Here is a 119,308-nt window from a genome sequence, read left to right as displayed (position 1 = left end):
CTTGTTTCTATAAATTCAATAATAAATGGGAGGTGTGTGTCAATGTTTTCAATTGAAGTGCTGTTCCTGTCAGTCCTGCCACCTTTAGAATGAGCTCATATAATCACTCAGGTGGCAAATCATCTGTGGAAAAAAGACACTTTAGTGTGGTAGTGTGTCTTGTTGAAGTGGGAAAACTACTAAGAATAGGTGCCTCGTTTCACAGGTTTCATCGCCTCTCAACTCCTCTGCACTGCTGCCTCTCTGTCGCATCACCCACTATAAGTTGGTCCTTTTCTGCCCCCTGCTGTTTTGTACGCCACTCTTCCTCAGACAGATTCAGGAATATTGCATTGCTCTATTCACTTGTAAAGATCAATCACTGTTTTATATGCATTCATCCACTATTTGATTTTCTTGTGGTTGGCTACATAATAGAACAACCTATCACTTTGTATTGTGTTCTAAAGACTCTATTCTATGCATTTTTAAAACTCATACAATACTGTACAGTTTTTGCATTTGAGCAGCTCACACTGCCACGAACGTGTGACATCGATAAGATGGTGATGCGCATGTCTGTCATGGGTACACAGGACCAGTTTCCGGGACAGTTAGGCCTGGATGATCAGTAGATATCTTCAGTTTCATTTTATTTTAGTTTACCCTTCATCATACAGATCTAAAGTTAGACCAGCACGCCCTTTTGTCACTGGCTTGGTTTTTATGACATTCTGCACACCAACTAACTCATGTTAATTGAGTCGTCTTGCTCCACAGAATAGTCGGCCGATGAGTCAAATGTGGAGATATGTGGAGATAACACCCTACCAATGATACTAAACATTCACTGCACTTTGTCCAGGCGCGTCGCATATTCACCAAAACACGCGGGACGGCGCTCGCGGACAAGTGCTGGTTCTCTCGGTGCCTTCATAACCATCTGCGACTTCCCTGATTTTGTCAAATGAAGTTCTAAACGTCCCTCGTTGCGCTTTCCAACGTCTTTCATAACTGCTGCCAAAACCAGAATAACAGAATAGTAATATTTTCTTTACAATTTTACCGGATTCACCTGTAGAAGGGAGTATTTCGACACTACGTGAAGGCAGCAGCTGAGCTCATCTGTTCAGTGAAGATAAAGCTGAGAGGTGTGTAAACAAAAACACGCCCTCGTTGAAGGAAACCGAGACACACGCTCTAGGTCTTAACTTCAAAATATCCACTATTAAACCTGGTCTTAGATTAACATTTTAGTTTTGGAAATGATATATGGACCTGTCGTCAGATTTCTCTTACTGGTTCATTAGTCAAGTGTTGAGAAACAGTTTCACGCCAAGTGCTACGAGCTAGATGTATGTGCCTTTCATTTTAGACACTGAACGCCTCAGAGCTGCCTTTGCGCACAGACCTCATCTTACCCATCAGGAAGTGATGGAAGGCTGTGACAGACTGTTATATCACTCTCTAATTAACGTCCATAATTAAAATTAACTTGAATAATATGCGTTGAGGGATGTTAAATTGTGTATAGGTTGTATTAAAATTAGTCTATAATTGTCAGTTGTCACACAGCGGGCTGGATGCGTTATTTTACTTCCCAACTCGCAAGTTTTTTCAGAGCAACAGGTGCATCTCGACGTGATGCTGCATTCAGGGAACATGTTGCAATCAAGTAACCAAGATAGTGCTACATAAAAAAGGTTTGTGTCAGTTTTAAAGTGGATAATTGTGCCTAAATGTAGCAAAGCACTGTTCATAAAACAATGACAATCCTATAGGGAAGAACAATATTTAGAATTTTCGTGTTGCGAAAGAGCTGCAGACTGCTGTGACTGTCAATCACTCATATCTACGATTTTTCCGAGCGTTTGAACTTCTCACAGACCCCGCCTCTGCCGCTGTCGTCGTCTGGATACTTAAGAGTTTGAGAGCCTCGGGGTGTTAACGGTGAAGTTTAACTTTTAGCGCAGTAATCAGGTTGACCGTCCTGTGGAGAGGTCTTTCTGCTTTCCTCTCAGTTTCTGGTTCAGGTGGACGCTTTACATCTCCTCTGTTAGGATGTCTCCGTCCACGTCCCCCCGGTTCTTTACGGAGAGGGAGGTGGCCTGCCACTGCACCAAGGACTCCTGCTGGGTGCTGCTGGGGACCAGGGTGTACGATGTGACCGCTTTCTTGCGGATGCACCCGGGAGGGGAAGCTCTCATTCTTCGCCGGTCGGGCAAGGATGTGAGCGCAGAGATGGAAGGACCCCCACACCGGCACTCCCAGAACGCCCGGCGGTGGATGGAGCAGTACTACATCGGAGAGCTGAAAAGAGACTGCGCCGACGAGGCACAGGTAGGGCCGGTTGTAACTTAACTACACATGGTTAGCTAGGCTGACATTACTTACCTCAGAGCATACTAACAAGGAAGATAAGAAGAACAACCTCTTGCTAGGTCTGCTTTGGGGGGCTGTGAAGGACATTGTCAGGTGTCTTAATATTTAAACTGAATTATAAATATAATTTTTTTGGTATCTTATCTCAAACAGTTTGCATTCGGGCTACAGAGGTGTAAACACGATGGTCTACAGTCAAAAGGCTGTGGACCTCTAGGTACAACAGTCAAATGAACTAAACCATTTTCCGGCCTAGAGTTATTTGCCATAAATATTCCGCTTTGGCGTTTCTGACATGTTCAACATAGACCTTACAAGTAGCCAACTCTTCCCTTAGCTGTGCCTGAGGAGTGAAATATCCCTCACACTGAGCCAATATTGTGTCACTCAAGATTTTTTCTTAGCGTGTTTCGAAGCGTTCACTGTCTGCATGTGATACCAGACGCAGTGACTTTGCCAAACGCTTAGTGGCCCATAGGGGCTTGTCAGCTCTGTGAGTAACAGGTGTATAATTGTCTCTGACTTGACTTTACTGGGCGTATCTTTGAGCAGTCAGAGAGAGAAGGAACTCCCTCCTCTCCTGTTCCTCCTGGACAGTATTGATTATAGGGGAGAGGATGAGGAGCTAATGGAAAATAACACACAGGGAGGGATGTGGCTCAGTGTTTGTGTAATTCCTGTGAGGAGGAGGAAAGGAGCAGAGCAGGGAGGGGTGTACAGGTGATATGCTAAACCTGTGGCAGTTGGGTGGAGGTAAGGGTGGGGGGTTGTAGTGTTAATGAATGATTCAAGAAGCCTGTGTGTGTGTGTGTGTGTGTGTGTGTGTGAGAGAGAGAGAGAGAGTTAGAGAAGGAAACTGGTTTGTCTTGTCCAAGTAGCAATAGAGAGAACTACTAACAGGGCAAATTTTAGGAAAACTGGGATCTTTCCATCCCTTGTTGCTGGATGAATCCACACCCAATATAGCATTCTTGGTCCCTGTGTGTTTTTCTGTGTGGAGGGAGAAACACATTGAGTTTGCATAAATCTCTTACCAGCAGAGTTCACATTTACATGGCTTGCCCACTCCCATGTGTGTCTGCGTGTGTGTTTCTGCCTGTTGGATAATCACAGCTTACGCAGTTGCAGTCATTAAGGCCTTTTTATTCTCTTCTTTAATCCTCTCCGTAGCTGTATGCTTCAGCCACTCATAAGTCATAACCATAAAACAGTGGACTGTTGGACTCTCAAAGATAGTTTGCAATACTCATTGGATGGGGAAGGTATGTGAGAGTCATGCTGTAAATGTAGTTTAGTATGTGTTCACACATTCAGTTTGAGATGTTTGTGGTTTTTCTTTCTCAGCAGCTGCGGTCACACCATCCACTGTTAAAAGGAAGAGGTGTTGATCACACATGTCCATCTCTTATTAGTCTCCTTGAAATCAATGAGACAGATAACCCATACAAATTTGCAGTGAAAATGAAAATCTAGAGTAACCGGAAAAGGAAACAAAACTCAAGCTCTGTGTTGAGCACAGTTTTGAGGTACTTGTACTTTACTTGAACATTTCCATTTGATGCTACATTATACTTCCACTGAACATCATTTTGGATGCAAATATTTTACGTTTTACTCCCATTTCATTTGTCTGATAATTTTGATTTCTTGTTTATTTGCAGTTGCAGATTATTTAGTGCTGATAAGCTATTACTCGTGACATGTATCCACTCAGGATATTGATTGAGACTTCGGATTTAGCAATGAGAAAAAAAAAAAATTAGTTTATTTAATTAGCTATCAACCCCCCCAAACATTCTGATGAATGAATATCAGATGTGATAATCGGCCAGGGCGACAGTCAACCTATTCCTACTCGGCAGTACTGAGGTCAGTGTTTTGCAGGTTAAACCCAGGGTGTGTGTGTGGTGTCAGTGTGTTGTAGTAAAACTTTGTTGAACTATTTCAGTTCTGCTGAAAGGCGATGAATGATACTCTTACATTCTTACTCAGTCCTTGCGAGGAACTTCCACATCCAGCTGCTAGGTCTGAAACTCTTGGTCAAATGTGACAGTGGAGATCATGAGACAGATTTCAGCCCAGTGACATTCCAGTTGGTAATGAAATATCGCCCCTTCACAATTTGTCCTCCAGGTATGACTGGAGAACAAATAAAACTCACTTTCCCTTCCCTTTCTCGAGGCACTTGGCGCCTCTGTCTAACTGCAAATGTTAAACCTACCCCACATTCTGTTCTTTAATGATTGTCCTCTAAATGGTCTTTTCACCACACAGCCAAATACCAGTGCCGAAATGGGATGGATTAACTTTCGGGTCACACAGGGTGACTTTAAAGAGGTGTTAATTGTGCTGGGATTGCTTCCAACAGGAAGGTCACAGAGGTAATATCAGCGTTAAATGTTGTGGAGTGCAATAGTGCAGCTTTACTTTTTGCTGTTTGGTTTCAGAAAGAAATATATAGAATCATTTAATCATGCTGTTGTTTCCTCATGACATCAGCCTCCTTTATTGAGCATCTGAAAACAGAATTGAGGAAATGACATGACATGACATGACATGATTTGAGCGTGTGAGACATAAATCTCATAAATCTCATAAAACCCACTGAGTCCTACCTGGGAGATGGAAAAGTCAGCCTGTGACATTATTGATCCATTGGCGTCAGCATTATTAAGGTGTTTTCCTCTTTTACTGTGCACAGTTTCTCTGGACTGTTCTGCTTTTTGCTAGTCTATGGCTTTTTGACCTTTTTATGTTGTCATGTGCACATGGTGCTACCAAGAAAATCAGCAGATCTTGTCATTCGAGTAGGTGGGTCTGGGGAAACATTTAGTAATTTTGTTTGAAAATAATTGCCAATCAGTTTTCTTTTGTTAGATAAATGAATTGATCAACATATTGTTTCAACTTTAGTGTCTTTAAAAAAAATCTATGTCTAAGAGAAGTATTTGTTATAGATGAAGCAGAATCACCTGTATGGTGATATCCAAGCTGACATTTGAACAGGAAATTTCAACTTTAACTGGACGACTAGTCTAAAAGTAAGAAGGCACTCAGAAAATAGTAGTTGAAGTTGAGCACAATTCAGTCATCTGTAAGATTAAACATTGTCAGCATAATATAGCAAATACAAGTCATTTGATACTGTTGAGCACATTCTTCAAAACTTTTTTGCATTTTAAATGCCACTACATTGTGTGGTGCTTTGCGCAGTGTATTGTGAACGTTGTACATAATCCTACAAAAATTGATTGAAGACTCACAAAGTAAAATTTAACAAATAGAGTTTATTTAGAACAATATTCAACATAACTAATAATCTCCAGGAGAGGTGCGAAGGTAGCACCGTTTCATGGACGAGTCAACTAATCACGTACATCCCAAGAGATTTTATTGCTTTAATTAGGTTAATAATAATAATAAGGTTTGAGTTGTGTGTTACCTTGAGATTCTCAGCCTTAGAAATTTGCACCATAACAGATCATTTATAAATGGACAACAGACTTCAAATCCTTCTTTTTGCTGCTTCAAGATGTGACTTTTTTTTTTTTTTTTTTAAATCAGTCTATGTTTTGTCTTAATCAAGTTAAGTCTGAGTTTTCACTAGTGCTTTCACGCCCTACTCTACCAGTCTGCAGTGTTCTCGGTCTCAGGGGAGACTGCTGTGCCTGCACTCTGCCACACAGGACATAAGTGTTTGAACCGACTATAGGCAAATGAAAGCTTGGCATACATTACAAGACTTGTATAACATACTGTTTGAGGTTGCTCACAGAACAAACAGGAGGAGATTAAATGGGAGATTAGAAGAGATGATAACCCTCTTGTTTGCAGATGTAGTCAGCATACACATTTTCTTCAGACGAAAAGCGGAATGTGTCATCTTCATGTCCGTCTTTGTTAATGACGTCTTTGTTATGTCTTTTTGGACGATCCTTGTTTTGAGTGTGTCTGTGCCTCAGATTTTTGGCTCCCATTTTCATCCTTTTCTGCCATGTACTGCATTATATACAGCCACAGGAGCCCTTAACGTAAGGTTGTGGTTTCATAGTGATTATTCATTTTCATTTGGAGACGGCAGTAATAATCTGAGGTGTGTTTGCACATACATGTACGTGCTTTTGGAAGCAGGTTTACATTCAAACAGAGGTGCTGTTTACACCATCAACAAATTGACCTGCTTTGTAATAGATTCTGATAGCCTCCATTCAGAACCAGTGTTTGTGCCTTTTCACATTGAAAATGAAGCCAGGAACTGGCACAGTTTGTCCTTTAAATAAACACCTCAGTGTTTTAATATGAACCATTAGGGATGTGCTAATTAAGGTGTTTTTTTGGCCCCAATCCTGATCTGAGTTCTTTAATATTGGGTATCTGTAGATACTGAACCCAATCTAGTACTTAAATTGAGTCTATCTAAATACTGATTACATTATGTATTGGACACACTGAAATATCACACACAGTCTTCTGAATTTGGCACACTTTTTTTCTGAGCTACTTGATCCAAAAACTGAAGGTCCTGATTCAAAACTGGGAAGTTAATTGACATCTTAATGATAAACGTTTAGCTGACAATGTGAAGTGATTAGCTAGAGAGAAGATGTATCACTCTGTTGGATTTGTTGCCGCTTAGTCCAGAGGTGTAAGAAAATGTTGATACATTTTCACTTGAATATCACAATATTATGACTTGAGATACTCTTTCAATACCACTATTTTGATATTAATTAATTAATAGTTTGTATGTAAAAATTTGTGACAGTTACTGCTGATGTGCCCTTGAGCAAGGCTCTCAACCCCCCAAATGCTCCCTGGGCGCTTGATGCTGCCCACTGCTCCTGTGTTTGTTTCACTGCATGTAATTGGCCGGGTGTTGCATGTGTGTGTTCAACAAAGGATGGGTCAAATGCAGAAGACGAATTCAGTGTGTGTATGTAAAAATATATATACTGTCAATAAAGCTGATTCTTCTTCTTCTTGTTGATTACTTCGCTCAGATTTTTTACAAGATGTAGTGAGTGCTATGTTGTTGGATGTTCCAGGGACTGTAAGAAATACAAATTCAGACCTCGATGTTCTAAATTTTACTGAGATTTTATGCATGTTGTGTTGCATTTTTTAATTTGTGACAGTTTTCCTAAAATTAGATTAGACAAATCATAACATATCGCGGTATACTGTGTCAGACCCTCTGTTTTGTGATACGTGTCGTTTGTATGGTATCACCAGACAGTCAGCACAGCTAAAAAGAGTAGCAACTGAACATTTTGTATGCTGATAATCTTAATTAATCTTAAATAAGAGACAGATAGTCCAGAACTCAAAGACTCTTCATTTACCATCGTCAGTGACAAAGAAGAGCAGCAAATCCTTACTTAAAAGAAAAAAAAAGAAAATATTTGACATTTTTTATGCTTAACAAGACACTGAAACAATTAATTAGATCAAAATAGTTCGCAACAAAGTTCCTTTCAGTCAGCTACTCTGCTAATCATTGCAGAGCCAAAGAGAGCCAATCAATCTGAGGTAAGAAAATGAGTCACTTTGTATCTGCACAACAATATTTCTAAGGTAAACCCACACGTGCTGCTGTCAGCTCAAACCTGCATTCCACTTGTAGTAATCTGTTCAGACTGGGGATGAAGAGGGGATTTCCCATTCATATCCCAACCCTCCTGCCAAAACAAATTAATACTAGCTCACTCCACAGGTATTATTCACAGCGCTATGGGACACCATACAAATACAAAGCGAGTACATTGCACCATGGAGATGGACTTTAGCAGTTTATTATGCTCAAGAGACAAGGCGATATATTCAGGCTTTTTGTCCCTAGTATGAATCAAAAATCCTGGATCCCACATTTCCCATATGGTAACTGGACAGCATTTTTCTATTTGATTTTCTCCATCTCTTCACTCCACTTTTTTCAGACTCCACACTCCCATTTGTTCCACTGACGCTCTCTTGTTTTTTCTGACATGACAAAGCCCTTCCAAAGCAAAAGGAAGACATAACGTAACTTTACGTGTGGCAATTAATACTTGTTATTAATGTCCCACACACTCAGAAGAGTATGTGAGCTGTTTGAGTTGTTTGGTAAGATAAACCACAAAGTAGAACTTAGTGTGGAGTCTCAGAGGAAATCTTTTCACAGCCATTAAGTCCAAGCACCATGAATGCATGCATGTTTCATTGCAGGTTGAGTAAAAACAAAAACTTATTGCTTTAACCAGCCTGCCAATCATGGGCGCACCTTTGTTTGCTCTGCTCCTGTTGCTTTGACTTTAAGAAACTGAGCCAGCACAGCCGATCTACCTGTGGACAGGATGTGGAAATTCACCCCTCAACAGTCCTTGATACCCCCCCCCCCCCCCTTTTTCCACTTGGTCATTTGGTGTTACTGTCTCTTTCCATACATGGACATGAAGTGTAAATGGCATAAGCTGAAGATGTACTTATACATAATGTGAAGAAGAATGTAGCACTAGTCGTGAACTTGGGAGGATAGTACACACATTGTTTAACGAACGCAATCACAAATGAGCGAGTGTGCGGGTGAATGAATGAATGAATGAACAACAGGGATAGTATGGACGAGCTCAGCAGAATGAGAACATATGCAGAGGCTGGAAGTGACTGGAAGTCCAAAACTTGTAAGGTGTTGAATCGAGTAGCAGTGAATCCTGTAGAGGAAAAGGCCGGGCAGAAGATCAAAATAAATCCTGTCACAGAAAAATGGAGAATCACAGAAAGTATTAAGGTAGAAACTAGTAGATTATAGCTCAGAGTCTAACATTAAGATCGTGATGGTGGTTGTTGATAAGTGTTGTGGATGGAATGCGGGAGGGCATCGGGTCAGGCTGGTGAAGCGCTGGAATGAAGACTTTCATCTGCATGGATGTTTTTCTGCTCAATGATACGATTGTCTTTCACCAGAGAGCAGGCAGGGGAAGAGGAGTACAAGATAAAGTGAGGGTGGGGGAATGGTTAGTACAATGGTCACATTAAGTTCAATATTAACACTTGCTAATCTAAGAGCCAACTGCTGCTACAATTTATGGTAGCACACAAGAGTAATATGTTGTGGTTATTTATGAAAGGTTTTTCCTGCCCCTCACTAAATATGAGCCAATCACAGCAAAGCAAATTAATAGCACAGTATTCACCATGTTGCTGGTGTTCACCAGTTCAAGCCATTCAGATAAACTGCCTCTGAAGAGCTGCTCTGAGTTTATCACCGTGGTGATACATTACCCGGCACATCGTTTACCTTTGCTGCCATAGAGACTGCCGACACGGCAATTAGCGCTCAGGTGCAGGCCTCAGGTGGCGCCCCTCATCGCCACGGTAACACCTGGGAAAGAGAGAGGCCAAGGTGGAGGGAGGCTGGGTGGATTGCCAGAGGAGATGGAGATGAACATATGCTTGAAAGGTGCAATTGATTTGGGCAAAGGTCTCTGAGGAGCTGTACTAAAGCCCGTCGTTACCCTTTTCTCTCATTGTTTGTATGGGGCGGAGTCCTGAGGTTCTAACCATACGTCATTTCAGTTGCTTTGTTCGTTCTCATTGGTCTGTTGTAAACCTGACTGACTGCTAATTTTTTGTCAGGGGTAATAAAGAAAAAGACAGTGGAGAATATGTAATGCTGGGGTTGAATTTCTGCTCAGCTGTCCTAAAATATTACACTCTTTTACACTCTTTGTCATTCTACTAAAAACTAGATGGAAAAGAGCAAAAGAAATAGTGTGGTGTTTAGTTAGGGCTGGGCAATTAATCCGATTTAATTTTCAATTCTGCCTTAGCCTGGATTCACACATTTGAATCTGCCCATCTTACCAAAATGACAAAAGTTGGCAGTCCTGTCTGACATAAGGGGCATTTTGCTTTCCAGTGATTATGAAAACAAGACATCATGAATGAAATTGATTACTTTACTTTACACTGATGAATTTTTAAAAATCCACCCTTTAGAGCCGTCGGTTTCGCCAATCCTCTCTCATATACACATATTCGTATAATACACATCATACATTAACCTTTCTACTTACATTTGCATGTTATTTTATATTGTTATGATCAAACATTTCTTTTTTTAATCGGTAATTCAATTGAATTTTATTTAAAGTTCATAGGTGTTTTTCTTTTAAAGTTCATGCTTAATGTTACCAAAATCACCAAGTGTTTAATAATAGTGATCTCAGCATCGACCAATAATTGTGTATTATGATTTTTGCTGTAATTAAGTAGCCCTAGTTTAGTTTAAAATGATATGGTAAAGATAGGTTGCATTTTTTTGAATGAAGCCTTGTAGTGGAGAGAGCTGACTGTAGTGGGATAGGGTCCCCTAATTGGTCCCCTTCTTTTTCTTTATTTCATTATGCATCATGCCAGCTTTACATACGAATAGAAAAGTGCTCTTTGTAGCACGCAGGCCTTGTTTGGGCCGTCCGTATACAGTATTTGTGGGACCTGTTGACTCATAGCTCAGGGGGGAACAAACACACAAACGCACTCATGAGGTGTGTTGTCGAAAAACAAACAGTGGGAAGATCTGGGAGAATTTCCCAGACACACCCAGAGAAGGGAGGAGGAGATGGAGAAAAGCAGGTGTGAAGGAGTTGGCATGTGTTGGTATGTACAGGTAGAGAGGGCAGGGCCAGTGTTTCAGCCATGGATATTATGCATAGAGCCCAGCTGGCTGCTCGGAGTGTGCATAAAGGGAACAGCAACGACAAAGCATGAACCTCTGCTAATCTGCTCTTGTGGTGAAACACCTCAGTGTCTGTTGACAGTGGCACACCGTGGTGATTAGGAGCGAGAAGTGTGTGTGTGTGTGTGTGTGTGTGTGTGTGTGTGTGCCCGCACTCCCTTTCCTATTACCACTCAGTCAGTTTCACTTTATATTATTCTCCAATTTGGTGGATTTTACATGTCACCATAACTGTAGACTGATTTTTTTTTTTTTTTTATTAAAAAAGAAAGCTGTGACTGTTGTTGCTAACTGCTCTGTTGTCTTGGGGGAAGCTTAGACTCTAATACACATAAGACTGCTTCAGTACCCCAATGCAATGTGTACATTGAACCAACAGTACTGCAGGTTCATTTTGTGTCACACTGTGAGAAAAGAATCTAAGAAATTTTGACCTTGCAGTCTGTATTAAATTGTATATCAATTTTGACATATGTAAATGTTATATCAAGATGTCAATATTTAAATGCTGTGTGACAAATACCTAGAGGATTTTAGCATTAAGACTTAAGCAGAGAAAAAAGTATTAATGAAAGTATGGATATCCTGTCATGTTTTAGAAATGCAGCAGTGGGAGGGAGAGCTCAAAATGTCACCCAGTGAAATAGAAGACCTTTAAATGGGAGTTTTTAGGTGTGATCCAGTGTGTCTTTTTTATTATCTTTTGTATGTATTTGGGTGTGTCACTCACAGGGGAAGCAGTTTTTCAGACCTGAGTAGAAGAAACAGTTTTGCCGGTGTTGAATTCCTGAGGGTGTGCAAAGACTTCAATAGGATTAATTAATTATTAATGTACCCATTTACATTGAGACTTGATTGATATCTTAAACTTTTTTTTCAAATCAGCAATCTGTTTTACTGCATATCTTGCTTTTATTAATGAGAACAACTTTTAAAAATGCAAAACATAGCAGCGCGTTGAGGCTGGCTGCCGTGTTTGTATGGCACTTAGCACAGTCGTTACTGTGTACGGTAACACGACGCCGTCTACACAAACTGGCTAGCTACACAGAGCCTCTGATTCTTGGACACACACACACACACACACACACACACACACACACACAGGTCCATGCAGAGAGAGAGAGAGAAAGAGCAAGGGTGGAATCTTGAACCCTGGTCATTCAGGTTTGACTGGTTCATTTAGTTAGAGGGAGAAGAGTGATCTTGTTATCTCCACACACACACAGACACACACACACACACACACACACACACACGCTCATTCACACACACACGCTTCTCCGTGTGTGTTTCTCTGTGGAGAAGCTAAGGCTGTGTGGATTCTTTGCATGTCCGCATAGGATTTAAAGCATTAACTGTCTAACCGCAGCACCACCATAACAACAGACTTGCTCTGTGAATGTGTTGCACAGCATTAGACTGTCATGCATTCATTACAACCCTGATGTATTGTTTACATTCTGTCATTCTCTCTTGTGAAAGAGAATGATGACAGAATGGTTTGACCTGGGAGTTACGCAAGATCATCTCTTCTAAATTCGTCCAGAGCAGATGATCAGCGAGCTGTGTCGTTATTATGCAGCTGACAGGATTTGGCCGTGCTTATCCAAATCCAGCCAGGCTGGAGCGGTGAATTGTTTCAGCATTGTCTGATTGCTGTTGTATGTTGGTAAAGTGTGTGTGTTGCTATCTGTCCTTCATCTAGTGTGAACCTTCATACACAATCATATAATATTCCTGCTGACATTGACGTCATCAGCATTATAACTCTGAATAGCAGAACAAAGCCCTATCTTATGATTGAGTCATATTTTAACAAACATCATCGCATTTTTGGCTGCACTTGATTTAAATGTTCTTTTTTTTTAATGCACACATCGTCATTGTTGGATGATTTAATGTGTGTCACCAGTGTATTTTACTATCAGCTTTGCCATCAGTGTTTTACCAAGAGTTGATAAGAGTGAACAGAAACAGGTGCCGAGACTGGTTACAAGTCTTAGTCCTGTTCCCTGATCATGTATATGGCCTAGATGAGATAATAAAGCCCTCTTGCCTGTGTGTATTGAATTCTGGTTTTAAGGATGTGATAATGTGTGAAATAAATCTATAAAGGTCAACAGACTTTTGTTAGTCGCTGCTGCTGGATTTGTAAATAAACCATTTACTCCTACATTTGCTCTCGTCTGTGCGACCGATCGATGTGTCACACAAGTATTCAGAGCTCATGGCCTTTTCGGTGTTACTGAACTTTCCACGGTGTTACTGAACTTTGACCTTGCTCTCTCCACATGCATCCTACCAGGGGACTGCTGTTGACACACCCTGAGAAACACACACACAGACAGGTGTCACAACAGCCAGCTAACGTTCAGCTCAGCTTGTTTCTCTGTTAACTTACAGTAAGATCCAAATGTCCAGCATACAGTGAATACTAAAACCCTTCATGAGTAAATTCTGATTATACAAAGAGACAACTGCTGTAGTTTTCAGCATGACTATCTGAGCATCATCTTTTATTTCAAGGTTCAACAGTCAAAGTTCCTTTATACCACTCAGAAAATGGATGAATAGAATAGCTCTTTCCTGAGGAAACCAGCTGTTGTCTTTTGATATCCTTTGGGATGTGTGCAGGCGCCTCACCTCACTTCACTGACTGATGCTCGGTAGATGGATATCAGTGATGTTCTGGGTGGTTTTAATTAACTCCTGCAGAGCTTTCCTGTCCTGACCAGTACACGGACCCTCCCTGTTTATGGTGTTTGCAGTCAGCATGCTTTTTGTTACTGCTCTTCTACCAAAGTTAACAAGAAAATGGAAAATTAGGCTTCTTATGCTTCCTTAAGAAGTACAGTTGTTCCTGAGCTTTTGTTACCAAGTTGGACATGCGTTATGTCCATGATAGGTTCTCTGACTCCCAGGAACTTAAACCTGGTTGCTCTCTATGCACCAGTGTGCAAGACAGCTGATTTCCTGTTCCAGTATAAACTTTCATCGCTGTTGTTGTAATGCATGGGTTCTTTGTTGTATTGAACACAAGGGGGTTTGACTCCCATTCTGAAAACTCTGAGGTCTGTTTGTGAGAAAGACTGTGAAGTTTTCCTGGTTGTGTTGAATGCTGAGCTGAAATCAAAGAACCTCATTCTGATCTGCATGTTGTTGTTTTTTTTTGAGGTGTGTGATTGGAGGGTGTGCATATGGCATCCTCTGTGGATCTGTTGATTCTGTATGCTAACTGGTGAGGGTCCAGACTGACTGGAATGTTATTTTTGATGTGCTGGAGAACCAGTTTCTCAAAATATTTGAATGTGGGGTGAATGCCACATGGTGGTAGTTGTTGTAGAGTTACTTCAGTTTCATCCAGGTTGCACACCCATGTCCTCTCTCAACATATTTCATCCCATGTTTAGCCCATGTTTATTCTGTCACCCATCCACCAATTACACAGAAAAACTAATTGTTCTCTGTCAGTGGATTTTATTGTACATACATGAATATTTGTGGCATGCTGTACTTAGACCTGGCTAAGTAGAAACATGAAACAAGTTCCCTTCCTGATTGCACAAGTTTGGAGTATCTGACCCTAAATTATGAAAGTGAACATTGTGACGTAACATTTGGTGCATGAGACCAAAGGTCTGGTGGTGAGCTCTGCGAATTGCCAGAATTGTTATTACAAAAGCATTATATCAGTGCAGGAGTGACACCTCAGCCTTCATGAGCTAAACGAATGACCCTTCTCATGTGCTGTGTAACCTGACACCAGAGGGGTTAATAAAGCTGTTTCTAGCGCGAAGGCCATATGTAGACTTGCTACTTTTGATGCTGTCATGTATATTTGCTTTTATTTATTAATCTATATGCATGATCACGCCACTCCTGTCGGGTCATCTACAATATATAATATGTGCAATACATTACTCAGAGTAATTATTATTTTTATGTGTCAGCATCTTTACTACTCTTAATAGTGTTGATCTATTTTATTTAGGAAGTCTGTTTGTAAAAAGTGTCTCTTTTTTGCACTCTTTGAACTTGTTTGCTGTTCTCACTTTTATCTCTTACTTTTTCCCTCTTTACAAAGCTGAGAAATGCACAAAGAATTCCAATTTACCATAAAGTAGCTGTGCAAATAAACTCTGCTCTATCCTATTCTGTCTACTAAAATCCAAGAGGGATCCTCTGGGATGGTATGGATTATTATACAAAAGGTTGCAAGGAGTCAAGTTATTTAGTAGTAGCTGTTAACCAGCAGCGTTGTGTTTGAAGGAAGGAACAGAATTGTTAAGGGAAGAAAATCAGCTGCGTATCAAGGCCCAGCGTTACAGATTGGCTGCTCGCCCAGGGAAACTGAACTGTCACCTCAGGCTACTAAATCAGGCAACTCTCTTACCTGATAGAGCAAATGGTAAAAAAGAATTAAACACTTTGTTTTTTTTCTGTAGCTGATGATAAAAGGATCTAAGGAGTGAGCCTTTATTCTCATCTGTGTTGAGATCTGCACAGTACTGCTCCGGACCTTAAACGGTGGTGGGTGAAGACGTTCATGAGGTGAAGCGGATGTGAACATTTCAGATCTCCTCAAGTTTAGTTGAGTGGTGTTAGCGCTTGTGGGTGGAGCTCCGACTGTTTATTGCTCAGTTTACCGCAAGTTTGACAGCAAGGCGGATAAGATTAAACTATTAATAGATAAATGCAATTGTAGAGGGTCATGTAAAATTGACTTTAGACATGTAGAGTTCTGACCCACTTGCCCAATCAGCAACAGTTTATTTCTTAAGGGAAAAAACTGGGCAAGTGGAAAACACATAAATACTGAACCATGTATGAGAGATGTATTTTGTGGTTACATGTATTGTTTGACTTTCGGGAAACAAAGCAAGTTTAGCAACTGCCTGGCTTCAGAGAGCTGCCACTGCTGTCATGCTTTGATCACAAAATCTCGACCGCACAAACCAACCATGACCAAGTACACTTACATAGTGACTGCTGCGAGAGGTTACAATTGCTCAACTTTTGACCCCCTTCACATTTACACACAGTACTCTTCCTGTCATCAGCCATTAATGGTACAGTAATAAAATGAAATTACAGAAAACAGCACACACACACACCCTGAAGAGAAGGGCATCACAATTTTGCTGGTGACATGAAGCAATCTTTAAATAATTGTTTATATTTCAGCCCCAAATCCATAAAATCCTTTTCAGTTAAAGACAAGAAAAGTTTAATAAATTCCAGCAGGCCTCAGGTGCAACATTTTTTTTTTTTTTGGAAAGTTTTACAGCACGGAGGACAGAAGAGGTGAGAGAGAAGCTGCTGAGAGTAATTTTGAAGTTGGGAATCATCAGTGTGTGTCGTGTTCTAAGTAAGTTAAATGAGTCTTTGCTGGAATCTAAAGGCTGTCGTAGAGGCTCTTCAGTCAGTATAAAGTCGTGTTCCGAATAATAAAAAAATGGTGTAATCTTCACCCTGGAGAAATTTATTGCTGTTTTTATTTGGCCCACTGGTTTAATCTTCAAGCCTTGGTGGCCTTGAAGGAAAAGATCCTGGATAATATACATGCTTAGCAATAAAACACAGGTTCCCGAAGACAGAATGCCCAGTTGTTCGTGTTGTCTTTGCTGACAGAGAGAGATCAGAGTGAATTCACATTATATCACAAAATCAAGTGTTTCCCTTATCAGTTATATTTATTCACTCATAATGCACCGTCAAGTTTCGAAGTGCCTCACGTTACCTTACATACAGATTATATCATGCTGGGAGGTATAAAGATGTTAAATCAAGGGAAGAAGAACAATGGTGTTGGACTGGCAGATACCCCTGAGTTACTGGAACAGTGTTTCCCTACTGAAGACAAACATGTTATTAAATTGACAAAGGGTACTAGAAGGGTTCCTGTTAGATAAAATAAATAACTGGACACATTTCTTCTAAACAGTATTGATTTTACTGTCTGCCCTGTACAGGTCTTCACCCTCTGCATCAGTTCGACCCAAAACTCCATACTGCCATATGCCATATGCCAGCACTTCTCAGACTTTTAGGGATCCCCAGCAAAAAAGGAAATAATTTGTTCTGATAATAGTTCCATTCAACACACTGACAGTATGATCTGTGGTGTCAGTTTAGTGTTTGATAACATGAAATAGTTTGAGCACCTCTGTCCCAGTGCACTAAATTGATTTTATTCCTGTTTAAAACATTCATGTAATTTATCTACACATTTTGCACCCTCATCCCCCTCCACTGCCAGCAGAAGCTGACTATACTTTTTGTGTTCTGATGGTACCAGTCCACGTCGCCACCCCTCTCTATTCATCTCCTTTGTTTTTTGTCTCTCATTCTGTTATATTGCTCCTCCTACTGGGACAGAGCTCTCTGATCTCCTCACTAAGATGAGACTATGGAGCCACACTGCCCTCTTCTCTCTAGGCGTCTCTGAATTGTTGGATACAGAAACACGGCAGCCTGTCATAATTTTAAAGAAGTATTTCACAGTTGGAGAGATGATCTTTTCATGAAACTGTGCTCTCTGTGCAGTGAAAATCTTTTCACTGCACAGAGAGCACATCTTTTCTTTGAGCACTTGAACATTTCTTTGAAATTAGTGCTACATGACCAGGGAGAATAAAGAAAAAAGAGCTCAGTGGAAATGTCACCTCAGTGGAAATGTTATGTCACCGTATTTAACTACACGTCTTTAAACGATACATTTACGGCTGAAAATGACAACAGAAATAAACAAGTTTGTTGATTTCACATATCTCCACAATGCTGGTCGGTGCCACTTGACTCCATGTGGAAGTGAAGTTGTTGTTGGTGCAACGCCACAGTGATTGTGTCTATGCTCTGTGACTGTAGAGGTGAACATACAGGAAATGCAGAATTTGAACAACCACCCACACTGTACTACAAAGCTGGTTGAAAACCCTATATACAGTCAGCTTTAGAATCAGCTTCTATATGTCCATCAATGGGATAATAGTGACTAATTTAATAACTGAGCAGTATTCCTGATTCAGAGTGGTGAGGGTAGCAATGTCTAATTTTCTAGTCAACTATTCATGCACAACTCTAACCTAAATAGCAAATGTCATGTACAAAGGATGGAAAATGTCATTTACGCTCATCAGGTTTGATATATATTATGTGTGTAAGTTCATTGAATGGTTTTAATCACATAATATCAGCTAGGACAGTATAATGAAAGGTCTTAGAAGTATATCTCTTCAGTCCAACGTAGTCAATAGGTGACATTCTCGACATGACAATGGCCTGACATGGGGTGAGATTTAATGTCCACAGGACAGGCATGCCACCCATTGTGTTACCTCAGACCTGAAGAGCGTACACAGGCACTTCTGGTTCGACAGACGAAGGCCGACAATTAGTTACAGAACTGCTTTTACTGTTTACTTAAACTCACCTAGCAAATAACCTGCTATTTCTTCTTTAGCTTTATGTTCGGGCAGTAAGGTAAAATATGTACCAGAAACTGAACTCACAGCAGTATGAGAGGTGGACTGAAAGGGAAAGTGTGAGAAAGATGGAAAGAGATGTGAGTCAGAGAGGAAAGGTGTGCAGAGGGGTTGATTCCTCACCTGCCATTGGACTCTGTTGATATGTTGCCATGGTAGCTTTCACCTGAGGTAACAACAGTGTTTCCTTAAGTGCAATTTGTAGAGGCCTGCATCAGTAAAAAGGAAATCCTATTTGTGACTGCTGTTCCTCTTTGGTTATACAGTTAGCATATGTCAACAAGATTTTTTTTTTCTGTGATGGGTCAGAGTAGCTGCTTGACTCAAAGTTGAAAATTAGGTAAAAGATCTCAAACGTTCTGATTTCCTGCACCCCCACTGTTTGCTGCTGTTGTTCTCTTAACTTTTTGCGAAGTCTGTCTGTCTTTGTCTAGTGAAGTCTTTCTACTCTTTCTAAAATTGCACGGCACATTTTGTGGATTCAGTCTTCTTCATCAGTCTTCATCAGGAAACTATTTGTCTGAACGTGCTCGGCAGATGGAATGTTGTTGGTATAGATATACTGACATTTTTAGTCAACCACAGGTAGCCTTACTTATCATGGTGTTAGAATGAAACAACTGAAACTCAAGGAAAACAAATGAAGTTTAGGTTTGTGAGTACACTTCCTCTGATTCAAATTAATGGCTAAATGTCCAACTAAATTTAAAGGAAAACTAAAAGAAAGTCACATGTCACAGTCGCATGGATTTACCTGGGTTAATTTAAATTGTATTCTACATTTGTGCAACCTTTTTTTTAGTTAGTTAGTTAGTGACCAAAATGAAATCACAAATTTTTTTTATGGTTTGAATATCACTTCCCTGATATTTCACCCCTGAGATTATATGTGGTTTGGTTTGGTGGTTACTGCTATATGGTTCCAAGAAAAGCCAATGAAAAAAATCCATTAGCCGTTGAGAGATTTTTTTGGCAGGTCATTAATCTCTAGAGCTGGCAGCATGACGTGTTTTTTATTACCTACTTCAGATGTAGAAGTCAATTAATAGGTTGAAATTACATGTTAAACTAGTGATAAATCTTGAGGTTGCCTCTAGTGTATGTGTGAAAGAATAGGTTTCTCTTTGTCATGTAAATTTGAAATATTAATCATTAATCCACTGATCTCCTCCTCAGACACTACAGAAACTGTGCTTTTTCCTGTCAAAAGATGACACTTTGGCTGAGGTTGTGTAACTATAAAATGAAAACTTTAATTAAGACTGTTTCGCAATGTCTTATTTATTCACAGAATCTACCACAAAACTTTTATGTCCTAGTGGGTGAATGGGCTAAGGAACACTGTGTACTGTGTACTGAACTGAATTTTCCTAATGAGCGAGCTTATCACTTTTCCATGCTGTACTACAAACTGGAAATAAAAAAAATAAACTGTGTATAGAATATGTAAACCCTAATAAAGGTTATGCAGACCTTCCTATTTTGTGAGGAGGATTTTTTTTTTATGCTTTAGGGGTTGACATATTTCTAATGCCAGTGTTATCTTAATATGTGAATATGACAGCCAGTTTAGTTAATATTTAGCCCCATTTCATCTTTCAGTAGTTAAACTTTTACAGAGCTTAAAACTCATAATGCTTTTAATAGTGAGAAGTTGTTCCAAGCAAGTTATCTGCAGATTCCTGAAGCAACATTTTCCTCCAGCTTCAAAGAGCAGAACCACCTTGTCTGAATGTCATACGTACACAAAAGAACAAACATTAGTGTTGTTCTTTTAGTGAGTGAACAATAAATGGCCCTATTGTTGTAGGTGGGAGCTGCCCTGACAAGTGTAAATAACACTGTGCAGTACCTTTTACAGTTGCAAGAGCTGGTTATTTTCAAAACCGATCCATCCATCATTATGTTCCCATTTGTCTTTTTTCCTCTTCACAGAACCTGCTGTCACTCCACTGGCTTTAGCTAATTCATGCAACACTCGCTCACACACACTCACTCACTACTAGATAAATTCATTCATCCGTCATTTCACAACACAGGATTGCAATGCAAGAAATGTAACTTAAAATCCCTTTGTGCTACACAAGAAAAACTATTTTGTGGAGGATGAGTTGAGAAGTCTCAGCCTGTGGAAAGAAGCTGGCAAAACTGGTTACAAATGATTGGTTGACTTGATTGGTGGATTGCTAAATTTCAGAGGAACCGACAGTGAAAAGGGTGCAAATCAATGAACATCACTATGTGCTCTCGCCGCTTTCTGTTCCTGTCACAAATGGACTAATGTCAGGGCTGTGGTGGCGTTATATCAGCGTTTTGGAGGAAAAACTGTTGAAAATATGAAAGGATTGTGTGGTCAGCTTGAGCCAATAGAATGGTAAATGACAACTGTGATGACTGTGGGTTGACGGGTTTTGTTTGAGGAACATTTAAAAATAGCAACTCTGAGTGGTTTAACTAGAGCAGCATGTCATAGATAGCTTCTGCTTGTACTCCATGTTTTCTTTCAGCTATCTGTGAAAAGGACAGGAATCATCAGTGATCAGAACGGTTGCTAAAAAGCCTGACTGGAGCTTCCCTATTATTATACCACTACGACTAACCTACAACCGCTATGACCGTTATTCATGCTGGTGCTTCGCTAAAACGAAAGCAAAAAATCATTTAAAGGACTGGGCAAATTAAACTGTGTGTACCAATCCCATACTGTTCTGATGGTTTGATTTGAACCACATGATTGCATTTGCTGTTTACTTGTTTGTTTCCATTGTTGACTCTTTGGAGAGTAAGCTTGTGGGTTGCACTGTAGGAATGATTTGCACTGTCACAGTATTATGCAGTAAAAGGTGCTTATGTGAGGTGTCTGTACTCACTTAAAAAAGATACTTGTTCTTTTCAAGTTTCATGTGGAGGTTTGCAAATTGTTCATATTTGTTGAGACAGAATCGTTAGGTGTGTGTTTGCATTGCGTGTTTGGCAAGCAGGCTGACCGTGACTTGAACATACATGAAGTAAATATATTTCGAGTCTTTGCACATAGTGTCACATTTATAGCGAGGATTTGCTGTGCAAGAGCACCACCACACATTAATGAATGACTGTCATCTGCAGGTGCTGAATGTGGACAGTGTAGGGTGTGACACACATGGAAATAAGTTTGCTGGTTTTTGTCCATTTGAGAGGTCAACCACACACACGTTTGCTATTGATGGAGGCTTCGCCAGTCAGAGTTGGAAGTCAAAATGCGAATTTGCTTTGCCACCACAAGTGAATGTTTTATCCAGCCCTTCATTCACATAGAAAGGAAGTGAAGTGAATATTCACCCTCGTTTTTGCGTACATGTGCTGTGCCCCAATCACGGCAGTATTGTTATTTTGACAGAGGCGGTGTGGAGAAAGTGTCAGGTTTTGTCATTACTATTTTGAATTCTGCCGTATTCAGTCTCATACTTTTCTGTTTCATTAAGTAAAACTGTATCCTGGTGGGATATTCACTTTCCCAATACTGGCCACACCACTCAAATATACCACACCTGCAGAATTCATTGATGACACAGAGCTATAGTGACCTTTGTTAATTCAGTAATGTTTGTATAAAGAGGGATGAGGTAGAGAATCACACATTACTCATACCCATGCACGTAGGCTATGGATACTGCTGCTGCTGATAGAAAGGGCGTGTCTGCTTTTTAACCTTTACCAATATAAAGCTATAATACTTCCTGTTTGTGTGTGTGTTGGTAGCTTTCAGCGACTATAACAAAAAGGGGAAATTTGACAAGGACTGAACATGTCATATCTGAAAGGAGAAATCCAAGATAAGATTAAAGAGCATGAAAGAACTACAGAACGGGGCATCACTAGTTTGTGATAATATTAATACTAATACCGCACAGATATGATCAAGTACTTTTTTTGTGTTCATTTAGTTTTTGTGTGTAAATTGCTGCAGTGAACACTACCGTGCTGTGAGGAGACTCCACACACACACCCACACACACACACACACACACACACTCTGCTTTCTAATGTCAACTTACCCAGACCATCTTCAACACTTGTACATATGGATTATGTAAATTCTGAAATTAAAGCTAAGGACAGCTCAGTCATTACGCTCCATATCCTCGTTTGGAGCCCTAATCATACTAAGATCACCAACTAAACTTTAATAAATAAATAATTAATATTCATCACACTTCGCCATGTGATCGGTTTGGTGTGAAGCAACCCAAACTCACTCTCAGCTGGGCTGTGGCAGGTTGACTGCAATCAAGTGAGCCACAGTGAGTTGAATTTTATTTTATATTCAAAAAGGTCGTTCAATATCAATGTGTCCACAGTGAATTAGTAATCATATTAACCCCACAATCTCACTAGTGACCAAAATAGTGGTGACTATGATTTTTTTTTTTCTCTATATTGAGAAACCCTATAATGCAAGTTCGCTGCATTACTGGATTAAAGAAGTTGATCTCATATGTCAGAGCAAGTTACAACATGAATCTTATTCCTCTGAGAAGGGACACGACAGGTTTATGGTCCCTTTTTTTTGTTTTAGCACAGTGTGACAATGTGGGGGGCCTCTGCAGGTGTTGAATTGCCATGTGTGCTTGTGCACGTGTCTGAAACCAACCAGTTGATAAATATTTCACTTGACTGACGGGAACTTGACAGCCATTGGTAAACTTGGAGGATGAGCAGAGACGGTCAGTTGACAGTCAGAGAAGAGATATAGTAGTGAACTTTGTAACACTGAAGTTGTATGTAGATGTTTAGTCACAGACAAAAAGGAAGCGATGTGCTGCAGGGTGATGGCAGCCAATACAAACAAGGGTCTAGTTTCTCTGTGCCACTCAGCTTGGGGCAGATATCAGTGATGGCTGGAACATTATTGGGACCACCACAGCTGACAGGAAGAGTCGTACTTGTATTTGGTCTGCAATGTTCATGTGGTTGGTGCGTGTCAAACATCCATGTGATTGCTAACCCAAGGTTTCTAAACAGAACATTGCATTGCAAGCATATGTTATTCACTTGACCTGTCAGTGGTGTTAATGTTGTGGCTGATTGGTTGCACACTAGTCTTCTTTACAGTGAAATAGTCCACTAAACACCTACTGTTTGTAGGCTTAAAAAGATGACTTTAAGTGGCTCCTTCAGTGGACAGCAGCTGTACTTGGGTTCTTGTCACTTACCAGGCAGTAAGTGACCACCATCAGCTCAGTTTCATGTTTCAAGTATATGACTGTCCACTTTTACAAACTGTGCAGCGTAATCCACTTGTCTGCCTACCCGCTGCTTCTTATAACCTCTAACATAAAGGTTAAATCCACTGCTTTCTTTTGGAACTCCTTTGGAACTAGCTACAAAAGCCTCTGTGTATTTCTATCTTATTGTTTATGTTTTGCATAAAATCTATTTTGAAATCTCGAACGCTGTAGTAGTGGTCACTTCCTTTAGTCATCAGGGTAAATGACTGTATTATTTTCATTCAAATAAGTAATTTCACTGAGACTGGATTTGGAACTCAATCAGTAAATATTTTACATTTGCATTGTGTAGGTCTGGTTTACAGCCCACAGTTGGAGAGTGGAAGCTGTGGATGCAGTCATTGCTGGTGTAATCACGGATTGTGTTATTAGATGCTTTTTGTGTAAGCCATTCTTAGCAAGAAAGACAGTATTACAGAACCACTGGCTGTTGATTATCAGTGACAGAAATGTTCAAAGGTTGAAGGTAGTAAATAAGGTCAGTTGCTGCCATAACCATGAAATATATGACAGGGTGATGAGGCTGTTACACTCAATAGAGAGGAGCAAAGGGCAGCCAATATGGAAATAATGGACTGTGTGACTCACCAGGCACACACAATGTCAGCTCTTTTGAAAGGGGTTTTATAACTGTATAAACAGGCCGTCTATGACTTTTTTTTTTAACATGATGTGAAGTTGGAAAAGATGGCTAAATGACCACCGCTTTGAACACAGTGAGTGTGAGAGAAACAAACGAGGCATCCACTTGTCCCTTCTGTCACAGCTCTGATCGCCAGTCTGACTGTGTTGTTAACTGTTTTTCTCTTGTTTTTCTTCAGACTCTGAGAGAGAGGAGGAAGGCCAGTGAACAGACAGAAGGAAAGACAGAAGAAAAGACGACAGACAAGAACGTGAAAGAGGAAGACGAGAACTCCCCGTTCAACCGCTGCAGCTCTGTGGACCTGGACAAGGTGTGTGTGTGTGTGTGTGTGTGTGTGTGATGGAGATGGGCGAGAGAAGAGGGGTTAACAGTCATCAGGTTATTCACCCTGTCTCATTCCAAAGCTGTCCCTGTTTGTTAGTATACTCTGAAGTCGTCACACAGCTGGACAAGAGCACAGTACACAAACACACACAGGTGTATTAATGGTAGTAACACTGACATGAAAAACTTTGATACCATACAACGATAAACAAAAAAGATACTCTGAACATCTTTTGATTCCATGGGCGAAAAAAAGAAATCACCTATGTGTAAAATAGTGTTTTCATTTTTATTTTCTTAACACAGCACACAGTGGTACAGAAAAGCCACTGAATGCACAACAACACATTTGTGATAATATTATCTGAGCAGTCCAACAACTGTTTTTTTATACCCTTTCTACTGTTTTAAAAATGTGCCACTGAAAATGTATTTGACTGCCTTAAATGGCAATTGATGCCTAATCTTAACCCAAATACTAAAACATTTCCCATGTTTGTCCTTATAGGTAGGCACACATCAATGCATTGATGCGTTGATTGATTCTGACTCATCCCTTCACACTCGTGAGCTATCTGACATGAGTTTTGTACCAGGTCCACGCGCAGCACAGTGTGATAACAGATTCAACCAGTCTGTCTTGTTCCCTGTTGCCAGGTGTCAGTGTGCTGAGTGAGATGCATCACTCTTAACTGTTCACAGTGAAAACTCAACCCAACCCGGACTGGGGCTCATAAGCCATGACACCTCACTGTGGTTTTATCTCCACAGCTCTTTTTATCTTATTTCAGTCTCACTGTAAAAAAAAAAAAAAATAAATAATAAAAATAAAAAATTCCTTCTCAGCTCAGAGTTTCAGTGTAGTTTGATTCAACCAAATCCATGTGCCGAACGGATGAAGCAATCCTTTTTGGCTGCAGTGTTATCATGTGCTGTCTTCTTTGGTAATTATAAAGACGGACATGACCTACAAAGCATCATAAAAATGTTTCTCAGAAACTTTTATCATGCGATTAATATCACAGGACAACTGTTCAAACTGTGGGGACTGTTGATCCCGTCTGGCTCTTAGTGAACTACTGCTGTAGGTTCAGCTTAAAGTAAAAGTGCCTGCCTGTTCAACCTTATTTCATGACCTTGTATTGTTGTCGTAGTTGTCCTGCTGCGCACACATTGTGTATTGGCAAACTGGTAGAGCAGGAATGGCGTTACAGTCAGTCTCACATTATTTAGAGCCTGTTCAGAGCAGCCACTGACATTTGACTTGGGCACTTTAATCCTGAAAATTCACACTCGGCATTAGAATGCACCTCCACATGTGTCTTGAGTGACACTCACGATTCTCCCTTCCTTGCATGGTATGCAAAAGAACACACACATCACTGGGATAACACATCACTGTGTAAAACAAAAAATTCTGGAATGTTTTTTAGACAAAGCAAGAAAGAACGAAATTCACGCATAACATTTGCTATATTTACATTAAGGCACAAATAATAGACAAATAAATGAGTCTGGGGACTTTTTCCACATGTGTCAGTAGCAGCCCATATTATTTACTATTTATTATATTTGTAAATGAACTTGTCATTTACAAATATACTTACCATCAGTAAAATGTTGCCTTCTTTCATAATTTTGGAGTAAATGCTGAAATAAATTGAGACAATGTATTCAAACGGCTGCTTGATGCTGGCGGGTAAGATACACTGTAGACACAGAGCAGACAGGCTGCTACAGCGATGCTGCGACAAACTGACACTTTATACAAGGAAAGAAACAACGCAAAGTATTGCATTTAATGCCCAATTCACAAGAAGGCACAGATGATTTAGAATTTGCTATAGCCATTTCTTCAAGTTTATTGAGTTTCTAACAGCTCTGAAGAATGCGTGATTTTTAAAGGAGTCTGGAGACATTAGTAGTTCAGCAGTGAAATCAGTTGAAACAGACAGTGTGTTCCCAAACACCTGCCTTGGGAGGTAAGACAGCAGGGTGACAGCCCAAACACGTCATTTGCATTTCAGTAAACCAAATGTTAACCAAATCAGACAGTGTTTCATCCATTATGCCTGTTTCGTGACCTCTTTCACAGACAGTGTCAGTTCAGTAGGTGGACCTTCAGTGTGGCCCAGGACATATTTGCGCACACACTGCTAAAAGGATGTGGACGTATGTGGGTCAGACCTCTGTGTGTGGGTGTGACCGTGTGTTTGTGTCTCATGCTCAGGAATGAGAGATATGGTTTCACAAACGGACATGGTCTGGTTTCATTGTTCATTCGTTCATCTTAGATACAGAAACCAGCGTCCTTATCTTTTGTTCTTACGAGCCAACGTTTCCTGTCAATTTGTAGAATACCACCGCAACGACTGGCATTTGCTGATAATAAAAATGCATATTAAATTGTTCATGTTTAGCAGGAATGTCAGCAAATGTCTTGGTTTATGTAGCAGCATGATTCATCGTGCTTTTGTGATTTTTGCAGCTACAGTATAAACAGCATCATGTCCATGTTGTCATAGGAGGTGACAGTGTAAGTTAAGTCTCATTTTCTTGGTGATAGTGGAATTAAATGCGTTCTTCCACCTCGTTTCAAGTGATCATCACTTTTTTGTGGGAAGTTCCTGCCCTTGTCACGAGTGTGCTTATACTCCCCATGTGACAGGCGATTTCACTTCTTTTTTTGAATGCATGAGTCTTGCTGTCTTATAAACATATGAAGTTTTCCCTCTGTCTAATAAACAAGAGGAATACTGACTTTCGGGAAAGCAGCTGAAACGCTTCTGCTTGACAAATGTGAACATGAGTACCAGAGTGTGACATTTGTCAGCAGGCCCAGCAGAGCTTCCTCAACATGAATATCTGGCAGCTCCTAGCATGTGAATTACCAGATGACTTGAGTGCAGCTATTGTAGTTGATTGTTTTTTTTTTTTTTACTTTCTACTGTGCCTCCAAAGGCCTTTCACTGTACAGACTACATATCTTTAGGGAGTGGCAGCAGACTACAGTACCACACCACACCTGTGAGTATTGAAGTCTCCAATTGAAGCTGACATTCAGAGAGTTATGTAAAAACTGAAAATACATTGTTTTTTAGATTAATTCTCTGGATTAATTGTTAAAGTATTTGTTACTCAGTTTTTACACGCAGCTGCCGTTTGTTTCATTTTAACATTAAACATATACTGTACAGTATTACCTCCATCACTACAAAAATAGAATAAGCTGCATTTATTGCTTTGTCCTGACTGAACCGAGGTAATAAAGACCAGAGATGGGTGTTAAGAAGCAACACTTTGAGGGTGATAACTTGTAAGGCCTATAGTGATTTGACAGGAAGCCGACATGCCATTGCTCACTAAAGTGCCCGCAGAAGCTAAACTGTCAGTGTGAGTGAATGCCATTTTTGGATTGTATGTGATAAACACGTTATCGTTCAGGCAGTAAGCTGTAGTTACTTATAATCAGCCGGATACTCAGTAGTTAACCTCACACTTGGTGTGCCTGATGTGAATGTCCTCAGATGGGTGTCGTAAGCAAGACACTGTCACCTGGGCAACAATCAGCTTTTACCAAATGATCCACACCCTTTGTACGCCCCATTTCAAGAAAGTTGATATGCTGCGTAAGACATAAAACAAACAAAAAAAAACAAAAAACAAAATAATTTGCAAACCAACTGAGTTTAGTAACAAAGTGTTCCTGAGCTCATGTAGGGATATCCTTTACACAGTCAGGTATTTGACTAAATGCCTGTGAACACCTGAGCCTTTCGAGGATGCTCCTTTCATATCCAGTCATGATCCTATCAACTGTTACCAATGAACCTGTTTACCTGTGGAAAGTTCCAAACAGGCGTTTAAGAGCAGCATACAACTTACACACTGTTTTGTTGCTCCTGTTCCAAATTGTTTCATATGTGTTGCTGGCATAAAATTCAGAATAAGCATATATTTACAAAAATCAATTGAGTTGATGGGGTAAAACATTAAATGTTGGCCTTATACTGTTTTCTTCTGAGTGTATGTCAAAAACGATGAGCAGATGATCACATTGTGATGTTTTACACAGCATCATTCATTTTTTTGGGTTGGGACATGTGAGTGGACTGCCTGTTTTGATGTGATATATTTAATGTAGTGTCTTCTGCTGCAGTCATGGTTTTACTGCGATCATCCTCCTTAATAAGTTTTGTTGCAGGTTCTGACTTGAGATAAACTTTTCCACCCAGTTTCCTAACCTCAGGCAACTTCAGGTCAGCGTGAAAGTTCACTATCGTCATTGTTGGCCTCGCCACAGGGACGTGTCTCATGTGAGGAGCATGAGGAGGTTGTAAAGAGCTTGTAAATGTAGATCAGTGTGTGGTCTTTGAACTTATGAGGAAAGTCTTCACTTAGTACAGACAACAATTCAGTTAAAGTGAAGTAAACCTGCGAAGGCACATGCAGGCACAAATCAACAGACGAGCAGACACTTCCTGGTTGGAACAATAGCACTACAGGTCATCCTTTGCTCTCTGCTGCCACCTGTTGGAGACAAAACAGTAACTCTGCCTTGCTGTTGCAGTGGGTTCTGTGCTTTGTGAAACACAATCACACTGACTCGCTCACATTCGCTAATTTGTTATTGGTTGTACCCCCACAGGATTTGGTGGACTGGCGGAAGCCCCTGGCTTGGCAGGTAGGCCACCTCGGAGAGAAATATGATGCATGGGTTCACGAGCCAGTTGATAGACCTATCAGACTGTTTGGAAACCCCTTCATGGAGGCCATCACCAAGACTTCTTGGTAAGACTGGAGACTCTGTAACTCTAGCTAGCAACCCTAGAGAGGTAAATCTAGCAGCTCACAAAAAAATTAAAGACATGATGATGGATGTAGCTTATTAGTGAGCTTATCTCGATTCCTTTTCCTCTGTTGAGGCTCAGTACTGATTAGGCACTTGTATGGAAATGGCAGTGAAGCACAAGCCAGCATTTCAGTTATCTTGAAAACAGGAGATTAGTTAAGAGAAACCCAACTATGTATTATTGGGTTAAATAAATACTGACATCAGATTAGTGGGTAAAACAAAACCGTTAAACTCTTCTGTGTGAGTTATAACACCTAAGCATCATATGCTGTGATTGACCTCCTGAAAACAATAAACCAAACCTCTGGGATCACTATGTCCTGTAAGAATCTATTGTAATGACATTCTCTGTGTAGGCATACTTGAGCTCACTGGGCTGTGGGTTAGCTGCACTAACACCAAGTGATTTAGAAGTGATTTGTGAGTCTGCTTTAACACTGAAAGCTGCTGTTCCACCCTAATTCACCCAGTCATACGCACGTCGTCAAGTTCAACAAGCAGCTACACTGGGGAAGCTGGTAGCTTCAGTGCTTTGCTTGAGAGCAACTTCAGAGTAGTTAATGATGTATTATATAGACAAAAGCATTGGGAAACCTAAACATTACACCAGCAAGGACTTTAATAACATTGCATTCTTTAATACATAGAAAACTTTGCAGCTGTAGCAGCTTCCACTCTTCCTCTGTCAAGGCTTTCAATTCAGTAGAGCATTTGTGAGGTCAGACTCTGATGTTTGACCAAAAGGCCTGAATCACAATCTCTGGTCCAGTTCATCCCAAATGTGTTGGATGGGGTTGAGGTCAGGACTCTGTGTGGACCAGTCAAGTTCTTCCACACCAAACTCATCCAGTCATGTCTTTACAGACTTTGCTTTGTGCACTGGGGCACAGTCATGCTGGAATAGCAAAGTGCCTTCAACAAACTGCCACAAAGTTGGAAGCATAGCATTGTCCAACATGTCTTGGTGTGCTGAAGCATTAAGATTCCCCTTCTCTGGAAATTAAGGGTCCCAGCCCAACCCCTGAATTCAATAATAAAGAGGTGTGTTTCCCAATACTTTTGTCCTTATAATGTAGATAATGATAGAGACTATAAAACAGACAGCGTATAATGCTCTCTGTTTTCTTTCTACAGGTACTGGGTACCAGTGGTTTGGCTTCCTATTGTGTTTTATTTAAGTTGGCTCTGCTACACCACGCTGGCAGAGGGCACCACCAGGATAGTCCTCACCTCAGGTAACACACACACATCAGCATCAGGAAAATATAAGCGCTCGTGCATGCTTTCATTTTCATTTCCACATTCACATTCTCATTTAAAACCACACAATACAAGTTGTTTTCATCATTTTCATGTCCAGTTTGTGTGTTTATGTCATTATCTGTGTGTGTATGTCTGCGTGTTCCCAGACTTCTCAATTCCGATTCATAAGTACGTCTTCGTGCCACTCTTTTTGGTGGGCTGGTTCTTGTGGTCGTTCATCGAGTACTGCATCCATCGCTTTGTCTTTCACATGAAACCACCAGCCCATAACTACTACCTCATCACGCTTCACTTCCTCCTGCATGGACAACACCACAAGGTACAAACACACAGACGCTGAGGAACAGGCAGCACTCATGATCATAAAACTTTTATTATGTTGTCCGTTATGACACAAAACTGAAGTAATCATTAATGAAGGATTTTGTATTGCTGGTATTGGTGGTTATTTGGTCTGACTGCACTTCACATTTTGATAATTTGAATGAATTTAAGCTTTATAACCTCTCGCCCACATTGGCTCCAGAGCATGACACCAACTTGTTTCTCCACAGTCTCCGTTTGACGGCTCTCGGCTGGTGTTCCCACCCGGCTTGGCCTCTTTAGTGGTGGGAAGTTTCTATATAATCCTCCGCAACATGCTGCCAGATATCCTCGGGATATGCATTTTTGTCGGGGGACTGTGTGGCTACGTCGTGTACGATATGATCCACTACTACCTTCACTACGGTTCGCCAAAGAGAGGCTCGTATATGTACAGCCTGAAGGCCTACCACGTCAAACACCACTTTGAGCACCAGAGAGCAGGTGTGCACCCGAAATCTGACATTTGACAAAGGGAGGAAGATGTGTTAAATTTCAGTTTCAGTGCTCCATGTTCTTCTTTTGATCTGTAATCTTCATGTCTCTCTCCAGGTTTCGGCATCACGACCACATTTTGGGACTACCCTTTCAACACAGTCATCCCTAATGAGGAATTCTAACAGAAAAAATGGGCTGAAGGGCCACAGGACTTATCACCCACCCTCTTAGTAAGCAGCCCTTATGCTATATTCACACCTTTAGTTCAGTCTCAGCAGCCATATCTTTCACAACCTTTCGCAACTCCACTTCTGAAGACTCCTGGGCCACTGCAGCTAGTCCACTCATACATACCTTAGCACATTATCAACCTGCTTTTTGATTACAGCCAGCAATCTTTGCCAGAGCTCGCTCATCTTGGTGTGTATGTGTTTCCCCACTGTGATCATTTCTGCACAGTTGCAAGGCCTTTCTGTGCCATTTTTATAACCAAATCAACATCTGTTGCTGCCGTGTTCTTCACTGCACTGACCTCGCCAGCCAAATCATCACCCGAAAGCCATCCACAACATCCTAATGTACAGCCAGGAGGTGGGCCATGGAGAGAAAGAAAAGGACACACACACACAAACATACACACGTAGAAGCATGTGCACATTTTTTGGAGGAATTCTATGTTTGCTGTATAGATGTATAATACTGTCAAGTATATTCAAAAGAAACATTACATTACGTGAAAAAAACACTAAACATTTATCATCACCATAAGACAAAGGAATGTCTGCACGCACACGCACGCACACACACACACACACACACACACACACACACACACTCAGACTGTGTGGTTTCATCAGAGGGGAACAGGAAGTGATGGATGGTAGGTGAATGTGAAAGATGGAGAAGGAAGGGCACTGACGGTGTGACAGAAAGTGTGTGAGAGTGTGTGTGTAGAGAATGTCAGTGACAAAGGATCCTACAACCTAATGAACCAACTCAGGAAAAAAAAAATATACATATATAAAATTTCTCCACTTCATCTGCAGCTTCCTTGTCACTCTCACAGCTCTTTTTGCTGTTGGCTGCTCAGCTTTGCTGCTTCACACTGCAGGGTTGTAACAACACACAGAAATTCCCTCCACCATATTTGTTCTCACTGTAGTTTTCAGAAGCAGCTGTGAACAGAAAATGTTTGTTTTCAGATATTAGAACATGCAGAAATGCATTTGACAGTTTAGATTTAACTTATTAATTACCAGCAAAGCTGCAGAATACGCTAGTGCAATGTACTGTTAATGTCATGTAAAGCAGCGTTCTTAATGTCTGACACCACTGTGGAGGTTTTGCAGGTCTGTTGTGATAATTCCTCAGTTTTCTTCTTTTTGTTCTACGAAAAAAGACGTAGAAAAAAATATTTTGTTTGATGCTTTGTACAGAAGAGGAAATTGTTTAATTGCATCAGCTTTACATTGTCAGAGGGAGCAGATATTTTTTACGGGTTTGACAATAAGAAAACATATGCATTTAGTTGTGAGATGGATGAATGATAATGTTGTCATGGTGTCAGAGGGACGGACCTGAGGCATGAGGCCGGTCTATCCAGACTTCCTGCTGTGGGGATCTCAAGGTCACAGAGTAATTCATTCATTAATTAATTCCAATTAAAAATCTTTTTGGAAGGTGAATGTGAAAAATGTTTTAGGGTGATTTTTAGGCTCTTTAGAATCCACCTTCAGGTCTCCCTCCACCCTTCTATAGCCAGTGGTTTATGGAGCCATGCAGATCCCTGCAGGATGACGAAGGACGAATCCTCTGACTGGACAGCAGGAGGTCTTGTTAGTGACTGGCAGATCCTCAAAATGCCTCCTCCAAACACTCTACAACAACACAGATAACTAAAGCAGAACAAACAGAACATGATTTTTTTATATAAACTTTTCTAGTTTGAGAAAATACTCCCACACAAGAGTAAAATAATAATATATTGAAATGATTCCATTCGCATAGCTTTTTCTTGCTATTCAGAACAGCAATAATAATTAAATCTTTAGGTAAACCTTAAAAGGGCTGCGTCAGTAAAGTTTCACCACGACTTGCAGGGTCGGGCATGAACTTCTCCAAAATGTTTCTTGTTGTCCACAACAAACATATCAAAACCATAACAAAGTTTGTCTTATGTGCAGTTAATACAAATGTTCAAGGCTTCATAAAGAATTCTGACTAATCACTGTGTACCACACTTCTTCAGAGACAACCAAAAATTATTTTTAATGATGGTGGACATATCGATGACTGTGATAATAATGATTATTATGATTATGATGATAAGTGATAATGTATACTGATTGTGACGACTGCATGACAAAGTGAAAGGATTATGCCTGTTGGAATAAAGTACATACAGATCTTATTTATGTATATTTATATGATAAGGATGAAACAACAGCTTGTAAGCTTTGATTCTGACAAGTGAACTTTTCTTTGTGCTAAATTATGCAGCGTAAAATAATATTTCTTAAATCTGTTTACTATAATATCTTTAAACTTTTATTTTGGAATTTTAAATGTCTATGCAAATGCAAATGTATTTGTAAATAAATGTCTGTATATTTCTGATGTCAGTCTTGTACTTTGTGTTCAGTCACTGTTATTTATATATCTGTTAAGTTTATTGTGAGTACTGCTCAGCCCCTGAAACCAGTTATATAAAGTGCTGTGTGTCATTGAGGACCTTGGTCAAGAGAAAATAGCATAGTTGCATTTAATGGAAGACTACTGCAGTATATTATTGTGTAATAAAGTGTTCTGTTTCTACTTTATGGTCGCCCTTTAAGTACGTAAGGGGAAATGAGGACGACTTTACATGCAGGGTTGTAGTTTGTATTTTACATATACCAATCATTGGCTGATATCATTGGTGATACTGCAAATAACATGCATAGCATTTGTGAAATTCAGCCTTTGGCGACACCTAGTGGTAAAATAAAAGAAGATACTCAAATTAATAGTACTAATTTATCCCTCCACTTCCACCCTCAGATCTGACTCCTTGGCATAAAGCAAACAAGATGCAACATGTCACTGCTAGCAAGGCTAACAGCTCACAGAACGTGTAGTGAGGCACAGTGATACTTTGGCCTACAGCAAATCTCAACATGCTAACAACCTGATATGAAGTAGGTAGAATGCTTACTATGGTCACCATGTTAGTTTTGCATTTTAGCATATGAACAAATTTGCTGATGATCGTTAGTTTTGCGAGTACTTTATCATAAACCAAAGTATATCCAAGTTTGTAACTGACGAATGTGCTATGTAGAATGTGATGGAATTGCCAATGTTATTAGTGCTCTTCTTGAGAAGGCCATGAATGTAAATCCATCCAATCCATCTCAACAAGTATTGGATGAGTCTGTTTTTTTTTTTTTTTAATGTGTCACCATCTTCACGGTTTGTCATTAAATGTGGTAAGCCTGTAGATATGATGTAGATCTATGGTGATCAGAGAATGAATCCCAATCCTTGGTTGTCATTTGTTGACTTCCAAAATTCTAGTTCAAGATTTCATTTTTGCAAAACTCTTGACATTTCCACCAGTCTCAGTTGTACTTTTTAGTGTAGTCAATCCTGGCATGCTAGCCTAAGATTGTGGCCCTGCAGAATTGTTTAAAATACACCGTATGTTAGCAATTTGCTCTAAGCACTGCTGTTCCTGAGTACCGTTTCACTAAACTGCTAGCATACTGTAGACTCATGTTCGCTTGTAGTCTCTTAATACAAAGGCTTTTCTGCAAACCTCTCATGACTCAGTGCATGTCTGCATTGTGAGCAAGCCATTTAGAGTGATTTCCCTTCTCACACTTTAACAAGGATATCTGAAGAATGTATGATATTTAAAAATATATATATAAATCCAAATTAAAGTGTGTGTGTTTTTAACACAGTTAACGTACATTAACATGGTAGCAGAGACAGATAGAGCAGCAGGACCCTGAGCTGCAGCAGCAATAGAATACTGAGCAGGCAGGAGGGAGGAGCTTCAGTATAAACCAAACAACCGTCCACACCCTGCAGTCTCGGGAAGTTCCTCCGCATTCCTGCCATACACACACACAAAGACAGATAGCTGGGAGGAACCACACACTCTGAGGCTGGGTAAGTGTGTTGTTCCTGGTTTCTTTTCAGGAAAACTGTTGTCTTCATGTTTATCTGTGTGTTTGTGTGTGTGTGTGTGTGTGTATGTGTTCAAACAGGAGTTTGGAGGGGGTGTGGGCCTGCTGCTGTGAGACTGCAGACTGGAAGCTCATCATCAACATTCTGACAGGTACTGAATTTCCTGACTCATCCTCTTTCACTGTAAATGTCTCTTGGTCATTGTCTAAACAACGTCTCTCTGTGTATCCCTCAGTCTTCCCCTGACTTCCCTGAGTTTGTCTGCATGTCACTGTAGCTTCAGACTCAGCTGTGATGCAGGCAAACAGAGGAAGCTCTTCTGTACGCTGTTAGTGCCGAAATAACCGCTGTTTCCTCTAGTGAAACTGAAACATGCAGTGTGGGTTCACAGCTGCATGGTGCAGCAAGTAACTCAAATTACAGCCAGAGGGTGAACGATGAAGTACAGTATGTAGAGCCCTGGAAAATTATGCCAGAAAAACTGCCTGTTCAGTTTTGCATGCACACCTTAGAGCTGAGTCTAATGTTGCTTAATGTAATACCTGGTAATGCAAATGCAGTAATGAAAATTCAAATCACAACTGTTAACATAGGATTGCAATCAAATACTTATGTAAATGACTGATTATTAAAAGTCATGTGCAACACATCAGCAAGGACATTACAGGTTGGCTGGTGGAGTCTTCTTTGTAACAGAACTGGTTCATAACTTTTAATCTGATCAATCTGCTGACAGTGAACTACATTCTAGGTTGAACATGTCTCAAATCTTCAACATTAAAATGTTATTCTTTTACAATAATTTTGTCCTATTGAGCTAAATACTAACACTGTGACGAAAATATAATGTTGAATATGTTAATTTAGCATGTTAGTGTGCTAAATAGTTTTTCACATATTGTGAAAACTTTGTAAAGTCTGATCAACAAAGTGATGAGATTCATCCTCCAGGTAGTGTATCGATTTTTTAACTAATATTTTGCTTGAAAAGATTTGTGGAATAGTTTATTTTGTGCTGTGTTTAATAGCTAGATGACACTGTTGTAATCTGTCTTCAGCCTTCCAACTCTCCCAAGAAGAACTTAGTAAGAACATATCGCTAGCATAAACACATTCATCCTCGGGGGACCATGAATGTGTGTACAAAATAGTTGATGAGATATTTAAATATGGATCAAAGTGGTGTAGGAACAGACTGACATTGCCATCTCACTTTCTTATCTTTCTTTTTTTTTTTTTTATTACAGTTTCACCAAACTATGAGTAGTTCTTCAAAGATGAGCTGACTTGCTCTCCTGTTGGGACTTTCCTTTTCAGTCTCACCATGATTAAAGCAGGAGACGATGAAGGTGATGGTGGCAGCAGTACTGAAACATCCCAGCAGTCAGAGGATAAGAATCCAGCAGAGAAGGCCCTGACCAAACTGAGCGCTACCACTATTGGACCAGGTTGGACTAAAGTTAGTTGCCCCTGCTGTGTTTCGAAGCAGGTCGAACCGCTGGTTCTGGTGAAGCTTGGAGAGAAAGTTCGCCCTGAGACAAAAAGGTGGCTCATCAGACTAATTGGAGCTCCTCAGAAAGATGGAGGTGAGGTCTTGAATAACAGATTGAAAAGTCCTGAACGCTGATTGCAACCTTGCAAAGAAAAACATACGCTTCAAACATTTCAGAGCCTCTCTCTGTTTCATTATGGAAGTCTGTTTGACTGGACAGTCATTGCCTGGAAGGCCTCTAGAATTTAGACATTTAATTGCTTTTACATTTACATGCTCGTTGATAATGTAGATAATCGTAGTTTAACGATTCCTATGTAAATGTAGGCCAAGTTCAATATTCAAACCACTTTGTTCGGGTGTGAATGCGTCGTTTATTTTTAGACTAACAACAGTAAAAAGCTAATAGCCATTTGATTATATTTCTTGTGGTTTCTGAGGCACCAGAAGTAGATCCGTTCATCTCTCCTTGGTGGAATTTATTAAGAAGAAGAATCAATTGACAGTATATATATTTTTACATACACACACTGAATTTGTCTTCTGCATTTGACCCATCCTTAGTTGAACACACACATGCAACACCCGGCAAATTACATGCAGTGAAACACACACAGGAGCAGTGGGCAGCATCAAGCGCCCGGGGAGCATATTGGGGGGGGGGTTAAGTGCCTTGCTCAAGGGCACATCAGCCAGCTAATGGAGGGAGGGGGGGGCATTTTTTCGCATTAATCACTCCACCACACCCAAATTTTTCCTGCCCGTCCGGTGGGGGAATCGAACCGGTGACCCTCCGATCACAACCTCTAGGCCACGGCTACGTTTTTCTTAGATCGCATGTTATTAGCTCTGTTTAAAACAATAGTGTAGATTCTGAAGTCTCCAAAGACACCAGATATATCAGGATCAATTCAATTAAAATCATCCAGTGAATGTTTTACTTAACATAACCTTTAAGGAAAATGTCTTCTATTTTTCAGTCTGGGTTTTTCTCATGATTGTGTCTTTTCTCACTGTGGGACATGCTACCTCTGCACTCACCACATCTGTTGTTTAGACATTTCAGAAACTTCACTTTAGAAAAACCATATAGGGAATCCTCAGGCGAAGCTTTGCAAGCCTCCGAAAGCAAAGAATGTTAGCGTTTAAGAAATTGTTTCAGTTGCTTGTCTGAGAGATGACAAATAAAAGTAAACTCCGAAATTAGCCCTCTGGTTTAGCTTCTTTAGCCGTCTATGTCCGTTACAGATGGCTAACAAAGCTAGCTGAGTGCAAGTGGGCATGATAGAAAAGAAACATAAGGGAAAATAAAACGAGGTAATGCTGATGATGGGGGGTTAAATCCTGTTCACTCATCTGCATTTCAAATCACTGTCTATTTTCACCTTTATTTGATTCCTCTTCTTAAAGTGACACACCACTGATTCTTTTCCTTCTTTCCTTCTTCAAATACTCTGACAACAGACAATGATTAGTCTCTCATTATATTTCTCTGAATGAATTTCTCAGCAAACCCTGATCAAATCTTTACTGTCTATATGTTTGAATAATAAATCAACAGCTCAGTACTTGTCACTGCTCCACTGTCTCACTGCAGGTGCTGCATTACTGGCCCACCCGGGGGAGGATGCCAGTGGTGACATCATTGTGGTCTCTGCCCCACGTTGTACGTTACTTAGAGCCACTGAAGAGCTGGGGTTATGTAAGACTTACTTCAACGGGGACATGGAAGCCTTCTCCTACGATGACAGAGACAACTTTAAAGATTCAGGTACAGCAGTGGAGCTTTGAGTGTAACATGCTTTACACAATGAAACTGTCGTCTATCGATAACGATGGATGTAGAAGGGACATGGACCAAATTTAATTTGATACTGTAAAAATGGGGAGAAGCCTCATGACTGACAGTTGAACGCTGCTTGCAAATGGCTCAGAGAGGTGTATGGCAGGAACTCGATACTGCGAGTTCACCACCTGATCACTGCTACACAGACTCTGGCTCCAAATGACGTCAGCAGTGCAAGGTAGCTGCACTTGCACCAGGGATATTTCGGCTTCATTTTTGTACAGTAGGAAGAAGTGGAGACATGTTGTCCATCTTTGTAGATGTTAATGGTTGAAACCATAGCATGAGAGAGGGAGTGTATGTTAGTTCTCTAATACAACATTTATAACACCAAGAGAATCAAAAATGTATGATCATATGGATGTCAACTTAAAAAGGCAATAGGTAAAGTTGTCAGTAATTCTACTGTCTCAGTGTATTATTTGCTCAGATTCTGTTAAATGGCTTGTTTGTGCAATCAGTCAGTGTATAAAGGTTTATCATTTTATTTGGTTCCCCTTATCTAACAGCAGCATCCTGTTGCAAAGCCATAAAACAAAAGCTTTCGTCATAGACAAAAAGTCTGGCAGGCGCACACAATACGAAGTTCAGTTGCATTTTTCCCTTGCTTTATTTTAAAACTGTTAATTTATAAACTCTTTATATTTTTTAAACTGTTTTGCACACTTTTTGCTTTTTGCACTCTATTCTGTTCTTGTGTGACAAGTGAATTTCCCTGCTGTGGGATCAATAAAGTTCATGTTATCTTGTCTTATATTCAAATTTGGTGGAGCTGTTTTTCAGGCGTTGGGCTGGGGAAGGCCCTTTTCTATTCCAGCATGACTGTGTCCCAGTGCACAAAGTGATTCAGGCCTTTTGGTCCAACATCAGTGTCTGACCTCACAAATGCTCTGCTGCATGAATGGGCAAAAATTCCCACAGAAACACTCCAACATCTTGTGGAAAGTCTTCCCATAAGAGTGGAAGCTGTAATAGCTGCAAAGCTGTCTGTGTGTTTAGAATGCAATGTTATTAAAGTCCCTGGTGGTGTAATGGTCAGGTGTTCCAATATTTTTGTCTATATGAGGTATATGGAATAACTCTGTAGCATATTCACAGAGCTGCTAGCATAGCTGTCAGCTCCTCTTTTCAGAAGTGTAGTTGTCATTCCTTGTTTCTTTGTCTATTCATGTGTGAGACAGACAACATGGAGTCGTTCCTGACCCTGGCTGAGCGGCAGTACATAGTCAAGTATGAACTGGATGGTCTGCGGGCTCAGAGAGACCTGAGAATACCCGGCCTGTCTGACAGCTCCACACTACAGCACCGAGACAACATCTGTGAGTGTTGCCATCGTGTGTTCATGTCAGTATGGGGAGACAGGATGCACACACAGGAAAAATATGCACTGAGATAAATGCTAAATTACTGGAGCAATGTGAGGAGAATGAGTGAGTAGGAGGATTTCTCCTTTTTCAATTTGTTACTTAATTTAGTAATTTTAATAAATACATCTGAAGATCACTATTTGTTAAGACATTTTGAAGTGCACTTATGTCAGCACATTGGAGACTCCCATCCGGTCCATATACAGCATTTACAGTATTCTAATCACCAATCAGCCAGTGCTGTAAATATCAGTTGTTGACTGCTGTCCCCACATTCAGCCTGTAACCACAATGTCTCGCTGACATCAGCTGTTCTTCTCTCCCCACATTCAATCAAGAAACTGCTTCCATCAGCGTGTGCAGTGTGTGTATGCATATGTTTGTATGGAACTATAAGTGTGGATTAGCTATTGCTTGCTTGGAAGAATGTCCCTCTTTGAGCCATGTTTCAAAGTCACTGTTGGATGCTGCTTTGATGTCATGTATGTAAAAGTGAATGTTGTTGCAGGGCAGAAGCTCGGGTCAGCTGGTGTCGTTGTGGACTCGTTTCCACTCCACAAACGGGACAAACTGAAGGATCTCAGTGAAGCCTGGTACTCTGGGAATCAGCTGGCTCAGCCACTGGGTGGGTGGAAGTTCAACACACGCACACACAAACACAGACACACAGAAACTGAAACAAATATGGTCAAATATGTAGAGCCATTAGAATTCACAGTAGATGACTTTGTGGGTGACAGTTTTTATTTTCTGCTTGTAAAACGGTTGAACTGTGTGTGCACTTACACCAGATACTTCTGTCTGCTGCTTTCTACAGATTCAGTCAATGGGTATTTTGGAAGCTCTGTGGCTTTCTACTTCAGCTTCCTTGATTTCTACACCTGGTCTCTACTCCCACCAGCCATGCTGGGCCTGTCCATCACATACTTCTCAGGTAGGTGTGAGGGTGTGGCATTTATTTTTGTTTATATTTGCTGTGGGTGTCATTTATGACGCATTTAGCACTTAATCATACCTTGATGAATATATTTTTAATGCTGAAATCATATGTGATAAATAACGATACTGCATGAAATGGAGTGCTTTGCATTTTATAAACTTTGTATTTGCCATTTTCATTGGCTGGTGTCTGATGCTTTGTACCAAAAGATAGCAAAGGGACAAGAGAAGACTGCAACAATATCAGCCTGCAAGGCCAAAGCAAAGAGAAATCCTTTTTTATCTATGAAAACTGAGAGTGGTTTATGTGATACAACCCTGATTACATGACATTATCCTTCAGTAAGTGTGTTATTAGTATTTACTTTATGTTTCTGTGCTAACTGTAGAATGGCGCCAAGCTAACAAGCAATTTAGGCTGGTTGATCTTTGTCCACTGCGCTAAGAGCAGCTGTAAATTGAAAAACAAACTAACTGCTAACTGCTCTTTTTGTCCATCACAGGCGATGTTCAGAAGGAGATAGGGGAGTCATTCTCAGGCTCACGGGGCACAAGTGATGAAGATGACTCAGGATCAGCTGTCAGTGGTCACATGATCCAGGCGGTGTTCAGCATGCTCTGGTCCACTGTGGTTATGGAGCTGTGGAAGCGTCGCAGCGCCTCCCTGTCCTACCGCTGGGGGACTCTGCACATTGCGGAACGCTTTGCAGAGCCCCGACCTGGTTTCTATGGCAACATCGGAGTCAATCCAGTGACTGGTCGTGTGGAGCCACTCTTTCCTGAATGGCAGAGGGACCTGCGTATGGCACTGGTGTCAGTCCCAGTGGTGGGACTATTTCTAGGTACAACTTAAGTTTTAAAATTGAGTTGAATGAATTCTTTAGTAATGTTATTGAGGTGAAAGGTGCCATGATATTCATTAGTAGCTTAATTTGATAACCAAGTAAAGGTGCAAAACCTCTGCTTTCATCCTCATGTGTTATTGTCCTCACCCTGTCACATCTTGTCCTGCAGGGTTGGTGGTTGTGGGTATGGTTTGTTTCTACTGGGGCGAGGCCCAGGTGCAAGAGCTACACAAAGACTGGGGCTCTCTGCTGTCTCAGACTTTGCTCTACATGCCCTCAGTGCTTCACATCGTCTATACAAACGTGCTGGCGACGGTTTACAAGACGGTGGCACAGTCTTTGACTGAGTATGGTGAGTGAGATGGTGGACATGCCGTAATACTTCACAGTAATATTTGTCCGATGACAGTAAGCATAAGGCAAAGATGCAGTCAGGTTAGGAAAATGGTTATGGGAGTGAAACAGAGACACAAGGAGCAAATGAAAAACAGTCATTCAGCTGATCAGGTTATATCTTACCAACAAGACTGTTCATAAATCTTGATGATTAACTATTAATTAACTTTATGTTTCCCTTTAGAGAACCACAGAGAGCAGTCTGCCTTTGAGAACCACCTGACAGGCAAAGTCTTGGTGGTTAGTTCCTTCACCGCTCTCCAACCATTAGCTCTTTCATCCTCTGTACCCAATACGCTCTTTTACTAGGCTGTTTTCTTTCTTCCTCCAGTTCACCTTCTTCAACTACTTTGCAGTCCTCTTCCACATTGCCTTCTTCAAGCAGGATGTGCCTTTGCTTCGTAAGGTAACAGCTGAGCTCTACACATCTTGGTCTCAATAAACTCCCGTTTTTCTGGCACAAAAGCGTTGACAAAGCACTGCGGTGCCTTGGAATGAAGTGCTTCTATGCTGAAAGAAAGAACAAACTTTAATTTAATTCAGCGGGGTAGCTAACTTAATGCCATGTTAACAAAGGGTCAACCACATAGAAGAACAATCTTACAACTCGTAGGGTGCAGCAACTCTCAGCATCTGGCCAATTCCACAAATGTGCTCTTCTGTCTGTGTTTTGAATAACATTTTCTTCTGATCCTCATATATTTAATATGATTGGCTCTCTGGAAAAGAACAACAGTGACGACCCATGAGCCTTTGTGAAAAGTTCAGAGGCAGCTGGCCGCCCACCTAGAGCCAGGGTCTGCTCCAGGGTTTCCGCACTGTTGCCAACTGCTTGCTCATGGGGGTTTTGTTAGGGCTCTTTGTACCAAACATTAAATTAAACAGTTTGGTCCAGGCCTGCTCTATTTGGAAAATGTTATGGGATTACTTTTGTTGTGATTTGGCACTCTACTGTGTAGATAAATTGAACTGAACTGAATTCAGATATTTTCAACTTGAAACGCTTGGAGCAGCTGCACAAAAATTAATAAGTTAATAAAAAGAGTGCTCTGAATAACAGTGACCGCATGCTGCTGCATACACTCTCTTCGCATGAGGAACAATTGAAAAATGACACCAGTGCTCAGAAAAAAAACATGGACAACATGGCTCAAAAGCCGGTAACCTACACCAATGAAATCAGAGGCCATCAGGGTTGCTTTCTCATATTTGACAAAATACCTCCACTGATTGAGCAGCCTGACATTGTGTTCGTGTTAGCTACATGTCTGTTGGAATGGGAGTTATTTGTTTTCTTCAGAAACCTATGGTTGACATCGTGGAGACTATGTCATGTTTATATTGTCTGTGGTGGCAACTTAGCCGTCTGGAAACAGAATAGAGCAGTAAACTGGGCTTGGGGTGTAAAAGCAGTAGAGAACCCCTCTCACAGTGACTCAGTGGAAAACAAAGCCTTTCTGAGTGACAAAAAATTCACATACCGTTATTGTCTTTGTCTGTCTAAAGCGTCTAGCATCTTTGCTGATAATAACCCAGCTGATAAACCAGGTGACAGAGGTGGTCATACCTTTCCTGGTGGACCGGTTCATCAGTGCCCCCCATAGGACAGAGAGTGAAGACGACCCACAGGAGGACAAATTTAGGAACCAAAGCACCCTGCCTGCTTTCCCTGTCAGTGTACAATATTCAGATTAAGAGCATATCAAAACAGGAATTCAAATACACTGGCAGTGTGTGATACAGCTTCTTGTTTTGTCACAGGGCTTGTTTGCTGAATACATCGAACTTCTGGTGCAGTTTGGGTATTTGAGTCTTTTCTCCTGCGTCTACCCTCTGACGGCCGTACTGCTGCTCATCAATAACCTGACGGAGATCCGATCAGACGCTTACAAGATCTGCAAACTCTTCCGCAAACCTTGCTTCCCCCCTGTGGCTAACATGGGCGTGTGGCAGGTCAGCAGAAAACACAGTGCACAATAGCCAGTGTGTCACACTCTGCCAGTTATGAGTGAACAGCTCATGTCCATGTCATGTGTTTCAGATTGCTTTCGAGGCCTTGAGTTTTGTCTCCGTTGTGTCCAACTGCTGGCTACTGCTGCTGTCACCACGGTTACATAAGTTGTTTCAGGAGGGTGGGATGAGCAGCACAAACATTCTGCTGTTGGCTGTTTTTGTGGAGGTAAAGGGGAGGATGGAGAGTCACATTAAAAAAAGATCACATCTGTGTTGGTTCCCCTGACATTTAACCTCTGTGTGTATTTGCAGCATGTGCTGATCTTGGTTAAGGTAATTTTGGCGGTACTGATCCCTGATGAACCGGACTGGCTCCGCAAAAAAAGACAACATATTGAGTACAAATCCATGCAGGCTTTGAGAGAGCAGGTAAACACCCATACATTTAATTATTGTTACATTATGTTTTGGTTCTCCTTAAACTTTTCTCTTTTTTTTTCTTCCAGAAGCTGCAGGTTGAAGAGTCCTGATTGTGTTTCAAAGTGTTGGGGTGATGCTTTATGCTTTCCTGTGCTGAGCTGCTAAAACAGGAAGAGTACCGGTACCAGCCTGAGTGTTATGGAGGCCCAGACAGGACACAAGTCTGGGATCTCCAGCAGGGCCCACAATACATACCGATGTGCCCCTAATGCTCCCCTGTATACTCGTCCAGTGTTTTTGCTGCTCTCACTAATTAACATGGTGCTTCTGCAATGTACACCTTTTGAAATGCACACTCATGTTACGTGTACACTGCAAGTGCAATTGGAACAGCAGCTAAATTTTTTTTTTTCAAATATTAGACAGCAAATGGAATGTGTTGGTTGTGTGTGTCCTTTAAAAAGACTCTTATAAAAGAGGTCTTCAAAAGGTTTAATCAGATTTAATGAGCTGAAGAGCTCTTGTAAAATCACTGTGGCTACAGTAAGTACAGAAGATATTTGCAGTTGTGAGGGACAGACAGAACACAGTATTTGAAGTCACTGGGAGGGTTTGAAAAGTGAAAAAAAAGGTAGAATACTTGACAAAATGTTCCCTGTTTCTCTTCTGGAGAACTCTTTCAGGAGTGTTTTTGCTCAGTGCTATAACCTAGTGATAAGCTACAGTTTGTGTTCAGGAGGACAGTATCATCACTGGAGTGATTATCATAAGACACAAAGCTAGAAATATAATTGGCAGTCTGTGTTTAAAGCTGATCTAATCAATATTTTAAAGAAAGGGTTGGCTCACAACAGCATCATCATCACCAGTGCAGATCTGCTCAATCCAGCACAGCATTTAAGCATCTTTTAGCTCTTTTCTGGCCTGCAACTTTAACAATTTGATCAACTCTCTCAACCTGTTTTCAGTAAAAATGAAACCCACCTTACACGTTACACAGCATCAGGCAGCAGACAAAGTATGTGTTGAGCAGGTGAGCACAGGTAAACAGCTTAGCAGCTAAAGAGTGAGATATCTCTGTAGGACATGGTAGAGACAGACAAACTAAAGGAGAGTAAATATTTATTTTTGTCAGGTGGATAGAAACCAGAGGTGGAAGAAGTACTCATGTTTTGCACTTAAGTAAAAGTTCAATACCACAGTGTAGAAATACTCTGTTACTTTAAGTAAAAAAGTCATACATTTAAATTTTTACTATAGTAAAAGTCCAAAAGTATTAGCACCAAAAAAATACTTAATATACCAAAAGTAAAAGTACTTATTGTACAAAATGTCATATTTCAGATTGATGTATATCACTGGATTACTCAAATGAATGCTAATGTTGAACTGTCTCTGTTGGATGTGTAAGCTATAATTAGCTATGCCCACTTTGGAAAGAGATAATATGCTAATTGAAATTACAGGTCGATGTAGTGCCTCCAAGCCACCAAAAATATCTTGGATCATAATCCTTCAACTAAACTTTCAGTCTTTATTTTGGATAGAAGTATTGTGTCAGGTGACTTTAGCTTTCAGTCAGTACTGACAGCGAAAAAAGTGAAATGCTGAGAGGGAATTTAGTACCACAGTTAAGAATTTTGCACATTGGTCTATAACTGTTCTGCAGTAATAGGTATATTATCTGTTGTTGTACCAAATTAACTTGTTGTCTGAATTGACAGGTGCTTCTGGTTGAGCAGTTGCACTTGCACACTCTCTTGATGATGCTGTCCATTTCTCATGGCTAGAGGACTATGTGACATGTGCAACAATAAACTACATGCCATGATTTGACTTGCAGTGAAAGTGATGAGGGGCTACCAAAGAACCATTATGTGCTTTGCTTTTAGAAATGTATTATATTTTTATGGTTGGATTTCACTCTTCACTCAATTATTCATCTGCTCTGTGCCTTTAGGAATGATTGCTTGAGTTTACTGCTGCAGCAACTAATTCACCTTATAGTCTAATACTTTAAATTCATACTACGACGTTACTCTTCACTGATGGCATATTTGATTTAATATAATAAGTGTGCAGATTAATCCAGTGAGATGGTTCACTTACTGTTTATTCTGCTTCACAGAAGTGTGTTGTTCACTTTGAAAGTTAATGCTTTTAGGCATTAGTACTCTTTCCAGCCACCAGGAGGCACTATAGACCGAACATTTTACCCAGCGTGTTCTTTTCACAAGCTGTGTTGGATGACTGGATATGTGTGTGTGTGTGTGTGTGTGTGTGTGTATACGTGTATTCCTGTAGTTGTAGGGACAAAACTCTGTTTCCACAGTCACGTTGTAAGGACTCACCTTATCCCCTTCTGGGGACAAAATGCAAGTCCCACAACATAAATCATTAAATATTAGGGTGAAGGCTATAAGGTCAGGTTGAGGTTAGGGTTTGGTTAAGGTCAGGGTTAGGATTAGGCAGGTAATGTTTATTGTTATGGTTAGGAGGTGGTAGGGTTAGGGTTAGGAAATGAATGTATGTCTGTGTGATGTCCCCAGAAGTGATGGAAACACGACTTTGTGTGAGTGTGTGTGTGTGTGTGTGTGTGTGTTGAAGTTAGACAATCTGGTCCCAGGATCAGGATTTCAGTTTGAAAACAGAGATGATGATGTTTGCTGGTTGTCCTACAATAAACTCACAGAAAGAAAATGGTTGGTTGTTGTGTTTCTGAGCAAAGAACTTCTGCATTTTATTCCACTACATTTGACTGCTTTAGTTTACTTGAGCTGAGATGATTGGTTGTTTAATTGTCAATTTGCAATTTGATAATTGATTAAGTAAGTCATTTTTTGACCAAAAATACCAAACGTTCCTTGTGTCAAGCCTGTCAGTAGAAAAAATATTGTGCTTTTCTTTGTCTTTTTTTTTATAGTAAATTGAATCTCTTTTGAATTTGAACTCTTGGTTGAACGAACAAAACAGCTGAAGACGTCACTTCAGGCTATAGGAAATATTAAACAGTAGATTAATTGATGACAAAAATACCGCAGTATAAGATTTTACATGTAAATGCAGTACAGTGAACTTAAAATGTTTTAGTATCTAATTAATATTGATGAAGTATATTTTGTTGATAACCTCTGTACTTTTAATTTAAGGTCAGTGTGTAGGATTTAGTGGCCTCTAGTGGTGAGATTGTAGATTACAACCAAGTAAACACCCCTTTTCTCACCCTTCCTTACAGTGATCATGAAATTGTGAAAGTCCCTCACTAGAGGCAGTGGTTGTTTTGTTCATTCTGGGTTACTGTAGAAACATTGCATTTTTTCCTGCCAGTCTGGGGGAATCAAACTGGCTTCTCCAACCTCTTGGCCACGGCTGCCAAAACTTTATGCCTCCCCGTCGGGGAATCGAACCCCGGTCTTCCGCGTGACAGGCGGAGATACTGTCCACTATACTAACGAGGATTAGCATACTGAGGAATCAGTATAACGTCCCTACATCTCTTTCCTGTATTAAACAGAAAAATAGGAACATACGACTTCTGCCTTGTTGAGAAGAAGGTGTCTATCTTCTGGTGTGTCGAACTTCACTGTACCATATGCTTGTCCACATTCTCTTTGAAATACGCACACTACACACATTCATCCTGTTGATTGAATCCACTTTAATAAATACAGAAAAATAAGTTCATGGCTCCATAGAGACGTGGTCCTAGTTACAATGCAGGTCAGTAGACACAGACACACCAAAGAGAGACAGCCTACAGTCACACAGGAACAAATAATGGGATTTTATCCCTCATCCGATTTTATGCTTCCATGGCTGCTGAAATATGAGTGATAATCAGATTTTTCACGTGACATCCGCTCCTTATATAGGCAGGGACCGTCTGATCCCAGGTCGCATGTTAAAAACCCAGTTTGTTGTACCCATGCAGCTGCAGACACTGATAGGAATAAGCTGTGTTTACTCAACTACAGGAGGAAGATGTAGCTTATTGTACAGCTTTGGCCTTCTTTAACTTTACAGAATTTTACACTTCTTGTTCCTCCTTTAAAAAGAATGAAAATACAGTGTGTGTGAGAGAAAGAAATATAGAAACACACATCGGCATTATATGGTAAGATAATACCATAGAGAGGGACCCATTTACACAATAACATATCTCACGAGGGTCATCTGGTCTAAACGACCAACAAATCTATCCATCAGTTCCAGTATGCTACTTGTACAAAGCTACCAGTAGTCGTCCTGTGTGCAATTCAACATTCAGAGGGTTACGTCAAGGTACTTACAGTTACGCAAGAACAATGTCCTGTCAGATCCAAGACACATGGAGGTATATTACAATAATATAACAGAAATAACATGCACAAAGTCACATATCTCTTCATTAATATCTTTGTTATTTTATAAAAAAAAAAAAAAGATCAAGGAACTTCATATATGCACATCCAAAATAAAATGTTAATGTTATGTTCAAATATTATCAACTGTTCCATATGGCTAAAAAGAGTAAATTCAAAATACAATGGAAGACCTGCATCCCAATCAATAATCCTGTCAACAGTATTGTAAGACATGTTAGGACAAGTTATCATAAAATAAGACTTTAGGATTAAGAGAATCATATCATATCATATCATATCATATCATATCATATCATATCATATCATGTAACAGTCTCAGTCTTTCTTTAAAGAGCTTATATCAAGAGCTTTTAAACCAATGAGAAAAACAGGTTGTGCAAAGGGAACTGGAAATGAGTGCTACTCTGTAGCAGAAGCTGGTTCAAGGTTTATTCTTATTCATATATTATAAAATATGAACTCATAGATTCACTGAGAGCTGACTCTGACTTTTACAGCCTTTTACAGTCGGGACCCAAATGACACAGTGGCCATGTACAATATGAAACCCATTTTAACGATGTAGGCACCTTTTAAACAAATAAAACAGACTATAGCTTATTCAATAAAAACCGTTGCAGTCTTATTTCTTCAGTCTCCTTCCTTCCTGTAGGTCCAGTATTGTTTATAAGCTACAGATTGAACACAGTCTAGTAACTGCAATTCTATGGTGGCTCCTGTACACAGCAGCAAATGCATGAGGTTCTACTACGTCTGACTACTGTGCTGTACACCATGTCTAGCTTAACACAATGTTTATTACATGAGCACGATGCTAGAACTGAGTGTTTGTAGGTTTGAAGCTTAACACGTCTCATCCTGTACACTCGGTGTTGACATGATGAGGACCTTTGCTCTTGTGCCTTGAAGTCTCTGCAGCAGAAAGGCTCAGCAGGGAGCTCGGCGGTTTTCCACTTCACAAGGTTTGTGCTCTGTAGCCAGCCGCCTGCTCATTGCTAAACAGCCCTGCATGTCCCAGGTGAGTAGCACATCACAGGAAACAGTACCCAGACTTGTTTCACTTACAGCACATGGCAGCAGTTGTACTGAGCCAGCGGCAGGATCTTGGGCTTGTTGTGTGTCGGTATGTTGAAGGCCAGAGCTTTCTCACACAGAGGGAACTGAAAAAGTCTCTCACGCAGCTTTATGCTATGCCGTTTCCCCTGCTCCGCCTTGGGGGTTGCTTCATCCCGGGTCCCCAATGCATTGTGGGGATGAGATCTGTCTGTTGGGAGGTCATCTCTTCCTCCATCCTCTGTTTTCTCATCTTGTTCTCCTTCTCTCCTTTGAGTCTCCTTCTCATTCAGGATGAGCCTGGCTGAGGATGCAGGAATGGAAGGAACAGAGGACTCGGGGAGCAGAAGAGGAGGTTTGTTGGTATTGTTGTTGGGTTCTGTCTCTTCGTCCTTTCCTTCCTCTGTACTTACAGTGTCAGCCTGCCCCTGACAGCACGGTACCCCCAAACCAGGCAGAGACGATGGTGGGACTTCAGGTGTCTGACTGACCGGCTTGTTTCCATGACTGACTGGCTGGTCTGAAATCACACACTCACTGTCTTCTATGTTCATCTCTGCCATCTCTTCCTGCTCCTCTTCTTCCTCCTCCATCATCTCCACCGAGCTTCCTAATTCTTCTTTCTGTTTCTCGTCCTTGAGCTCTGGATGATCTGCTCCATCGAGCATCTCCTCAGCTTCTCTCTCTGGATCCTCTAATAACACGGATGCCAAACCATCCTCTTTCGCCAACCTCTCCTCTTCCTCATCGTCTTCCTCCTCTTCTTCTTCTTCCTCACAGATCTGCTGTAGTGCAGGAAGGTTCTTGGGGACCGGAGGCTCTTCAGCTGGAGGTGGACGGAGTGTGAAGCTGAGGCTGGGCTGCAAAGGTCCAGGGAAAGCCTGCTGAGCAGTGGGCCTTGCGGCGAGCAAGTCCCCACACTCAGGCACCCCTGAGCGAGGAGAGCTGGGAGAGAGGGCCCCTGAGAGCCAGTGTGGTGGGGCCTCTGGGCTGAGCAGGGCACTGTCCAGGCCCTGTAACCAGTGATGAGCCTCGATCTCCTCCAATGAGGCACGGCGAGACGGATCCTTCTGAAGCATCCTGGAGATGAGACTGACATGGAAAAGACAGACAGGTATTTAGTATTATTTCATGGAAAAGGCATAAGCTGAGTTTGCTTTATTTTTGCATCACCTTATTGTGATCGGTCACTACAGCAACTAAGCTGACACAGAGATTGACCTGATTTAGATCTGATATCCACACATCTTGCCAGCATGTGATCGAGAAACTAACTCATATGACAAGTGCTTGGTCAGATGTTCCAGGACATGTTTGTAGCCACAGAGTTTATAAAGGCGTTCATTCAAGGAGTTTCAGAGCAGACAAAGCTGGTGTTTCACAGCTAACCTGTTCTGCTCTTGGTCTTTATGTTGGCATCTGAACCACACTAGCCCTGACATGTACCTTTTAAACTGCCAATTTCACCATCCTGGGTGTACAACCTACATAAGTTGTGATGCTGTGTAAAGCATGAATGGGACAGTATGTGATCATTTGCTAATCCTTTTTGATATATACTCAATTGGAAACAATGCAACATATTTTTACCTCATTGACTTCAGTGATGAAGTAAAAATATGATAAATATATGCTTGAATTTGATGCCAGCCATACAAATTTCTGCACTTAAACAGATTTTTTTTTATGGATTACACGGCGTCCTAACTTGTGTGTAATCGAGCGCAACAGCGCGGCTCATTGGTATACCAGATTCTCAGACCTTCTTAAACATTAAATTCAGGGACTTTCCAGGCCCAAGTCCCTCAAACTCAAGGACCAAAAGAGACACTGTTTGGCACAGAGCCAAAGGTTAGTTACAACACTGAGAATTTTTAGCATGAGACATAAATTATAAATTCAAGCACTTTGAATAACTCATGTGTGTTTAAATTCAAGGCCTTGATTTTCTTCTATCAAATTCACAAACTTTCACAGATTTCAAGAACCAATGGGACCCCTGATCATGAATACTGGACAACAATGGAGCTCTAATGCACAGGGAATGAGATTAATCACACTTTGAATACACAGTCAGTACCTGTGCGAAGGTTTTGGTCTGTTCTAAACCTTTAGATTTCTTATTTTACCTCCAGTGTATCTGCAGGGTTCAACGAGGGAAATGTAAGATTTTTTAAATACTACACAGAATGTGGTTCAATAGCTGCTTCACTGTCACAGTTGTCAAATACGTTTGAAAACTAATAAAAGACAATGTGACCTAGAATTATCAAGATTTTTTTCCCAGTATTATATAAGAATAATTCCTGCTGATTAATTAATTCATTAAATGAACGTGACCTGAATAAGCAGTAGTAAATGGATGGATTAACCAATTAAACATGATTAATTCATTTAAGTGCATATAAATTTGACTAAAATCAACACAAGTCTTTGAAGTGTGTCTTTTTCATATGGTCGAATACCTTCTGAAGAGAATTTCCAAAACCTACAGCTACCATGTAATAAATGTGAATGGTTTCAGTGTTTTTTTGAGCGTAGATTTCATTTGGATTTGCCAACCACCGACCTCCTCGATTGATTTTTCCTCTGTTACATCAATACTGAGTTATGAAATTATCTGGAATACTGTGTTTTGAGGTTTTTATCGCATTCGGTCTATTGATATTTACCCTCTAGACTGAGGACATTATGTGTGTTTTGGCTGGTGGAGTGAGGAGTGAAACTGAAGTGAGAAGGCACATGAGTGCATGAGGGTATTTTGTTCCTGGGGGGTTTGTGTGCCACTGACAAGACTGAAACATGGTTTATGTTTGAAAGATCCAAATGTTTGTTTTTAATGAAGTGTTTGATATATGATGCTCACTCACCATGTAAAGCCAAGACAATATTAACTGTTTTACAAAGAACTGTACTTGCAGCAGGGTGGAGAAGCTTTTGAAACAACTAGGACACAAAAATTATCCAGTGAAACGATCGCTAATGAGTTGAGTTTACGGTCAGCAGCTTCTTAAGTCAGGGTGACCAACTACATCTATTTAACAGGAGAAAATCTCTGTGAGAGAATAAGCTTTTAAATCCATTTACAATCAAGAAATAAAACCTGCAAAGACAATTAAATCTTTGTATCTTGCAGATGTGGCGAGAGAGGAAACATTGCTGTGTTCTAACCCGAGTGTCATTCATCATTACTCACTCTCTGCAGTCGTCTGAGACATGTTCAGGGACACAGTAGCGACAGTCCAGAATCATGACCAGAGTTTCACTGTCGTTGGTTTCCTGGAAGGGAGGGACTCCACACACCAACATGTACAGGATCACCCCGAGAGACCAGATATCTGGAACACACACACACACACACAAGAAAGCACAAAAATTTGCCTTGAATAGCAGATCATGTCAGGGCTAAAAATAGCTTATAATCTCTCTGCTTTCAGATCACATTTAAAATTCTGAGCCTCATAACGGATATTTAAAAATATTTGTCCTTTCCGAATTTGACATCGCTTTGTCAAAGTTATTTTCTTCAGATTGTATGCAAAAAGGACCAACTATGGATCAAGTCAAATATAACCAGCATTATTTAGGTTACATGTTTTCACGCCTGGATTGTCCACATTTTCCCTTTCACACATGTAGCACACAGCAGGAGACTGTCTGTGTCGGATGTGTTTTTTTTCACCTACTAGAAATACTCTGGTTTAATACTTTGGTTTAGTGAGAGGTGGCGCCTGGGCCCAGTGTGCAGGAGGAAGAGGACTCATCTATAATGATGACTGGTTTTGCACTGATATCAATGCTAGATGAGATTACAGCAATATACAGACATGTCTATATGCTATCATTGAGGGCAAGGTGTTTATGACCTGTACTGGAGCCAGCCAGCAGGGGGCGATCAAGACGTTTTGGGGTTTTTTTTCTTCCCTTTAGGGGAGTTTATCTGTTGTTCCTTTTGAAATATGGTAATTTGTCAATAGAGTGAAAAAATATAAGAGGAAAGTGGATGACAGCTGGATGTCCGGTTTTATGTGTCTAAAATGTGAGGCCTAAGCTGCAGACGGCTGGGCTTGGTGCTCTTGACCCCTCACAGTCTTGCTCTCTTACACACACACACACAGACTTCCTGGTGCAATAGTGCTGACAGTGTGTTCTTTTCCCTTCTCCTCCCTTTCCTTCCTCTCCTCCCCTGTCCTCCCCCTCTCTCGTCCTCATGCAGACATGGTGAGAGGAGATTCATTCAAACTCAGAACAGCCTGACCCAGGCAAACACTGGCCAGTTCAGGGAAGCACACACACACACACACACACACACACACATGCAGAGGAGAGGGAGCTGGGGGCTGAAGGCCACAACAAACAGAGGACTTGTTATGGTGTTGTGCTATTCTGAGAATGATCTTTTTCTTCTTCCTTTTTTTCTGTTTTTCCCAAACACTGGAACAGGAACACCGCACATTCTGTTCACATTGTGTGTTAACCCTGACGTAACACTAGAATTAAAGCCAGGTCATGTATCTCATAAATGCTGCCTCTGCTAATATCAACATCTGTTTTATGTGTCAGTTAAAGGACAATTCCAGTTAGTTTTGAAGTTTTTTGAAACTGCACTCCATTTATAAAAAGTGGTTAAAACAGAGTTACACATAAATCTTAGCAGTCAGTGTGTTCATTTTTAAAAGGGTTCCTTGTATTTTCTGCACACTGTTGACACGTGCATATTTAATATATATTCACCATGTTTAACTATAATGAACAACAGCACAGTTTGTCTTTTTATTTTTAAATTAACCTCACTTTTGCTGTAGCTCGATGTCAGTCAGTCAGTCCACTGCTGTGGCCCACACTGAAGTATCTCAATTCCACAAATATGAATACAATGACAGGTTTGATAAATAAACATCAGTAATGTGGATATAATGACTAAGTGGGTAAAGACAAATATCAGAACAGCCATACAGACAGTTCAGTTCACACTTATGACATAGCTAAATATAACAATGTTCATCTAGTCTCATATCACACTGTCAATATAATGCCTAGTCTCAGCTGTACTATGTTTGGAGCTCATTGCAAATGTTTGTATGCTAACACACTAACCCGAGATGGTAATTTATCAGAACAGTGTGAGAATGACTTTTTTTTGTTTGTTTGTTTATGGGATTGTGGGAGAAAGCCAGAGTACCAGCAAACTTGCAAACTCCACACAGAAGGGCCCAGACTGGGATTCGGGATTGAAACCTGGAACCCTCTTGCTGTGAAGCGACAGTGCTAACCACTACACCCAACCATAAGTTCATACTCTTCAAAATAACACATGTATGTGCAAGATGTTTTAGGATCCAGTTAGTCATTGTATGGCAGAAATCTGGACTGTCTGCAACTTTATGGTACAGGGACATTAAACAGTCTTATCAGCAAATACCTTTTCAAACAGAAACTTTTCAACATCCACTCTATTTCAGAATTTAATTAAAATCCACTGCAGTTCATTCAGATCCACATCTATCCATAGATTCTCACACATAGCAGTCCCATGTGTGAAAAACAGTCAGCTGTTGTCCCACATTATGCTCATGATGGTCCAAACAAAAGCCCTCAGTCCTCATCATACAACGTACACTCACGTGCACGCTCACAGGCACACTCTTTCCAGTCTGGGCAAGTGTTATGCAACAGGGAGGAGAAGTCACTGAGTGCTGGGAGTGTACTTTTCTCTGCTCACTGGGGAATATCGCACATTCGCACCATGCATTAGTGGCCTGCTGACAGCAAAGACATGAACTTTGCACACACACAAACACACACACACACACACACAAGTTTATATACACGAGATGCAGATAGGCTGAATCTTTTTAAGCATTAAAGTGTTGAGATACAAAAGCTTACTTCAGCAGTGCTACAAAGAGGAGAGGAGTGAATGATCATGGATCTACGCTCGACTCGGCTCTTTTTAGGGGCTGAAGTGCGCATTTTCCAAACCAAATGCGTCATAAAGGGTCAACAAAGCTGATCCTGTTCCAAAGGGTCCTCCAAGTTCAGACCAAAAAATGCAACCTTTTTTGCCCATGTCTGAAGGACAAAGAAGGAGTACTCCAACATCCGCTGCACGGCGCTTATTAAATGGTGCATTCAGGTCATCAGTCACTCATAGAAATTACAATAACTGGACTGAATTATAAATATATTTTATCATGATCTTGACAAATCTAATTCTGATTTGATTATCTTGTAACTCGGCTGAAATGACCCCATAAAGCTCGGAAGCAGATTGTTTGAACATTTATTGTGCATGGAGAGGTCAGATTGTTATAACTTTGTGTAGTCACCTTTTAGTAACTTTGGAATAGCTGACATGGAAATCCCACTCAATCTATCTAAAACTGCATCAGTTATTCAGCTGAGATGCTTGAATAATGTCGGGCATGTTGCACATTCTTAAAACACTGGTATACTTTCTTCAAACAGCTATTATAATCTTCTAAGGAGATTGCTTTGTTCAGGTTTAAGTGGTAAAGTGCTCCTGCACATACATGAAGTTGTGTTATATATACTGTAATACTGTACATATATATGTACACACACACACAGAGTAAGTAATTTATCTTTAAGTTTATCATTTAGTGAAATTAAAAGTACCTCTACATTCACATGCTTCGCTCAAAGGACTCATTTTTGCAATTTCCCAAAAAAAGATGTGACTCTTTTTAGATTTTGGTGCCCGGAGGGATAACTTGTTCTCTGCACTGTTTTTATTCATTCCCACACATCTTGTGGTGGTGTGCTGCTGCTGCTGGGCTCTGCAAGCTTTGGAAAAGTCTGTGTTGATATAAACAGACCAGGGGCCCTCAGGTTTATATGAAAACACCGACAAAGCTTTTTTGTCTGCATAACGTCTCCAGTTATCAAACTGTCGCTTCATTTAAAACGGGATGTTTGGGGTGTGGAGCTCTCCATGTTCCAGCTGGCCAACAAGCAACCATCACCCTCCACTGTGGAGAAGTGAGTGGTGTATATGATGTAACTAAGTACATTTACGCAGTCACCTTACTTAAATACAAATTTCTGGTATGATTTGAATATTTTCTTTTCATGCCAGTGTCTACTTCAAAATTAATTTGCAATTATTTCAATAACTTTTTCATATTTTTCATATAAAAACATTTCGTGGTTCAAGCTATTTTTGCTTTTAATTATTTTAATAATCTTAATTTTTTTTTGATGATTCTGAGGTTTGAACTGTTGGTTCGACAAAATGAACAATGTGAAGGTGTCACTTTGGGCTCTGCGTAACTGTGACAGCATTTCTCAGTATTTCCAGAATTTTAACAAACCATCTGTCCATCAATGGAGAAAATAATCCATCCATCCATTTTCTATACGGTTTATACGGAGGGGGCTGGAGCCTATCCCAGCTGACTACGGGTGAGAGGCAAGGTTCACCCTGGACTGGTCACCAGTCAATCACAGGGCTGACACACAAAGACAGACACACACACACACACACACACACACACACACACACACACACACACACACACACACACACACACCTAGGGGCAATGTAGAGTAGCCAATTAACCTGATGTGCATGTTTTGGGGATTGTTTCTGCTGTGCTTCAATGCATTACGCTTTGTGGACACTGAACAACACATCAGAGAGCTCTAACCCAACTTGACCTTAAACGTCACTATTACAGACTTATTTTGGATCATCTTCTTCATTTAATAAAAGCTCTTTAAAGGATGTGACTGACACCATAACTTGCCATTTACTATTTCAGAGGTTTAGTAGGCAGCTTTTCTCCCATTGCTGCACTGAAAAAGTACAGAAGTGATATTACATTGTCTATTAGGTTCAAATGACCAAGTAAAACAAAACAGGCCAACATATGCAAAGTACATCACCATCAGCTGCCATTCTTCAATTAAGGAACTATACTGTAGGACAAATCCTTCTATTGCAACCACATTCAACCCAGCCACATTCAAGGCTATTTACAGCCCAGAGTGTAAATAACTGTGTGTAGCTGACGGTCATAAAGGCTCACAATATCTGCAAAATGCAGAAGTTCCTCTAACACACAGAACAAACATGCTCCACCAATTTAGGTCTTCCTCTCTTCTTGGCATTTCTGCTTTTTTTTTTCTTTCAGATAATGACGGCTGCAGAGAGAGACAGGATGCAGCAAAGGGCCTTGAGCTGGAATCAAACCCTGGCTGCTTTGGTAAGGACTCAGTCTTAACACATGGTGCATACTCTGATCTCCGGGAACCTTGTCTTCCTCTTTCTTATCTAACATTTATTTTATTGCCAAGCCCAACATTTCTCTCATAACCTTTTGCAGGCAGAGCACATTCACATACATAGAAAACATCATTTGTAGAGCTGGGTATCGGTACTTGTGACTAAAACAACACAGTTCTAAGCAATTTGAAACTTGATGAGTAGAAAAGAATGAGGTAGAAAAAAGGGTATCAGATAAAGCGCTCTATTGCTATTGGAAACACTTTAAGGATATTGGTATTGTAGTTTTTATCTACAATATCCAGCCCTAATAATTGGTGGCCTTCTCAGCATATGACAAGCCAGGTTGACAAATGTCGTACATGTAGTACGTCAGAAGTGGCAACCTTCTGCTGCCTTTAAGTCAGTAAGCCTTTTCTCATCTATGAACCTAATGTGGAGCCTAAAACTGTACACAAATGCATAGATATCATGCGACTGTGGTCAGGGTTGTAGATCAGGCAAGAGGTCCCGAGGACCTTCCAGTCTCTCCTCCATGTCATATGACTATCATCAAACACACGCACACACTCTGTCTTCAGAGAGAGCACACACATACTGTAAAGTCTCGCAGCAGTGAAGGATCCACGGTGAGTTAGGCAGGATTCTGTTTATAGACACAAAACTCAAAGAGACACAGAGAGCACTCCATGTGTGTGTGCGTGTGTGTCTGTGTGCATGTGTGTGTGCAGAGATGGGTTTATGAGTCACCTTCCTAAGCTGAGATCACTAAGGGACATCTCTTTCTTTGTGCAGCGCAGGATTATCACACACACACACACACACATATGTATTTACGTGTGTGTGTATGTGGGTGTGGGTGTGGGTGGTCGAAATGTACATTTATATCAAAGCGATGATATAATCGTGATCTCTTAAAACAGAACAGAAAAGTTCACTTGTGTCGAAGTGAAGCAGAAAACGGTGTCGAAGGATCTAATAATAACAAATACGAAAGCCCTTCGTGTGAGCACTGTTAGAAACAGGAACATGAAAGAGAGGAACTAACGTAATGCATGTGAGTAATGTTGAATGTATGGATTCATGTGAGCAGTGTTTCTTCATCGCCACTCCTTTTTATACCAGTGTCATGCCCTAGGTTAAAGGGACAGTTCATTCCAAAATCAAAAATGTAAAAAGGGTAACATGTATTGTACTTTTTACATTTTTGTCCTTTGAGCACCGCAAGTGAAGTACCATCTAGCAACATAATTATTCTAGGGGAGGCAGACAGCAGCTTCCTTCAGCTCATATCTCCAAAACTCTGCAATATACAGCAAAACAATGTAGATGGATAAATAACACTAAAGGTAAGAGGAAAAATATGTATGTTTGATTTTGAGGTGAACTGGCTCCTTAACCAAGGGCACAACACCCATCCCATGGTATTACTAGCAGACAACATCACAATGTAATATGAGAAACATATAACTGAAGACTTTTAGTTGCTTAACTTTGTTGTAACTTTCACTCGTTCTGACCCATCTGTAACTCATCCTTCTTATGGTCAATCCAATGGTAAATCGAAACAAAAACAAATCCCTTTCAACAAGAACAGCTCCTAAATGCAGCTGGGATACATGTTAATACAGTGCAGATGCATTTAGAATCATTAGAATAAATAATGCCAAGATCCTGCCAAAATCCCGCCTAGTCCAGCTTAGCAGATAAGACCACCAATCTCCCTGAAGCAGCCAGGAGATGTGGGACCAAATCCCTCAGTTTTTCTTCTGTTTCTATAATGTCAAATCCCACCGTCTATCAGCCGGCCTCACCTCCAACATCACACAGACCCCAGCGCTACAGAACAACCTTTCCGCTATGGACCCTTGCTGCTATCTGTCTCTGTCTTTCTCACGCACATGTGCATGATGCTTGCTATGCAGTGAGAGAGTCCGGTGGTGAGCTGCAGTGTTTCGTTCTACTGCAAAACGTGCCCAGTTGGCTCATGACTGGCTGGCTTGCTTAGACTGACCCAGATACACACACTAATCCTGGACATACACACACATACAAACACACACACAGGGACAAATGAGTACATAGACATAAATATGGATGGGTATACAGAGCAGGAACACACACACAGAAAATACACCTCTGTGTACCCTCATATATACAGAGAGATGATGAATGTACACACACACACACACACATAAACATACACAGGGACTCTTGCAAACAAGCACAATTACAAACAACAAAGCCCTGCTGCTGAATTTTGTACATGGGCTATTCGTCATGCACGTCATGTTCTGCTGATAGTGTATTTGTGGTGCAGTGGTTAGCACTGTCACCTCACAGCCAGAGGGTTTGCACATCAGGTTAACTGGCTACTCTACATTGTGTGTGTGTGTGGTTGTCTGTCTTTGTGTGTCAGCCCTGAGATTGACTGGCGACCAGTCCAGGGTGGACCCTGCCTCTCGGCCATAGTCAGCTGGGATAGGCTCCAGCCCACTGTGACCCTGACGGATAAGCAGTATAGAAAATGGATGGATGGATGAATAGTGTATTTGATGAAGACTGAAAGCTCCAAAAGTGCTGATAAATTGACCTCGAGGTAAGGCTGCTCTGTTCATGAAAATATATATATGGATTACATCAGTTACACAGTTACACTTCTGTTAAGGTTGTATATTTAGACAGCACACTGTTAACAGCTGCAAAAAATATATATTCAAATGTTTTATAAATATTAAAATTTTAATAATAATATTAAATTAAAATCATAAACGCCCAATGCCTAGCCGATTAATGGATTGAACTAAAGACTACTTGTTGACTGAAAATCTTTGGTCAGGGTCTGCATCTACTTGTTTATCCTGGCCAGCGGTTCACAACCTTGTTAGTTAACCTCTAAAACAAACAAAAACCATAACATTGTTTGTTGTTCTGTTTCTCACCAACAGCTGGAGCATCATACTCGTCTCCCAACAGTATCTCTGGAGCAGAGTAGGCCAGCGATCCACAGCTGGTGGCCAACATTGTCCCGGGTTGGAATAAGTTGCTGAACCCAAAGTCTGTCAGCTTCACTGCCCCCTGCTGGGGAAAGAACACCACATTCTCTGGTTTCAGGTCCCGGTGCACCACATGGAGCTGGTGGCAGTACGCCACAGCACGTACAATCTGGGCAAAATGACGTTTGGCAGTGCTCTCAGCCACGCCTCCCTCGTGCCGGAGAATGTAGTCATAGAGGTCACCTCCCTCGGCCAGCTCCATGACCAGGTAGAGGGTGGTGGGTGTGTCGATGACCTCGTAGAGGCAAACCACATTGGGATGCTGCACCAGCCTCATACACCTGGAAATAATTATCAATTATTTTTTGTTTTGCAAAATTTCTTTTCTTCTCAACTTCTGTCTCTCAGAATCTTCCTCCCACTGTACAAAAGTGAAGCCAAAATATCCCAAATACGAGTACTGGCATTGTGTGCTGATGTCGTCATTCGAGCATAAAGCAACTAATTAAAACCAAATTTATCAGAGAAATGAATTCTTGAACAGGACGACATGATAAGAACTAACTAACATGACAGAAACCATCTCTGAAAAAAAAATTATTTGGTGTGTACTTAGAATTTTTAGTTTTCATATCCTGTCTGCAAACATAGAGGGGGAGGGGTTTATGATCTGTACTGCAGCCAGCCACCAGGGGGCAATCGAGATGCTTTGGCTTCAATTTTGGGGAGCTCTCATATCATCCAACTTTATATGCAGTCAGTGTTCAAACAAATGTATTGTACTTTACCTCACTTCCTGTAAGAGGTGACTAGTTGCCATAACATCAAGTTTTGTCTTGTCAATCATCTTGATGGCAACCAGTTGCCCAGTGTTGACATGACGAGCCAGTTTGACCACAGCAAAGTGCCCCCTGCCCAATGTCCGACCCAGATGGTACAGTCCGCTGAGATCCGAGCGACTGGGACTGCTCCTGAGGTCAGGATGTCCATCCTGGGCGCAGGTGATTTCTTCTCCAGATGAGTCCATGTTTGAAACAAAGAGGGGATTTGGAAGAGAGGAGGCTGGGAGGAGGGCTTCGGGAAGATGGAGCGATAACAGAATAAAAGGGGAAAAGAAATGGAAAATAGTTGTGTCAAGGTGTCAGGGACAGAGATGGGGGGTGGGTATAGAGTTCCTCACTGGTCCAGAGCTGCCTGGCAGGACAAAGAAAAGACGACACAATGAGGCAAAATGATAGCGCTGATGATTTTGGCCTTTGGCCCAAAGGGAAAAGGGCTTAGATGAGGTCAGCTGCTGCTAATGCCTCATCCCTTCAAGCACTGGGCCAGAAATAGACTGATATTTCCCATCTTTTAACAAAGACGGAGAGGACAGAACAAGTTTTAAATTAAGTAGTGACGACTCGATTACAATGTATAAGATTATATTACAATGACAGCAGTAGAGGGTAAACTATTGTTTTATTGTCTGTGATGGGGAAGGGTTGTCTCTGGCTCTATCTCAAATAACACCCATCAGGCACAAATGGCACGCCAAATCAATACTGTAACAGGAAACCATAATGTATGTGTGTGCGCGCGTGTGTGTGTTCGTGAATGTGTGTTTGTGTGCCATTAGTTTGGCTAAGAGGGTCAGAAGATGGCATGAGACCTGATGATGTCATCATCAGATCTTCCCCAGGGTAACAAGTTCAACAGCCATCATCATCTTCATTACCATCGCCTTTATCAATGCAATTATCACCGTTAACTTATCCTATTCACCCTTATCACTATCAACACCTTATCATCATCACTTATTTATCACTACGTAAGAGCAAGAGCGTCATGACTACCATTAAAAACAACCTTTTCCAACATGTTTAAAGCCCCTCTCACAGCTTCACTCGGCCAAGTGCACAGAGGCAGGCCTAACCGTGTTAATACACGCTGATATCCTTGGCTGAACACTTCTGTCCGATCCTATACACTGCGTAATCTTGCCTACATGCTGCTACACTTGCATTAAGGCCAGCTGTTTTCTACTTGGCCTCAACTGCAGTCCCGAGTTGGCACATACGCATGTAGTCACCCTCTTGGCTGCTGCTCAACACCTCCAAACAAACGCTCCCAACAACCTCACTGACACTGACAGCGCCACAGGAATATAATGCCGCTACTCAGCCAGAGGCAGCAATGAAAACACTGTAAGCCCGGTGCCAACTTACCATTGCTGTGCAAATATCCCGTAGCTGCGAGCTGTTCAGCTAACGGTCCTCTCTGTCACTCCACAGACTCACACTTGGTGTCATCGCTGAATTCAGACGGATAAAATGACAGCGCCGCCTTCGCGTTTTCTTTCATAACGCTCCATGTTCGCGGTCCATGCGTACACATACTTTTCTCATACTGCCTGCCTCAGTTCATCCTCGAGTCTCGAGCTGTGTGACCGCGCGCCCGCTCCGCAGAGAGAGAGAGAGAGAGAGGCAAGACAGAGTAGGACGGAACATCTCGTGCGATGGCGTGCACGTTCGTACGCGCGTGTGTCCAGCTTCCTTCTGACGTCAGTACATTCCAACTCGCTCCCGCGGCGCAGCAGCAGCCAGCGGCCGCGAGCCTCTGGTACGCAGTGGAGAGAGAGGAAAACCACTGAATGAATTCTTCAAGTTCAAGGAGTTATGTAACTGTCTTGTGTGCTTTTTCCTTTAAATAACAGGCAGGCACAGTAACCTACACCATAACATACATAATTGTGTGCATTCCTCAGATGCTTCACTTCTATTGTAATGACTTTGGCCGGAATTCACACAGGAGATGAGAAGAAGGCCACAAAGGAAACGAGGGCCTCAACAACAACGCTGATTATATTTCCTGTTTGCTTTTAGAAATGAGAATATCCTGAATAAACTTCACACAACATTCCTGTACAATCTCTGTAGGGAATTAATCGTGTGTCAGGAATTATTTAACGATCACATCATGTAAATGTAAGTTTTGTTTTTCAGTGTGTGCGTTTATTAGTTTTCATGTCGATTTATTTTATCTGATGCCACATGTCACATTCAGATCTCATATTGACAGTCACATTATTGAAATGACTGCATTTAATGTCTCTTTGTTATCTGTAGGTTTTAGATTTCAAGCATTATGTTGAAAAGTGTGCACTGGTCAATTTGATGATCTCATCCCAGCCGCTCTTTGTTTCATCTAACCAGCAAACCTGCATGACAATGGCGCCGTCTAGTGGTCAAACTTTTTGTCTCTCTTTCAGCACTTCCACATTACATTTCCCTGCACTTCACACGCTTTCATTATACATACTGTAGAGTTTAGGCGTACAATCTCTACATCTTTCTCTCTAACACACACACACACACACACACGCGTTTCAGACATACTAAAGAAAGCAGTTCATCAGTAAAATGCAATTACAGTTTAATAGTTGATTTAGATTTATGAAGCCCCTTCCAACTGTCCTTTAAACTGGACTGGCATATTATAGACATCTGACAGTATATCTGCTCCATTCAAGTTCACATATTCTCTTTCAGCGTAAAGTACTTGCAATATTTCGATTCAAGCCGCAGAGAAGTATTCGAAATTTGATTTTGTTGCCACCTGGTGGTAATACTGAGAACAACAACACTGCAGTACATCATACAGTGGTCAATCCCTTGTCTACCATATACGTAAAGTAGTATACACTCACAGTATTGTATGGAGTAAACCTGTCTACATTCATTCTTTACCAAAAAGACATACAGTACTTACACATAACCTACATACTGCTTTGATGTTATGTAACTAGTATGAAGCATCATTAGCCCATCATATTCACCTCAGATGTAAAACAGCTGCATATAAAGTAAGCTCAGTGCACCTCAGCGAAAAGACAACTTTGCAGCTTTTCTGCAAATAAAAAATAGAATAAATTGTTTTTGTTTAATTTCAGCAAATTAATACAGTACAGTGATGACTAAACAACACCCCCCAAAAGGATGAAGTGAAACATAAATAATTTAAAAAAATGGTTGAATACTCTCTAACAACAAACCTAATTTACATATTGGCTTATCCATTTGTAATAATAACATTAGTGCAACCCCTTTACTTTCAGTTTATACTATAACTCAAAAGAATGACAAACTGCAAACTCAAATTACCACGTAGTCTAGCTGACACCTGACAAAATTAGCCAGACCATTAGAATCTTCATAATCACTTAATATAGAAGTGTTCTATTGGCTTGCTTTAGATTTAGTAAAGTGCACCTACCAACCTACCTAACTGGCAAACATTACTTATGTTTTAACATAAAAATATATATATAGATATATATTATACTTGCTAAGAAAACGTAATGAATCAATGTAATAAATTATAGCATAATCATCTTTATAATGTAAACTCTTAAGTCAGTGATTTGAGTTTTTTATCTTGATGTAACCCAGAATAATAATAATCAGGCCCACCCATTCCGTGCACAGATCCACTACATGTTCTTGTCCACCATCAAAGCGAGAATCTTGTCTCTGGTATCAGGGCCTCTGTCAGCCTGTCTCGCATGATCTCCTTAGTCGAGTATAAGGGCAGCTCCAGAATAGAGTGACATGTCAGAGACTCAGGGAAGTGCTGATCGTAAGAACCGCTCTGGACAAGCTTAAGTCGAATGTACATCCTGATCTGATCCATGCCAAGAACAGGAACCTTCCTAAAACCAGTCAGGAACCCTGAGGAACACCAGCGGAAGAGAAAACTTTGCATTAGCATCTGCGTAGCCAGACCAGCTACCATATTGCTTTGTTTATTTATTTGTATGGGTGAATGATAAGCACAGAAAACTTTTGTTAATAATGGCAGACGTATGGCAATGTTATCTGCTCTCTTTAAGCTGTGTTAGGCTAAAAAAACATGCAGACAGGCTGAAATTTAACTGTGTTGTTCTGTCAGGAGATGCAATGACTTAAAGCAACGGTGAGTTAGAAAAAGAATAAATAATGACAAATAATGTATTTTGTTCATTGTTAAGCTCTGAGTTCAGGAAAAGTCTAGGAATTAAACACATCATTATAACAAAATATTTTTAAAGACATATTGAAAAATATTACACATTTGGTTCAATGCCTGTACAGCACAATCAACATCTGTTAACAACAGGTACAATACTTACAAATGAAATCTTTCCGCTGGTCTTCAGTCAGTTCATCAAAAACCTCCCAAAACATCTGTATGGTGGGGTGGTCAACATGGTAGAACCACTCATAAACTGTGTTCTAATTATGGTAAAAAAGAAAAAGAAAAAAAAGACATGTTCAAGAAATGTAAAATCAAGCAGGTGAAGATGTGGTGAGTCATTTGTAGAGAGAAAAAGAGGGGCACTTGTTTCACACTGTACCTGTTTCAGCTTTGTCCAATCATAGACGACTTTACCCACCAACACCCCCTGCAGCTCCTCTGGCCGAAACAACTTCACCAGATCTCGGTCACACACCAGGAAGAAGCCTCGCTTGAACTCCCGAAAGACACCCTCCACGGACGTGTTGAACACATGATTCACGTAGGCATCCACAAACTCCTTCCTGTTCAATAGATTAAACTTTCATTTCAGCAAATACTTTGCAAAGAGAGCGTTAGTCTGGGTGTAGGCTGATTTAAATATTTTTCACGGTCTCACCTATTCTCACTTGTCACTGGTTTTCCGGGATTTTGGGGATCGAGTTCAACTTCTGTCCCGTCCCAGGTTATCTGTTATGAAAGAGAAGAGGTTAGTGATATCACTGCAACACCTTCGGAATACCGTAACAACGATCAACGAGACAGATTACACTGAGTGAAACACTAACCGAAAACCACATGTACATGTCTTCTAGGACCTCATCTTCATAGTCCAAGACATCCTGTAGAGTCCTTAAAAATGAAAGATTTAAGATTAATATTAAGTTTCCTTGGTTACTGTACAGTTTTTACAATCTTTTGTGACCTTTCAGGCATCACCTGAAAATCCACAAATTTATATTGCCAAATTTAGATGAATACTGACTTTCCAACACTGCTGAATTCCTTCATATCCTCCAGAGTCGGCTCTACATCGAGTAGCTTCTTGAACAGAGCGAGTGGGAAGGGTAAGTGTATGATACTCTGATTGTACAAGGCCAACCCACACAGAATCCCAAACAGGAAGAAGTTTGTCATCTCCTCCTCTGTTGCCTGAATTGATAAAAGTAGAAACAAAGAAACCCCCTGCAAATCTTTTAAATGCATGTTGAAGATTTTTCATTGTGTAACTGCATAACTAAAACAGCATATTGTTCTGTAGTTGCTTATCATGACAGAAAATCCTGTTAAACTCAGTGAATCCTGAGTCCATGGTACATCTTCCTGTCAATTCTTACTCTGGAGGGGAACCATGCCAAGGTTTTGGCGTCATTGATCAAGAACATCTTATATTCAGTTGACACCATGGCATGAAACAAGTGGTGGAAAAAGTCTCGTTTGTAGACATCTGTGCACTTTGGGTCTTCATCCAAATAGACCTGAGAGACAAAGAGTTAGAACTCCTCCAGTTAGGTAGACACTGAGATGAGAGCACCTAGAAAGCCAGTTGGCTATGCTTCAACCATCAGCTCAAAACTAAAAATTTACCACAAGGGGCTTCTTGAAGTTGCTGTGATGGGCAGCAGCCAGTTGTGCGAGGGCGTCTTGCAAAAGTGACATTCGACTCAGCCTCAGTTCAAAATAAGGATTAGAGTTGGGAATCCATCCAAAGGGCCACACAAACATTTCTGAAGCTCTCTGGTGTTCATTCTGTAATTTTAAAATGTAATGTAATGCAATACATCACATATATTGCTCTGCATAGATTTTATGGACAGTGTAAGAAGCTGTAAAAAACAAAACACTGACAGAGTCAGTGAATGAATGACAAAACACATCACCTCATGAAGTTGTTAGCAAAAAGTGACCTATTTATACATCTAACAGACACAGAGTAACATAAGCATTCAAATTTATTCACATCAGGCCAGCTGATGAATGTACAATATTCCCCTTCCTTATAGCTCTCTGGTCTGCTCAAATTCCAGAGGGAATAGTTATATGTATCAATATGATATAAATATAAATATTAGCACCTAAATGCTTTGTTATCCAGCTACCAGTTACTAACTTTGCCTGTCGTTTGCTACTGGGCACTTGGCGCTGCTGGGAACAGCTTGCTGCTCTTGCTGGAGCTAAGGCTGGTAGGAGAGGTGACACTGAATCGAACCAGTAAAGCAATGGTTTAGTTCCCATGAGGGAAAGGTTCAGGTTTAAATTACCTGTGTGTATGAAGTACTGATGTCAAAGGCCCGTTTCTTTGATTCTAGATGCATCAAAAATGGGAAGTTACCAAGGAAAAGTGGCTGATCACTTGCATTCTGAAAAAAGAGAAGATATCAGCCCTGTGGTTTTACTGAGAATGTATTTTGCAACGTGTGCAGTTTTTTTTAAACAAAAATTAGTTTTTTATATAAGTATATATAAGTATATGAAAAGCGACAGGATCAGTGAGAGAGAGAAGCGGGGAACAACTTATCTGCCATCTTAAGATGGCTTCAAGCTAATTTAGGATTTTACCACTTTTACCTTTGAATGCCACCGCTTCACATCCTCTTCAAGAAATGTTTGGTTAATCACCAAACAAAAAGTGTTTTCTGGGATTCTCTGATGTCCGGCAATCCTGTTGTTGGCCTTTAAAACAGGTATATTTATGGAGTGTTAATTACGTGAAAGGCTGGTAAGAAAAAGGAAAAAAATGAAGAAAAGGTGACTGTTTGGTGAGGTTTGAAGTTTTAGAGAAAAAGACAACTGGCACTAACATTATACATGTCCTGGAGTACTCGCAGCAGGTTTGTCACTGCGGTGCGATGTACAGGCTTAACGGACAGCATCGCTGAGAGGGCCTCTCTCCACACCTTAACATGGTTAACCATGGTGGAACGCGACAGGGAGGACCACCAGTCCACTAAAGAAGACAACATTGAGATCTGAGTCCATGAATATCAGCTCAGACTCCAGAAAAGAACACAGGTTACTGCAATTAATGTAAAATATCTGATTCAAATGGGAGTTTTTTGTTTTGTTTTGTTTTTTTGTAATTCTTAAGTTACATAATAGCAAACATGATGTCCTGGTTTTTGGAAAATAAGTCTTTATCAGCTTTAATTATCCTCTGACATGCTAAAGAGCAGAACATCCTTCCCTCCTTCATTCAGACTCCATAGTTTTACCGAAATTCACAAAACTTAATTCATTTGCCCCCAGTGGAGATTTTGCTTAGTGAACACAATACATGATCCTATAATTAATGATGATTGATGCCTCTGAAACATTTTCACAGTTGTCTCTTACAGTACCTGTGACCTGGAGGCTTTCAGCAGAGAGTCTTTGTATCGCAGTGGCAACTTTCTCTGCAAGCTCAGTGCTCTGATGCCTGGTGTGTTTCTGGATCACATGCAGAAGCTCAGTGAGAAGCAAGAAGATCCTCAACCCCTCCACTCCCACTGGTTTCTCATCAAGAGAGGGAAGCAACTGTAGAACAGCAGCCTGAACCTGTCGAGAAAATATATAAATTATTAACTGGGTATTACTAAATGGTTTTGAAAGTAAACTACATGCATTTCTTTGTCAAGTACAAATACATTTCAGTGTCATACCTCTGCCACAACATCATTCTTCTTCACTAGTTTCTTAAAAGAAAGTCGTGCATATGACAAGTTCAAGCCAGAGTAGTTTGGTGAGGTCTGGAAATGCTTATCTGTGCTATGAAGACAACAAGTACATGTAAATGTAATATAATAATGCAAATACAAAGACGTGAAGCTCATGCACATAATGTCTTTTACCTTTGGTCAAGGAAACACTGATTTAAATAGGATGCAGAGGAAAATGTCCTGTGGATTTCCCTGTGAAGGTTTCATATGGTAAGCCAATGGTACTGACACACAACACAGTGTTGATAACTTTGGAGTCAAATAACAACAACAAAATACTATCGAAAAAGACAAAAAGTTGCTACTTCATCACACTTACTGTTTTATCTTTTTCCATGACTTTGAATCACATTCAGAGGTCCACTTGTCAATCATGCCATTAAGACAAGGCTGTCTTACATTGTTGGCTTTGTCAACATTTGACTCCTTGTGAACTTCCTGTGAAAGAAGCAAATAAATAAATAAATCAGGTTGAGACTATTAAGAAAATGCTGTATATGTATGAATAAATGGGGTAAAAATTTTACACCTCTTACAGTTATAGTTTGTATTGCACATTTTTTTTTGGTACCTGAAACGATGTGCATGTTGCAAAGGAACAATTTCCTCCTGCGTAGATGTTTCTAATTACAAGACCATCGGTAGAGGCTGGAATAATAACAGGATAAAAGTTATCTCTGTCCTTGAATGGTTAAAATGGCATGTGTGCCACACTATTTTCAATCACGCTACTTTAACCACACCATACATTCAACCATTCCATAACCGTGCATGCAGGTATTCAGGGTCAGGCCTAAGAGTGGCCTTAGATATTAATTTTCATCTTACTCTTGTGGTGTACCCCAAGGTTTTAGTTTGGGCTCCATTTTATTTGAAGTGTCAATGCTGCCACTGTGTTCTGTCTGTAGAACACACAAAATCCCTTGCCAATACCATGTTGACAACATGTAGGTACACCTCGCCTTAAAAATGGGCTCAATGCATGGCCTTCAGTCCCTTCTAGGTGGTCTGGGGGTTATAAATTAAAATTCTCATTGATTTTTTCCTGTGGACAATGTTACATGACTCACAGTGGGAGCTGTTTGACAAGTTGAACCAGCTTGGGGAATTGTTGTGTTTAAAACCACCACCACCTTGCCAAATTAAAACATAATTTAACAGAGACAAAGTTGAAATAGTGGAAACTAGTGGTTGCAAAATAAACCCAGTGTTAGTAAAACTGAGATATCATTTACAGAGTATTTAAAATGTGGAAAAACTCCCCACTGGAACCAGCAGCCCATCTGTCTTAGCAGCTCTGTGGCTGGGTGGCTGAAAATTCAGTGGTTAATGGACAAACTTTTGCTCGATCAAGGAAAAATATATCTCTCATTAATAGCCCCAAAATCTGACTTGAACATGAACTGAATTGAATAATTTTAGAATTGTAGGTACTCTGTGGCAGTTGAACAGGTAGCGGCACAGACGGATGAGTCTCCTCTCCGTGCCCCAGCTGGCCTTGCTCTCCACACCCAAAGGAGTAGACCTTCTTGGAGTCTGTCAGCACTAATGTGTGATGCCTGATTGAAAACAAACAAACAAACAAACAAACAAACAAAACCAGAAACAATATTTTAAAGGCAACAAAGGTGTCTTTTCAGAGATTTTACAGCTTCCAAGCCTTCACTTTACTAGACTATTAATAATGTAATAATTTCACTCCTGTTGATGGAACATGATAAGCAGAAGGGATATAAAGTGGACAAAATGGGAATATATGATATATATGATTGTTGCTCTATTAATGTTTTCTGTGTCGTTTGGAAGTGATCAAATAATCGTAAGCTGGTCTGGCAAACTTATTTAATATTCTTTTTCTTTTGCATTTGTTGGAAAAATAATTAAGATGTAAGAAAAAAATGTACTGTACCGTCCACATGCAGTCTTTGTGACTTTGGCGCCCCAGAGCTCCGCAACAATCCGAGGTCGTAGTTCATCGCTGAATGAGTTGTGCCCAAGCTGTCCATATTGACCAGAGCCAAATGTGAACACTACACCATCCTAAGAAAGCAACCAAGCAAACATGGTTTAAACTCCCACTTGTTGTTTGTTGTCATTTATTTATATCTCTGTAATCTAAGAAGTTAATATATTTCTATATGGAATATATTTCTCTCACAATAAGTGTCAATTACTAATTTAATTAATACTTTGTGTATATGTTATTCTTGGTGTCAATGTACAGTCAATCATTAATGATGGATGAGCTCACAGTAATGACAAATAATTGCTCTCCAGAATCCAGCCATGCCAGCTGAATCTGGGAATCAGCGGTTTGAATAACTAAATGTACATTTTCTTTCATCGGTGCCAAAACAGCAGATTCATCCTATATTAGCAGCGTGAGCATGGAAGTGAAATGATCACACAGTATGTTTAGTAGAGTTAACTGGAGGCAGGTGAAAATGTGAAAATGGCAGCTGCACTTGTGAGGCAACTAATTTATAAACTGGGCTCAAATCTTTAACAAATACAAAAATAAATAGTAAAATAACCAATTTTTTGTTATAAAAAAGTAAAAGTAAAATTTTTGTGTTGCAAAAATCATGTGATTTATTTACTGAACTAACCCTTTCATCAGAGATCATCCAAATTTCAGTGTCCTCAAGGACTGTGTGCTTTTATGCTTTTGTTATTCAGAAACAAAATGTGATACATTATAACCTATGCATTATGTACTACCAGCTTTCTTTGTCTAACCTTTGTCAATGTGACAGTGTGGTCCTTTCCACAGGAAATGTGAACAGTTTTCTTCATGTTCAGGTAATGAACAGAGGTTGGTGTGTGTCGATCTACAGAAAAGAAATGAAAAGTCAGGTTTGCATGTCATGTTAAATGTTCCATATAATGACTGCTTTGGTTTTACCTGTTGTGTCTCCCAGCCCCAGCTGTCCACAGTCGTTTCTGCCCCAGCCAAACACACCTCCAGAGACAGAGAGGGCGAAGCTCTGCTCCCCCCCTGCAGCGACCTGGACCAGAGGGATCGCTGACAGAGAGCGGAGGTGTTGGGGTGAGTTGGCGCCCAGCTTTCTCTTCCCCAGACCCAGCTGGCCCCTGGAGTCCTGGCCCCATGTGTACACCTGACCATCTGTGGAGAAATCATGTCTGTCATGTCTGTCTCCAACACTTTTTGACCATAACCATGACATGTTTGCCTTTTACAAACCACTTTGTGATAAATTATTTAAAAAAAACAAAACAAAACAAAACAAAACAAAAACTATTTATATTACATATATGTATAATTATTAGACTGTAGCATTATAATAAAAAGTTTTAAACTGATCAATAAGTGGACCTTCTTCCCAGGCACACTCTCAACTTTTACAATCCAGTCTCAACAATGGTTGGTGTGTTTCTTCCTGGTCAACTTCCATACATAATAAAAGATTTTTTCAAAACATTTACAGCCATTAAATGACTGTTGGAGCTTCAGATCTTTACTATAGCACTGGTAGTATGTGTTTGTTAATTTCTATGTATTGCTGTTAATTTTCAGTGTATTGACTATAACTCTTGTGTAAGGAACTAGGAAGTCACAAATGTAATAGGAGCACAAAGCATCTTGCTTTCAGTTTGTACATTAGAAGTCTGCTGTACTTTACTGTACCTTTGGTCAGAGCAACTGAATGCTGACTTCCACAAGCAACCTGAGAAACTGGTATGTTATGCAAAGCTTCTGGTGTTCTGAAACAAGAGAAAACAGCACAGCTTAAACACTCGTTCTACCCACAGGTTCGATCCAGTGCTCAGCCTTGGCATATAAGCCTACCCTTAAAGTTGTTTAAAATGGGAAAGTTTGTATTTTTTGTTTATTTTTCCTACTATTTTCCTTTTAAATTTTTAAAAATTCTCTTTAAAAAACTTGTACATCAGGTCCCACCCTTCTCAAGTTGTTTTACTTGAGTTGTTTTTACTCATGAAATAATGAAATCATTCCCAACATGTATTCTTTTGTCCTTACCTTGGATTGAATGGAATGTGGTTTGTGTCCACACAGAGAACATTTCCCCTCTCAGACAGCAGTACGACTGTATTATCACCACAACTCACGGCCTGAATCTTCTCTTCACATTTCACATACTCTGTTAGCACACAAGCCACAGAAACACAGCATGTAACAACAGAACAGCAAAGCGAAAAGAGAACTTCCTGTGACTTGATCTTTGTCAGAAGGAAGTTCAGTTCATGTTACATTAAGACAGGAAGACAAGGCTGATGCTCACTCTGTTTCCCTCTGACTCTTCTGCCATCTTTGCTCTCATTGGTCCGAATGATGAACACGTCTCCTTTGTCTTTGACGAAGGCGAGCACACTGTGAGCCGCAGACAGGTCTGTGATGTGGTAAGTGAGCTTTAAAAAGTGAACTCCATCACCTTCTGAGACACCTTTCAGCCTGAAGCCCTGCTGACAGTCCTCTCCCCATGAAAACATTATGGTAAAGTGACTCAAAGAGAAAGAGAGCTGATTTATATGTCTCAGCTCTGTCAGTCACAAACGAAACTCCGCCCATTAATTATGCCAACTTGAAATGGAAAACAAAACTTACTAAACGTGATGAAATGAAAATAACACACCCAGTGACTCAGAAGCAGGAGGGGCTTATGCAGGGAAAAGACAAATGAAAGTGAAACCGCTATCTGACTTCTGCTGGTTTTGCTTTACTATGGTTGTCTTTAGATTGTTGAATAATTAAATTGTGTCAGTAGTCATGCTGTAACAGTAAAAAGCTGCAAACTCATGGTTGGTTGCATGAAAAAGTTCTGGCACAGTGCAAACTATCTCCTAGAAATCGCTTCTTATCCCCATTGAGTTCTTTTACGAGGTATTCGGTGCTGGAAAGTTGCATGTGGATACTCAGGAGTGCAAAAATCAACAAGCTAGCACTTACAAGTGGAGTTTAATTGAAAGCCATAAGATAAAGGCACCCATGTACAGCAATGTTAATGTTACTTAAACTATTATTTCTGAAGCCCTGAGAGTTCAGGATTCAGTCCAACAACATCTTATTGATTTCATAATTTAACATTGCTCACTATTGCCTGTCATACCAAACTGAGCAACAGAACAGCAAAGCAACATTCTCTTTAACAATTGAACCAGATGAGGACTAGTTTTAAATTATTAAATTTGGGATCTCGCAGTTTAAAACAGGTCCATATCTGCTCCAGTTGTTGGGGGGAATTCTGCCACTCTGTTTTGCTGTGAAGCTCCAGATATGCTTTGTAGACTAGAAACTGACACTTTATACTGTAGTTTTGTTATGTGTAATGACCCATTTAAAAATATTATAGATTCAACTTTCCACAGAACCACAGTGTGCTTTTAATCTATCAGCACTGTTTAAATCCACTCTGCGTTGAAAGCATTGAAAAAGTTGGTGGGACAATCTAATGGGGTTCAAAGTAGATATAATTTTTCATTAATCTGCTGCCTTTTAACAGGTGTTTTGACACATTTATCTGGCTACTCGCAGAACAAATTATGGATAAATTATGGATGCATTTTATAATAATATACAGATGAAACGGTTGGTGCAAGGGCACATATTTTAAGAAATTCAATATCTAAAAATTCTGAAATGTATTCAATCAATAATAAGCAATAACTGCTTAATCTTTATTTAAACTTGAAGATCTTTGTATGTTTGCATGTGAATTGAATTTCTTGAGCAAAATGGAAAAATAAAACTGTACTTAAAGTGTCTCTGTGTTTTCTCCAACAATCATTTCCACTCCTAAGTAGAATCACTGATCCCAAAGCTACATTATGTTGTTAGCCACTGATCTTGGTGGCTTTGTTTACACACACATTTTACACACACAACATAGTTACCAGAAGCACTTCACATCAACAGTAACAACATTTCATGACAAAAGACATCAATACAACAACCATCTGCCATCTTTAATGAAAAGCCACAGTTAGATTCATAAGAGACATGTGTGAGTGAATCTATAAACATAACAGGATAACACTGTAACAGCTTTATGGCACAGGCTCATAATAAATCCTTTTGGCCAAAAATACATATTTACAAACATTTCAAAGCACAAATAACTTAATAATAATCCAACACACTGGACCCAAAATCAAATGTTCTAATGTCCTAGACCTGCTCTAACTGAAAAGTGTCATGAGACAACTTTGGTTGTGATTAGGCGCTATATAAAGAAACTGAACTGCATTGAAATAAATGTTAAACAATAAATCACCAACAATGGCTTTAGAGGGGTGATGCATTTTGGGTTGTTTTTATATAGTACATTTCATAATCTCACACAATTATCAGGGGCCCAGTTAGTTATATCTACTAATTAACACAACACTGCAGTAACAGTCAAATATTTTAAAGATAATAAAAAAATAAAAGCTCACAGCAGCAGCTTCTCATCACAGTTTTCCTTTATTGGTCCCGCCCATCCGTTTTGTTTCCGCTCTCACTTGCCTTGTTCTTCCTTTACCTCTTCATTTCATCCCTTTCTTTCTCTTCTTCTCTTTTCCTCTCATTTCTCAAATTACTAGTTACTACCCCCACACTTAATTCCTTGAGGTGATGGACTGAAAAGAAATATTAATTACAAGTATAAATTACTTTTATCAGTATTTTCACTCTGACGCATGAATGATTTGAGTAAGAATAGGTAGCTAAAAAGGCTTTGTCAGCCATTTGCAAAGTGCTCTCTGTAATGTTAAGTCCTCTGTTCAGTACGTAAACAGTCAATAGTCGCGGTCCAGTCCCACCATCAATTGTGGATCCCTTTACAGTTGCTTAGGGCCTCGGTCAGCTTGGTTCGCATGATCTCAATGGTTGAGTACAAGGGCAGCTCCAAGGCTGAGAAACATGTATGTGTCTCAGGGTAGTACTGGTCAAACGAGCCGTCCTGGACTTGTTTAACGCCGACTGTCATGTTGATCTTTTCCATGCCAAGAATAGGCTCCCTTTCAAAACCTGTCACAAACCCTGGAGGAGGGAAAATGGTTAGCAGTGAGTTTCTTCATTTCTGTATATTTATGTGTGTTTATGTATGTGAGAGACTTTTTAATGAGCAATCTAGGCTGAAATAGCTCCAGATGATAAAACATTATTTGGACCATTGACTTCATTAGATTGCTGTAATTTCAATTTATATGTGAAGTATTTGTTTATATTAAAATCAGGCACAATACTTACAAAGAAAAGCTTTCTTCTGATTCTCATTCAGCTCATCAAAAACCTCCCAAAACATCTGTATGGTGGGGTGGTCAACATCGAACTCCCCCTTATATGTTGTGTTCTAATCACAGTGAAAGAGACTGTTAGAGATAATTCTGTAATAAACAGTTATAATTATTTGTAGCATTAAAACACATGAGGATGTGATAAATCAGGTGAAGAGAAAGCTAGACCATGTGGAGCTCTTGCTTCAGACTGTACCTGTTTCAGTTTTTCCCAGTCATGAAAGTCTTTGCCCACCAACACTCCCTGCAGCTCCTCTGGCCGAAACAACTTCACCAGATCTCGGTCACACACCAGGAAGAAGCCTCGCTTGAACTCCCGAAAGACACCCTCCACGGTCGTGTTGAACACATGATTCACGTAGGCATCCACAAACTCCTTCCTGTTTCATAAATAAAAGCTTTAGCTCAACAAAACATCTATTAAATGATTAATTCCTCTGTCCTATCTTTATTACAAGGAAAAGTGACTGAAATCCCATCTCTCTAACACACATTTTCCTGTGGAACTTGACATCGTCGTTTCCTCATCAACAAAACTTACTTGTGGTGTACATGTTTCCCTATAATCACATAATCAATAGGCATTATGTGTCTTTAAATTTCTGTGCAGATACACATTTATAACTTCCCATCAACCCTATTAGGTAGTAGCAGTGTGGTTGTCTGAAATGATTTCTTTGAGGATATTCAGTGACTTTCTCTTAACAAGGATAAGAAATTGTGATTTTAGAGGTACTCCTTAATTGATAAAAACGCACCAATAAATTGTGATGTATTTAGTTATTCAGCCTTATTATTTTACCATTTAATAAGTATCTTAACTGAACTGTATCATGTATTTTTTTTCTTCAACAAGGTTGTATCTGTTTATTTTCATGTTAAAATGGATCACACGATGTTGGGTATTGTGAATGTCACCTGTTGTCTCAAACACACAGAGATTTAGCACCAGATTCTGCAGTTCCTCTCAGCTCTTTCACTACAACCTACAGCTTACTGTTTTGCTTTTCCAGCCCACAACTTCATGGCTTGCATTTTCTCTCACTGCTCAGCTAGTGTCACAAAGAACTGGCAGACAAATAAACGCTTTCATGCTCCTTACTTATTTTGACTTGTCACTGGCTTTTCAGGATTTTCAGGATCAAGGTCAACCTCCGTCCCATCCCAGCTGATCTGTTGATCAGTTAAAAGAAAAGAAGATAGTCATATGCTTGCTTTGGAAAATGATAATGGGCTGTCAGTCGGAAATCAAAAAGAGGATACCTACTGTAAAAAACATGTCCAAGTTTTTTATGTCATCATCTTTGTAGACTTCCAAAATGTACTGCAGATTCCTGTTAACACACAAAATGAATTATAATTAGGATATCCAAGTACAGTATATTCTGATCAGAAAATCGACACCTAAAACCAAAAATCTATGTGAATTAGATATGCATTCATTTATTCTTACTTGCCAACACATGGACTGAATTCTATCATATCATCCAGTGAAGGCCTCACACCAAGCAGCTTCTTGAACAGAGCCAGTGGGAAGGGTAAGTGTACAATGCAGCGGTTGTATAAAGCCAGTCCACACAGAACCCCAAACTGGAAGTATCTCTGGTCCTCCTGTGCTGCCTGTTAGTTGATGGTAGAGATGTTTTATATGAGAAATCTACTGTACGCTGCATTACCTGAATGTAGAATTAATAATTCATATTTGTTCATGAGGTAAGAGGATCTGAACTCTTACTCTGGAAGTGAACCATGCCAGAGTTTCAGAGTCATTGAACATGAACATCCCGGATGCGGGTGACACCATCTCATGAAACACCTCGTAAAAAAAGTCTTTCATGTAGACATTATCGATTTCGTGGTTGTCATCAAAATAAACCTAGAAGAAGAGCACAAACTAAGTTTTTTTTTCTGAAACAACAGCTTAAACACGAGTAACTAAAACATAATACAATAGTACTTTGGTCGTACTATTACTATCACATCAAAACTACATGTTTACCGCAAGTTCCTTCTTGTAGTCAATGTGATAAGCATCAGCCAGTTGTTCAAAGGTGTCTTCCAAAACCGATGCTCGCCTCAGGTCCAGTTCAAAGAACAGGTCTGCAGGCTGTGGGAATCTACATTCAGAAAGCACACGCCGGTAGATGCACTTTGTTGTTTCCACCTGCAATAAAATTTAAGATGTTAGTTCTCATAACTTTTTTTTGCAATTTTTTTGTGTAATGCCAGCTAACTTCAGTGTGTTTCTCACATGAAAAATATGTATTCAATCACAGTGTACTGACAGTGTTGTGTGTGTTCTCACGAGCTACCATTCAAGGCTTCAATTACCTTGGTGAAGAAAGCATTCATGTCAAAAGCCTTTTTCTTTGACTGCAGATCCATTACTATTGGAAAGCTACAGAAGATAAGTGGCTCAGCATTCGCTTTCTAAAATTAAAAAAAAAAAAAAAAGCAGACGGATTCTTTATATTAGACAGTGCACATATATGACAACTATTGAAAATAGACTTGACAACTTGAATGGCAGAAGATTTAAAACCATGATGCATAGAGGCACATGGCTCCAGCTCACAAACTAATCAACCATATGTTGTTTAGTTCTTACCTTATGTTGTGACCAGGAACGCCAAAGGAGCACATCATCCACAAGAAAAGTTTCATCAAAGAACAGATAAAAATCGCTTTCTGGAATCCTTCGAGGCTCTGCAATCCTCATGTTGGCCTTTCGAATGAGTTCATTATATATTAGGTATAAAGTTAAACAAAATAAAAAGGCTTATTTTGTAGTAAGAGATAGCAGACTTGCTACTCCAGGATCATATCCTGTAACATTTACTATAAATAAAGGTAACAAATGATACTCACATTGTACATGTACTGGAGAACTAGCAGCAGGTTTCTGACTCCAGAGTTACGAGGTACAGGATTGAAGGTCAGGATCACTGAGAGAGCTTGTTTCCACACCTTAACATGTTTAGCCATAGTGGAAGGTGACAGGGTGGACCACCAGTCCCCTGAAGAAGACAACATGGAGATTTGCAGCAAGTCTAAATCTCACAGTTCATATTCAAATCAGAACATAGTGTAAACACTGTGCAGCTTCTCCACTATGGGAGTGACCAAAAAACAAAGTTCCCTTGAGAAGGTAATTACAAAATCAAAACACTGCATTGTTATTGTATTTATTGTCTGCAGAAAAAGGCAGACAATAAATAACATCAAAAATATAATTTGGTTTTATAAAAATCTTAATAATAAAATAATAATAATAACAAAAAAATAATGAATAAAAAATAATCCAGAATCCAAAAACAGTTGGGACACTGTGTAAACTTAACAACTGTGTAAACAACCCATTCTCTCTTGTGAACACCTGAGCCTTTCGAGGATGCTCCTTTCATGTCCAGTCATGATCCTATCAACTGTTACCAATGAACCTGTTTACCTGTTCCAAACAGGTGTTTTCTGAGCCGCACACAGCTTTCCTACTCATTTGATGCTGCTGTCTCAACTTATCTGAATCGTGTTGCTGACAGCAAATTCAGAATCAGCATATATTTATAAAAATCAATGAAGTTGATGAGGTTAAACATTAAATATATCAGCTTTGTGTTGTTTTCAACTGAGAGTATGTCAAAAAGGATTTACAAACTATCACATTCTGTTTTCAATACTGTTTTACACAGCATCACAACTTTTTGAGAATCCGGGTTGTATTCAGCTGATGTTACAGGTGCGGTGGTGACAGTACCTATGACCTTGAGGCTGTCAACGGACAAGCTTAGTACAGCAGAGGCAACTGCCTCGGCGAGCTTGGTGCTCATTTGTTGCCGTTTTTGTCTCTGGATCACGTGTAGGAGCTCATTGAGCAGTGGGTAGATCCTCAACCCCTCCACTCCAACTGGCTTCTTATCAAGGGAAGGAAGCAAGTGCAGGACAGCAGTCTCAACCTGTCAGTGTGAAAAAAAAATGCAAGGGTCAAAGATGTGCACAAGGATGGTGCATTTGCTGTTTTATTTTTGCTGTTGTAACTGCATAAATATAAGTAGACTATAATTGCTGAAGTTGAAACTAATTAAACTGAACTATCATCTAAACGATTAGTACTTTTTGACAGGTATCTCTTCATAGAACACAGGCTTGGGTTGTAAAACAAACAAAGCAAAACTCAAGTCATGCACTATCCCACCCTGTCACGTGATACTGAAGCATCCACACTTGGAATAGTTGTTATTGCGTGAACACTGTGGGGGAGTGTCTTGAAGCTGCAGAGATGATTAATCGCAAATGGGGTGTGAATAAAAGTTTCCACGTTTCCTAACAGTACACAGCCTTGCCACATTTGCATCGCATTGTGAAAGATTGCCTTATATCATGTTGTCACATCAACCAAATAAGATAAGATAAGATAAGATAAGATAGGCTTTTAGTTAGTGCCACAGTGGGGAACTCACAGCAGTCACAGCAGCACAAGGATAGCAAAATAAAGGTGCAGATAAGTAAAAAATATACAAAGCAAAAATAAGGGAAAATGTACACTTTTTTTCTTTCTATTTTACAAAAACGAAACAATAAAAAAAACACACATGATATTTACAGCATTTCACGATTTTTAAATTTAAATTATTTTAAAAAATAAACTATTGCACACGGAGATGGGGGACCCCTGCACAATGATTTATTGAAATCCTACCTAACTAGATAGCTGAATAATCTATTGACAGCAAAGGCTTATTATAAACTGGCTTGTCAACACACCATACCAACAGTAACACAAATATTCAAAAGAGAAGTGTGAGGAGACAAAACCTTTCACACACATTACATATGTCTCTGTTATATACCTCTGTCAAAACATGGTCCTTTTTCACCAGTTTCTTGAAAGCGCATCTTGCATGTGATAATTTCAAGCCAGAGTACTTTGGTGAAGTCTGGAAATGTTTGTCTTTGCTAAAACCATAAAGAAAAATGTATCAGGTGTGTTAGGCACAGAATTGCTTTGAGATGAATGAGGATTGGGGTCGTGTAACTAGCACAAGTACAGCACAGAAGTACTGTGTCTACCTTTGCTCAAGGAAGCTTTTATTCACACAGCATGCAGAGGAAAAGGTCCTGTGAATTTCCCTGTGAACAACATTACGACAGTCATAAAACGTCGTAGCAATAAATCACATACAAAGTGAAAAAAAAAGCATCAGTCACACTTACTGTTTTATCTTTTTCCATGACTTTGAATCACATTCAGAGGTCCACTTGTCAATCATGCCACCGAGACAGTGCTGTTCTACATTGTTGACTGTGTCAGTGTTTGATTCCTCGTGAACTTCCTGTGAAAAAAACAGGTTGAGCTGATGTCCACAGTATCATACCTCCAGATATCATGAGTGTATTGGATGTATTTGCGTCGGTAACCTCATGAGATGTGCATGTTGCAAACGAACAGTTTCCTCCTGCAAAGATGTTTTTGATTTTTGGATCACAGGTGGTGTCTGAAACTGATGGAATAAAAAGAAAATCATTCACACATTCCATTCATTCACGTTTTTCAATTCACTTTTCACAGACATGTATTCACCCTGTGGCAGTTGAACAGGTAGCGGCACAGACGGATGAGTCTCCACTCCGTGGCCCAGCTGGCCTTGCTCACCACACCCAAAGGAGTAGACCTTCTTGGAGTCTGTCAGCACTAATGTGTGATGTCTGAAAAGATAATACATTATAAATAACATTTTTAATGTCATCACAGACTTAAACTTTTTTCTATTATTTCTATTATTTTTCCTTTTAAGAGAATCATTTAGACCTAATCCTAGAGAGACAGAAGTCAAAGGTAAAGTAAACTAAAGATGCCCTTTCAGAATAATGAACATGAACATCGCATCACGAAAGCTGATGTACCGTCCACATGCAGTCTTTGTGACTTTGGCCCCCCAGAGCTCCGCAACAATCCGAGGTCGTAGTTCATTGCTGAATGAGTTGTGCCCAAGCTGTCCATATTGACCAGAGCCAAATGTGAACACTACACCAGTCTGAGGAGGCAAACACCACAGTTTAAAGTCCCATTAATAAATTATTTATTTGCAAATTGGTGGATATCAGATATCAGGATATGTTTTTTTGTTTACTTCCCAGAAAGCAACTAAAGCTACACTGACAAATATTTTTATAGAAACCAATAATCCAAAGACTACTGTTATGTGAAAGGTGTCCCTCAGCTCTGTGGAGGGTTGTGCTGTCTTTCAGCTCGTTGCTTTGGTTTCACAGCCTGTCACTTCACTGTTTTGGCTCAGTCCCACAGCTCTCATTAGCATCATTTTAGACACAGCAGGCAACAAAAAGTTCAGATGAACTACAGTATCTGTACACTACTTACCCAGTACCAATCCTGTGTGTGCATGTGTGTGTGTCAACCTACTTTCAATTTTATATTATTAATAAAAGATATCTGAAAGCAAAAATAAATCTTCTAAACTGATGCATACTGACAAGAGACTGTTTAACATCTATTTATTGTTTCAGTTGCCTTAATATATCGTTGTGAAAAACTAACTGGTATTTAACATTGCTACACTAATATTTTCACCACTAAAAACTTTCAAAAAATTCAGCTCTGCATTCACAAGATGATTTAAAACTGATAATTTATACTGTTAAAACCTATACTCACAGTAAGCAATGAAAATTGGTATGTTAGTAATTATATCATGAGAGTGTTTAAAAACTTTCTAGGTAAGACATTCTATCCAACACTGTATGCAAATGTGAGTAGTTAATGAGGAATGACTCAGTACAAACAACTACTGACGCCAGCTTTCTTTGTCTAACCTTTGTCAATGTGACAGTGTGGTCCTTTCCACAGGAAATGTGAACAGTTTTCTTCATGTTCAGGTAATGAACAGAGGTTGGTGTGTGTCGATCTACAGAAAAGAAATGAAAAGTCAGGTTTGCATGTCATGTTAAATGTTCCATATAATGACTGCTTTGGTTTTACCTGTTGTGTCTCCCAGCCCCAGCTGTCCACAGTCGTTTCTGCCCCAGCCAAACACACCTCCAGAGACAGAGAGGGCGAAGCTCTGCTCCCCCCCTGCAGCGACCTGGACCAGAGGGATCGCTGACAGAGAGCGGAGGTGTTGGGGTGAGTTGGCGCCGAGCTTCCTCTTCCCCAGACCCAGCTGGCCCCTGGAGTCCTGGCCCCATGTGTACACCTGACCATCTGTGGAGAAATCACCATGACTTTTTGAGCTCCACAGCACAGTCTATTATACTCCAATTTGCTTTCTCATACACATTCCTGGCAGTATTCTTCAACACTTAACACCTAAGAGTTTAGGATTTACAGTGTCCACATATGCAGATTCTATGCACTGAAGTTACTATTTGATTTACTTTGATCGTTTTCATCAAGTATTGCTGGAATTGAAATGACAATGACAAATACCTACAAGAGCTTCTTACTGATTATGATACTTCAAATCTTTTTCTAAAATGTTTTTGATGCACAGATATCTTACTCATTACAAATGGCACACAAGGACATATTTCTTAAATTATGTAAAAATAAAATGCATCCATGTATCATGTTTATTTTTTCAGAGAGCTCAAATAAAAAAATTAAAAAATTTTCAAACCATAAAACACCAAAGCACCAAGATGGCCTTACTGTACCTTTGGTCAGAGCAACTGAATGCTGACTTCCACAGGCAACCTGAGACACTGGAGTGTTACTCAAAGCTTCCAGGGGCCTGAGAGAACAAAGAACAGAACTCAAATAAACAGTTATCACACAGCTGACTAGCATCAGTCTTTATTATACCTCCATTAATTTATCATGTGTTTTTGGTTTCCATATTATTTTAGTTGGTTGACAAATTTAGGATGCTGACTGACAGCACAGTCTGTCCTTACCGAGGAATGTAAGTGTGGTTTGTGTCCACACAGAGCACATTTCCCCTCTCAGACAGCAGTGTGACCGTATTATCACCACAACTCACGGCCTGAATCTTCTCTTTGTATTTGACAAACTCTGAAAGTGCACAGAAACACAGCAGGTGTAAGTGGCTGCAACTGCTTACAAGTCATCATTACTGCAGAGGCGGAAGAAGTACTCAGATCTTGTACTTGAGTAAAAACAGCGATACCAGAACAAGTAGAAGTAGAAATACTCTCTTAAAAGTAACATTCATGCATTTGATATTTACTTAAGTGAAAGTGCAAAAGTATTAACACCAAACTACACTTGCAGTAAAAGTTGTCCTTGTGCAGAATGACATATTTCAGAATAATAATGTATTATTGCATTATAATTATTGATACAACATTGTGGTCATTGTTTTAATGTTGACACTAATGTGATTTAACAGCTTACATACCATCTATGGGTATCTTCTGAATGTCTTTCCGGAGATCATTAAAGGTTTATCTTAATATAATTTATTTGTTAATTATTTTTATTCTATTAAACTAAACCTGCAAAGTAACAAGTAACTTAAGCTGTCAAATTATAATAATTATATTTTGTTCTATTAAACTAAATCTGCAAAGTAACTAGTAACTTAAGCTGTCAAATAAATGCAGTGGAGTAGAAGTATAGAATGGCAGAACATGGAAATACTCAAATACAAGTAGCTCAAAACTGTACTTAGCACAGTACTACTTGAGTAAATGTACTACGTTTGCATTCCACCACTTCACTTAAACATGGATGAACAGGACAAGAGCGTTGCTCACTCTGTTTCCCTCTGACTCTTGTGCCATCTTCTCTCTCATTCGTGCGGATGATGAACGCGTTTCCATTAGTTTTGACGAAGGCGAGCACACTGTGAGCCGCGGACAGGTGTGTGACGTGGTAGCCGAGGTCCAGCCTGTGTACGCCACCATCCGCTGTGCAGTCGAGCAGCGAGCCGTCCTTCAGCCGGAAGCCCCGCTGAGCGTCCTCTCCCCATGAGAACATGTTGTCACACTGTCTCCTCACGGCCGTCAGCTGAGGTTTTAAAGACCCAGAAACGAAACTTAAAGTGGGACGTAAGCTGTGAGCTACGAAAAACGAAACCTAAACACTGAAATGAAGAGCAAACGAAACAGCAACACTTGACACAGTCGTGCGGTTGTTTTGTTTGGTCTTTAAAAGCTAAAACGAAAGTGGAGGTGCGCATGTCTGTTTATTTCATAGTTAGACGGCCAAGAAGGACTTTTAACAGAGCAGCTTTGCGTCAAAGTACATTTTATTTGTCATTTTCTCGCGTTAGGAGTGTTCGACTTGAATGTGCGAATCAGTTATGTTTTAGTGATGAGTTGATTTGTTCCGTGTCAGCACTCAGGAGGGCTGACTGTGACTTTTGAGTTACCTCGGAAAACAAATTTCTCTAGAGCTCTACAGGTACAGGCACTGCTGCACTTGTAGATCAGAAGTGATGACTCAGATTGATTATTTTTGTACATAATGTTTACATATTGTTGGGTCCCAGAAGACGGTTCCTGTTTGCTGTTTGCTGCATTTATTCATTTTCATACAGTGTTCAGTATAATTAGCCTAAGTATGTTCCTGTTCTGTTGAGCCATACACAGACAGTGTCAGTGTTCCAAAGACTATGTTGGTTCTGACCGCAGAATGATTGTATGCAGCACTAATATGTGGGTGTGGTGCACAGTTTTCACCACCAGGTGGTAGCTGTGAAGCAGGTAGGGATTAGAAGGGAACTTCAGTTTTCTCACAGCCCAGTGGCTGTAGAGAGGAGGCGGGCTTGAAGGGCAGCAAAGATAAGGTGGAAACGTACCTAAAGTCTGTGTGAGTGAAGCCACGTACCCAGTGCGAAACTCATCTGTCCCTGTCCCCCTGTCTTTCTTCTTCATGGCAACTCATATTTGTTTATATATATAACCTATTTTTATCATGTACATCAAAATGGATGCAAACAGACAGTGTTATTGGAAATGTTATATCTGTTACAACTGTGCATGCGATTATAACCAATACGTGGTTAGCCCTACCATTTTGTTTTTACAGAGAAATAATTTTAGCAATTTTGTCCTTTCATTTGTGTTTCGTTCAGTCAGCATTAAGATGTTCTCTGTTGAGACCCACACATATGATGCAGTATGCCAGTTAATATGTCAGGTCAGTCACCTGAGGTAGCACATGACAACATAATAGTCATATGGGAGAAACTCTTTACAGTAACTGTGAAATATTGTGGTACTACATTGATCATTTCAATTAACTTGATGAAATTATTTAACAGTTTATTGTAGAAGACAGGTGTCTTGAAATCACTATCTTAGCTTTTTTTTTCAAATAAATAAATTACATTACAGCTGAAAGAATAGCAAATTGGTTGAATTTCATGAAGACATATGAGCATCATGACCATAAAAAGTTTGAATCATTATTACAGAATGTCAGAACTCAGCAAAGAAATATAATGTTAAAAATGTGGTACTGATAAATCATTCGTACTTCTCAAATCCTGTTAATGTGCAGAATGAACTTGTGAACTTATCCCTCTTATAGATAATGACACAGGTCAACCACAAGGGGGAGGTAGAGACCGGCCCTTTCTACAGCTGTATGATTGGACTCCATTGTGTGTAGACGAGTGTAGACGAACACTGGCACTGGCCTTGAACTCTCTGAAACTTGAGGAAATTTTTCCTCAAATAATTTCACCATCAAAGTAAAGATTGAAGAGATAAACCTGCAAAGCTGACTAAAAGGTGGTGTTTTGACATAAAAGCTCAGCATTGGTATGCAAGAGCTAAAACTTTCAGAGGTTATCACCAGGACAATCTCTCCTCAGATCATGGAAATGTTTTCCAAAAATAGCCAAAGGAACTAGTGTCACTTGGGTTGTAAACGTAAACTGCCTGAGCTAATATGGCTAGCATGCTAACAGCAGCAGTCACCCTGTCATCCCTGTCAGTGTTCTCTTGGCTTTACTTTAAGAGGATAACCATGTTGGAGGTGATTCTTCCAGCTTTTCACTCCTTTCATCTGCCGCTGCCAGAAACTATTAAAATTTCAGCTCAGGGCTGGAGCAGCTTCTTCCTGTTTGGCTCATACAGCAGTGGAGAACTAAAGAACAACTTGTGATCAGAGGTTGTCAGCTAAACTCCAGAGACTGACAGGGTAAATCCCACCCTCATTATCCCCACCAAGGTGCCCTTGAGCAAATCCCTTATTCCATTCTGCTGCAGTGGAGTTGCTCACTGGCAGTTGGGGCAGCACCTTTCACAGAACCTGTTCAAGGCAGGACTGATGCACTGTTTTTCTGTTCTGCAGAGGTAGCAGCAGCGCCTGCAGTTGTCTGTGACATCTGCACAAAAGGAGCGAGCCAGCAATCTGGCAGAACGGGACAGGGCTGTGACGTGTTGAAAAATGTTTTATGTGTGTGACCCATAATTGGGAGATCATTAAAGCACCTAGCAGCAATTAGTAGCTAACACAAAGAAGAAGCAGAGCAGGTGAAAATGTCTGCAAACTGGGGAGATAATGAGGTCCTTAACCCCCAGGAGAGGACAAGATCATCTGCCGTACAACAGGGACGGTAGGTGATTGTTACTGCCATGTTATTCCACTGATTAGAAAGTGCTACTCAACACATATGTAAAATGTCACATTAGATGCCAGCTCTAGATTTCCCTCCAAATCTAACCCAGAGGCACAAAATGAAAAGCACAAGAGCGGCTGCTGGAGCTAGCATGGCTAACAGGCTAACAACATTAACATTAACAACTCTCAGTGATTTTTATCACTTTTTTACTGTTGCTTGTATAATATTGCCAGGCAGCTATTAAACAAGAATATAAGCAAAAAGAACATCCCGGATGAGAAGTCAGTCTTGATGAACCTGTGTCAAAGTTCTTCCAGTCTGATCTCCGGAGTGGTGTGGAGATAGCAGGTCAATCTGAAATCAGACATGAATGAAATTAATGGGGCAGTGCAGTGGTTAGCACTGTTGCCTCATAGCAAGAGGGTTCCAGGTTCGAATCCCGGTCTGGGCCCTTCTATGTGGAGTTTGCATGTTCTCCCTGTGTCTGCGTGGGTTTTCTCCGGGTACTCCGGCTTCCTCCCACAATACCAAAAACATGCACATTAGGTTGACTGGCTACTCTGCATTGCCCCTAGGTGTGAGTGTGAGTGTGTGTGGTTGTCTGTGTGTTGGCCCTGCGATTGACTGGTGACCAGTTCAGGGTGGACCCCGCCTCTTGCCTGTAGTCAGCTGGGATAGGCTCCAGCGATATGGAAAATGGATGGATGGATGAAATTAATGGGAAGCAAATTTTGCTATGAATAAGTAAGTCATAACTCCTGTGGGCTTATTGTTAATTATAGGGAATTAAAAACCTGTTTGAACCTAACAACTAAATGTGGTTGTAATGTAACCAGCCTATCTGCCAACAGCCAGTACTGAAAATTGTGTACTTTCATATCAATAATGTAGTCATATTCATGATGGTTAGATGCAAATATGTCATTTTCAGAACTGAAACTGGGACATTTATTCAGACATTTTTCACACATTTATTGCTAGTTTATCTCAAAACTTACACCACATTTAAAAATAATAAAAGTCTATTTCTCATACACTCCATTTCTTGTGGTTCCCTTGTTGTTCTCTTGGCTGTACTGAAGAGGATAACCATGTTGGAAGTGATTCTTCCATCAGCCTTTCACTCCTCTCATCTCCCACTGCCAGAAACTGTCAAAGCTTCAGCTCAGTCTGGGCTGGAGGAACATCGGCTTCTTCCTGTTTTGTGCCACAGAGCAATAAAACAGATTCCCCTCCAAATCCAACCCGGAGGCACAAAATGAAAAACACAGAGAGGCTGCTGGTAGAATCTGCCAGCCATTAATTAATAAGTTACTGATGTTAAAATAATAATAATATCGTTAAAATCACCACAGCGAGTGAGGACAAGTAACAATGAAATGAAAAATATTTTGTTGCTATATTTTCTGTTGACTCAGCACTTACTCTGTAGTTAATAGTAATCTATCCTGCTGCGGCTTTGCTGTACTCATGTCAGAATTTTTATCCTCTTGAAACAACTTGAGTCTTTGACAGTGAAGGAATGCAGCCTCTTGAGAAACAAACTCCACTGAGCACTTCCAGCTCTGTGTGTGTGTGTGTGTGTGTGTGGAATGAGTTGTGCTGAGCTGTACCAGGACCTAAACATCACACAGTATCGTCTCTGCTTCCACAGATCCCAGAACAACATGACCGCAGAGGATGTCTCTGTCTTTTTTATTTATTTATTTTTATCCTGTCTTGTACTCTTTCCCTCCGTTTCTTTATTCTCTGCCCCATCATGGACATCTGTATCTGTTTATTTGTTTGTTTATATACTTTTTTCCTTACTTTCTTCTTTGGGAAAATCAAACACCGCTAACACTGTCAGTTTTACTCATCTTCATAAACTTAATTGCTTATTACATTTTTGGAAACCAGGGGAAAGTGATGGAAATATTACAATAAGAGCACTCATAGCTGGGTTATACCACAAGGGGGCATAACTTTACTCTAACCAACTATCAAAACATCATTAAAACCAATAGTCAGCTATATGTTCTACTCTGTCTTCTGTCCCCTTTCAGTCCTTTTGTGTGCACTCTGTCATATAAATACAATATAAATATGTTATATTTTTTTGTTTTTGTACATAGTCTTTTGTTACAGTACATAGTAAATTAAATTAATAAGACATATTCAGATGGGCAGATGATGAAAACACATGATTGTGTTCAAGTTTGCTTACTTTCTCCCAAAAGGCCAGGAAAATAAGGCACAGTGTTTCTCTAATATCATACAGTACGTGGTTAATGTGCTGATAAACCATTTGAATGTGTTTTCTTTATTTTTTGGACTTGTAAAAGTATTGTATACACTCAGCATTCTGGATTTTACACTGTATGAGCTTTCTTTCTTAAGCACATGTGGGTTAGGCGGGACGTAATTATATGCATGATACAAAAATAAACACTTCATTCATTCATTCATAGGTTCAGTGGTTTATTTATACTAGACATTATTGAAAGCTGTAATATGTAGGAGTACAGACAGGTACTCCGAACACTTTGGGGTACAGCAGCTTTCTGTGTCTCCACTCTTGTGTTTCATATTCTGGTCTGGCCATATAAAGCTCTAGCTCATCTGACAAAGCTCCTATGGGCATCCTTACATTAGACCTACACAGTTATTCAGGGTGATTAGAGTTCTGCTAACCTGGGCACAGATAGGCCTGGAATTACATTAAGTGATCAAGTTTAACAAACCAGTCAGAAGTTGTAAGTAATTAAGTAATTAACAGGTGCATGAAAAAAAGGAGGCAGGTGTTAATCACGCAGTCTGTACCAACACACACACACACGCACACACACACACACACAGTCCCCAGGAGGACTCAGGTAACTTAAATTCAAACGCCTGTGTAGATGGACCTGTGGGTGTGGAGGGCCTGCATCACATTGGACGCTTGCTGTCCACAATCAGTCAGTTAAATAAACAGTTCTGCTATGTCATGCAATAAGCACGTATCCTACCTGTCAGCTGTGTGCTGCAGATCACCACAACGGACAACATTAACATTTGTTTTGGGGTTTCCTTGGGTTTGTAAAGGTCTAGTTTGCAGTTTCTGCTGCTAAACAAAGAATGCAATTAGCATGAGATCGTGAGTCGCTGTCTTCGTTGTTAAACACCTATTACTGCTTTTGAAAAACTCAGTAATGTTTACTGACGGGGAAATGTTTCAACATGTTTTTCAAGTTTTAACCACATTCGCCAGCAACCTTCCTCACTCCGTGACTGTTTCCTGGAAGTTATAGTGACACGCAACCAAATGAAATACACTGTTAGCTTGAATGAAATAACAGATTGCTCTGGGCTTGATCATTGTTGGAAACATCTGGGATAATGTAAGAACACAGCTCAACACAATATTCAACAAATAGGTTGTTAATCCTAGTGAACAGTTAATGCTTAGTCTAGTTGTTTCTAGCCATTTTAATGTAGAAATTATTACAACATTAACAACCTTCATAATTGGTACACTTTGTAGTAGCTGAAACACTGTCTGAGACCAGCCTAAGCTAACTGCAAGCGTAACTACAGAAATATTCTGACTAGCTGAGCACCGGGAAGGGTTGATGTACTGGGTTTTTCTCCCAGTACTTCGTCTGGGGCCTAATCCATGTTTTCTATATCTGCTCTAAGTAGACCATTTAGATACAGCGTCTAATATGACTACTCAAAGTGGACAAAACTGCAGTTACACTGACCAGCTATCTCACTTCAAAGGCCTGCAGCGGCATGAGGCTGGGACAGACAAACACCAACACACACACACACACACACACACACACACACACACACAGAACAGAGAGATGAGAGATATAGGCCTTGTCCGACAGCTGAGATATAGCACAAAGAGCCCTGGGGAGTTTCAGGGGATTTCCACTGAGGGAATCGGACACGTTGTCTGATTTACGCTAACACTTTGGCTAAACTTGTGATAAAAGTTCACAAAAGAAACATTGCTGTATCTGTCTCAATCAATCTCTGCCTCCATCTGTCTCTGTCTCGGTTTTCTGCTCTGCTGCCTTCTCTCTCTTTCTCTCTCTCTCCATAAAAATGGTTATGAGTTACTACTTTCATAAATGTGACTGTTGCTGTTTGTCGTCTTATTGATAAAATTTCCTCTCTAAAAAAAAAAAAAAGCACTGTCCTAAGTTAAATCAACAGATTTTTAACGTAGAAAAGAGGATAACGGAGGACATAGAGGGATGAGAGCCACGAGAAGAGTGAAGAAGTTGAGAGAAGCCGAAAGAAAACACGTTCATTTTTATCTGCCTTTACTGCGCCTTTTTTTCACTGAGAGGACAGCCAAGGAATGCAATGAGGAATCTGGTGAGAGATAAAGAGAGGAAAGTGGATGGTACTGTACTGTGTGTATGTGTGTGTGCTGATTGTGCACACAGAGTTTGCTTTTTTTATTTATTATTTTTTTTTAATTTTGAACCACTGTTTCTTTTCTTTGTCACTCACAGATCTGCTCAGTAACAACGTTCTAATTCTGTTTTTAAAAGTAGAAAGGGTGATTTTAGTCACAAAAAGAACAGGATAAAGTGAAGAAGAAAACATTCTCATGTGTGTTATGGGAGGCAACCTCAGTCAAGGTCAGCTGATGTATGGACTGTGTGCACATATTTCATTTCAACATTTTTTTCTTCTTTCTTTCTTCTTTTTTTCGCAAGATATTGCAACTTCAGGACAATGTTATATTTATAAAAAAACAATAACTGGATCCTCCTAATGATAGAATTATACATAATGAGGCCATCAGTATTTCATGGATATTATCTCTTGTGTGTCAAGCGTAGCTGATATTTTAACACCATGGACAGACTGTTAAGTGAAGATGTGAGCTCAAGGACGATGATATTGCTGACTAATAAATAAATGATGACTGAAGTTAAAAAACAACAACAATCTTTTAAATGAATAAATAAAGACCACAGAGACAAACTGTATCAAAACAGTCCCATTACATTTACACAGAGAGAAAGCATCATTTCCAATTATCTCACACACTTGAGTACAAAATGGTTCACTGACATTTGCTGTTTTATGACTCAAATATTAAAACACACGAAAGAAAGAGATCCGAAAGTATGAACAATTCTTGGATCCACCCAAAGAAAAAATCTAAAATATATCAGTTAAGTTACATATTTTCCCCCATGGAAAGAGTTCAGTTCCCATGGTGAAGACGTATTATTTACATCTTGACCGTAATGTCCCAGCCACAGAGCCAGTGTGACCCAGCAGACATACTTTAGAGCTTGCAGTGTTGAAAACACTGCCAAAGTCCAGCAATATTTACACACCACAGAAACAAGAGACGCAGACGATTTAGCTCTAAGAGCACTGCTAGGAAAAAAAAAAATACAATCTTCACATCCTCACATTACTCAAAAACAAAAATAGTTCAGCTGCTTAAAAACAACCATAAAGGCATAGCTGTGTTTGCAATGTATATTTTAAGGTGATAAGAGAACTGCAAACACTGCATGGGATGCAAATGGATCACTTATTTTGATCTCTTTAATTCAAACCCAGCATCGTTTTTTTTTTATGGTATAACTGAGACATTATAAGAAAAGGCAGAGAGACTGAACGACACCTCACTCTCCATCATTCATTCCAGGGAAAGCAATTTATGTCTACTAAAAGATAATAAATAAACCTTCTTAGAGTAGTTCAAAGTAATAGATATTTACAACAGCTGAAGGCGCTAAGCTGTAAGAGCTTGTAGTGTGTAGCTGACCACAACCTTTGACCTGTCTGTACACATGGTGCCGGATGGTGGCAAGAAAACAGACAATAACTGGAGATGAAGACATGTTATAATATGGTTGGAATGGAAACAGTTTTGTCAAGATTATGTTTTGATGTTAAAAAAACATACCAACATTCACTCTGGGCATTAAGGCCTTCTTGGAGCTAAAGTAAATGTAACGTAAATCTAATTGGGTTTGTGCACTATTTTACATTTACACCCGGCTGACACGCATTATTGACAACAGAAAAATGTTACAACAACTGTTGCTCTTTTCAGTTATTTCACATTTTGTGAAATGTGAAAACTGAAAAAATTCAAAATTACAGGACACATTTCTTCAAAGGGTAGGTCGGTTGATAATCTGTATTCTAGCTCGATAGTTGAATCCCATGAAAAGACCAAATCCAACAATTGCTAGATTGTACTGTACTCAATCTGCAGCTGAAAATAGTCCCAAACAAATCCTCTATTTAATTCTGCTTGTATGCCTCTAAACTCAGTGCCCTGTTGTTTTAGGAAATGATTTAGCTTTTTCAAAAAATCTATATGTATGTAAGTACAGATACTTATATTTATACTTATAAGTTTGTGACCAAATCCAGGGAATTTGGGAACAATTTAATCAATCACATCAGAAACAACTGTAAGAAAACCCTCACTATGCCAGTTGGTGTTGGGGAGTAAGTAGTTACATTTAATTTAATTATAAAATAAAGGGAACTCTGACCTGTTGCTGTTGAGGCTGATTTGACCATTATTTATGTGTTCAAAATTTGATTTAGTTCAATATTTTGTTGGTGCCCATCCAACATAACGCCTTCCCAGTGCATAGCTTTAGATAGCATGCTGATGGTGGGCTCTGTTCCTACCTCCTAATGTAGTACGGTAATGATGAGGCAGAATTACAGCACCACATTACCACTTTCAACAGGTTGTGTCAAAGGGGTTGGTGAGATTAAAAGCTTAACAGACAGCAAAATGCTGCACAGCAACTGTGCAACTTTTCTGCCATATGTTGGAACTCCTGCTGTTATCAACAAAGTGGTCCCATTCAACTGAGTGAGGGGTCAGCATTTTTCACACACTGGTGGTTTTGGGCTTTCCATGGGATTCACTGGAAATAGCAGAAATACAAAATATGTCCAATCTTATCCTACAATTTCTATACCCTGAAAGCCACGATAAACTTTCATAGACTATGCAACCCACAGATTTCAGAACTGTTCATGTTCATGTTCAGGAAAAAGTTCATTACTTAATTTGGATTTGTGTAGACAGTTGTATCTAGTTTGTATTAACAAAATGATTCTTAAAGAACCCATTAGAACACTGCTGAGGCTGGTTTCCTGTGCGCAAAGAGGGTCACCAGGTCTGGATTTACTGAAGACAGAAAATATATGCAGATGACAACTCTGGCTGACAAAAGACTCAAATGGCCAGCTGGAGTTTGGTGAGGTTCCTCTGGTGCATGTTGTGATGTCGCACCAACTCGTCGCTCCGGGCAAACTTCTTTTGGCAGTTCGGCCACTGGCAGTTAAATGGCTTCTCACCTGAAAGAGAGGTGGGTTGGATGGACAGGTTGCGAGAGACAGATGATGGATTGAAGAAAAAGTGGAAAGGACGTATGTCGTGGGAGGTGGATAAAGCAGGAGAGGAGGGATTTTGAAAGGTTGGAATAATAATGAACATAAGTGAAAAGGAAAGGGAAAATAAGAGAAATATTAGAATGATATTCAGACCATAACCTGAATAGGAAGGATAAAATGAACTACCGCATTTAGTACATGATTGCACAAGTCAGTAAGAATAAATACATGCCAATATTCCAACACTATTTTATAAAATTACTTTTAATCTCTTGCAACTGTATATATATATATATAAACATCAAATGGATGAAGAAGAAATGGAAAAATAAAAGTTTACGCACTTGTTTTACCTGTATGAGTCCGGGTGTGTGTCTTAAGGTGGTCAGACCGAGAGAATTTTCTCTGACACGTCTCGCATTCGAAGGGTTTAACTCCTAAACACATGTACAGTATGCATGCACACACACGCACAAACACACATACACATACAAGCACACAAACAGGTCCAAGTTCACAAACACACACACACAGAATACACATGTTCAACATCACACACACACACACACAGAAAGAGAGGGAGATAGAAAAATACAGTAGAGCAAAGGCTTGCAGGAAAGCCATTCCAAAGCTTGGCCAGGCTCGAGCAACTTCATCTGAGGTGACTTCAGTGTAGTGCACCACTGTACACAAAATGCAAACTGTGCAATTCAAAAGGCTGTGTCCTCCACAAAATGGCTGTCATGCAAACAGCAGAGGAGAGCAAGTAGAGAGAGCAAATACATCGGACTGAAAGGAAAAAAAAAACAAAACAAAAAAAACAGAAAATAAAGACAGAGAGACAGCTTGAGTAAAACTGATCAAACCTGTGTGCCTCCTCTGGTGTCTTTTGAGCTGGTCGGAGCGGGAGAACCCCCGGCCACAGTCTGTGAACTCACACTGGTAGGGTTTCTCCCCTTAACAAAGAGGACACAGACAGTTGGAGAAAATTCAATTTGATTTTCTTTTTATTAGGTTTAAAGGTCTGATGTTTTAACTTTTGGGAAAACAACACTGCTACTTTTGACTGAACAGACAATAGCAACATATGTAGAGCAGAAACAATCAGGTGACGAATTGATGAACCAATCAACTGAAAATTATTGACCTTCAGTTCTGAATGAATTAATAACAATTTCTTGAAGCGAATACTGGTTTTCTTGATGGTACACTGAGTTGTTTTGAACTCTTACTCCAACACACATCATTATCATCATCTTCAGAAACACAACACTGGTGTGATAACAGTGAATTGGTGCTACAAACCGTGACAGCTGACTGACAAACCAAACTCACAACCAAGCGTAGCTAGTTAGCCAGCTAGCTAGGTAGCAGCTTCTCAAACATAAGTATTTGCTGGTCTTCTATGAAAGGAAACTGAATATTCTTGGTGAGGTTTCTCATATTTTATGTAGATTACACTAATACTACAAAGATATAATTTATCTGCCAGGAATTTTCACATTACGGTGAATATCACATTCTCAACAGTCGGCAAAGTGCAAAGGCCTCGGTTTTATAGGACGAGGGAGGGGTGTGTCGGTGGTGGTGGTGGGCTGGGGTGTGGGGTGCTATGGGGTGGTTGGTGACGTAGGTTGCCTCCAAAATGTCACCTGCCTCCAGCTCAGCCATTCACAGAATTCAGTTGCAATAGCTGGGTTTCAATATGTAGAGGGCAGTTGCTATGCATGTTTATAACACAAAATGGAAAATTCAAATACTTTCCACTTAAGAGCGGGACCTGAATTGATCGGTAACACTACTAAATATCTTTTTAAATGGATTTTCTGCAGAAAAAAAATGGTTTAGGGGTTCAATTACTCTTTAATATTTAACTGTAGATCTCCACAACAACATGGAAATTTGCAACTAAATAAATACAGAAATATTAGGCGAGAGTGGGAAAAAGTGCACATATATGAGGCTGAGTTTCGTTTTGACACACGGGGGAAAATCCCCATGAAGGGCTTTGTACACTGCCACTGCATAAGATTTAACTGGAAATCAAAGGATCTCTTCATTTTTCAAAAAAGGAGGTGTTTTCTGGCTATTGCAGATCGAGAAATTCAGGCCAATGGAAACATCACTTAAAAAGCTTTTAAAAAGTTTGTGTTGCTAATGCCAAACTGAAAACATCTGAGTGAAGAAGGAACATGTTGGTCACAGTATGTTTCTGTGAAATGTGTTACAATACTGCTGTCAGCAGTTATATAATACAGCACATTTTCCTGTTTCTGTAGGTCACCTGTGTGTTTGCGACCGTGCATCTGCAGGTGAGACAGCTTGAAGTAGCGTTTGTTGCATCCTGGGTAGGCACACATGAACCGACGCTTCTCGCTGCTCTCTGACCGCACAATGGTGGGAGCGATGCTGGGCACACGCCGCACATCCTGCACGCACACACACACACGCGCGCACACACATCCAAAACATCCCATTATCCCTGGACATCAATAATTGAACCAGTAAAATGTAAATTTGGAAACAGGCAATTAAATCTGTTATGTGTGTAAATAAGTACATGTGATGTGTCTGGCTCACAGGGATCATTTTAATAAAATGGTCATATATTCATTAAATGGAAATTAGCAGTAAAATGACCCTAGACTGACTGCAGCCCGAGGGGAGCTGTTAGTCACGCCTTTTAGACAGACCCCCTTCCAGAGCGCCCCATTACAGCCCTGCTGCTCACTGCCGACATGCTGTGGAAGCACAACTGGAAAGAACACATGGCAGTAGAAAAAAAAAATCTCCATTTTTTGCATTCATTCTTTTGCATAGTGAGTCTAAGTGTTAGTTTTTACATTTTTTAACATACTCTCCTCCCCCACTGGCCTGCAGTTCCTCTGTTTTGCTACTTGTCAAACCTGTACATGACATTTCAGCATTTTCTTCAACTGTTTCCACTTTACACCACTCTACCTAAACATTTCTGACTTTATTTTCCTTTCACTTTTCTCCCTCTCTCCACGCCCCCTTTTCATCCGCCCTCCCACGGCCATCTGCTCTTAATTTCCTAAATGTCCAGCCTAATGACCAAGAGTAAATTTATAATGGTTTATTATAAACTAATGTATTGAAATAAATAGTCAACCAAATAAAATATATAAATTAACCAATAAGATGTGAAATAATTTAATGGACCAGCATGTAGGATTTAGGGACAGGAAACTACTATAATATTCTCAAGTATATTTTCCTTATTGTATAAGCACCCAAAGATGAGAAAAGTTGCATTTACGTTACCTTAGAGTCTTTTACTGTATATCTACACAAATTGTTAATTTTGACAATAATCAGCAAAACTAACTGAGCTCTTGACAGCAGAGTGATATAATTACCTGTGATGTATTAATTTGTTATGTCAGTCTTATCACAGGATTTCAACGAGCTGTGAAATCATATTTAGTGGTCAGGAACCAGTATTAATGAAGAATGAAATTCCATGGCTGTCAGCGGTATTTCGTTTGGCATTGACCAAGAATTAGCGTAATCTCTGTTATAAAAATGATCACATCACTTATCTCACATTTTAGCAGCTCTTAAATTATACTTTAAAAGGCATACAAGTGAGAGTTTGTTTATTCATTTGCACTGAGCTAGACCCCTTATGTGTTTTTTGGGCAATCCATTTCTGTGAACAGAAGGGAAAAAAGGAGCAGGGTGAATGATGAAACAGGCCCCAAAACGAAAGAAAGAAAGATCTAAAAAAGTCCTGCTGTGGACTGAGAGCAGGTCTGGAGAATCTCTGCTCCCTGTCCTTTAGAGCTGCTGACAGACAATAATTAAAATCTAATGATTTATTAACATGCTGATCCTCGTGTGGAAACTGTATCTTTACCCAGTGTAACCCTATGTGTGTGTGTGTGTGTGTGTGTGTGTGTCTTTCTCCACTGCTAATGGATTTGTGGAAAAAGATTCCTCTTGGCCTTTTGAGTCTCCTTCAAAAAATGTGTGTATGTGTATATGCAGTGTGTTTGTGTGCATGTGTGTGCATGTGCAGGCATTTGTGTGTGTATATATTTGTAAATCTCTGCTCTGCTACATATCACTATTATTTAGTCTTCACATAGCCTGTTCATTGCATCAGGCTCTCCATTACCCCGTTGAAAATATGGTCTTTTTTCTGTCATTAATGTGTTTTTCCTCCAGTGTTTGTTCCTCTGACCTTGGGCTTTCAGCATGTCAAGCGTGTGCACATCCTGATGTTGACACTAAACACATACAGCACAGTCCGTATGTTCAGACCGAAGGTCTGTGTGACCTCATGGTGACATCTTGACAATGACAAAAGGATTTACATGTAGAGACGCTGTAGTAGCAGTAGCAGTAGTGTGAGTCCTACCTGTATACCCCTGAAGACTCCATGTGTGTGTATACGGTACTGCGTGCTGCAGCTGTACACCATTGGGGTGTTGGGGTCACTGTCATAGCCAGTTGCATGGCTGCCAACACAGAAAAAGAGCAGAGTGACGATAGTGACTGATTTATTGAGATTTTCCAGCAAAGTTAACATTAATTTAGTTAAAAGTTAGAAAATCAACACCGCAGTTCAACACTTTCACACAGTTTTGAACAGGTGTCTTAAAACCATACTGGCGCCAGGAGTAGACAACTATTCAAGCAAACATTTTCAGCTCCAAAATATCAAAATTGCAAAGTTGTCTGTGCCACTAAATCATTTTCCAAACACAAATACTCGCAGGTAAAAAGGTTTCCAAATGGACGACTGCCACATACAGTGGAATTAACATAAAGCAGACAGATAACAAGATGCAAGTACATGATTCAGCACCATAAATTCATACACTGTATCAAAGACTGGCAGATATATAGAAGGTGAACTGCTGTTTGGCTGCAGGTAGGGTCATGAAGGTATCATTATTAAAACATGTTCATCCTGTCACATACAAGCCCTAATGCAAAACACAGACCAATCATTTGTAGACTCAGAGTCGTTCACAGAGATGTAAGTCGTGTTGATGTATGTCTTTTGTCAGAGTGCCATATATCCAGCTGAAGCCTGAGGTTGTGTGTGTGGGTGCCTCTGTTTATGCATGTGTATGTGTGTTTTGTATAAAATATCTGGCCCTAGAGGTTAAACTCTGACCTTTTGACACAAAAAACCCTGCAGATTCAAAATGAGCTTGCACACTACAAGAAGGGGCAATAACATTTAAACTGATGCCAGACTTCATAAACCCATGGGGCTGTATGGATGATTGCAGACATTTCTACAGTAGTCCTCTGTGGTGTTGTGAAGTACTTGTTCATATTAGTGTGTATGTATATTTGATAGCAATTTGGCTATAGCCACCCCTTTAGCTCAGACCATAGCAGGACTATGGATAGCTTGAAGCTGGCCTTATGGCTGTTGCCATCTTGTTTTTTTGGAGCCATAAGTGACCAGGTTTGGACGAGATGGTGGAGCTGAGAGGATACTCTTTGCTGCACCTCTATGCTGATTGGATTTGGCTTAGAACCAAATCCACACGCTGTGGTATTGAATTGTTGATCACAAGGCAGCCACGCCCTAAAGCATACTCTGCTTTATTGTCTATTTTACTATAAATGGGACCATAATTTACTAAATGAACTTCATGCTGTATTGAAAGACACTGGAAACTAATGATTCAGACTATGGACCCAATAGGAAACTGCTCACTGATGTTATAAATCAAATGAGGAGTCGGGTCATTTTCTCACAAGCTCACCTACAATCAGACTTCCTTTTGAAACCTCTGCAGTCATCCCCCGCTGGCCATTAAGTCATGAATTTCAATCACTGGTGATTCCTCAATCATCTGGTCATTTCTTTTTGTATACCAGAGAGCTTCAATTCTACTTAATGTAAGTAAAGCAAAATTGCAAATATTAACATGCTAATACACTAATACATATGTTCACACTCGGGGAACTTATATACACCTGCTTAAGTATTAGTATGTTAGTATGTTAGCACTGTCATTGTGAGCATGTTAGCGGGCTAATACAGCTCCACCTCATCTAGCCACTAGGACCTTTCTGACCACCAGTGAATTATGAGTGTAAACTATAACAATACTGAATATAACTTTAGTAAATTATTTTCTGTTGAACTGATAATTGATCAGTTAGACTAAACATTTCATCACCGGCTACAACACAAACACAGCATGATGTATGTCACCAATAGCTTTGAGTATTTTACTGATTTAAAGAGCAGGACAAAACCTGCTCTGTGTAACAGCTTTGCCTCTCGTATCTCCTTATGATAACACACAGAGAAACAGAAAGCTCTTGTGTATAAAATGTGTTATATTTCAGTCTGTCTAACCAAACGAGGAGGATGGGAGTTTGCATCCTGTGCTGCAGCAGTGGGAATGTACCATACGGCTGAGCGGTCATAAGGTGTTCTTTGTCTGCCTTGCTGTTTCCAAGGACAGGAGGCATCGAGACTACGTCAGCGGTAGACAGTGTTAATCATACTGTATGCTGCTTTACTTAAGTTCATTCAGTCATTCATCTCTTTTGATATTTTAGTTTGTAGAAGTAGGCAATGTACAAACCATTAAAATCCAACTCCACTATGATAAAGGGCAGTAGACGTGTAATGGTGAGGGTCAACCCCGATCTCAACTGCCATACTGAATAATGGTATGTTTCATACATGAACCTGAGTGTGGCCCAGCATCAGTGTCCACATCAGGACCACAAGGCAACACAGTAAATGCATATAATTCCAGGTAATCTACTAAAAAATGTAACAAATAAAAATATAATATATAAGCATGTCATTGTCAAGTTTGTCTATATAAGGATACCACCAACAGCCAAACAGTTTAACTGAGCATAAAGAATAGAAGGAAGAGGAAAATGCTGGCCTGGCTCTGTACAAAGGGAAACAAACTCTCATTTTAAACCACACTACTGACTCCCTCCTCTCGTTGTCCTTTCCCTTCCTCCTCATCCTTACTACTCCCTCACACCTCTCCTCCCTTATTCTCCTCCCCCTCATTGACAGAGCAGAGTTTAAGCCATTGAGAGGGAAACGCCAGCACAGTCAGAGCTGAGCAAGGCCAATGAAACTCCATGGTATACCTTTATCCCCCTTCTCAGAAGACCCTTCATTGCTTATGGAAAAAAAAATACAAGTCAGTCGGCCATAAGACTTAAAAAATTATGTCTCTCCTGTCACTCATTTAAATATAATCAGTAAGCTGCAAATCAGCAAATGCCTCACTTACTACCATAGATGCTTTATTACAAACACACACTCTTGCACTACTGAGTCACAACAGAACAACTTCCCCAAAGAACACACATTCCTTCTTGCTACCACCCCTTTATGCACGTACTCATAACTAACACACACACACACACACACACACACACACACACAGACACACAGAAACATTCAGCTGTTTAACTGTGATGAATGCCTGTTGGCTCAGGGTTGATGAATATTTGCGAGTCGACGCAGATGCTGACCTGTGCGCAGCTATGCAGGTCACAATGACATTAAGTACAGTGGACACTATGTTTTTAACTCTGTGTGCACAGCCGTTGTGTGCTTTCTTGGGCCGTGCATTACCCCATATGTAACAAAAAAGCTGGCTCAAAAATGCTCTTGATCTTTCTGGTGCATGTCCTTAACACTAAGTTAAGATAAACAGTTTAGTGTGATTTTTCTTCAGTATAAGACTGTGGGACAATCTGTCAATCCACCCAACACTAAGACATCTCTACAGTTGAAAATGATATTTGCAATTAAGTGTAGTTTGCAGAGTTTAATGGTTCTAGTGCCACTATCAGGTCTATGTGTCCCTTCAACTGACACATCTTAGTCCATGAGGAACAGGTTACGTGGTAGCTATGCACCCTAGTTAAGATAAGTACAATGCATCGGCATTGTCCACTTATAGCAAAATGCCAAAAAATGTACTGTATCTGGGATAGCATAACATTAACTGTATTTACAGTGTCCACAGGGGGAAACCGTTAAGTCAAGCTCAAACTTAATGCAAAGCAAATTTTCAGACGAAACAGCCAACAACCAGGACAGACGTTAGCAGCAGTCTGCTAGCAGCGTCACAGGCTGTTTGTTAAGTGTGTTTGTGTGACAGCTCAGACTGAGCTCTAAATTCCACAAACTCCTGCTGTTTCTTTTATCTTTTTATTCTTATTGTTTCTCTTAAAGCTGAAACATTTTTAACTCACACATAAGCATATTTACCTCACCTTGCATTGTCTAGCACATTTATATCCTTGTATGCCTTATGTTTAGTTTCAACAACTGTCACATTTGAACTTTGATACCTTTTTGACATGCAATGAGCTTTACAGCATCTGGGAACTGCCATGTTGATATTCTGTGTAGATTCATGAGCAATAAGCAGAATATTCATCCACTATGCACTTTGCTCAAGTTTTCAAGTTCTTCATTATTTTTGTATTTGTTTCACATATCTACTGACCAAACCAGAAGTGTTTAGTAGGATTATACTCACAAACCAGGTTATCTACATGCAGCATAAACATGGTTTAGAGGTATGTTGAGTTATCTCATGTACCAGTTTAATGAAAAGTGAGATTACTGTCTTAAAAACCAACGCTGCCATAGCTAGTCCAAAACGATCCATTTGCTCAGATTTGTACCTATGCTTCATGATTCCCACTTTGTTAGGGACCATCCAAAACTATAATCATAACAATAACGACGTGAGCATCCACACTTCTGCAAACAGCGGCACCAAGCACATGCTGCATGCTCCAGCTGTTAACGATCATTAAAAGGATAATGTGCAGAGAAACAAAAAGAAAACGTTCTTCAAAAACAAAAAGAGTTAGGTGAATCCAACACTGTTATGAGAGTTGAAGATTTGAAGACAAAAATCTATTTAATGGTATCCTGACAGGTGACCATGAAAGAGGACATCAGCTAAGGACAAAGCAAACTTCAGAGACCCTATCAGTACCAAAGACCGTCTGGCAGTATGTATCAGGTGAAATGATGTTTTCTGTGTGGAATTTGCAGCATAATATTAAGTTAACCTATGTAAGCTTTTAATAAGTTGTATGTTGCAATAGCCAAGACTGAGGTAAGAGCAGACCACCTAAATCTGTTTATGGTTGTTGTTATAGTTGTCACATGGACTCCACAATCCATTTAGGTTTGAATTTTTAAATTTTAAATCATTATATATATTTTTTAGTAGTTCTTGCTACTGTTCTTGGTATAAACGGTCCTTTATTCAACATAAACTTCACTGACTGCTGCTATTTGAAGTGTGCAATTGATGTTCCTACCTCTTTATGGTGGATGCCAGTGTATTGACAGGGTCCCATGCCACACACTCCAACTGAGAGGTCATTTGATATACATTTTCTCTGCTGTGGAGGAAAGACAAAATGTAGAAGAAAAGCTCATGAGCTTTGCAGTGGACTGTTAGCCAGGGAGAGTGTGTGTATCCATTTGCATATCTGTGTTGCTTTTTGTGGTCCTCAATAGAAGTACTCTAATGAAAAATGCCAACAAACGCTCAGTCACAAGTAGACCAGTAGACAGTAGTAGCCAATGTATAAGAATGTGCCTCAGACAGACACCAAGGAAGCTGAAATTTCCCATAAAATCCATCTTTCATTAAACACAGCAGACTCCAGTCATTATTCAGACCTGCCATATGATTACGCATGAAAACACATACACACACACACACATACACACAGACCACAGCCCCTCTATCACACCACCTGCAGGCTCACACCAGTCAGGATGAGGTACATGTGGTGCCTGGTACCCTGCTCATTACACAGCTATTATTTTACAGTACAGCAGGGGCACGCAGCCAGCAGAACACACATGGTATTTCTGCTGAAATATGGTTGGAATGGAGGCTTACTACAAGATTTAAAGTAATGATCCATGACAGTTTCAAATAAATAAGTGTCTGCTATTGCTGACTGATACAAGCCATCACTGAATCAGGCTACATCCATTTAATAAAAAGTTCTCCGTCCTAATTTTGCCTTAAACAATGAATGTGTGTTGCAATAAGCCTTTCCTGGGAAAACACCTACAGTTCTCAGGAGGCCTGCAGAAGAAACAAGGATGTCTTTGGACAAAACAACAGAAGAAACTGGTCTTTTACCATGAGGAGTGATAGTTGCTATGGATCAACAAAGTTGTGCAACTATTGAAACACTATCAACAGATGGATCAAGGAAAGCATATCATGCAGACATGCAGACATACAGCATGTGAGAAGTGCAGTAAAGCAGCACCACTTTAAAATGTCCATTCACCAAAAATACAGTTATAATTTGCAATCATAAAAAACTGACCATCAGTTTTGGGACATCAGTCAGACAGCATTCAAAATTTTACTTGAGTAAAAATAAAAGTATTAAAATCAAAACATATTAAAGTATTAAAAGTAAAGGACTCAATATGAAGAATGGTTCATAATATTATTGTTTATACTCCAACTCATCACCAGAGTAACTCCTGCTAATTGTAGCTGCCTTTAGCCAGTTAGCTCAGTTAGGCGTGCACCTAGGAGTCACTCTGCCTGACCCAGACTTCCATGGTGATCAATTTAATAGATGTTAAGTCTTTTCACTTAAAAACAAGACAAACGTTTAAATTTTGGTGGCACTAAATGAAAGGTCAGGGAAGCACCAATAAAATACTCATCTGGAATAGTTTCAATGGGATAAATTAGTTCCACTAAAAATTGTTTGAGTTGGGGATGATGGGGGCACTAGAAACAGTAAAAAAATACCTCAGTTGCTTTGTGTTGGAGGCAGATAAATGAGTATCACGTAGTGTTCTTCTCATCTGGAAGAACTACAGCTTTGACAACTTTTTTACAACTTTAAAAGTTGAAGGGCTTATATTGCACCTTTAGAGAATCCCTTTTTACATGCTGTATTTTCTAACTAGAGAAAACACACAGGGTGTGTGTGTGTGTGTGAGTGTGTGTGTGCACGTGTGTGTATCTCAGTATGGATGAATGAGACTTCAGCATGTTTTCATTTCATGTTGTTCCAGCGGACCAAGCCAAGGGCCCACAGAGTAAATACAGTCCTGTTGGTACCAGGGTGCAAGATTAGACAACTGACTCAACTCTTATGAGTCTTCCCAGCCGTGTGTGTGTCTGCATGTACTCTATAAGTGTGTATGCTGAGCAGACATCAGTTATGTTTATGAAAAAGGAGACCCGCAGACTGAGACTTTCAGGACATCCCTCCCTCTCTCTCACACACACACACACATAAACACACGCGTGTACACACACACAACCACACACAACGAAACAATAGCATCCATCCCTGCTGTGGTTTGTACTGAAGATTCCATTTGTTTCTCCATTGTTGGAAAACACAGAATTGGTGGAATGTAGAAGCTTATTACAACCTGTGCAATATTTATTAGTATGTTTAGTATGAAAGGCAGGTGCAGGTAGTTCACTGCAGTGGTTTGCACTGTGGCAACTGTGTGCACATTAATAAGTTTACTGAGCATGAAAAATCAGCACAGGTGAATATTTTGTAGGTAGATTAGTATGCACTATTTTATTTTCATACTAATATGACCAACATCAGCCCTGCGATTGACTGGCGACCAGTCCAGGGTGTACCCCGCCTCTCACCCGTAGTCAGCTGGGATAGGCTCCAGCTCCTCGTGACCCTGATGGATACACCGTATAGAAAATGGATGGATGGATGGATGATTAACAGAGCTTTCAATACAACAATGACTGCAAAATGGACAAGATGTCATTATTTTTTTTAACTTTGTGAACTTTTGGTTCCAGTGTAAGTGAGAGGAGTGTGGTAGATAAGAAGAGATAAAAGGTTAAGGTGTGGCTGGAGGTGAGCTGCTTGAGATCAACAGTATGAGGACATTTTTGGAGACTGTTACCGTTTTCTCTCTCTCTCTCTCTCTCTCTCTGTCTCCCTGTGTGTGTGTGTGGTGTGTGTGTGTGTGTGTGTGTGTGTGTGTGTGTGTGTGTGTCTGTGTGTGGATGCATATTCCTGTAGTTGTGAAGACAAAAAGCTGTTGTGAGGACCAGCCTTACTTATTCAGCCTTATCATTAAATATTAGGGTGAAGGCTTTAAGGTCAGGTTGAGGTTAGGGTTTGGTTAAGGTCAGGGTTAGGATTAGGCAAGCAATGTTTATTGTGATGGTTAGGAGGTGGTTAAGTCTCCAGAAAATGAATGGAAGTCTGTGTAATGTCCCCAGAAGTGATGGAAATACGACTCTGTGTGTGTGTGAGAGAGAGAGAGTGAGAGAGGATGTGTACTATTCATGTTGTGGAGACATAAAGTGACGACATACACATACACACTCACACGCATTGTGGAGACTTTACTTCCTTATGGGGACAAAATGCAAGCCCTCTTAACATAAATCATTCATTTTGAGGGTGAGCACTTGGTTTAAGGCTAAGGTCAAGAATAGGCTTAGGCAATAAGTGTTTATGGTTATGGCTTAGGAAAGTCTCCAGGAAATGAGTCTATGAAAGTCTATGAAATGTCCCCAAAAGTGAAAATAGAAACCCGACTCTGTGTGTGTGTGTCTAAAGATTTTATATATGGGTACATACTGGATTATACCATGTTAATACCTTATTGAAGGTAACAGAAATCAGAAACAGAACAGAAATCAGCCCTGAATCAAAACAATCGGAAAAACATCTTTTCTTTTGAAAAACCTATTGTCTTTTTCAGTTTATTTTTTGCTGTTTATGTTTATGTTTTGTTTGTTTTTTTTCTAATTGCAAACAATAAACTCAATTATGTCTGAATTTCCCTTTGCTGCGTCACTTTCATACTGACATTACTGGAACACTCGTATAGAACAGAGCCTTGTTATGTTATTAATAGCACTTATGTTTCCCCACCATAAGAAGCCAAAATGTTGTCATGAGACATGCCAACAAATAAATGTCGTAAACAACACCAAAAATACATGAATCACTTCTTCACACTTTACATCACTGAAAATAACAGAGCGACCGATCAGTAGAGTGTGGAGTGGAAAAACCTGGTGCAGGAAAACAGTAAAAGAACATTAAAATCCTTAAAATAGCACCTACTCAATCTCCATCATTAAAAATTTCACACTATATAAATATGCAAATATTTTTCATCTCCAAAGTTAAACTGCTAAAGTCCATTCTCAGTGTTTGTGCACTGGAGCCTTCAGGTTTGCGCCTCACACTTGTGTGTGCTGACTATTGGACCAGGACTGGCTTCCAAACAGTTTGTGATGTCACAAATCGTGCTCGTGGGTTCCACCGCTTAAAATCTGACTTTCAATGATCCCAGAGAAAACGTACACTTTCAGCAGCCTTACAGTGTCACACTGCGCACATACATTGTTCTACACGGTGAAGCTCAAACATTCAACTGCAGGAACAAGAATTAAAAGACCAGAAGGGGACTGATTTTGATTTTGACAGCTCTGCTAATCCAAATTCACTGCCATCACAATTATTTGGTGACATATTATCTGGCTGATAATCTCTAAATAATGGGATAATCTCCCTGCATATGTTTAAAACATATGATCAAGGGTTGGCCTTAAGTGTTACTGCACAGCAGCACAGCAAACAAGTTGTTCACTAAAAGCTACAATGGACTTGGTACTAATAATACTTGGTAACACTGTGAAATGTTGCTGAAAGTAAAGTGTCCTACTGATTGTAAAGCCAGAACATCTTATTTTGCTGTTAATAAACCTGAAAATGTTAATCAACTCAAAAATAAAACAAAGTTTTTCCTGGTCAGTCCTCTGTGTTGGGAGAATACATCAGGCCAGCGGTGAATGAAACTACTAAAATAATGATGATTGACCTGCATAGTTTTGTGACTGGCAGCAGAATAACTTGATTTATAATATAGTTTGAATATTTTCCAATCAGTAAATCAACCCACTTTCCTCCAGGACTTCCTGTCTCTGTTAGTTCAATTCCTTCAATGGCACCATGACTTTTTAGAGGCGTCTAATCTACATATAAACAACATATAAAATTAGGAATTTTAAACCACTCGAGGGAGAAATAAACCCTTCTCATGGCAGAGTTAGCATGGAAACAACTGAAACAGCAGAAAAAAGCAGCCAGAGGAAGCAGAACAAAAACAGAAAGGGAGCCGCTGTGGCAGACAGACCTGTCCTGAAGGTGAACATCCTGTTCAGACCTGCATCCTGCTGCCTTTCACTGAATCACAGCTTCTCCATACGAAACAATCAACAATGCATTCTGAAACTTTTCGAGCTTTAATTGTTACACTTTGCTCTAAATATAGATGTGCTACCCACGTACAAGGAGTGTGTCTGTGCAAATGTGTGTGTATGCAAGTGTGAGCGTGTGTTACCTGTTGTATGGGTTTCTCAGCAGCAGGGCCTGGCTGCCTGTACAGGTGTCTGAAGGTGTGTGGCATCCGTAAACAGGAGGAGGTACAGGATACTGCTGCTCAGCTGCAGTGCGCAGACAGACAGGCAGACAGACAAAGGCACACACAGACACACACATGGACACAATATATATAGGTATATATTTATATATATATATATATGGGCAAAAGTTGTATACTCAGAGGAGCTGTTGTGTTTAAACGTCCACCACCCCTCTCTTATTTGTCTCCATTTTTCACCAGTTCATTCCACAAATGAAGACCTTTCCCTTCATATTTCCCTCTCTGAGCTCCTCCAGCGGAGTAGTGAATGGCTCCCTCGACATTTCTCTACATTCCAAAATCCCTCTTGGCTACCATTCTCCCACTTATCTTTGCCGTAACAACTGTCAGAAATTGAAGCCGCGGCTTCATAAAACCAACACATTTAAATATTTACCAATAACATGCACAGAGGAGGGATTAAAGGGAAAGGTGGGTGGATGAAAGAGGGAATGGGAGGAGGAGACGAGGGAGTTCAGGATGTGGCTGATTTATACATCGGACAGTCGAGGTCACCGCGGAGACGTCAGAATAAGGGACAAGACACTCCCTAGGTGAGGACCATGGAGCTGCCATGCAGATGCAGCTGTGCACTCACACAGGGGCTTTAAATACACACAGAGATCTACTTTTGTTCTGACTTAAAGACACTCTGGGGCATCAGGTTTCGTTTTGTTTGCTTTTTTTTTTTTTTTTAAAGAAGTGACTACTGGAAGACAAGAATAGATGCCAAAATTATTCTGGACAAAATGTATCAGTCTTTTCCAGACATGTGCAGAACAAATGAGATAAAACAGGAAACATCCTGATACATCCGGTACACTCAGGATTATTTGTATGTGAAAAATTGTGACTTACGTTTAAGCCTGCTTTAATGTTGGTGTGGACTGAGGGGAGGACAGGAAACAATTTATAACACAACATGGCTAATGCAGTCCCTACACATTTGGTCAAATTGAGGCTGAATTTGACTTTGTGATCTGTTTTACTAATTCAAGTCATAAAGCCATAGAAATGTGTCAATTCTTGGAAAACAGACTTCTAACTACAAATCGTGCATGCTATGCTCTGTTGCATTGAGTAAAATCTAACTGGTGAGAAAACCACAGGCTGGAATTAGCTAAAGCCTTACTAAATGTTTATTTTTCTCTAGTAATAAATATTAATGGTAGTTGGATTCATTTCCAAATTATTAGTGTACATTCTGTTTTCCCCTCATCCAAAGTCAGGTATTAAGTAGGCAGAATTAGTGAAAAAGGACACAGAATGAAGTTGTTACAAACTTTCTATCACAGTTTGCTGGCCAGCTTGAAAACTTTAAATTTCTTTTTCTCACTGCTCCTGTAGTTTCTGCCTTCGCAATGGAAAGCAGCAAAGAATTGTGTTTAAAAAAAAAACCTCTTAAATGAAACTCACAGCAATTTCAAACATCAGGCCAGACATTTCTACAGTTTCCTGTTGCTAAATATGAAGATCCATGTGCTGAACACGCTCGGTGACTGAAACCACACAGGGCTCTCTTACCCATAGTGCTCTGCTGAGTTAAAGCGTCTTCATGTTTGAAGGAGTGGTTAGAGAACTGCGAGCTGTGGTGTGTAGGAGTGTGTCCGTAATTACCAGCTCCGTCGAATGCAACTGTGCTGTAACCTGCGACACAGAGAGAAAGTGCAGTAAATACAGAGTCACTATCAAACATGGTACGTTTTGTTTCATTTCTGCCAGGAAGTGGTATTATAACTCAATACGACCTTTAAAAATGTTCAAGATGGATAAAATGGAAAATTTTTATTTCTAATCTTGTCAAGAGAGAGATACCAGTAATTTTTTAAATAAGTGTAATTACATGCTTTCAGTCTGCTGTGGTAACTGTCAGGTTGCTACAGAAACATGATAAAAATGTTGTTTTACAGTAAAGTGCTGTAGCTGCGGCTGGACACAGAAGATGTGAGCTGAGGGTTCGATCAGGTCAGAGTCATCGTGAAGTACGGTGCTTCTGCACAGAACATCTGAAGAATTTGCTGTTGACCTCATAAATTCCTTGACTCGTCTTCTCAGACAGTTACAGTTTGTGGAGTAAATCCTCAGATTTTAGGTTATGGACAAATATTTCAAAAATTGTCTCCACAAATGTTTTAGAGCCAATTTGAAAGATCTTACTCACCTGACAACCTTTAAAAAGTACTTTAATTTGTTGTCTGATGTTGATTTCTAAGGCTGGATATCTATCTATTAAATTTATGTTGTCTCTTTGCTGCTGGTGTAATGCAACTTTTGTAACTTCATAACCTTTGCACACGGTTATATATTTAGAATTTCCTTTCAAAGTAAAAACAAAGCAATGGATACTGCAGAGAGATAACAGGACTGGGATCAATCTCTCTTTAGATGAAAAAGATTATGTCTTTAATTTGATTTTATTAAAACATTACACCAAAGCTTGTAAATATGTACCACACACACACACACAGACACACACACACACAGACAAAGGAGTCTACATACATCCCTGACATCTCAGACCAGACCTGACTCATGACTTAGACTGACCTAAAGGGCACACACAGGCCCATAAATCACCGACAAGAACACACGCATGTGCTCACGCATTCATGCACACATGCACGCACACACACACACACTCTTTCACTCTCACATACATGCTTCATTAATTAAAAATCAGCACTTTCACTCACTTAACTCAGTGGATCATTGGGTGAGAAGAGAGGAGGGAGCAGAGAAAAAGCTCATTATACATCTCCATTTATCTTCCACTCACCCCTGTCTGACTCCTCAGTGTGTGTGTGTGTGTGTGTTGGGTTATACTTTTGTTGCCTTGAAGTCCAGCACTGAGGTGACGAGCGGTGAAGTCAATTTGTAACTGGAAAACCCAAATACTGGAAATACCCCAAGATTTTGTTTTACTGACTGAAATTCAGTGTTGTTTAAATATATTGAGGTTTCAATTTTTAAATGTGTGGGAAACAACTTTAAAACTCTTACATTAGTTGCATTACCTCATATGTATTTTATTTTCCATTTTTCTGACAGCGTATTTATATTCCTATTATAACACACTGTTATGCAACACTACATGATTATGTTTTTGGGTTCATTTCATGCATTATCTTTAAATATGAGCAGTACTGATGTTAGCACATTATCACCTGCAAACCTCGCTATCCTACTCTTAAAACACGTTGCAAAATGAAATCGTGTCCTTCCTGAACTCTGGATTATTTTGGCTCCGGTCAATGACTAAAACCTGTTTTAGGCCCTTGTGAACAAGCCCACAGTGAAATTCGAAAGGGTAACCGTTTCAGAGGTATTTTGCATAAAAATGAAATCCTTCCTGGAGGGAGTTTATAGTGACAGTCTGTATGACCCTGCTCTGTTATCAGCTCTACTGTGTGACCCCAGTCCTGCTGTTAGTTTGTTTGTCTGTGCTCGTCCAGCCACAGCGGGGAGCAGATAAAACAGGTTAGAGGTCGGCTCAGCTCTTTGATTATAATGTTATTCCTAAATTATCTGCTTGATAAGCATGTTATTACTAATTAATCTGCTTGGTAACCACCAGCAGATCCATTATCATGCATGGAAAACACCAGGGATTAGGTGAGATAGGAAAAAAATTCTTTAATTTTGTTTAGTGTGTGTTTTGTCTTTTTTTTTTTTTTTTGGCCAATAAGTTACACTGAACAAATGTGTGTGGCGAGGTGGAGAAAGACTCTGAAACCATACAGTAACTGTACAGATGAGGCGTACAGAAACGTTGGCTTATTTACAGAATATTATCACGTGTGTATTATTAACATGCTATCAGTTTTTTAGACATATTGTTATCATCAGCGCTGGTATATCACAACACCTGTGATATATATATATTGTTCTCACTGCACTTTCAGCAAGAATCTTTACACTTGATTTCTCGCATACAGTCAGCCTAAATACCACGTAGTGAAACTTGTTCCCACATGTGAGGAGCAGAGGGCAGCCACTGTACGCCACTCCCGGGGCCCAACATCACCCAAACCAGGGCTTCGGTCCAGGGCGCTGACTGGAGAATGAACCTAACGTACACGTTTTGAAGGAAGGGGAAACTGGAGCGCCCAAAGCAAATCCATGTAAGCACAAGGAGAACACGCGGAGAGAAAAGCCCCAGCCGTGGATCGAATACAGTGCGGACCACGCTGCGCGTTTGAATCCCATTGTCGACCTTTGACAGATTCGCTCACTATGTCGCTGACCCTCTATCGTATATTGTTTAGCAAAGCCTAAAAACATTTCTTACACGGATAAGTGAAATTTAATGGCTTTAGTGCATAATGCTGAAGAGTAATGAAGTGAATACAGCAAAGAACCGGGTGAGTCCAATTCGACGGAGCTGAATTATCTCACTTCCACTCACGAGAAATGAATAAAAATTCTTCAGCAGAGGAGTAACATTTCCACTCCGTTTGGGTCTACATGTCCGCATTTCAGATGAGATAACATTGTGAGAATTTTCTCAGAAGCTATTTGTTTTCCTGCAGGTATTTTTCCACTAATGTGGAAAACTCAAAGTGTGAGAAATACCAGACTGTAATAGCCAAAATGACTAAGGATTAAGTCAGCGATGCCTGAACATTCGTAGCTTTTTGCTTTTAATTATGACTGAATGGGAAAAAAAATGATGTTTTGTGTACTGACCCTCACCTTTATCATACCTTTCATTTATATATTAAACATATTTTCTTTATCAGTCAGAGTAGAATAATTAAAGAAGAGAAGTTATATTCCAAAACGTTCTAATTCCATAAGCTGACACATTTTAGACACACTAGTGTTGAATAAAAGCATCAGCACTTCAATCATCTATCGTGTGTTCAGTTCCTTCAAAACACTTGATCGAATATTAGACTTTAAATTCGCAGTTTGTTTAGAACTCCTTTTGTTTCTGTCCAACGTGAAAAAAAATGAACGTAAAAGTCCTGAGTCTAATATTTTTAGGATCTGTGTGGGTGAGCACATCTGGGATCCTGAGCATCAAAACTCAAAATATTGAATCCCCAAACATTCACTTTAAAAACATACATACAACAATATGAATAATAAAAAAAATAAATAACTGAAGACCATCAATGTGTCAAGTACTAAATTTTTTTTAATCTCAACTGTGACTGCACTGAGCTTTAAAGGACAATTTACACAAACAGCACTAAACTACAAGCATAGCATTCTTTGGCTTAAACATTAACACCTGCATGCTAAACTAAAGCAATTCCTCTGTGATGCTTGGATTTAGTTTGGGTTCTCTGTGACTGCTGAAGCTCGATCACATTTCTTCACATGCGTGCAGGGGTCTCTGCTTTTTAATGGCAACTCGCAACAGCCTGCATGGTATATAGAGAACTTGTGGTGAACTAAGGCCTCCACGTTCCTTGCCTGACATATCTATCCAGACACACACACACACACACCTGTCCCCCTCCAGCTCTACCTGTTTGGTTGCGGGCTGCCTGCTGTGTGTCCATGCAGTTGGTCAGGTACGGTGGGTTGCTGAACATCCTGCTGGGGGGCTGGTGGTGGTGCGGGGCGGCCACAGACGGCGGCTGACTTGGTGGTGGTGGGGCTGCTCCGAATGCTGCCCCGTACCTGCAGGCGCCAGTTCCCGTGAACTGCCCTGAGAAGTGGACGGTGAAGGCGCTGAGGCCACAGTGAGGATCTGTGTCCAGGTGATGCGGGTCGCTGGTGGCCCCCCAGCTGGGCTCTTGCTTGATGAAGGAGTGAGGCCCCAGGGAGGTGTGGGGGGCAGCTAGGGAGGAGTAAGGGGATGCGGCGGTGTGGAAGTCCAAGACGGGTGCCCATTGAGGGGCCGTGCTGACGGGCAGGGCTGGGCAGCCGGGGCTGGGTCCCGCCGGGAGGGGGGGCAGCAGGGAGTTCAGGTCACGTACATCTGATCCCATTGTGGTCCAGGGGAGAAAACTGCTACAAAGGTGGGCTATTTTTAATTTGGATCTGTCACCCTGCAGCGTTCTACCTGTCAGCCTCCCTGCCTGAGAGTCTGACTGAGCCAAGCAGTCAGAAAATCAGACACTACCCTCTAAAGAAACCTTTCTTTCACGATAAGAACAGCTTCTTCTCTTCCTCGTCTTTTCTTTGCTTCTTCGTCTTTCAAGCCTTTCCTGGATCAGTTCTTGCCCATCGGTTGTTTACGGCGGCGCACAGCTGCTCTGGAAACTCCTCAAGTCCGGCAGAAGTTCATGGCGACACAGCAAAGTCACAGCACTCAACTTTTCTCAGCAGCAGCACGGGGAGAAGTGAAGAAAAAAAATTCAACGCAGTGATGAGCCGTGATCTTAGCTGTTTCGGTCCCCGACAGCAGCAACAGAGAGTCTGGCTCCAAGATGTGGGAGTCCATTCAAGGAGTTGAGAGGTTTGTGCTCAGAGCTTTCTCAGTGAATGGAGAAGGAGTGGAGGGGTGAGGAGGAGTAGCCCTCTTTTCCCTCCACGCTCCCAGCCTGTGTGTGTGTGTGTGTGTGTGTGTGTGGGTGTCTGAGGAGGGTAGGAGGTGGAGTCAGGAGGTGATGAGGGACAGGAGCCCTCTGACTTCATTCATTTACTGTATGTTGAACAGCACGCGTGCACACACACACACACACACTTTTGAAGGAAAATAAATACCAATTTCAACCTTTTTTTTTTAAACTTGTAACTGAAACAAAAATAATTTGTTAGAATTATTATATCATCTTCATGAACTACTCTTTTTTTTTTTAAAGGTTATTACGCTTTAAATCAACAAAGTAGAGAGGCTGATATTTTTTCAGCGAGCTGATGTTTTCCGGGGTCAGATGCACAGAGCGTTACATAAGCTTATCTGAAGAGGTTTCTAATGGAACAAATTCTCCATCACATCCGGTGACAGCCTCGTATTCGAACCTCAAAATTCACCTGGACAGACACAGACCTGAGAAAAGGAGTCCGGCCTCACGCCCCGATGCGTTTTAAAGAGTAAAATAAGATGAAATACAACGGCCTCTTTGAGCAAAGCTGCTGCAGTTAGTAGACTGTATAGTTCTTTTGAATTCATCTTAATGATTAGAAAAACATTAGGTTTCATCATGTACATGTATATATATATATATATTGTTTTTGGAAGATCGATTTTTAACGCCAGGCGTGACGTTAAATCTTGACGGAGTGACGTTTATTTGTTTTATTCAGTTTACGGGACAGATTTTTGCTACTGAAATTTAGTCATTAGCAGAGATAGTAAAACTTGAGTTAAAAAGACCAGTGACCCTGAGCTGTTTATAATTTATTAGAGCCACGGGATTAAAAAAGAAAGAAAGAAAAACTGTATCTGGAGGCACATGGTGAAGCGGACAGTGGGGGAATTTTCAATTATTTCTATTTTTCCACCACTGCACAGTAATAAAACAGTAGGTCCACGCAATAATTATTAACACTATACATTATTAGAAATTAAACGACATGTTTTTCTTCTTCTTATTGGCATTTTTATGGTGTTATTACAGACACATTCAGCTGTGTGTGTGTTCTTTACCTGCGGTGATGAACGTCCACAGAGCGGCTGCGGCGCTTCCCGTCAGCGTTAGGTGCTCACTGAGCAAGCGCACACACACAGCCTTTAACCTTCTGTTCGTCTTTAACATGACATGAAATGATAATAAGGAAAGGTAATCTGTCATTTGTTCTTAATTCACAGCGAATTTGTGCGCTGGGGACGCTGCGGATTAATGCGCACAAAAGGAAGAAACTTGTGCCGAAATAAGAAAACGTGTTGAACAAAAGGTTTCTGCTGCGTTAATGTCGCTGCGTAAATTCATTTTGTAAATTTGCTAATTAATTTTGCTGACAATTGACTGCTTTTCTAAACGATCAAAGTTGATTTATGCTGTCATTTAAATAGGCCTACATGAAATAAATCTGAAAATATCAATGACAATTCTAAGTTTAAACTATGAAAAATATAACGGCTTCTGTGGTTTGTTTATTTTGTTTTATTTTGTTTTTTTTTGGTTTTGTTTTTTTTTTTTTTTGCTGTTACCGTAAGTACCTCTTCTCCTTTCTTGTGCTTCTATTTCGTTATTTCTTGC

At 40.1% G+C, this 119,308-nt stretch overlaps 6 protein-coding genes and 1 non-coding gene across 16 annotated transcripts; 2 read left to right on the top strand and 5 right to left on the bottom strand.

Moving 5' to 3' along the window:
• Positions 1–1,871: 1,871 nt before the first annotated feature.
• Positions 1,872–35,141, top strand: fa2h (fatty acid 2-hydroxylase). Of its 2 annotated transcripts, XM_046395421.1 has the most exons (8): positions 1,872–2,319; positions 24,656–24,787; positions 29,450–29,592; positions 30,791–30,891; positions 31,066–31,238; positions 31,474–31,726; positions 31,835–31,950; positions 34,760–35,141. In XM_046395421.1, exons 1-7 carry the CDS (start codon positions 2,041–2,043, stop codon positions 31,900–31,902), a joined length of 1,149 nt encoding a protein of 382 aa, XP_046251377.1. In that variant the 5' UTR covers positions 1,872–2,040; the 3' UTR covers positions 31,903–31,950; positions 34,760–35,141. The 2 variants fall into 2 exon arrangements, with proteins under 2 accessions (XP_046251377.1, XP_046251376.1); XM_046395420.1 differs by lacking the exon at positions 34,760–35,141 and having other exon boundaries at positions 1,873–2,319; positions 31,835–34,336.
• Positions 35,142–35,734: 593 nt separating this feature from the next.
• On the top strand, positions 35,735–47,850 carry ano10b (anoctamin 10b). 4 transcript variants are annotated; one of them, XM_046395413.1, is made up of 16 exons: positions 35,735–35,875; positions 35,974–36,044; positions 37,211–37,479; positions 38,983–39,156; positions 40,413–40,550; positions 41,107–41,223; positions 41,416–41,532; positions 42,041–42,379; positions 42,552–42,734; positions 42,963–43,018; positions 43,110–43,184; positions 44,285–44,449; positions 44,540–44,731; positions 44,820–44,957; positions 45,044–45,160; positions 45,238–47,850. In XM_046395413.1, exons 3-16 carry the CDS (start codon positions 37,218–37,220, stop codon positions 45,259–45,261), a joined length of 2,097 nt encoding a protein of 698 aa, XP_046251369.1. In that variant the 5' UTR covers positions 35,735–35,875; positions 35,974–36,044; positions 37,211–37,217; the 3' UTR covers positions 45,262–47,850. The 4 variants fall into 4 exon arrangements, with proteins under 4 accessions (XP_046251369.1, XP_046251371.1, XP_046251370.1 ...); XM_046395415.1 differs by having other exon boundaries at positions 37,141–37,479; XM_046395414.1 differs by having other exon boundaries at positions 35,792–36,044.
• A 687-nt stretch (positions 47,851–48,537) lies between these two features.
• trnad-guc lies at positions 48,538–48,609 on the bottom strand. Its single transcript has one exon. It is a non-coding gene; the product is annotated as a tRNA-Asp (tRNA).
• A 180-nt stretch (positions 48,610–48,789) lies between these two features.
• On the bottom strand, positions 48,790–64,275 carry snrkb (SNF related kinase b). Of its 2 annotated transcripts, none has more exons than XM_046395418.1 (5): positions 64,020–64,275; positions 62,601–63,006; positions 61,759–62,153; positions 53,765–53,906; positions 48,790–51,660 (listed from the first exon to the last, which is right to left on the bottom strand). In XM_046395418.1, exons 2-5 carry the CDS (start codon positions 62,837–62,839, stop codon positions 50,577–50,579), a joined length of 1,860 nt encoding a protein of 619 aa, XP_046251374.1. In that variant the 5' UTR covers positions 62,840–63,006; positions 64,020–64,275; the 3' UTR covers positions 48,790–50,576. The 2 variants fall into 2 exon arrangements, with proteins under 2 accessions (XP_046251374.1, XP_046251375.1); XM_046395419.1 differs by having other exon boundaries at positions 62,601–63,002.
• A 934-nt stretch (positions 64,276–65,209) lies between these two features.
• LOC124062110 (probable E3 ubiquitin-protein ligase HERC4) lies at positions 65,210–75,114 on the bottom strand. The gene is made up of 23 exons (XM_046394625.1): positions 74,807–75,114; positions 74,545–74,665; positions 74,191–74,267; positions 73,447–73,668; positions 73,281–73,372; positions 72,451–72,581; positions 71,976–72,100; positions 71,113–71,189; positions 70,861–70,979; positions 70,674–70,733; positions 70,485–70,590; positions 70,185–70,380; positions 69,648–69,793; positions 69,406–69,519; positions 69,108–69,206; positions 68,434–68,595; positions 68,184–68,324; positions 67,832–67,998; positions 67,635–67,698; positions 67,466–67,536; positions 67,187–67,370; positions 66,962–67,064; positions 65,210–66,521 (listed from the first exon to the last, which is right to left on the bottom strand). The coding sequence occupies exons 1-23, from the start codon at positions 75,012–75,014 to the stop codon at positions 66,304–66,306; spliced, it is 3,003 nt and encodes a 1,000-aa protein (XP_046250581.1). The 5' UTR covers positions 75,015–75,114; the 3' UTR covers positions 65,210–66,303.
• Positions 75,115–76,466: 1,352 nt separating this feature from the next.
• On the bottom strand, positions 76,467–86,853 carry LOC124062109 (probable E3 ubiquitin-protein ligase HERC4). Its single transcript, XM_046394624.1, has 23 exons — positions 86,532–86,853; positions 85,710–85,827; positions 85,470–85,546; positions 84,796–85,017; positions 84,630–84,721; positions 83,703–83,833; positions 83,380–83,504; positions 83,217–83,299; positions 83,013–83,131; positions 82,869–82,928; positions 82,649–82,754; positions 81,556–81,754; positions 80,670–80,818; positions 80,410–80,526; positions 80,133–80,231; positions 79,801–79,965; positions 79,537–79,677; positions 79,255–79,421; positions 79,069–79,135; positions 78,904–78,974; positions 77,998–78,181; positions 77,755–77,857; positions 76,467–77,544 (listed from the first exon to the last, which is right to left on the bottom strand). Exons 1-23 carry the CDS (start codon positions 86,752–86,754, stop codon positions 77,327–77,329), a joined length of 3,036 nt encoding a protein of 1,011 aa, XP_046250580.1. The 5' UTR covers positions 86,755–86,853; the 3' UTR covers positions 76,467–77,326.
• Positions 86,854–96,135: 9,282 nt separating this feature from the next.
• On the bottom strand, positions 96,136–118,908 carry wt1a (WT1 transcription factor a). 5 transcript variants are annotated; one of them, XM_046394122.1, is made up of 9 exons: positions 118,756–118,908; positions 112,734–112,856; positions 111,129–111,231; positions 106,052–106,135; positions 101,109–101,208; positions 99,009–99,153; positions 97,591–97,680; positions 97,069–97,161; positions 96,136–96,688 (listed from the first exon to the last, which is right to left on the bottom strand). In XM_046394122.1, exons 1-9 carry the CDS (start codon positions 118,898–118,900, stop codon positions 96,567–96,569), a joined length of 1,005 nt encoding a protein of 334 aa, XP_046250078.1. In that variant the 5' UTR covers positions 118,901–118,908; the 3' UTR covers positions 96,136–96,566. The 5 variants fall into 5 exon arrangements, with proteins under 5 accessions (XP_046250078.1, XP_046250074.1, XP_046250075.1 ...); XM_046394118.1 differs by lacking the exon at positions 118,756–118,908 and adding an exon at positions 116,686–117,706; XM_046394119.1 differs by lacking the exon at positions 118,756–118,908 and adding an exon at positions 116,686–117,706 and having other exon boundaries at positions 97,078–97,161.
• Between the last annotated feature and the right edge of the window lie 400 nt (positions 118,909–119,308).

This window comes from Scatophagus argus, chromosome 7 (assembly GCF_020382885.2).
Source record: "Scatophagus argus isolate fScaArg1 chromosome 7, fScaArg1.pri, whole genome shotgun sequence".
Lineage (NCBI taxonomy): Eukaryota > Metazoa > Chordata > Actinopteri > Scatophagidae > Scatophagus > Scatophagus argus.
This window is presented reverse-complemented; position numbering and strand designations above follow the sequence as displayed.

Excerpts from the sequence above, each read along its gene's own strand:
- fa2h (XM_046395421.1), top strand. The coding sequence starts at position 2,041 with ATGTCTCCGTCCACGTCCCCCCGGTTCTTTACGGAGAGGGAGGTGGCC. Across the intron at positions 2,320-24,655 it reads ACTGCGCCGACGAGGCACAG|ACTCTGAGAGAGAGGAGGAA; the intron begins GTAGGGCCGGTT and ends GTTTTTCTTCAG. Across the intron at positions 31,727-31,834 it reads CTTTGAGCACCAGAGAGCAG|GTTTCGGCATCACGACCACA; the intron begins GTGTGCACCCGA and ends GTCTCTCTCCAG.
- ano10b (XM_046395413.1), top strand. The coding sequence starts at position 37,218 with ATGATTAAAGCAGGAGACGATGAAGGTGATGGTGGCAGCAGTACTGAA. Across the intron at positions 39,157-40,412 it reads AGACAACTTTAAAGATTCAG|ACAACATGGAGTCGTTCCTG; the intron begins GTACAGCAGTGG and ends TGTGTGAGACAG. Across the intron at positions 41,533-42,040 it reads GTCCATCACATACTTCTCAG|GCGATGTTCAGAAGGAGATA; the intron begins GTAGGTGTGAGG and ends TGTCCATCACAG.
- snrkb (XM_046395418.1), bottom strand. The coding sequence starts at position 62,839 with ATGGACTCATCTGGAGAAGAAATCACCTGCGCCCAGGATGGACATCCT. Across the intron at positions 62,154-62,600 it reads CACCTCTTACAGGAAGTGAG|GTGTATGAGGCTGGTGCAGC; the intron begins GTAAAGTACAAT and ends AATTATTTCCAG. Across the intron at positions 53,907-61,758 it reads GTATGATGCTCCAGCTGTTG|ATATCTGGTCTCTCGGGGTG; the intron begins GTGAGAAACAGA and ends TGTGTGTTCCAG.
- LOC124062110 (XM_046394625.1), bottom strand. The coding sequence starts at position 75,014 with ATGTTTTCATGGGGAGAGGACTGTCAGCAGGGCTTCAGGCTGAAAGGT. Across the intron at positions 74,268-74,544 it reads CACATTCCATTCAATCCAAG|AACACCAGAAGCTTTGCATA; the intron begins GTAAGGACAAAA and ends CTCTTGTTTCAG. Across the intron at positions 68,325-68,433 it reads ACTTCAAGAAGCCCCTTGTG|GTCTATTTGGATGAAGACCC; the intron begins GTAAATTTTTAG and ends TTTGTCTCTCAG.
- LOC124062109 (XM_046394624.1), bottom strand. The coding sequence starts at position 86,754 with ATGTTCTCATGGGGAGAGGACGCTCAGCGGGGCTTCCGGCTGAAGGAC. Across the intron at positions 85,828-86,531 it reads AAGAGTCAGAGGGAAACAGA|AGTTTGTCAAATACAAAGAG; the intron begins GTGAGCAACGCT and ends GTGCACTTTCAG. Across the intron at positions 82,929-83,012 it reads TCATGGAAAAAGATAAAACA|GGAAATTCACAGGACCTTTT; the intron begins GTAAGTGTGACT and ends TGTTGTTCACAG.
- wt1a (XM_046394118.1), bottom strand. The coding sequence starts at position 117,151 with ATGGGATCAGATGTACGTGACCTGAACTCCCTGCTGCCCCCCCTCCCG. Across the intron at positions 99,154-101,108 it reads GAGTCTTCAGGGGTATACAG|GATGTGCGGCGTGTGCCCAG; the intron begins GTAGGACTCACA and ends GTGTGCGTGCAG. Across the intron at positions 97,681-99,008 it reads GCACGGTCGCAAACACACAG|GGGAGAAACCCTACCAGTGT; the intron begins GTGACCTACAGA and ends CTCTTTGTTAAG.